Below are 144,179 nucleotides of genomic sequence, written 5' to 3' on the forward strand. Positions count from 1 at the left end.
AAACACCACATTTCCTCACCAAAATTGCATAGCGGAGCATGTGGGGTGCAAAGACACCTATTTTAGACATTCAGCGTCCAGACTTCACTGGGTCTTGTGGAGTGGCAATTATGACATGCCAATTAGACAGAAGAAGGATGGATCTGCAGCTCTTGAGTTTGTAATCCGCTGCCGAATTGGGAAATCTACAGACACACTTCAAGTAGTGCATCAGATACGGTCTGATTCACTGCCCTTCATTTAACATATCTGTCATCACACACACACACACACACACACACACACACACACACACACACACACACACACACACACACTCACACACTCACACACGCACACACGCACATACACACGGACAGACACACACACATAAAGACACTCTGGCAAACCAGGGTTGGGCTCATATCTGAATTGTTGTTAAAAGTCAAAAGTGAATTTTGATAAAATTTCATATCCTAATGAAAGCAAACTGAGAAAAGTAGGTTAACTTTAGTGAAATTGAATGAAAGTTTTGTTTCAATTTGTTGCTTTACCTCCTTAAAATGAATTTCAATTCAGATTCTACCTCTTGTTTGACTGTTTATTCACACTGAACAGATTCTGATAAAATTTAATGAATTTTGAATTTACCCCAACCCTGGTACACATACTAACATACATGCAAAAGCGCGCGCGCGCACACACACACACACACACACACACACACATACACACACACACACACACACCAAAACACAAAACACCCTTGCCTGAATGGCTGCACCTTGTATTTTTTTAAAAGGGATTTGTGCAATCAGACACTGTTTTTCGAATTTACGCCGGCCAAAGCTCATTCCTATGGGATACAACATCATATTTCTGTCTCCCAATTAGCTTCCAAACATTTCTGAGCAAGCTCTCATTTTGAAGTAACCTGATCTCATGTAATTCAATGTAGACAATTACTTTTTATCTTTGCAGTACAATTCCAATACAGTGCAAAGACTTTTATGCCCAACAGCTTGTTGCAAGAGCGGGGGTAAATACTGTATGAGCTTGTTTGAGCGAATGTTGACGGGGAACCATGCGGTTTCATCTATGATTAACATTATTTACGACATTGTTTGGGCTGGGTTTAGAAGTAAGAAATTAATGATGGATTTTAGAAGGCCATAAACACAATCTTTTTTGGTGCCAAGCCAATGGTTAAATATAAATTAAGAAGAAAGCAGAAGATCAATGGGGTTTCTATCACTCTCAAATCCCCATTGCTTTGTGTTCTGTTTGAAGTCTAGAGTGAAGAGCTCATTCAAACCAAAATCAAAGACCTGTCATCTCAGTTGCAGTAAGTGTAGATAATATTATGGTGTGGGACTTTGGGTGAGGGTTAGTTTATAAGCCTTTAGGAAATTGCTGTCTACATTGGAGGTTTATTTGGGTTTGTCTTTGACATTGTTGCTTGGTACCTATTGGCCCACACTGGGACAAACACTGTATCTATGTGCCACTGATTGTCATTAGAGATTAATGAATAATCTCAGGGTAGTTTGACCGTCTCTTGGCACCAAACAGGCCTCGCTGTATGAGGTCTACGTGATTCCACGTGTAACTGGTTTAAGTGACTCCCAAGTAATACAAATGATGCGTAACATCATTTTAAATATCATAAAAAGCAAAAGAGCAAGGATTCTTCATCTCTTCATTCATCCTCTTGACCTTCCTGTTACATTTTTTATCAGTAATTTAAACCTCCAGACAATGATTATAATAAAAAAATTGTTACCCCAGTTTATGTGTTGCCCCACTCACCCCCCTTTATACATCTAAGTTATTGTGGGAATTCAATTTCAATGGTTATGTTTGGTTAAGGCCCTAAAGCAGAGGGAAGTTTATTGATTATTATATATAGCATGTTATCGTTCCTCAGTGTCATCCAAAACAATTTACAAATAAATGTATGTAAAATGTTGATATTTCTTATATGTTTCATACAGCTAAAACAGCCTGGGGTCAAAGTAACCCCAAAGATACACCTGTGGGTACCAAATGTGTACAGGACATTGAAAACATATCATCATAATTTTATGTTTACCTACTTGTCCTCATTAAATTGGGAATTTAAATATGAAGCAATTAAATATGAAGCAAAATAATAATCATCATTATCAATATCATCATAATCATCATCATATATTTAGAGATGTTAAACACTGAATGAGGTCAAACTGGCCCCAGAGATAGTAGGAGGGTTAATTCTGACTGACTGGGTGGCACATACAGTAGAAAACATCATTGTTGCTCGATTATGAATTTGATGCTGCATTTTCAGGAGTCTGACTGAGGCGACAGATTTTGAAATCACCGTACCAACGCACAGCGGTGTACCAAGGGAACAAGTTTGTCACAGAAGAACTTATTTTATTGAAACTTGTAAATTCAGGACCACACATTAGATACTTCCAAGCCTTACAATATTAGAAATTGCATTTTGAAGAAGACAGTGCAACACAAAATCTTGCTCATTCCAACATTCATCATCTGTTTTTTCTGGTTATACAAGCCGGGCCCCGCTTGTCAAACCCTCACCAGCACATGGCACAACAAAGTCATAACAAAGTACACTGTACACAGTAAATTGTTCCACTTGGTTACAAGGTTTTTTGCAAATTCCTATTCCATAAAATGTTTCTTTCTATATATTAGCTGCTGCAAACAGAAGATTATGACGGCTTGTAGGGGACATGGCTGCAAAAGCAAAAAATGATGCCGGTTTTAGGGGAAATTAGAGACATACTTACTTACCTCTGTTAAAGAGAATTTTTAAAGCATTTAGATATTTAAAAAAAAAAAAAAAAACACAAATTCTCTTTGATTAAAAAATGCGAATAGCTATTAGGCGCTGAACTGAATGATTCAAGCATTTATAATGAATTATTTAAAACATTCAATCTAAAACAAGCCACAGTTCACAAATTGATGGCACGCAATGAAAGTGGCACAAGCTTTTATTTCACCTGTTCCCAATCTCTGCAACACCTTCCTCCCTAAATCTTCCATGTTACAATAGCCTAGTTCAGTAAACTCCTAGTTTGTCCACTTGCACTGGGACCAGACACAACAATAATACTTGGGAGGTAATGTCACAAGACTGGAATGTTGTTTAGGAAAACTGAACATGGAGCATTGTTTCACAATATACTTTGTAATAACGTTCATGGAGAAAGCCAGGACAAAGCACCATTACACCAGTGCCCAGTTATAGCACAATGAAACATTATTCCATTCAAGTAAAAGGCCTTTTGGATTTGCAGCGATTGAAAACAATAACTGGTTGTATTTCATTAGTGAATGTGTGAATATATCAGACCACAGATTTTAAGGAGTTGGTTGAACTAAACACTGAAAAAAAAAAAAAAAAAAAAAAAAAAAATCAGCTCAAGAATTCAATAATGGTTGTATAGTGGTCCTTATTGGCACAGATTATCATACTGTGACAATAAGGAAACACATTTCCTTGAGACATTTACGAACTTAAAATAAGAAGTTCAGCACTGCAGTTTTACAAGGGAAAGTTAACTGCATACTGTTTAAATTAATTATTGGACACTTTAAACAGACTTAAGTATATTGTATTTCAGTGGTGGAAAGAGTAGTTCAAATTGCTACTCAAGTAGAAGTACTGTTACCTTGCTGATATTTTTCTTAAGTAGAAGTAGTGCTGTAAAAGTCTACTTAAGTAAAATTAAAAAGCAACTCATTTAAAATGTACTCATTTTTTCAGAATAGTAGCGGTGTGATCTTTTCCATATAGTTAGAAAAGGTGGAGAAGACACCTCAAACTAGACTCTTTTAAAGGTGCATTCTGCAAAATTGCTGAGGGTTGATTGAAGTGAGGACCCTGCAGACTCAACTGACAAGTGTGGAATAAGCATGTAATGTGAGAGTTGAGTCTACATGGTTCTCATCATCAGGCCAGCTCACAGATATTTTATCCTTTTTTTTATTTTTATCCTCATATTCCACATTTTTGCCTGTTGAGTCCAAATGGTCCTCGCTTCCATTGACCATCTGCAGCTTTTTTTTTTTTTTTTTTTTTTTTGTGCACTTTTTACTGGAAGCTGGAAACAACAAAAAGCAGAACATACAAAGTAGAGGCAGATTCCTCTTCTCATCTTTGTTGACTGAGTGTTTTATTGTGACAGGTTCCACAGTCTGTCATTGATCATTTGTTCTCTGTAATACATCTGAATTAAAATGTTGTTTAGTACAATACTCATGTAAAAATGTTTTTAAGTAAAAGTAAAATTACTGACTTTAAAAAAAAAAATACAAGTACACAGAAAAACTACTCAGTTACAGTAACACGAGTATATACTGCTACCAAAACAGTGCCACATTTTCCTCGGGGACACCCCCAAGAAAACCACCACCCCACTAAACTTCAGTAAAAATACTCTGAAGCCCTTGGTCCCCTGTGATGCTGTACAGCAGGATGTGGCCATGGCAAACGTGAAGACTGCTACAGGAGCCTTTTGAGCGAGCCTTCACTTAGATTACGCATGTAAAGCCATAGAGGAAACCCACATGCCGCATCACCAAGAGTAATGAGATGAGACAAACACAAACCACAAGCAACAGAAAAACTCCTAGTGCTGTCAGACGTCACGACAAGGCCACTAAACGTAAATAAATACTGTGTTTGTGTGCGACAGAAGAGAGAGAGAGAGAGAGACAGCGAGAGCGAGAGAGAGAGAAGGAGAGAGAGGGGGAGATTATGTATATGGCTGTCATCGTGTGCGACCACATTTTTTAAATTATGCTTTGCCCAAAATGCCTCCACCAATCAGATGGCTTCCTGAGGCACGCTTCAGGGTGACCGCAAAGGAACAAAAAACAAATGCTGGGCAAACAAACCCGGCCTGAGCCAAAGCCACCAAGCCCATCCCGTCTTAGCAGCAACAGAGCTGTCACGAGGCTTTCATGTACAAATGGGCCCTCATTCCCTCATGGCATCTCCTTTAGATTTTCTTCCCACATTTTTTTACTCCGCCGTTTTGATCCCTGTCCCCGCTCTGAGTTCCACCCTTTTACTTCCCTCTCCTCTTTTCTACTTTCTTATTCCCTTTAACCCTCTCATTTTCTGTGCCTCTCCATCCTGATGCTTTCTATCTCTCCCTCCCTCCCTCCTTCTCTTCCTCTGTGTCTCTCGGCCCATCTGGGCCGTCTGGTGTGGTTGGGAACATCGGTCCCTGTCAGGGGAGCTCAGTGGGGCCCTGTTGAGGACACAAAGGGCGGATTACTGCAGCTGCCAGTCACACTAAGACCCACAGCAGCTCGTCGGAGTCTATACCAGTGTCCTCAAGCCTCACACCCAGCCCTATCACAAAGGGACATCATTAGCTCCAGCACAAAGGAGCCCCCTGCTCAACCATCTTAAGCAACACTGCAATCAGGCACACAAATAGCATGATTAGTGAAGATAATATGCATGTGTAAATGTATGCTAAGGCAATGTCATCTGCTCATAATAGGAAGAGTGTGCAGACATGGTTTGTCTTCCAGAAGCATCTTTCACTCACTTTTTGCATCATGACCACTCATGTGAGGGATGGCTTGCTTTTGGCTAAATGTTCAAACGCTACTGTGCCCTTGTCTGTGTTTTCACATCATAGCACCCATATAATTTTGAATATTGGATCATTCTAATTCCCACAAGTTGTAAGTCAGTTGTACATGATGAGCATACACTGTGGGAGCTTATTAAAACTATATAGATATGAAAGTCCAGTATCAAAGAATAACAAAAAGGTTTCATGTTTACCCTTTTAAGTTTCTCTGGTGAAAAATCATATGAAATAATTTTAAGCCATTTTGAAATGTCAGAATACTGAGCTTACATCTCATGAAATTATAATACCCAACTTAAAGGTTGTATTATATATTAACCATTTTTAATAATACATTAAAAGATTAGTTTTAATTGAACTTTCCAAAAGAATTTCTCTCATTATCTTGATGATGGCACTGGATGAAAAATACTTCTTTGTCTCTGAAATCATTGCATTTGATCCTACACTAATTGCAAGACTTTCAAAACATCGAATTCCCCACCCTTCACTCTCACATCATCAAATAGCTGGTGTCCTTTGTTTGTTCTTCTCATTGAATATTTTCTCACATCATGGAGAAGAAACAGTTCTGTGACGCAGTGTTGGACTGAAATTCACTCAATCTTCACCCCGTGCGCTACTGTCTTGTTTGTTGTGACGGATCACACTGAGCACGTGGCCTAATCTGCTAATGCACCAAAACCAAAGAGCAATACAAACACACTCAGGATGCCTAAAACACACAATCGGCACTCCAGCACGAACGCTGGGTTGCTGCTGAGACTTGTCCAGCACAGCTATGGCTATGTTCATGCTTTGTAACTGTGAACATAGCAGATCTGCGTCACTGGTTACTAATGTCTCCATTCAGTCAGTCTGGCAAGTCATAATCTGGCAGCATGGAGGAGCACTTTCACTTTCAGAGGAGCTTTAAAATGTTTAACTCGTCTTTGGTCATGTTATTCCACTGACACTCTACATCCAGACCGCATGATGGGGATCAAAGGGTCAACAAGACTGGTGTTCATGTCAATAATCTCCAGATAGCCCTAAAATCTCAGCACAGTTTCTCCCCAAGTGGCTGCACCAGCTCCTCTTGATGTCTACTGGCAGTTAATTCCCAGGATGACTAAACCGGGTATTCTCCAAGTAGAACAGTTGCTTATGAGTGAAGCGAGGTTGTGACATTCTCTTTTCTCCTCAAACACCTTTGATTTCACACAGAAATTGCTGGAGAGCGTGTCTGAAATGGTTTTCATTATCTGCAACTCATGAAATTGTAACATCTCTTGAACCCAGAATTATTTCTTGATGTCAGCTGCTAAAACTGCACTGCACGTCTTTCCCCTTCCTCAATATAGGTTTATTGAGGCACTGGACTTTTCCATATCAATTGTTTTATCATTGACCAGGGGAATTCTCATAACCTGAGAACAGTCTTTGAATGTGCCGGATTAAAGCGGGGAACGATATAAAAAATGAGGCTCAAAGGCTCGATAAAAAGGTTGGGAATGCCTTTTAAGTCTGAACCTGAACCAGTGGCAGTCTACAAAGAGAGGAAACATCCCCATGTTTTATGTGCGGTGGGAGGGATTTTTGTCTAAGGAAACTCGTGAACATTTTGAATGTCATCTCTGGGGGACTGGCTTCTGCTAAATGATTATCTGCACTATTTTTCTCACCTCTGTCTATCTCTTTGTCTTTGCATTTGTAAATTTTAGGCTTGTAAAGGGTGGCCTAAACAGCAATGGTGTTCTCAGACAAAAGTCTAGGCAGTGACTGTGGTGGACAGAAGTGAGAACAGAAAAATCCAGCAGGGAGACTTTTTATGACCATGCAAAGTCAAAGTCAGAAGAAAGGGTGACGATGATGACATTAACAGAGCAGAGAATCAACAGTGTAAGTGGACTTGAATCACACACTGAGTCAGACAAACGCCTCTTTCACACTGTTTAATTACCCATGTAAGTTGCCATTAATGGTGGAAGTTATGAGGGAAAATAAGGCAAGGTGAATGTTTACAGAAAGCGGCCCTATGGTGAGATTGTACTTGGTTGAAATTCCGTATGAATGTGGTGGCAATGGTCCTAAATATCACAGGCCTTTCATGACTAGACTTTATGAAGCAGATGGCAGGGCGAGGCAGGGAGACGCCGGTTTTGGCACAACTACTTTACTGTACATCCCTTTGGGATTTTACCGACTTTCAAATGTGGCTCAAATTAGGTTGTGACTTGGGTACGATTGAGGGCAAGGGTTCAAATCCTCTCCTGGCCACGCATTTTATACGATACTGGGTTTAGGAGAAAGACAAAGCAGGCTGTATAGCACCAGAGCCCCTTGCTGTGCATCACACTTCAGAAAAATTACCTATAACTGCATACTGGAGCTCAAAAAAGAACTGGGAAGGGAAAACATGACATTCCCAGTTTAGAGTCAGCCCAAAAATGAAGTCCAGTTACAGAGTGACAGGGTCTGCCTTTGATCCCCCCTCCCCCCCTGACACGACATGCACAAAAGCATACTCATTTACCAGCACATGAAGTCATGTGCCATATCTACACACACGCACACACACACACACACACACAGACACACACACACGCGAACGTACACATTCACACTTTCATCAAAACAGAAAGTCCTCAAATCTGGATGTTACTTTTTGCCATGATAGGAAGAATAACATTTTTATAGGAAAGAGTTTTAATATTATTAATCATCACTTTTATCGGAGGCAATTAAAAACAATGACAGGATCAGTAAATCACTTGCGTCTATATGGCTATTCTTTCTTCTCCTTCGCCCGGAGCCTGCCAAGAAAAAATGACTCACATGCAACAATTTCTTCATGTTGGGAGACGTGGGGGGAAAACCCTTAGACAAAGAAACAAAATGTGTTGTTTCCCCCCTTCTGAAACAGTGCGAAACGGAGCTTCCCCCCAAAAAAGCTCATCTGATGCTTTTTAAATACAACAAAGGAGCAGAGCCAGGGTGCCTAACTAAACCTGTCAAATTGGCAGCGTGTGCCTGTGTCTGGAAATGCTTTCCTCTCTAGTAACAACTCCGGGGATTTGAGGACTCTCCTTGTGAGGAAAGAAGAAATCAGTCAGCAGGAGTGAGTATCACACTCGAGTGGCTAAGAGTTAATATCCTGATGGTTTAGGCCAGCGCACATAAGACACCGGCTACCACCCTGGTTAATATAAATTGTTTTTAAAGTGATGTGCATTAAAAGAAACCCAAAAGGAAATTGCTCTAAACATAGACTCTTCCCATACAACCAGATGCAGTCACGCACAGGCATGCTTAAATATATGCACACATATGCATGCATGTACACACACACAAACACTCGCAGGGAAGCTGTGTTTACTGTTTAGCCCTGCCTGTTGATGGGATGAGACACCCAGGCTGATAGTGCAGGGCCAGAGGTAGCGCCGCTCTCTGTTTGATCTCCAGCAGCCGAGGCGGGCTGAGCCGAGGTGACAGGCGCAGATAGAGGAGCAGGGTCAGCGAGGAGGCGGCCGTGTGCTGTGTGCTTGATTACAGACTGGATGGGGGCCTCCCGACCTCTTAGCAGGTCAGCTCTGACCCCTGACCCCGGCACAGCGGGCCCTGACGCAATGCTCAATGCTTTCTCCAATAACACAGTGGGATGAAAGGAGTAGCTGTGTGGACTGTGAAGACTGGACCACTTCCCCTTTGGACCCGAAGAATGTAGCACAACACAGCAGCGCACAGAGGAGGAAGGCTGGTGGAGCTGCTTGCCCAGCCTCTGGACATATGTAGGCCCTGTGGAACACAGAGGGAGCCTTGTCATGCCTCTCTAACCTGATCAATTACACTAGTCAAGACCTTGCCCTTTCCCACAGAGTAACTGAAGGAAGCACCTCTATTATCACATTCAAGAGAACTGTACGAGCAGCAATTTTTTACAGACATTTTTCAGACCCTGTGCAGACATAGAGCTTTAAATATTTCAGCACAGTCTTAGAGTTGCATCATAGAGTTTACACTGCACTTTTCTTCCCAGGTAGCAAACTTTGGTTCCCATAATGTTGTGGGGATGTTTGCTTTATAAGCCCAGGGAATGTCAGTTGAATGTTCCTCCTCAATATTTCTTAGATGTCTAACATAAAACCAATATTATGGTTCCTAGATCTGGGAAGGTGAGTTGGACATTTTGGGACGGTTTGTTAAATATTCTACCTTAACCTTCCTCAGATATTAAAATGGTGAGTTCCTCTGGAGACTAATTTTCCATGTTCTCTGAATGTTTTAGGAGAGTTACGTTCCACAAAAACATTGGTGCAACACTCTTTGAAGGGATGGGAAAGCTACACAAAATCTTACCAAAGGGGAACTTGGTACCATTATTTAAAATAAACATAATTTTATGTGGTTTACGTTGCATAAAAACCTTTGTGCAATGATTTTTAGAACACTTTGGGAAGGATACTAGATTAAAAACCTAGGATGAACATTGTTCAAATTTTTGGGAATGTTATGTGTTAGCTGGGTTTTGATTCAGCTAATTCATACAGAGTGAGCCCAAGAGTTGAATGACAACCCCTATCAACAACACAAGCTCATGATGCCAATAGGCAAACTAAGCAGATTTGCATAAATTCCTGCTAACTGACAGTGCACTGCTGAGAAGGTGGCCGTCCCAGCTGGGTGAAGTTTGTAGGTAAACACCCTCACCATCAATTTCCCTCAAGGCACCTGGGTCAGCCAAGAGTTAATCTGCCCATTAGTCTTCACAAGTGACAGCAAGATGGTGCTGTGTGTACGCACACAGAAAAGAAAGACTGTGTCATGATATTATACGCCCCAGAGGACTTTTTTTTTTTGGCTGCAGTGAGGCAGCACCTACAAGTATTGGTGCATGTCGACATGCTGTGTGTGTTGTGTGTGAGTGAGAGAGCGAGTGAGAGAGGTCAGAGCAGAGAGAGAAGGAGAGAGAGAGCGAGAAAGAATGTGTCTGTGCATGTGCGTGTTTGTCCGATGTCGTCCAGTGATGATGGCGGCACGCAGGCACTCTTTTATGAAGCTTGGAGAATGTAAGTTAATACCGTCTTGCCTGTGAGAGAGAGCCAAGTCTCAGGGGAAAAGTGATCCCTAACTCTCTCTCTCTCTCTCTCTCTCTCTTTCTCTCTCTCTCTCTTTCTGAGAAGCTTAGTCAGTGCTTCTCCCTTTTCTGTCAGCATCACTGACTGGTGAGGATAGAAGGGTGGAGTCAGGTGCCATTTGGTGTGAATCATCCCTTATCTCTGTGAGTAAGACAATGGGAGTCTGCCGGTTGGATTTAGAAATGTTTTTCATGTGAATCATGTTAAAAAAAAAAAAAAAAAAAAAAAAAAAAGTAGGCTATATCAGTTGTAATTTGTTTCATGGGAATCCTGTGCATATTTGTAACCAGTGTTACCTTGTCTATAATTTTGATTTGATTAAATATGTTTTGCAGTTCTACCCAGAAACGCTCTCTCAGGCAACCTCCCCTTCTCAGGTTGAACACATCCAAAATGTATACATTGCATGACAACCCCCCCCACCCCTCTCTCCCTCTCTTTCTCCCCCTGCTTCCCTTTTCCATCAAGGAGATAATTTTATTTTAATAACAGTATGTCTGAGACAGCCTCCTGACAGAGTTGCCATAAATCAACAGATCACAGGTTGGCCCCTCTCTTCCTCTCTCCTCCTAACTTTGTCTTACCCCCAAGACACTTTCCTCTCCAGAAGGTGACTCATCCTCTACCAATCAAAGAGCAGCACAAATAATCACTCACCTTAGACCTCCCCTGTTTTGATTTGCGCTTTTGATAAACGGTGTCTTTTTTTTTCAGCTTTAATTGCAAGCTCTTTTCATCTTAATTTGATGTTTGTTTCCTGTCGTTTATTTGGTGGTATGGCTGCAAGCGCAGGAGTATAATTTCTTCACCTGAGAGGCTGACTAGCAGGTGGAATATCTATAACAGGAACTGCACCAATATATTCTCCTGGTGAGAGAATTTAGGAATTGACAAATAATCAAACTCATTTGAACAGCTTGGCACACATATGCATGCACACATGCGCCCACACACACACACATACACATTAAGCACAAAGAGCGAAAGAGAGATAATTAGGGTAATTTCTGTTTGAAGTATTATGCATTGCAATGAAAATAGCACAGATAAAAGATGAGACAATAATAGATCTAAGGAGGACCTTGACTGATAAACTAAAAACGAGTGTTGTTCCAACAAACAGAATTTTGTTTGACACAATTCACATTATGTTCCAAACCCATATACTCTCAAAACCTACACTTTTCCCACAATATAAGGGGGGAAAATGTTGCATAAAATCCAAATAGGCAAAATGCAATTTTTGTTCATCAAAAATTTCCCCATGTATCTTGTCTTATGTGTAGCTCATTAATATATTTACTGTCTCCTTCACATTGAACACCAAGCCCTCTGAGAAGATAAGAAATTGAAATCTGGTGATGATAAATTATGCTGTGTGTATAGAGATACTCCTTCCTTATATAACATGCAAAATGTAGTAGCTAAAGTGAGAGACAACTGAATTCAGGTCACAACACAGCAGGAAAGCTTTCTTTTCATGTGAGATCCAGAGAGGTCACTCTTATGAACTCATTAGGAGAGAAATGCTAATATAGCTCTGTTTTTTTCTTCCATCTCTTCTCTCCACTTTAAATTCCCTGGTTATTTTAACACTGCAACAGAGCTTCATTTGAGAATATAATGTATGTCGATGTCAAGGGAAAGCGTGACGTGTGATTATGACACTGACATGCCATTAGAGAAGCTGTCAATTGCTGCTTTGTCATCAAATGGTGGCATTGCACTACACTGATGTCAGCACACATCAAACAAAACCTTCCCTTATCTTATCTTTTTTTCTTTTCTTTTTTTTTTTACTGGGCAGCTATTTTACTGGCACAAATAATTCATGCAATATAATGCTGACAGGTAAAAAGAAACTACACTATTGATATAAACAGTAAAACATGGACATCAAAGTGGTAGCACAGTGAACTTCTGACCCCTCCTCTCAGGCCTTCTAATCAGGAAGATGGACTTCTCTGCAGTGGTCTCTCATCATGCAGCAGAGGGCATCAAATAATGAATATCTCGCTCAGCAAAGCCTGCACTTCGACAAAATGTAGATCCTCTTGCAGCAGAAGGCCTGAATGTAATTTTTTGCTGAAAAAAATGTACAGTTTATTTTGGCACAAAGCCTGGTAGGACAATAACTGAATGAATTATTGTCCATTATTTAAGTTTTCAGTGTCTTTATTTAATGTTGTCAAAAATATATATATATATTTTGTCTCGGCAGCATATTAATCTTTTGTTGTTGTGCCTGCTGTGCCTGTGCATGCATATGAACATAATGCAATTTTGGAGGATGCATTCTCTAACAGTGCCATCCTGCTGCAAACACACTTAGTCTATGTGAAGGAACTCATTTAAACATGCAAATTTGATTAAGGGCTGCATCATATTTTAAACGCCGTTTGGATCAGACCCAGGTCAGAAAGTGATACTGATTTTATTGCTTCCTTTCATTTTAGTAACACCGAGCTTGTGTGCCAAAACACTCTGGATTATTTTATTTTTTCTGAATTTCCATTTTTAGAATTTTTTTTTTTTTTTTTTTTTTTTAACCAGTTTCAGGTAAATGGTGGCAACGACGGGTTTTGAATAAATTTTCACGACATGTTCCATTATGGTTGAGATAGGTAAGGACGCATTACAAATTGTGCCAGAAAAAGTGGCGGAAAAAATAGAAAAATGTAAGGCTAATTAAATTAAAGAACGACTGTAATGAAGTATAACCGACAGTTTCAATGGAGTCGCTACTGGGAAGGGAAACAGCCAGAGTTGATACCTTGTATCACATAGAATTTTTTTTACTAGGCTTAAAACAAGAAATAAAATGTTAAAGGATTTCTAATGAAAGGTTCGGTTGTTCAGGTCTATGTGTGAAATCTTTCTAATTAACTCTCTCTCTCTCTCTCTCTCTCTCTGCTGTGTGTGTGTGTGTGAGTGTGAGTGTGAGTGTGTGTGTGTGTGTGTGTGTGCGTGAGTGTGAGGGTGTGTGTGTGTGTGTGTGTGTGTGTGTTATATACACGGGTATGTGTATGTGCGCGTGTATCCCGTGTGTGTTTGTGTGTATGGGCGCGTGCGTGCGCGCGCGCTTTCCGCTATACTCTGGAATGCAGCCAGTCTCGGCTCTTTTGAATCCACACTCGGCTTCCAAAACCCAAAAGCCTTTGATCTTTTTTTTCCGCTGTCTCCTTACCCGGAAGAGAACCCCTTGCCTTCTCTCTCTCTCAGCTGGGATGAACGCACACGTGGAAATGTTGGCCCGGCTCCACACTCGGACCAAATTTAGTCATACAAAGGCGAGGGAGAGCGAGGGAGGAGGGGAGGGGGGTGCGCTGGGTGGGGGGAGCCGGGGATGAAAGAGCCAGCCGCCGCAAGATCAAAGGCAGCCGCGGCTCCGCCCCGCTAACCCCACCTCCGCGCTTTATAAAGATCTGCCTCCCCGTCCAAACTTCTATTCTCACGCAATCTCTCGCTGCACACAGCCAGCCACAGAAACACTCCACTTCCATGTTGTTTAATGCTGTTTTGTTTTCCTTTTCCTTTCTTTTTATTTTCTACATGAAACGTTTCTAACTCAGGGAACGTTTCTTCTTGTTCTTTATTCTGTTTGTCATTGTATTTTCGCACTCTTAAGTCGTTTTTTAAAAATCTTTTAATTACATTCTGTAATTTTACATTTTTTAGATGGAGCACCTGAAATGTCACACAATGGCCTGACACTGTCAGTGTGGTCAGCTGTGGTTCCTAACTAAGTTTCGGGGACCCCCCGGGGGTCCTTAAAGGGAGTGGGCGGGGGAGGGGGCTTCCTTAGCAGAAGGAAGACTGCTTTTTTTTTTGAGTCTCCGTGTTATTTCGTTCGTCAAATAAAATATTGCGAAAAGGAAATGAGTGGTTGGAGTCTTACTGTTGTGATCCGAGGTGTCCCTCCTCACCTACAGGCATGCAGCGGTAAATCCTCCTACATGAGGGTCCATAGGATGGAGTCAGATGAGGGATGTGGTTTAAGGCATAACGTGTCTGGGCGTCTTTGACAGGAAAAAGTTTGGGAATCCTTGTATTCAGTTATTTCGTTAAACCGTATAGTATCAAATTTCGTTATTATCGCCATCTTAATTTGCAGAAATATTACATCACCAGTGTTTTGGTGAAAATTCAAAGCAAAGAAAGAGGCAAAAAATAATTACCTTTAAATTCAATTTGGTAGCCTTGATTATTAGAAATCACAGAATACAACGGCAAGACAAAAGCTTTTGCTACACCGGCTGATGTAATAAAGTAGTCTAATAAGAGAAATATTAGATAACAACTCCCCCCATCCCACCGCCACCCAATTTCCCCAAATTAGCAGTTTTTATTTCTAAAAAATTAGGTACAAACATTTCCTGCTAAGTACGAGCCCAAATATCGTCAAAAAATATTTACAACCCTTAAAAAATGTGTGACTAAACCGCATCACAGTTCGGTTGAAGTATATCGAGATCAATTGCGTTTTTTCTTAATATTATGTTCTCGTTTTTTGAGAAATACGAATGGGGAAATGACCTCAAGTGTTTGGTTTTCTTTTTATGTGGCCTCGGCTTTTGGGTGTTTCCAATGCAGATAAGACTGAAGCAAATTCTTGCGTTTTAGATTAAATTCCACTTTTTGGAATCAGCCAAGCTTAAAGTGTGACTAGGCCTACTTCTGCTGCTACCTTCTTCTCGGTATTATTATCGTCATTATTACGGAGCCTGTGATTATTATTATTATTATTTTTAATTATTATTATCAGTGTTATTGTTTTAACACATCGCAGCGAGCGTGTCAGCTCCATCACGTCTCCCTCCCCATGTCTGCCCATTTGTTGTGAGCTGTGTATAAATCTCTCTCAGGAGTGTCAATCGGTGTGGTGTCAATCAGAGCCTCGGCTTCCCTTTCATCTCTCCTTCCTCCCAGTGACTGAGAGAGAAGGAGAGGGAAGGAGGAGGAGGAGGAGGAGGAGGAGGAGGAGGGGAAGAAGAGAGGAGTAGAGCTACATTACCAACACACACACTCGTTACATTATAGTGGGGAAGCAGTGTGGGAGCAGTGGGAAGTCGCTCCACGGCGTTTTTTCCTCTATCTTTTTTGAATGTTTTATGACTTTTTCCATTCCGACCACCTTCCAATCTTGCGGCCCAGGGATGTATTTTTGTGGCGGCGATTTACTCAGCAGCATGTTTTTTGTCTGAGTGTTAACTGTGCTCCTACTTCTGACTTGCACATCCTACCTTTTTACCCCAACACGTTTTTGTTTTTTTGTTTTTTTGTTTTTTTTTTACTTGTACTCTTTTATTTTATTTTTTAAAATTTCAGTCTTCACTTCCACGGACACCCAAACTCTTATCAGGACCGCCGGAAACGAGGAGATATTTTTCCCCGACACTTTCATAAATGTATTGTCTTGTTTTTCACTGACTGGACCATATCCGTCGTCGGCGCATGTTGGACTGAAAAGCAGTGATGAGATTTTAACTTGTACTTTGTGTGTGTTTTCCCTCCACCGTGCCGCTGTTCCGGCGTGCACCAGGCGTTCATTCTGACCCAGAACATCTCCAAATTTTCGGGTCTGAATTAGAGTCGCTAACACTCGGGGAAAACGACGCCGAAACCAGCCACTTCTCCTGTTGCTTTAGTGAAAACACACCGGCAGTGTGTGTGTGTGCACGCCGCTTCCTCACTCCAAGTGAAACACTGACGCCGCTTCAAAGGGGGACGCTTTCCCGTCTGATTTGGGGGATTTTGCTGGGAGTTTTCTCGCTAGTTTCGGACTGCGCCGGTGTGTGTTTTTTGGTGAAACAAAAAAAGATAGCGACATGCCACAGTTATCAGGCGGCGGCGGCGGCGGAGGGGACCCGGAGCTCTGCGCTACGGACGAAATGATCCCGTTCAAAGACGAGGGAGACCCGCAGAAAGAGCAAATCTTCGCCGAACTCAGTCACTCAGAGGAAGAGGGAGACCTGGCGGACATCAAGTCATCGCTGGTCAACGAGTCGGAGACCAGCCCCAACAGCAACAGCCACGATGTGAGTATATGTTGACTGATGTGCTGGGGAAATGGAAGAGAAGGTGGGTATCAACTCTGATCTCCATCACAGGACACACAGCTGCCAGGGTAAAACAAACAAAAAAAAAGTTATTCATTTGTCCCTTAAAAGACATGCTTTTCATTTAATTTGCAACTGTCTGATACCAATTAATGTTCATGAACAGACTTTTAGCCAAAAAGGTGGGCAAATTGATGTGACCTCCTGTTTAAGGCAAACAACCATCAGCATGGGCACAACATGTTTTGTTTTTTTATTTGCTCCTCTTTTAAAATAGCTACTATTCCCTCATGTAAAATTTTCACTCAGTTTGACAACATTTACTGTAGTGTAGGCTATGTTAAGAATTTCTATCATAAAGATGTATTACGTGTGGTGTGAAAGCTGAATTCAAGTGGGTGCACGCTCCACTACATCACAGAGGATGTTTGATTTATTATGAATCTTCCCAGTAGCCCACAGTGATGGTTTCACTGATACCACTGAAACTTTTACAGTTCCAGTCTGCCAAGTTCTGCACACCTCCAGCAATGACAGTGTGCCACTGGCTAAATGTATTTTATAGGCCCCCAGTCTATTCCCTCATAGAAGACCATTAATTTAGGCTTAACTGTCTCTGGCACTTATTGATAATGCAATTGTCAGTGAAATTTGGATTAAGTCGGGCCCATGAGATGCAGTGTATTAGAAGACTCAAGAATAAGGCCCTGCGAGCATCCTGTGATGAGCAGTCTAATAGCCATGTTTACTTTGGTATAGCCTAGTCCTAATCAGCTGTAAACGCAAGCTGATGAATAAATACAGTACACGTGGCTTAAAAAACATTTTCAAAAATAAGAAGATAAATTTAGCGGAAAGGCCATAGCCCATAGAGGTACCTGCTGAAACAGAAAGACAATATTAAATTGTTTTGTTTTTAGGATACAATATAGTGACAGCATCAAATTGTTTTGTTATTAAGATGTGATGGTTCTCCGTTTCCATGTTATTATATTTGGAATAAAAAAAAAATGTTACAGTAGAGTCCATTTAATGATGTTAATAAATTATATTTACATGTTTTGGGACTGAAAAAATATACTCATTACGTTTAAAAGACCACCTTTTTTCTCCTTCCTGTCTTGATGAATTTAAAGATATTAAAAGGCAAGCTGGAGAGGGAGTGGTCTTTCCAGAGAAATTGTAGAAATATGTTGAATCAATTGTCTATGTCCACTGGATAGAAGAGCCTTAATAGAACAATTATTAGTGATGCATTTTTAATGTTTTCTAAATTATTACTAAGTGACTAACACTCGTGCTGACTGCTAAACAGCCCATGCTCACAGAGATGACATTCGATTGAAAAAACACACATGCACACGACACACACATAACATCACTGGTAAAAATTTCTATTTCATTTTCCCTGCCTCGATGAAGTCCATCCACTCCTACGTCGAGCTCAGGATGCAGGTTCCAGCTCCCACATCCCAAAGTTAGTTGGCTGTTTTGTCATTAACCGCAGTGTTAATGGAATTTTGCTACTTCCTGACTGGGGCTGTACACACTCGCTTACAAATGTCACCCAGATTCACGAGACAGAGGCTGAATGTTAATTAGGAATCCAGTGAAGTTCCCAGACTCAGCTTGAAGCCATCCTGAGGGGTCTGAACTCCAAAAAGCAGGTTTTCTTACCAATTCTGATTCAAGAGGAGAAAGGAAATGGATGTGTGAAGTCTAGGGGATTTTTATTTTTTTTTTGTCGGGGGTATATGGGGGGACTGGTCTTCACCATTTCCTTCTTTTACAGGATGATTTTATTCCACTTTCCACCGAGCCTTTTAATTTATAGCACAAATACTGTTGATTTGTTTGAATTTAGAAGGAGGCTTAAACTGAGTGATGAAAATGAGAGTGGACCTATGGTATTGAAAACAAGTTAATTTGTAAGCTCCTTAAGGACATGAAGCTTAATTAAGTGGTTCTTTTGAAGCTTTGATGCAGGCAGCTCCATCACCCCTCTATAGACATTGTTGTGTGTGTGTGTGTGTGTGTATGTATGTGTGTGTGTATGCCTCTGCTGGTGCTGGTGCTTGTGCCTGTGCCTGCTTTGGTGACAGGCAAAGTGACGGCATTGGCCCCAGCAGTGCTGGTGAGTGTCTGACCATATTAGCCCGTCTGTGTGTGTGTGTAACTGTGTTTGAAGGCCTTCATAATCAATTCACCATAATTTTTTTTCCCCCACAGGCAGCTAGACAGTCCCAAATACCGCAAGACTCATATCACGAAAAACACAGAGACCATCCGGAAGATGGTGAGTGACACAGCCTCTTTCAATCAGCAAGCATACCAGTTTTGCTACAAACCAGCCTTTTTGGATTTTGAGATTTATTCCTTATTGCTTGAGAACAGAGGTGAAAAGATGGTGCAAAAGTAATAAAAAAAAACACCACCCTTTTTCTCCTCATACAGAAGTGATCAGTCACACTGTTAGTCTCATTCTTATCAGACGCTCTATTTCTGCTGCTCAGAGACAGATCATCTGTGAACCAAATCTAGTCACAACACGCCATACCCCCATGGCCACAGCTACCTGTTACCTACCTCATAGATGGTGGCGCCTGCAGAGGATGAAAAACAAATTACTTCAGACAGTGTAGAATAGAGGATGACTGCATACTTTTTTTATTTGTTAAATTTGGGAATGATTATAGTACATGGGCTATGGCTTGATTTTAAAAAATGTGCTTTTGAAATAGCTTTAGAAGCAAAGAAAATAATTCTAAACCACTTTGGTTTATGACTTTGATATTGTCATTATGGAGTTCACCTAATAAACTATTTCTCCTAATGCATCAGCTCTTTGGTTGTGTTGTCACAAGCAACATGTTGCTGCTCCCTGGCTCTTGTTCTCTGACCTCGCTGCTGCAGGCCATGATTAGAGCCTTGAGGAGGAGCGTGTCACTTCTTTGTTCCCCCTTTTACTCAGGATCCCCTCAAACCAAACAGTGGCTTTCTCCAAAAAAAAAAAAAAAAAAAAAAAGATCCACATTGCCATTAGGCTATATCACAAACGCACCCAACCCCCCCTCCTCTCTCTGCCTTACTACCCAGTACGCAGTTGAGTGGTGAGTGGCGTTGTATTGGGGCCTCTTGTATAAAGGCCCCCTCTTAGGTCAAAGGCATAGAGGAACAGTTGGGGCGTCTCCTGTTTTGACACAGCCTGTATGTTCTTCTAATTGGTGCTAATTGGCACAGAGGGGCTCCATTGTTCCTCTGTATAATACAACCCTCCACTCAAAGACGGGAAGAAAGGGCACAAACAAAAGACTCAGGCAAAACAGGGCATGGGTTAAAGCGAACGACAGCGATATCATTACTGCAGCAAAAAAGGCAAGCAAACTTTGTGTTGTGGGATCTGCTGTGTTAGTATTACTCGCCTAATTCATGTAGGAAAACACATTGGAAATGTGTCGCATTATTTTAAAAAATATGTTATTTAGTTTAAAGCCCCAACATAGGTAGACATTTAACGAATTTGGATGTTTGTGAATTTAAAAAAATGCTATATGAGTGTATGTTTTGCTGAGCCAAATTTAGACAGCACAATGAAGTTCCACTTTTTTCCACTTTTTGTCAGGAAAACACCAAGACATGTACAGTAAAGGCCATCCGTATCCGGGATACCCGGGCTACATCATGATGACCAACATGAACAACGACTCCTACATGAACAATGGCTCTCTCTCGCCGCCCATGCCCAGAACGGTCAGTATCAGCTCTTTATTTTTTATACAAATAAAATCATTAATTTCACTCAGAAATATTTAATTTTCCAATAACAAATCTCAAGGGAATGAAACTGCTGTTAGTAAACTAAAATAATAAGCTTAAACTTAATAATAAACGCGTTGTTGCAAACAATACCCACAACGTATCTATCTCTCAGTTAGACTCACTGATGACCCTCTGACATAATCAGAGAGCCTGAGGTAAAAGTGGTTTCATAAAGTGGCCATTATGTGTCTGTATTTAAAGCATTTTTAAAGAAGTTAACATGGATTTCTTGTAGTGACAGACCCATAAAGACATAAACGTTGTGTTTGTTTTGCATGCTAAACAAAGGCGTTTAAAATTTTAGTAATAAATGCCTTTGATTGTAATTAGCAAGCCGTCACATTTGGTGTGGAGAGTTGAGGTTGTATTGTGGAAATTGTTTCTGTACATCACTGAAAATCTTGATGCAGTAACAGCTTATACATAAACCCAAGAATCAGACAGAACAACACATTAAAGACAATATTTTAGTTAAGCTGACACTTCTTTAATATGGGGTTTGTGGTGAAGAAGTTTTGGTGAAAAATTATATCGTCATAGGGCTTCAAATTGCTCTATGATATAATTAATGTATGTATTTAAATATATGTTCACTTTAAATAATCTCACCCCTCGTGTGTGTTGGTCATTGTTGTGTTCCATTTCTGTGCATTAGCCTCATGCACCAGTACTGTTGTGACCCGTCCCCTTGACAACCATATGTGATTCTTGGAAACCAAATGCCTGCCATACTTTCCAGCAGATTAACATGAGATATTTTGTGTTTCTCATCTTGTTAAAATCTTAAGTGATGCATGTCTACATGGCCCGAGTAAGCCTCTCAATTAGCCCAGCATGGCTGAGGAGGCCCTAAAAAGCAGCATCTCTTTTCTGAGGCTGCTTTGCAGTGGGGTTTACAGAACTATCCAGGGGTGCCGTGTGTTGTTGAAAATATTGTCCCTGTAACGGTATTAATTTCAGGCCAGCTGCAGGTTCCTCTCTGGCGGCTTCCTGTGTCTGTCCCGTTTGCAAATTTCCCCTAGCGAGACAGACACAAAACGCAGGGCACACTAGCAGCTGTCCACTCTAATCCTGTTTTGTGTATGCGCGTGTGTCTGTGTTGCACTTGGGAAGACATCAGCCTCAGTCTGGCTATGGTTCGGTGCCTCCCAAAGCCTGTCCGAATATCCTGCTAGCCTTAGAGACTGTGGAGAAACGCTCCCACATACTGTTGAAGAACCAAAGACTCCGGCTTATTTATGCCTATGTGTCTTAGTTGGTTTCATCAGGGTAAACTTGTGAAACGCAAGTTCCTGTGTAATTATTATGAGAATCTGCTTTCAGAAACAGATGTGATCGTTGGGGGCAGATGCCACATGCTGTGTGTAAAGGATCTTCATTCACATGCAACTCTTATCATGGGATGATGTTAAAATTGCATTCCCTCCCCTTTGCCAAAGTTGCAGCACATTGTGGTGAAAACTTGAGGCTGGTTACCTTGTGATTTACTCCATGATTACAGATATAATGGCTAGGATGCTTTGCAAATGATTTTTTTATGGAGTATTGTTCATTTCACCATATATTCCGCCATACGCAGTGACAAATTTGTTGAGATCAGTATGGAGACCAGCTGACTGTACCGGAGGAAATTGCCCTTCAGTGCAGATGAATTAGGCCAGGCAGTTAGGCAGCTTACTTGCTGCCAAAACTTTTAAAGACTCGCTTTCATTTCATTTACCATGGTTGCTTTTCTTTCACCCAATTTTCTCCGTCACCCTGTCTTCAATAAAACGGTAGTCACTTTATATACGTTTCTTTCGTTTATCCAATAAAAAGAGCCAGGGCTTGGTGGAGGGATCACGGAACATGAGTCCTCTAGCTTTCTCACTGGATGTCAGCTTGCTGCCTCTGCTGCTGGCCACCGCAGCCACAGTATCTGCAGGCCTGGGATCGGTTTTCACCGAGATCAAAGGCACATTCTCTCTTTCATTCTCTTCCATCCCCACTCCCACCACCACCCCCAATCCCAGCAGTTTAGATTGATTTCCATTGACCATGACATTCCTGCACATGCCGCCCAGCCATGATGGAGCTGTTGGGAGTTGCTGATTGTCAGCAGATTTTAAGGGTTCTAGCTTGATAGCTAGTTTCTTTGACAAGAGCCAAGAAACCTCATTGTGTATGATAGCACAAAAGTTAATTTCTGTTTAAATGTGTTATGTTTGCATTAAAATGTAGGTACTTCCATAAACGTTTTGCTGTTTTGAAGTGTATCTCAACAAAATTTTCTGAGCAAGTTGTTCATTAGACACAAAAAGTTGCGTAAGTTGGGCACTGACAGCAAACATTATTCAATCTTTGGTTGGTGTGGTTTCATTTCTTGAAGGAAATGCGTACAAGCAGTTGTTTGCTGGACATCTGTGATTGATCCCTTATTTAGCAAAATGAAATTTGAAGAGATTATGATCCACGATTCAGTTAGGACAAATCTTTTTCATCTTACTGTCTTTGTCACCTGCTGGTTCAAGGTGAGTGTTAGTGTTTTGTAAAGATTTGCAGATGCAGATTAGATTTTGTGAAGGGACCTGTCCATGTGTGATGTTTCATATTTCCTGCAGTTGTAGCCTCAGACCTCAGACGTATAAAACGCCTCAAAAGAGGACTGTGTTCACTTTAGCCTCTTTGTCTTTGTGATTGTTTGGATTGATGACGGAGTGCATTTACAATGCTGATCAGAATCCTCAAAAAACACGTCCTATAGTGTCAGTGATGTTTGATCTTCAAAGCATTCAGCTTGTAGATACCCCTGGCTTGATGCGTGGAAGAAGAGAGGATTACTGCCTTCAGGGGTTTGGCCTTTACTTTGAATATGTGGTCCATTAGGTTCCCAAATCAACTTAGAATTTGAAAATGGTAGCTAACTAAATAAAGATGATTGGCATGTGATAGGCAGTGCATATTTTTACATGACATGAAACTGAAATATATTCTTGGAGCATGTTGCTGTTGTCACATAAAAACCTCCTGAGTCCAATTCAGGTGATATTTATGTTTTAACACCACTTGAGGGATTACATGGTCCTGTATCGGTTGAAAAAATTCTATAACCCCTGCGGTGATGAAACCGTTTCAAAGCCTATTGGATAAATGCAAAAAAATGCATGTAAAAAAAAAAAAAAAAACAGGCTGTGATGCTTATGTTCCTGAAAAGTTGTAATTTCTGGAGATACAAGGTTTCCCTTCCCTTCGCTCAGATGTGTTGCTGATCTCCAACTGTGTTAGAACTGTCTCACGGTCTCCGGCGGCAGCCTGAACAGAGAGGATGGATAGAATCACTGATTTTTAAACTGAGTTTTGCTGCTGTGGTGGGGGTAGTTTATACAGCGCTCTATCCTTTGCCATGCACTCCTTTTCCCTTTGGACCTTCAATTGCAGATCCTCATGGCAAGAGAGAGAGAGAGAGGCAGAAAGTGAGAGAGAGAGAGAGAAGGGGAGGGTGTTGAGGGGGGGATGCTGCACTGCACTTTCCTTTGATGTAGTGGGAACGTGACGGATCTGCTAGCCAGCGTCTCGCAGCGTGGAATCACTAACCCAGGCTTACCTAACGGGATTTGCTAGGACCGCTCTCGTGTCCCCCAGTGCCATGTGTGTCCTGAGCCCGTGCCCCTAGCCCTACCGTGGAAGATCCTTGTTAAAGAGAACACTACATTTCCCAGCAGCCTTCCATGTCCACACACAATGTTCTAGATGGCGGTATATGCCACCTTGTGTATTTTTTTTCCCCTGTCTTCCTACAAGGTGGACATGCTGTGTGACGTACAGGATTGAACGTAGTGTTTTACTTCTAAACACCTGGACTCCACAAGGTCTTTGGGGCTTAAAATAACAATTATTATCATTGTTGATTAACCTTTTGATTATTTTTTTTCAATCGGTCAGTTAATCATATAGTTTATAAAGTGCCACAAATAATGGCGAAGGCTGATGGGAAGTTAGCAGAGCCAAAACTGACGTCCTAAAATTGCTCGCTTAGTCTGACCACCCAAAACAATAACAAAAACAAACAAACAAAAAAAAACAGAAGTATTAATTTTATGATGATTCGGACAGAGAAAACTAAACAAATATCTTCCTGATGATATAAGTGAAGCTGTAATCAGCAAATGTTGGGGATTTTTACCTGATAAATAGATAATAATTTTATCAGTTATAAATGAATAATTTCCTCTCAATCGACTAATCTATTAATTGATTAATTGTTTCATTACTGTCCTCCCACTGCTTATTTCATTGTTTTAAGTAGTCTGTAGTAAGTACAGTACAGTACAGCTCATGATATTATGGTCTCAAACATTTAATGCTCTATCTGTCAAGGGACATTGATGTAAATACCCTATTTTATCTGTGAATTCTTCCAAATCCACTCTATTTTGAATTTTATTTCCCTGCAGTCAAACAGCATACTTTGCACAGTCACACTGGCACTGATGTCATCTGCTATGCAGGTCTAGCAAGGCCTGTGTGTGTGTGTGTGTGTGTGTGTGTGTGTGTGTGTGTGTGTGTGTGTGTGTGTGTGAGATACAGTGCAGCACAAGGGACCCCACACAGGAGGAACACTTGCGTCCTAGGCCCTTTGTAGTGCTGCCGGGGCTTGATGCTTTATAAACAGCACTGTTAACGCCGAGCTTTCTTCTTGTCCTCCACTGTACGGTGATGCTGGTTGACACATTTATTCCATACGCACAACGCTGACGACTCCATGTGGTCGCAATCACCTTATCAATGTTTCATCTTATTAAATGGAGCTTAACAGAGGGAAGCGCTCCCTCAAACTGAAAAGACAAATGCTCTTGTGTAAAAGGAATCAAGGGTGCTGTCTTTGGCTGATATGGTATAGATTTGTTTCTCTTAGTGCTGGAAGTGTTTGCTGATTGGCTTGAGCCGAGTGTGATAAGCCATTGATTCTTATCTCAAGAAGTTTAAACTTCCCTTAATGTGAATTTTTTTTGTTTTTCTGTATCTTGTGTCAATGTTACTCACATTCTTTAACTGCTAATTACAAATGTTAGTTTTGTTTTTATCATTATTATTATTATTATTATTTATTAGTCTGATATATACAAAACTGAGATTCCATTTCATTAAGGCAGTGTCATTACCTTAAAATTAAAAATTGGGCACCTAGAGAGAATCTGTGCCCGTAGTTTGTTACTAGGGCTTTTTTGCTTTTTTTGTTGTCAAGATTTTGCATATTGTAATATTGAGGTATGATGTAAGTGCTGTCTTTTCTTGTTTTTAAAGTCTGCATTACAGTAAAAAAGGATGCAACTTTCAGAACTTATTACACTGTTGTAGCTGTTCGTTTTTTTTTTCTCTATCTTTTTGGTCATCACATTCACATTACTGATGGTTGTTTAACAAAATATATTGTGTGTAAATACCATATGCAAGCATCGGTAGTCATCTTTACGCTAATACTGGTTGTGGTATTTGGTCAAAGATATTGTGATGTTTGATTTTGTGGTTATCGCCATGCCTTATTTGTTACATTTTTTAAAAATGAACTGCATAGGTAGAAGATGAAATTAAGTGTTTAAAACGCTGGAAGTGCACGTGTATGAGAAAAGCAATAATGTGTGTTGTGAGCACGACGGCATGTATGCACACACTTATGCCTGTTGATGTTTGTTTTGGGGTGCTGTTCAAAGCAAAACATTCATTGCTGATGACACTTTCTCAGCTCCCCCTCCTCTCCTGACTTGGATAAAGCTTAGCCAGGCAAGCTGTGCTGCTTGGAGCCAGTCAGGCTTTCATGGACAGACCTCTAGTCAAGCCACAGCACCTGCTGAGAGGGCTTCACTCTGCACCAGCAGCCTGCCGCTGATCTCCAGGGGTCAGCGGAGGGCTGTGCCAAGGTTGTCCCTTATGCCCACTTTTGTTTGAATGGGCTGGGTGTGGGCTTCCTGTCAGGGTGGGTTCACACTGGAGGCTAGAGGGCAGTGCATGCATGTGTGGGTTGTTTTGTCTCTTCTTTGCATAGTTGTCGTCACTGTGGCTTGTTGTTGTGACTGTGTGTCCTTAGATGGGACCATGGGTGAAAGTCCCTGACTCTTCCTCAGCATGGCTTCTATTGAAGCCGCTCTGTTGGAGATCAGAGAGCTGCGGCCCAGCTCTGCACCACAAAACACTGATAAGACTTCATGTGAGCCGCAGTGCCAAGGACTGTCCTGTACTGTGTACTCTCCTCGATTATATTCGAAAGATTAATGGACTTTTAATCAGGCTTCAAAAGTAGTTTTGAAGCGTTACATGGATACAATCAGTTATCGGCAAATATGATCAATATGCTACAGTTAGGCCTCTACAGCGCCACAGAGAACATGCTTTCCTTAATTGATCTGGTTAAGTCTGTAAGCTATAATTGAAGCTTGACTGTAGTCCTTAAAAGCTGATCACAGTACCCCACTGTTCCCTGATATAGTTATAAAATGAGTAAAAAAAAGAATAGCTTTATTGACTTCATTCTGACAGCTTGCAGGTCTGTATTAGAGGCGAGCAGTGTTCCAGCTAGTAAACTGCAGTAAGGGGAACAATAGGACCACAGGGGTGAAACATGGGTGCAAATCCTGCTGGCTGTGTCCAGACTTCAGAGGGGCTGAAACAGCCCTCACTTTGTCCAACTGAGGAATAGAACTATGATCAATAGCTGCTCTGTTGTATGAAGTTGGTCAGTCTCTCTGCCGCTCTCTCTCCCTCCCTCCCTCTCTTTGCTTTTTCATATTTTTCAGAAGCTCATTATTTCTTTCTGCTGTGGGTGTGAGTGCTAAAGAGGCTCACATGCTATGTGTATCTGACAGCGCTGAAATATTAATGGTCCCCAGTGTAGGAGGCTGGTATAGGGCCTGCATAGTTACAGTACAAAGGGTGCCTTCTCGCCACCAGGCTTTATTAGCCAAGCTGTTAAATGAATAGATGGATATAGCTTGCACTCTTTCCTCATGCCTTCTTTTGTGTTTTTGCAGTGAACATCAAACCACTTTCTTTTTCTTCTAACCATTTTCAACACGTACACTAAACTGGTATTAGACACTCTCATACACAGACACATGCATGTGCATGCACGCAAAAGCACACGACAACTGTTAAGCTTTCAGTGGGAGGACAAGGAGGAGGGCTTTGCTATCAGTTCATTTTGTGTGGTCTTGGCCATAAAAAACACCCTGTTCTTTGACTGTGAAAAAAGCCTGTCTTTAATTTTTGGGAAACCCATAAAAGTTTGTCGCTCCTTTCATATCGGCCGCAGAATTGAAAACAAATGCTGCATTCTCCCTCCTCTCCTTTGAACTGCCCAATTATGGAGTTGTGAAAATAAAAATCAGCCTGTAGATCTCTTTTTCCCCTCTCCTTCTCTCCTTCCTTCTCTTTTCCCCCCTTCTCTCTTTCCTTCTTCCTCCTTTACTTTCTTTTTTCTTCTCCCCCTTGTTTTTGAAGAAACCGAGGGGGATCACTGATGTCAAAGTCAAAACCAAGAGCATTAAGAAAACTGGCGAAATGCAATACAGCTGCAATCCGACATGACGCTGGAAAATAGGGCTGAGGAGCAGAAAGCCTCTCTCCCGTATTCCCAGGGCGCGCAACTGCTCCCGGCCTTGGCTTTGATCTCTTCAAAGCCTCCTGCCTCCTACTAGATGGAGAGTCTTGGCTGCCGCTCGTGAGCGCTGGAGAGAGGCAGGGATGGGGGGTGGGGGGGTGGGGGTGCTGGGGTGGGGGAGTCATCGTCTTTTCCTTTCCAGGGCTGAAATCAATCACGGTGCCGAGGCAATTATGTGTAATTCAACCCCAGCCAGATTAGTGACTCTTGTTACCTGAGCGACCGGAGCTCTGTAATCTATGAGACACACCGGCCTCACCAGCCGAGGAGTAGCCAGGAACAGGAACAGGCGAAGGCACTGGAGGGAAGGGAGGGGATAAGAGGGAGGGAGATGCTGAAAAGCAAGCTGCCATGCTGTTGTCCAGCAGAGCAGAAAATCAGAGTACAATGGAGTGATTACACTTGCAGATGTAGCCATATTTATGACGAGGAGGATAGAGAGAACAGAAGGAATGAAGAGCGCTGATTGCCATGGAGCTTGCTAGTGCGCTAACGAGCCAGGTCCCCTTTGTGTTAAAACATGTGCGTAATGTCACCTCCACTGTGCTCCCATTCCTCCCCCCGCCACCCGCCACCCTGTCCCCCTCCAGTGCCATATCTCTATCCCTCACGCCCTCCACAGTCGGCTCCGAAATGCAAGCTTGGCCAAGGCTCCTGCCCCAGGCGCCCAATTTACCATGGCTGGAGAAAAACTCAGTGGCCCCAAGTCACAGAGGAAAACAGCAGAGCTGAATGCCACTCTTTCCCTGCTGTTGCAGTGGGTCTGATCTACGCAACTGTTTCAGTGTCTTAACGTAGCACGCTGTAACAATTAGCACCCTTCTGCTTTTGTCTGTGGTTTACTGAGGAGATTTATCCCAATTATGTTTGCTCTTACTTAAGCCAAATCTAGAAAGTGGCAAGTTTGATTCGAGCAAGCCTCTCATAACAAATACCACATAGCCAACATTATATCAAATTTTCTTATTTCCTTTTGTTGTTATTAGTTTCATATTATTTAAATCCTGTGATGTTTTGGATAGGATTTAAGGAACGATTAATTGGGGGTGGGGGCAACATTGCAGACTTATATTAATGGAAAAGATGACCGCGTTTAATTGGAAAGATATGCTTGCTCTTGCTTTGATTCTTCCTCTGCGCTCTGTCTGTAGCGCTGATGTCACAGGCAAGAGAACAGGGCTTTGTTTATCCTCAGCAGTCACTTGATGCAGGATGATGAAACCCATAAAGATATCTAGCAAGAATGTGTTTGTTCATCTGATGAGCTTGCCTTGTGCTCCACACTCCCTTTGATCATCGGGCATCTCCGATGGTGATGGAAGGCACTTATTCTCCTCAAGGGATGTGCGCATTAAGTAAATTAAATATATCGTCCTGTTGGATGGGCTGAAGTTGTGTAACCCCGATGTTTGCAATAGTTTTAACAAGTCAGGCTGACACGAGGGAAATGGAGCCGACTCTAACAATATAAAGGTCACGCTGAATGGGTTATGTGGCATAGTGGAGCCACCGTCCAGCTCAGCGGGAGCTCTCAAATCCAATAGGGGCCGTAACCCTCGGCTTGGGGGCCAGGTGAGGCTTTTCATGTCCTCCAATGGGAAGACATCACAAAGGCATCCTCCACTTTGAGCTAGCCGTCATCAAACAATGCATCAAAATATCAAATCAATCCACCCCCTCTGTACACCTTTTTGAGATGAAAGATAGTGAAATGTAAGAGTCCACCCTGCCCCCACACCTCAATTTCACAATCTCTGCTCTCCCATCATGAATACTGACAGAAGTGAAGAATAGTGACGAGAGGATGGAGGATGTGAGAACCCATTCACACCCTCATGTTCACACTAGACCGCGATGTTAGGCTGTGTCCACGTTAAGTCAGGGAAATTTTGGAAATACCTATTTGTCGTTCCATCCACACTGCACCACACTCGCATTTTCAGATCCTTTTTCAAAAACCCCACAGCACGTATAGTTGTTGATCGAAACTAGGAAGTTACATTTCAATCCTACATCAGCGTTTTCAAAAAGCTGCACTTTTAACGCCAGGCAGGCGTTTTCATATTTACACACACTGGAGAGCATTTTCAAAAAACTGCTTTTTCATGGGTGGAAAATGCCGGCTTAGTGTGGACAGAACACCAAAACAAAGGGAAAAAAATAGATGTGTTTTCAAATTTACCAAAACTTATTGTGGACAAAGCTTTAGTTCTAACTGTGGACGCCTCTGACCATGATCTGAAAGGCTCAGGACTTTGGTTTTCATCATTAAAAATAAAAAAAAAAAAAACATAAAATTTGTGGGATGACACGGAAGTGTTATGAATGTGAGCCTTAAGAATACCATGTCAAGCACGCACAGTCTTGTGAGGAAACACGTGTGTGTATCCATGAGAACCAATCACAGCAAACTAAGTTAACATGCAATCAAATAATGACTTGAAGGTGGCCTGCTTAATTTGGCATTACATGTTCTTTTGATGTGTGCAGCGTGGCATTCAGAATTAAATGGACGCCAAAAAAAGAGCACTTTACTGACACTTTTTTTTTTTTTCTTTTGCACAATAACGCCTTGCACCACATTCTTTTCATGTTTTCTCTGCATGTGTCTTTTCTGACCCTCATTACTTTGCATTTTTATGCCATGTATGAAAGCACACATATGGAAATGCTCCTAGATTTCATTGTGTGTGTGAACAGCGAGAATTTCTGAAATGTTGATCTGGTAATGTGCCGTAATCTCTCTGTGTGAACAGGGCTTATGATTGGTTTCAGCGAATAGAATATTTTGTTCATAATGAGTTATTACGTTGAAGCTATGTGGTTGAATAGCTTGTGTTATTGTGATACAATGCAATCTATATTCAGTAAAGCTGATTGTGATTATCTTTCTATTTGGCGTTAAATGTTATTTTGATGTTTGTTAATGTTTGCAACTCTTGAAATGCTGAATTGACACCCAAAAGAAGAAACTTTTGTTCACATGTTCACCAAAGATGCAGTGCGTTGTATTGATGTTGGTGAATGAGTTTTGTCTTGCTTTTTTTTCTTCTGTCTATTGAAGGGGAAATCTCCTCTTGCCTAAAGAATGAGATTGCATTCAAAGGTGTGGGCAGTCCACCAAGAAGAACCCCTGCTAATGGAACTGAATTATTGCCATGGTGTGTTCATTGTATGGCCTTTTATCATTTCAGGTTTAGCTTTCTCAAGTGTGGCATCAGGTGCATCAGTGCGCCCTGTGATGCTGCTGCAGCCATATGCCCTGGGCTTGAGGAGTTCCTTTTGTGGTGTAGAATCTTACTATTACCATTTCTTAAGAGGTATCAGGGGATAAGCAGACGCTGTCTGTCACCATGTTTTACATGGTCATTGTTTTGTTTATGTTAAAGCTCACAAAACCCTGCCACAAAAGTAATTGATGGGGGCGGAGCTTTCTTGTGACCGTTCAGGTCCTTGGAGAGGTGCTTGAAGTGTTGCCTACTTCTGTGGGGGTGGAGAAAAGCCATTTGTTCAGAGGGGATCAGATTTGAATAGCTTTGTGCTTTCATTCAGATCCTAGGGGCCATGTGTGTGTATGTGTGTTTAGCTGAAAACAACAAAACGCAACCTAAAATGTGTGGTTTTACTAATGACTAATTCCAGGCTGAAAGGCAGTTGTTGGGTGTCTTTACCAGTTAATCCCTTAAAACGTGGAATCACACCCAAAGAGTGGGCCGCTGGTATTGTTGTTTGGTCTGCGATGTGAATGAGCCGAAAGGTTTGTAATGAGATCCACAGTCATGAATGCTTCTTAGCGCCATGCTGTGAACTCTTTTTTATACATAATTAATCAGTTGCAACACAAAAAGTCACATCTTGCTCTGCTATTTTACTACTCAATAGTATTTTATTATAAAATAATATTAACCTCTGCCTGTGTGCTTGTCAAGATGTGTAGCGAGGTCATTTGACTCGTGCGGTTGTGTGATATCACACACTACACTAGAAGTGATGCACAAGGAGAGTGAGGCAGTGTTTACCTTTACAACCAAAGGTGCGCTGAGGTGAAAGGGGCTCAGATCATGTGACTGCGGGGTCAGAAGTTCAGACCAAGGCCAGGACACAGGTGCCGTGACACCTGGGGCAGAATGGCTCCTTTGTGACCTGCTGTGGTCAAAACATGACATATCCTAGAGACCTTTCACAAGAAACACAAGCTGGTAAAGATATTGAGACATTTTCAGTGCCATTGTCAAGACCGCTATGGAATATATTAGCGGATGCGGGGTTATTAATGTAACAAGCTCGCCAAATTGCCAGAATTTCTGTCCCTTCTATGTATGTATGTGGGTGGGTGTGCATGTGTCTGTGTGAAATACAGGAGGAAAACTAGGTCAATACTCTCTACAGCTCAGGCAGAGGCAGCTCTCATTCAAATCACCTCCCCATCCACATTTTCCCAGCGTGTGCCATCAAAAACCTTCCCCATAAATACAGGAGTGCCGCTTCAGCTCGCTGCCGTCTGTCCTCGTCCAGATCTCGCCACGTACAAACAGCCTCGCCGGCTAGCTCGCCGTGCTAATATTTACCCCCTCCCTTCAATCGATGTAGTTTGTAATGTTAGCATTGGAGCTAGCTAGGGCTTAGTGAGAAGAGCACTGTCTCTAGCTCTCATCTCCACAGGTAGAGAGACACAAAGACCCCCACCAGACTCTATTTTCCCCCCTCAACGCTGAGCTCCCAAATCCAAACTGACAGCCATTCATGCCCAGAATACCTGGGCGAAAGCTGAGGGGGGGAAACACTATCTAGGTGTAGCAGGCAAATCCGCTCTTGTTTGACGGGTCTATGAAGATTCTGCATAAAGCGACTCCTCAGCACTTTTCCTCCATTTCTGCGCTACATTTCCTCTCCATTTTTCCTCTCCATTCCTGGTATTGTGCGAAGGCTAAGGTTTTAGCACACTAGCCACACAAAGTTAGCTTGTGCTGCGATTTTATTTGTGTACATCTCTCAGGGCCTTCCAGTGTTGTTTTTGAATGTGGTTGCTGGCATGAATGTGGTGCCTGGCATGAATGTAGCTACTCAGCAGACCAAAGCTGGGTTCTAATGATAAATCATGCAGTGTGTTAATGCAGCAGCGGGGTAGCTATAAATAGCACTGGAGAGGGATGCCGTTTGATTCAGGAAGAAAAATAAAGTGTGCTCCAAAATTTTCTGCTTGTGGTCAGCTTTAAAGGCTAAGTTCAAACTTGGGGCCCCAAGATTAACATTTCTCTTTTACGTCTTGTTTGAAACCGGCATTTCACTGCTGTCAGGTAAATAAGCTAACGTGCCTAAAGGCCGTAGCCTATTACAAGTAAACACACTTACAGTGGCCAGATATTTCGCAGCCATTTTGAAGTATTTAATGAAACTGATCAACGCTGATATAGCATAATTGGGTACGGCTGCTGTTGTCCGAGGCAATATAGTGATTTTTCTTTGGCATGTCTCAGTACAGCACAGGCGAGTGATAAAGCTGCAGAGAGCAGCCATATTCTTTGTGGGGGTCTGGATGCCTAGTGGGTGCTCAAGTGTGTGTGCGGTCTGCCTTTGTGTATGTGTTTGTGTGTGCGCTTGCAGGCCTGCTGACAGTGGCACTTCAGCAGAATGTTTGCCCTTTCCTCAGTCCTTTTGATGTGACCAGGTCCTGCTGTGATAATGAGCCATGTGCCCCGCCACAAGGTGAACATCCTGCAGTTTGCCCAGGGCTCTGCCAGAGCAACAACCCAACCCCCCACTCCTCCGCCATGCACCGTGCCATACGACTGCCACAAAGACCCAACCAGAAACATTTCAAGACCAGCATCCACACTAATATTCATATGCCACATCCAGACCAGCAGTGCAGACCAGCTACCCTGAATCCTCTCCAATACAATATCTTCCAGTTTGTGCTTATATAATTTATACCACTCCAGTTCAATATTGTCTTGCAAAAAAAAAAAAACCCTCACAGACCCAACCTTAAAAAGACAAGCAGCCAGAATCAGTAGTGCTGTCACACTGTTACACTCCTTCATCCTCACTAGCTGTGGCTTAACAGGGAAGGGAAAATAGCAACTGGATCATTTGTATGTAATGTTGACTTGCTCTCTTCCCTCTCAGTTGTTTTTTTTAATAGCTCCCTGACATATAGAAATTAAGAGTTGAACACTTTAAAAAGCGGATAAAGTCTTTTCATCTAGGCCAGGCATATTTCACACAAATTATCTCCTTTGCAAGTTGAAAATGCCAGCACGAGAGCTAGCATGATTGGTTTGCTTGGAGCACACACTCTTCATGCCAACTGAAGGATGCTGGGTAATCCAACTCCTTCTATGCTGCACTGCTGTTGGTGGTAGGATAGAAGACACTTGGCTGTTATTAGCTCCTTTGTATTCATATGTGGCATGTATGTGTTAAATGCATTTGTGTGCGCGTGCATATTGCACTCTCTGATCCCTTCGCTATGCACCATGACCATATTTCACAGTATGTATGTCTGTGTGTGTTTGAGTTACAGTGTTTATTGTGTGGGATGCTTGTTTATACAGAGCCATGTGTGGGTCATGTGTTGTCTCTCTGCGCATTAATGTGAAGTGTTTGATGATGTTGTGTGGGAGCCTTATGGTGACAGTGTGACGGTCTAACACGTCATATTTGTACAGTAACTTAACCACTACCATCATAACATTGACTATACTGTGCATGCCTATTTCTACCATGTAAATTGATAAAACACAGTGTGGCTCCAAGCTGATTATATCCCTTATCGTTTTCTCTTTTTTTTCACCCCCCATTTTTACTGACTGGCCTTGGTCTTCAATGTCATTGCTTTCCTTCAAGTGTTGGACTCTGACCAGCATGTAGGATTTATGATTGAAATGAAAAGAAGGAGAGAGAGGGAGAGGGAGGGATCGGGGGCTTCATAGATGTAAATTTTTCTTCAGGCCAGGCTTTTCCTGTTATTCGTAGCCTCCTCCACTCCTGTCCCTGTGGCTGGCTTTGCTTGTTCGTCTCATTACCCTGGGCGCGTGGCGCTCCTTTGCTTGCTGGCGGCCTGGCTTTCTTCTCCATTAATTGGGTTTCGTTACATTAAGCCCCCTGGCCAAAGGGCCATCCTGCCAATAAAACATTCCATTTTTAGCACTCCACTCAAAGCTGGTGGGGTTCAACCCACTCTGCGAATGGTAATTGGTTATTTATTTAAGCTTCCCCAGGTTGGTCTCCGCTGGTTTTGGTGGATCGGGGGAGGCTGGGAGAGAGGCGTGCTTGTCTTTTCAATGCTATAAAGCCATTTTGCTCAGTGTTGTTGGGAAAAGGTCACATACATGCATGCTTACACGCAAAACACACACCTGAGAGTGAACACCTGGTCTGCGGGTGGGTCTGTGGAATCTCAGAACAGGGCACACCCTTGCCTCTCTCTCTCTCTCTGAGTTCCAGCATTTACAGAGGCTTTTCATCTGTGATATTGTCCTGTTAATGGACATATCGTCACTGGAAATTGTTGCCAAAAACTCTGTCTAAACAACCGCAGATGGGTGTATGCTCTCTCCCTGTGAGTCACAGTGATTTCACAATTTGTTCAATTTCTCAGGTGGGAAAGATGGCATTTTGCTGGTGACTTACACAGCATGCTTTGATGGTATGGTGCGCAGTCATAGAACAATTTCTTGCTTCATCCTTTTTGCTATGCTTGTCTCTTTTGTTCCTCTGTTAATATCACAATCCCTTTTTTTATCTTTACATCTCTCTTGTGAATCCACCAGTGATCAAATGAAGTTGCGTTTTTGAGGAGAAAGGGTGAAGAGGGCTTCTTAGTGAAAAGATTTAGCAGCATGGGAATCCATAGCTGCCACTTGAGCTGCCATCTCCCTGACTGTTTGTGAAACACCTCACATGGTTTCTACACACTTGATTGTAGCTGCAGGCGCGAAGAGTCCTCATTGCATATAAATTACAGAAGTGGGAAGTGATTATTATAAAATTCCCGCTTTCCCTTTTTTCCACTCCACTCTGCAGAAGTGGGATAATTGAGTGGAGTACAAAAGCCATGCTGTGAGGGGAGAGAGGGAGAGATGCTAAAAAGGCAATATTGAGCGAAAGGCATTCCATATGTCACACACACACAGACACACACGCAACACACATGCATGCCAAGCAACCAGGGCACAATCTTGGTGAAATCTGAGAGAGCACAAGCTCACAGATACCCCGATGCTGTCAGAAAATGTAGCCCCCCTCATACAAAACGTCCTGTTTCCCTTCCCCACCCCCAATTTTAGACAGTACGCCAAGTCATTGGCTCCCCGTGCTGAAATGCACTGGAGTGTCTCTTCCATGGAAGGCTTCCTGCCAGCTCCAGTTCCGCACAATGAATTTCTCTTAAAACCACATCTGAGGGGTTCTTTAAAAGGGCTGGCCAAGCCTGGTTATGAAATTCCAAATGGAACGTTTTCTTTTCAATCCGCGCCGCCTCTCTTCATTCGCTCTCTCTGAAAAATATGAATAGAAAGATCCTAAGCCTATTATTTCTCCTCGACAATAAAAGGGACCTCCAATATGGCTGCCCTCCATCGTGACACTGCTGCTGCTGACGGCTATTTGAATCGGGATGGGGATGAGAGGTGATCAAATTGCTGTGACATGGCGTGACCCTCACGGCTGTGACCAGCTGAGACTCTCCAGCTACTTCCTCCAGGAGTTTGGTAAAAGAGTGAGGAGCTTTTTTCTGTGTATGCTTGGCAAGAACTGGGAAGTGGGAAGAAAGGCGTGGCAAGCCAAGAAGACTCCACCTGGATGAATTACAATGACGGCTCCACGGTGTCTGATCATGCATAATAACTGGAATTTTAAGAAGAAACAGTCAAAACATGTTATGTGGATTTTACTTCCTGAGCAGTTATCCTAATGCAAGAATATACTGACAAGTATTATTAAGATTAGCAAATTACATAAAAGTAGGTTTTAGTTTTGCAGACCTAATTGACAATTTAGTGATGACCATGAGTTCAGTTTGATGTCAGTGGTTGATGGTAAGGGAAAGCATGCTGTTTCTCTTCCCAAATGTCCATAAATGCTGGGTTGGTCACAGAGGCCTGCAGGTTTTCCCTGGTGGATTTAGCCACAATGCAGGCAGTTTATTAAGAAGTTGAGAAAAATGGGATTTGACAGCTGCAACTGGGAAAGCACAGAAGAGTGCTTCTCCAGTATGGCAAATCAACGTGTTTGGGGAAAAAACCCTCTGTTTTCACAGATGAGTTGATCACTTAGATACTGTTTTTTTTTTTTTTTTTTTTTTTTTTTACAGACTATCAACATGTTTTTATGTATGTGAGACAATCCTTTGTCAACACCCCCTTCATCTTTCTATCTTCACTGCTACGAGTTAGAAGAAGAAGTCTTGCAACTAAAATGATAATCCTCCAGGTTCTTATCTCATTCCCACAGGGTAACAAATGGGAGTGGAGAGGCGTAAAATAATAGGGGCGGGAACACTATCATTTAGCCTCTGGTAGAGGCATGTTGTGGCTGCAACAGCTCTGAGCCGGCCTTCTTTTAGGGTTAGCAGCCCTGCCATTAGCCCTCCTTTGGTAGGATAAGGCCAGCTCCCACACACAGATTATCCCATCACCTTTGACTGTGGCTGACCGAGGTCAAACGACCTGCCTCACCTGGGCTAGCGTCAAAAGCCTGCATCATGTGTGTAATTAGCTTTCAGAGAGGATTTGTCTAGTTTTTGGTGGAACAATTAGGCTACTCAGAATTTGCCTGCAGTTCATTTGTAGTTTAGTTAGACCTTGCAAATGTCGATACCGTGCAGAGCAAAAAATCCCCATTGCTGTATATGCATGTAAGACCTGCGTTCATTGAAAGGAAACGGGAGACAAATTGGATGTAGGGAATAAGATTCTCCATCCAGTCTGGAGTCTGATGTAAATGGAGCTCCATTTGGTTGCAAACAGTGAGAACCTTGGCAAGGGTACATCTGCACACATGTATGCATACACACACACACACAAACACTCACGCACACACACACACACACACACACACACACACACACACACACACACACACACACACACACACACACATATACATCAAACATACTGCCCTTTGTGTTCCTGGTTAGGACATTCCCAGAAGGCGGAGGGGAAAAGGGGGGTCATAAGTTGAGGGTGGTGCCAGTCTGCGAGAGGGTTGGGAAACACAGACATTCCAGTCACCCTTGTCTCCGGGGGGTTTGTGGGTGGGATGTGAGGTCCTGACTTTGGTCCCGCAACCTCCAATGACCAATTAGCACTGCAGGAATGTCACCCTGGCACACACCTCACCGGGACTCCCAAGAAGTGAGAGCTAATAAAGAGCAGTCACTTCACTGTAGTGTGATTCTCACACTACAGTGAAGTGACTGCAAACGGGCATCATTTAGAGGAATATTGATTGATTTTTTTTTTTTTGGTCTTTGATTCATTACTTGTGAGAATCCTTGTATTGTGAAGCTGCTATTGATGTGGGTCAAGCCAACGGTAAATTGATGTCTCCCAGATTAGCTATATATCCTGTGGAGGTGATATTTTGACTCCAGCTCAGTTCTGGGCTCAGATTGTGAATAGTAGATTTAGCATGGCTAAGCATTACCATGTGTTCAGTGCTGCTGAAGCGTGTAAGCACTAGTGGCTGGGGGTTGGGGGAAAGGGGTTTGGGCCTGGCCGGGTCTATTTTGGTTGTTAGGAGGCAGGTCTGTGTGAGTCAGCCCAGGAGTGGGGGGCCTGTGCCCAGGCCACTGTTGACGTGATTACCCCTGCATTAAGTGCCACTGCAGACATCTGTCTCGCTCGCTCGCTCTCTCCGTAGCCACCCCTCCCTCTACTCCTCCTCCATCCCTCATCCCTCCTTCCCCCGGCTCTTGCTCTGTAATGAACTCCCCTTATTCACCAGCTAATGACTGCCTTTGATCTCCCGCCTAAGACCTCTGCTCTAACTCTACCCTGTGGGTCTCTCTCGCTCTCTTTCTCTCGCTCTATCTCTCTCTCTCGCTCTCATTCACCGCTGCTCCTGTTTGTATCTCTCTTTCTTATGCTGTCTTAAACATGCTCATGCACTTCTTTGACTTGTTTACCCCTCTTCCTTCAGGGGATGGGGTTCGATCTTGCTGACCTAGACTAAACAAAGTTTGGAGGTGTCGGGCAAGCGCTGAGAGAGGACGTTTATAAATGGTGGGAATGCTTTTTTCCCTTGACCGTACCATTAGGCTTCACCCACATCTGTAAAGAGGCTCTGTAATGCACATAAGACCACCCGCACAGCATGTGCCACTCCGATCCCCTTATCATGTGACTGGGAAGGCGGCTATATTTACATATTTACACCTCAGCATGCCAGCTACGAAGGGAATGACACAGCAGTAGTGTTATGCATTATGTCATCACTGTCTCATATTGTTTTTAATCCCCTCTCCCCTCAGTCCAACAAGGTTCCTGTGGTGCAGCCGTCCCATGCAGTCCACCCGCTCACCCCGCTGATCACGTACAGTGATGAACACTTTGCTCCAGGACCACACTCTGGACATCACCCCCAGGATGCCAACAACAAACAAGGTAAGGACGAAGAAAGTGAAGGAAGCAGTTCATGTCACATTATTAACAACGTGTTGGGCAGCAGGCTGGCACAGTGAACAGGACAAATATATCACTCAGTACTGTTTTCAATAGTATTATTTTATTTTATTGCTCTCAGGGAGTTTTAAGTAATTTGTTATACCACTTGCTCTATTACTTGTTTGTCACAACAAAATGGCGTTTCCCGTGCATTTCTGTGTGAATGATCGCCGTAGCCAAATAGTGTTGATGTCCTTGTCACTCTCCTGCTCAATAAATAAAAGTCATGGAAAATGAAAAACTCCAAAGCTGATGAAAGTAAACTTCTGCTTCACATCTGAGCTAGTTTAGTAAGTGAGAGGATGATTACTAATGCTGACAAAAACAAGTCAGGGGTTGGAGCTGGGATAGTTTTTGTTCTTGAGCAAAATCAACTTCCATCTGATATTGAGGTAGATGGATGAAATTGGTTTTAAGTTTTATACCCATTGCCATCTTTTAAAAGGTTTTAAAAAATTTGATTTAAATTACAGAAAAATATAGTCACCAAGTTTATGGCTTGTCCTTCTGCTTTTGTGTTTCCCTTTGCAAATAAAACAAGTTTTTCAGTCATAATTATTTTCCTTTAGATCATACTCAAAAAACATTAATAATATTGAACCATTATTGGTCCGAGCTGTTAACTGAATATATTGCGACATGTCTTCGAACATCAACGAAGTGTCCCAAAAGCTAACCAAAATCTGGCATAGCAGTGTTCTCCTTCCTGTGTTCTCTTAACATGAACTGAATTGAAGCAGCCGTTGGGACAGCTCAGTGAGCTCTGCCGCCCCTCTCCCTCTGCACACTTTGTCTCTCAGTAGCAACATCAAGCTTGAACTCCGCCAGCTCCAGAGGAGCACTTGAGCAGGTTGGACGAGCTTCTCGGCCCAGCGCAGCTGGAGATTTTGGCAGTTTCTCACGAATATGAAAAGACACGGGCCCTCCGTAGTGCTGTCCCGCACCTCTCCTCTTCTCTTCTCTTGCCTTTCTTCTCCTCCGGCTGCCAGTTGAAAAGGAGGAGAGGGAGCAGACGGGATGTAGGCAATGATGTTGATGAGGCAGAGAGGTTCTGAGGGACAAGCTATAAATAACAATGTAGAGCTGAACACCAGAGTACACAGCAGAAAGAGATGAGGCGAATGAGACATATAAAGAATCTGTGCTCCACATATGTCAGAAGAATGGGCCATCAGACACATTTCGTTGAAGACTTTGTTAATAGAAGCAGGAAAGAATTATGTTGACACTGAACTTAGTAATAAAAATGCTGTACACCTTCTCACACACACACACACACACACACACACAAACATGATCAGCAAAGTTTCATCGACATTTCGTACAATGTGGTAATGCTCTCTGGTTTTATTTAAGTCTTTGTGTTGACCTTGCCAGTCCTCATGCAGCACGGGAGTTAGTGACAAACACTGGAGATATTCTATATTTGATCCTCACATTTGCAGCCTGTAGAACAGTAAATCCATGCCTGAGAGATCTAGTTGAAGAATTAGCTGCAAATGAACTCCCTAGGCATATTCACACCTATATAGTAGAAAGCTAAGCTTAAGATGCTTATGAACACAAAATCTCTCTCTCTCTCTCTCTCTCTCTCTCTCTCTCTCTCTCTCTTCCTCTCTCTCTCTCTTTTGCATATCGACCAATTGCTGCTCTTCCTTCCTTAGTGGGCTCAAGACTTTGATCTGCTCGTTAATTATGAAAACAATAATGGATTTTCTCATTATGAGCTTTAATATGCACAGGGCTGCAGTGCGGGATCGAAGGTCGAGAAGAGGCCTTTGAACATTTTACATTTCAACCTCGCATTGTAATTTCTTAAAGAAAAAAGAAAGAGAGTTGAAAATAGAATAGCAATCTGAATTTTGGCTATTTCCAGGTTTTACAGTGTGAATTGTGAGGTTAGTGTTGCCTTTTTTTTTTTTCTTAAGAGGAAACAGTGCCGGGTGTCGACGGGAACGTGTGAAAGGGGAGTGAGTAATTAAGCACCTTCGGGGTGTGAGTGACAAGGTTAACACGCCTGAGCTCCCTCCGCCTCCCTCCCTGCCCTGCTCCTTGCCTCCTTCCCTTCTGCCCTCAGGAGGGCCCGAAGGACTGCGAGGTGGTGGATTAGTGGGCAGGGGGTAGTGCTGTGTGCGCCATGAATCCAGCGTTGCAACACTGGCTTTGGAGATATAAGCCCCCTGCTCGCCCTGCCTCTCTGAGGAGGGAGGCCCCTTTAGACCACAGCCTGGAGAGAGAAAGAGGACGAGAAAAGATAGAGGCAGGGAGAAGAGGAGAAAAGCCTGGCTCCAGCAGGGATTAGAAGATGGTGCTAATCTGGAGGCATTTGCCCTCTTTGCTTTTTGTGTGTGTGTGTGCATGCACATGTGTAGGCACAATCCATGCGAGTGTGTGTGCAGAATAGTCTAACAGTCATTTTTGTAGACTCTTAGTCTTCTGTACTCATGCTTTTAAGGGTGAAAACAGCTTGACATTAGTCAAGAAGACAGTTGTCACAGACATTGTTAAATTTGATTCATCCCACTGCCCCGTTCGAGCTAAGTCTCCTTACAAACAGGGAGCCCTCGACCTTGAAGCCCAGCAGGAGCAGTGTAGATAGAGATGGAAGAGCTTAGTCCTGAAGATTCACTGACAGTCCCAGTCAATCCCATTTCTACAGGGACAGCTTCAGCCTTTACCACAAAGAAACAGCCTCAATTAACCAGCGATCAGCTTAACAACTATGAAACACATTGGAGTTGTAGTTAAAGTTGAAATGAAACAGCATTTTGAGAGCCTCTTGCCTCCTTAGTTTTATGTATTACCTGTTGAAACAGGTTGTTGGTGCAGGACATAATGCATAGACACATCTTTCCGAAGTGTAAACCAATTGGTGATCAGTTAGGAAGACAAACTACTTTTATTTGATGGGCTGAGCGTGTTTATTCTTCATTGAGATGTGATCTTTTTAATTTTTGCTCATGCCTACTGGTTCAGCATGACGTCACCATGATGTCTGCTTTCCAGAATGTGGAAGTAATGGCATTTTGCTGTAGAGAAAATGTAAAACTAATCAAAATTTAGTAAATTGTTGTAAATTTTTTGGTATTTATTGTTTAAATAGGTCTAGGTGAATATTCTGGCATTTGTTAATGAGGTGTAAAAAAAAAAAAAATCATTTTGCTGTGACTTAAAGTATGATAGGTGAATCCGTTATTGGGGTGCTTTACCATTGCTCACTTTACTAACAGGAGTCTTGCATTGTTGTTTGTAGGAATGCCAAGGCATCACCCTGGGCCAGACATGCCCAACTTCTACTCCCTGTCTCCTGGAGGAGTGGGGCAGATCACGCCACCGCTGGGATGGTGAGTCACACACAGACAAAGGCATAGCACGCACAGTTGATTCATGTAAACACAGAGCAATTACTATCCTGTCTCTTCTCATCAGATGCTCACTCTCTCACTGACACTATACTAGCCATGTGTACTGAATGGAGGAAGGCAGGCCTGCAGCACCAGCCTACAGAGGGAGGTCTGCCTCTGGCTGTTCCTCCTCCCCACCACTGCTGCTGTGGCTTCAGCCACACTGCTCCTCTGTGTGCTCAGCACATGTCAAACACATCACCACATACGTGCCCCTGCATAACCATATGGCTGCTTACCCCCTTCAAAGATTTCTGGAAGTACTTCTCTCTTAGCCTCATTTCATGTTTGTGAAACGCACTTTTTTGTATTTTTTTTCTTTGTCTTTCTTCCCTTTTTTATTCCACCCTTGTTTCCTCAATTCTTTGGCCTTTTTTCCCTAAATGTCTCTCTCTCTCAGACTCTACCCCCCTATCTCTCTCTCTGTCAGCGTGATGCTGGTATTAGACAGTGCTTCAGGCACACTGTGAGTGAAGCCAGATGTGAGGTGCAGGATCAGGCGACGAGTCAAGCCCAGATGCTGTCTTCCTGTGCTTCCTCAATCCACCTCCCGCCCTCTCCAAAACACTCTCTCGAAACTGAACAAATGCAAATCCCCACATAACCGTACTTATCAGTCATCATTTGGAATTCTTAGGGAGTTTTTAGGATGTTTGTGATGACGTGCACATGGTCTTGTTTACTGTTTTGGGATAGTGGTTCATTAAATCAGAGCTCCATTAGCTCGTCACCAGTCAGCCCTAATGGAGCTCCAAAGAGACACATTCACCCCGAAGGCTCACACAAGAAACCACAGTCGATGACGCCATCCCCAGCGTCGTCTTTATCTTGTGCGCTGCGGCTGAAATGTCATCTAAACATTACTCACGCAAATATGTGTCTGTGTACAAGGATTTATTTCCTTATGTGTCCTGTCAACGTAAGTGCAATCATTAGCTCTGCTGTCTTTTCCTTACTTGGCATAACATGCATTATATGAAAAGTGCTTCCTCTTGCACTGCTCCTCAAACGACACATTGTGTGCTGCTCTTATTGCAGGTTTTCACACCACATGGTGCCAGGCCCCCCAGGTCCCCATGCTACAGGGATCCCCCACCCGGCCATTGTCAACCCACAGGTCAAACACGAGCCGCAGCATGATACAGACCTCATGCACATGTGAGTCCCGCAAACACAATGCCAAAATTGCACACACACATTTTCCTCTAAAGATGAAGCCTTTGCTCCTCCTCCACTCCCTATCAGCAGCATTCTGAGACCACATACTTCCAGGTATTTGTACACTCAGCTACTACAGTAGGCCATTGCTGAACAAACCCTCTGTCAGAGCCTTGTTCCCATTCCCTTGATGTGAGCAGATAAGCAGCAAGGGCCCGTGCTCCACTGATAACAGGCCCATGCTTCATTTGGCCTCAGGGATCACAACACACTTAGCCAGCAACAGATACAGGTCTGAGATTAGTGCTTGGATGAACTGATCTCCCATTTACTGGGAAGTGCTTTGAGCGCCCTGAAGTGGTTATCACTGATATTTCCATTATTCATGGCCATCTTCATACTAAGACTGTATTAGTATCAAAATGGTTATTAGAAAGTGAGTCAAGAGTGGGAGCCGAGTGTGTGTATATGAGTGTGTGAGCTTGAGCATTTGGTTCTAAGCGATTGCCAATGTGCTGTGGACAAGAAGGTTTGGTTGCCATTACTGGTGAAGTAATCTCTCCGCTTGAAAGGCTGCGAATGTACAACTGCACATGATTAAAGGCTGGGGCAGGGGCCCATGGCGTGGCAACCTCTCACGCAGCCTCACCATTGGCTGAGAGCAACCAGACCCTCACTGCTTCTGTCGCCATTGCGCCACCACAATTTCCCTCCTCTGTTGTCCTGCTCTTTTATTTTTTCCTCTCATTTTATTACTATTATTTTCAACCCTTTCTTTACCTCCATGCCTGTTGTTTTTTTTTCTACTATTGTTTTGACAGGAAACCCCAACACGAACAGAGAAAGGAGCAGGAGCCCAAAAGACCGCATATCAAGAAGCCGCTAAACGCCTTCATGCTCTACATGAAAGAGATGCGTGCCAATGTGGTTGCCGAGTGCACGCTGAAGGAGAGCGCCGCCATCAATCAGATCCTGGGACGGAGGGTAGGTCACACTACAGCGGGGTATGCCCCGGTCTCATTGGCATATCTGTGGTATATCTTTGTTAGTTGAGGTCGCAATCCCAACCCAAACTCCCAAAAGGCTGCATGAACTGTCTTTCAAGGCGCAATTAGTTTAAAAAAGTATAAAATCCTCCCTCTATTAACATAGAGGCTCTTTGATGGACGAGTCGTGATTATTGGCATAATGATTGCCCCAGTCCATTATGTCCCTCTCACCAGCACAGATACAGACTGCCCATCTAACTGACATTTAATCAAATTGGCTTTAATAAAATATGCCTGGATAATGGCACGATTGGAAATGACAAAATTTGTTCCTTTTGAGGATTGGGAAAAGAGTGGAACCACAGAGCCATGTTAAAAGCCTTAACGAATAGGCCCAGTGGTTGAGGCAGCCAGCCACAGCAAAGCCTAGTTTGTGGCCTGCATAGGGTAATTGCTCGCTGACATAGTTTGAATAAAAAGTGCTGCTAAATTGGAACCAGTGTTTTGATATGAAATCAAAGTTTTTTTTCCCCTTCGCTTCTCCCTCTCGCTGACTCTCGTGCATGTTAATCTCTTCATCATGTTTCCCCCTTATTCTTTGTCTCTCTCTTGCCCCCTTTTTTCTCCACCAAACGTTTGGAAGTTGAAAAGTTTTTTTTTTTCTCCAACAAAACACTAGCACAGGTCTCTTTGGAGAGAACGTGCAAGTGCATGCCAGTAATTGACTGTGTGCTATTTTTTTTTTTCTTTTTCTTCCTAATCTCCTTTGTACTGAAACAGTGGCATGCTTTATCTCGGGAAGAGCAAGCTAAGTATTATGAGTTAGCCCGCAAGGAACGGCAGCTCCACATGCAGCTCTACCCAGGCTGGTCTGCTCGAGACAATTATGTAAGTATCAACAGAACAGATTGGCAGAGGTGTGTGTGTGTGTGTATGTGCGTGCGTATGTGTGTGCGTGCGTGTATGTTGATTTATCTTGTCTGTTTTTGTCAGCGTAGCATGCCTTGTTCTTAAAATGGGACACAATAACAACACGCTAATTCACACCAGTCTGCTCCATGCTAATGGTGTCCATTTATAGCCCCTTTGTTTCAGCCTTATGTGTAATTCATAGCACTCTCATTCACTGCTATATTACCATCCACACTGAAATGGATTGTGGTGTCATGGACGTTATTATTGCGACAATGAGTGAAAAGTGCCTGGTAATGGTTATGCTAGTCTTTGATGTTCCATATCAGCATGGAGCTTTGTATGTAAAATGCAACTGTTTTGGGGTTTGAGGTGGTTGGATTACACATAAAACGACATCTGCACCTTTGCTGTTGTAGGTGTCCATTTTGTTTATGAATTTGTGACTTTTTTTTTTTTTTTTTTGGTTTGAGTTAAGATGCTTGTCTATTTTCCATGCATATCACACAGTGCATGCTTGAAAATAGACAAATCTGTTTGTGAGTATGTGGTGTGTATGAAATTGTGAGAGAGCGCCTGCCTTTATTAAAAGTGTGGCTCCAGCACTCACATTCACTCCACCACCAAAGTGCTTTGTGGTGTTTATCTGCCTCCCCTCGGACACCAGCGGCATCCCTCTCCTTCTGCCTCCACCGCTCTGTGCCAAGACGCCTCGCCGAGGGGGAGACGGCTCCGCGGTGCTGCTCCCACTGAAGCACAGCACACTGAAATACTACACAACATCAGCTTGTGACAGTTAGCCCAGTTCCAATTTAATTCCTAGCTTTGTTTACTACAACCCTGTTTGACAGGTAGAAAAAAAATATCTTCTACTTAGCATACTTAAAAAAAAAAAAAAAAAAATTAAAGGGAAACAATATGTTTAAAGCGAAAGAGTTCCTACAAGTCGATGCTGTATCCATGGAGTAAGCACTATTTTGTGTCCCCTCCCACAAACAAAATCTTTCGCTGAATACAGGCAACATATCATGCTTGGAAGCACTCAAAATAGGTACACACTGGCATAGAGAGCATGTAACATTCATAGTTTTTACTCCGTATCCCCCCTCTCATCCATTCCCTCACCCACTCTCACTTGGTCTCTCTTCTCCCTCTTCTCCCTGTCTGCCGCAGCAGTAGAAGGCAGATTAGCTCATGAATAAGTGGATTAGCAGACTTTGCAGCAGGAAACCAAAGTGCTGCTCATATTTGACTAGAGCGACTCTATGCTGCTATCTATACCTATAGTCTCCCCCCTGGGGATTTAGCATAAGCTATAAATCCTTACACACTCCCACTACCTCACTAGAAAAAGTGATGCTCTTCACAGTCATCGAGACTACCCTTAATTACAGTGAGCGTTTTAATTGCACTTCATGTTAATGTTTATCATGAGAAGGACTTCAGAGCTCTCCGTAGCAGTGATGAGGTGTATTCATCCAGAATGGTCATAACAGCATAGTTTTAGCACACACAATACAGATAACTTCATTTAAACTTATCCGTTCAGCTGAAAAAGACCTAAAAAATATACCAACACTGAGAGGTTAAGGTGAGGAAAGGTAGAGCAGACCGTTGGTTGGTGCGTCCCCCTCAGCGTGGTGACTTGCCGTGGGCCGGAGTCCAGGAGATGCTGGTTGGATGCCCAGCAGGGGATGAGTGAACATGGCAATCAGCAGCAGGACATAAGAGTGGTCTAGTGAGAGTGAGTGCTGGAGCCACACTTTATGCGTTCATCTGGATATTTTATAGGGAAAGAAGAAGAAGCGGAAGAGGGAGAAGATCCAGGAACCGGCTGCAGGTAACCAACCACTCATTTCAGTTCCCTCTGTTGCTTTATTTTTTATTTATTTATTTATTTATTTTTTACTATCTGATGCATTTTGAGGTTGTGAACAGCACTGTCCTCGTGTGGAATATGTTCTTTTGTATGTCACTGCATTTTTGCTAACGCACTGGCCACAAAGCTGTTAAAAAAAAAAATTCTCTTTAGATAGCCACAAACTCCTGGTGATAGGAACCCGCACAATCTCACAAGCCACTTCCACACCATTGTGACCTTTTATCCTCATTAAACCCTCAGTAGACCGGGTTGCTTTGCTGGTTCTGTGCAGGCAGCGTTGTCATTTCACTTTTTCTAGGGCTTCTTCTTTGTACACATCTCTCCATCCATTTGTACCCTTCCTCTCTCATCCCCTCTTCACACATACATACACCTACTTTGGGATTAGTCTGTCCATTTCTATTTGACTACTTGCTGGGTCTGGGCTTTGCACTATTTGTCTGCCTGCTGCACTACAGTATGTCTTTCTGCTGACCTTGTTTAGCTGTGCTTTTAGGCCCCCCTCCCAACACTGCAACTGTAATCCACTGAGAATTATAACTTGAGTAAAAATGTCTATCTACACTGTATGGGCCACACGGACGGTGAAGGGCTGTGCCGTCCAAATACGTCAAATTTTAAAAAACAATGCAATTTTCTGCAGGTACAGGCCAGAGAATGAAAACGGCGTACATCTGAGAAAATGGTAAGACAACCCTCTATCCCTCCCTGTCTGGTCCTGTTCAATATATGTCAAGTCTTTTTAAACTGCTAAACACTGACTTGAGAGTGTGTACTCACAGACTAATCCTAAAAAGGTCCACCCTAACCTCACCATAGTCATTGTGCCAGTGATGTTAAGGCCTGAAGAGGGATTGTGCTTTGTGTGTCTAGTTTGCTCAATGGGCTCAGCACAATGGGCATTGGATTTTCTGTGCATGCGTATGCACACGTGCATGTGTGTGTGTGTGTGTGTGTGTGTGTGTGTGTGTGTGTATGTTGAGCTGGTCAGTCCAATGTTGGATCTTTTGTGTGAGCGCTGGTGGATGAAAGGTCATATGCTCTGTCAGCAGTGTATGGTTTGTTTTTCCTGTGTGATGTGTTACAAAAATGTCCAAACCAAAGGAAAAAGGAGTTTTCAGAAATGGCTCCTTAATAACTCATACTGCTCATTCACGGAGTGCTTTCTAAACATGGGACGAAATGATACATTTGAAATCCATTTCACTCAACCAGAACATTTTTTCAGTATTGGTGTAGGCCGTGATATCAGATCCCTCTCAGTCTAGCCCCATATGGACTACATGTGTTTTCCTCTGTGTGGAGAGAGCAGAGTGCAGCAGCTTGTTCAGCTCAGTGACTTAATGAGAAAACTCAGTCAGGTTGCATGATATCAGAATGAGTGTATCTAAAATACCTTCATAGCAAAGACACTTTGTAGTCTTGCTGAGAGATATATTGTATCAGATGATGTGTCAAGTCTTCACTGAATTGTCACCCATCCTCTTCAAATCATACGTCTGAAGAAAGAAAGATTAAGGACAGCATCTTTATTTTTCTTTCTCTCAGTCTTCCTCACTCCTCTCTCTCTCTCTCTCTCTCTCGCTCTCTCTCTCTCACCCTCCCTGTGAGTCTGGCAGCATCCTGTTATTCCGCTCTCTTTCGGCAGCAGAAAAAGCCAGGCAGATGTGACAAATCTGGTCTTATGACGAAATCACCCCAACCAGACAAAGGTTTTCCACTTGATCGATTCCTGACCCAGTGGCTCTCTCTGAACCCAAAATTGGACTGCTTTTCTTTTTTTTTTTTTCCTCCTTTTTTTTTCTTTGTCACAGCCAGTTTTCAAAGCTGGAGAGTGAGCGCTAAAAAGCACTTTATCTCTGATCCAATAATTAGCAGTGCCTAGCCGCAGCGGGATGGACACCCTTGCTGATTCTCAGTGACAGCCTTAAACTAATATGCATAATACCAAGGATACTGCCACTACTCCCCAGGCCCTCAATTTATGCAGATCCCAAAGAGCTGGATTGAGGTTAGCTTGGTGTAGACGCCAAAAACATCTTTAAATGAACTTGTTTGTCTATTTCTTTTCATCTGCCCTAGACGCTATTCCATCCATCTCTCCCCCGCATGATAAATCTGACAGGACATTTGTTGTATTATGTGCTAATTAGTTAATTTCAACACACAATTTGAGCTTCGTTTTTCTGGGTTGTGTACTATGGTTTGTCCAGTTTGAGAATCTAGTTTTTTTTTTTTCTTGTTTGTTTTTGATAGTGCATGTATATTCATGATGAAGAAACTAAAGCAGAAGAAGCAAAGTCCCGCAACATTCATGAAGGGACAACTCTAATAATACGTCTACATAAAACATATTTTATGGCTTGTGCTGAGTTTTTCTGCTTGTGAGGCAAACCAGGAGTTGAGTCGTTGAGCAGTGTTTTATGGCTTGAAGTTGGTTCTCTTTGTTATCTTTAGCATGTCAAACACTGGGCCCGCCACACAGCTGCCTCTCACCACAATCTAACAGCGCTCTGAGAAGCCATTACTTTGACATTGTGAAATTAGGGTTTCCAGCTCTTCCTCCGCTCTCTCCGCTCCCCTCGCTCTTCATTACACTGACACTGCGCGTGCATTTCGCCCCTCCACTCTTCCTTGCCTCGCTCCAGTTCTGAATCCCTGCTCTTCCTCATTTTGTTCCTCTCTTTCTCCTTTCCTCCCTTGCTGTTAGCCTTTTGTCTGACTAAGCCCACTGATTCACAGCCTTTGAGATAGTTATCTGGCCGAGACACACACATGCCCTCTAGGCTTTCTCCTTTTTCAGCCGCTGCGCATTTCTCTCACAGGGGGGAGACACTCTAACAAAGGTGGCTTTTTAATCTGGCTGGCGAGGGCCACGGGAGTTGCAAACACTTGCAAACCGTCATGAAAATTTGACTTGTGCGTGAGTCATCACGCTACAGCTCTCATGAGCGTGCCCTTTTGCTGGCATGCAAAATTGATAGCTCAGGAAGGGTAATGTGAATTTCCCCATATTCTTGTGCAAGAGCTCCCACTTCTCACCATACGACTGGATTTATTTTCAAGAGTGCGATCCAATATTAATGCATATCCAGACATCAAGATTTTTGAAAAAGATATTATTTTACTTCTATTGCAGTGCAGCCAGCGTGTTGAGGTACAGTGGGGTCATTTCTAACCACATGTTCTGGTCCCACATCATGAAAGAGAGTGCTGGCTACTCTCTCCCCTTCTCCTTCTCTCTCTGTCTGTGCCGTGCCCCAGCCCTGCTCCCTCTGATGTGTGCAGGCAGAAGTCAGCTGTCAAGGCTTTGATGAGCGAGGAGGGAAGAAGGGCGAGGAGGGAGAGGGAGGGTAGGGGCCAAAAGAAAATCCCTCTTATTCTAGAGAGTTCTGAGTTTACCTAATCTCACTCCACTGCCGCTCATCCCTCACAGTCTCTGTCCCTCATTTATTTCTCTCTTTTTGTAGGTTTGCCTCTCATCTTCTTGCTCTCTCTCAGTCAGACCCTCATCACTCTCTGTACCTCTCTCTCTCTCTCTTTTTCTCTTTCTCAAGCAGCCAGGCACACTCTCCAGCTGCAATTAGGCAAGGTTCTGCGTCTGCCTCCATTTCCCGAGCCGTTTCAATTTGGCACCGTGCCTCTAGGCCACAGCGGCACAGCCCAGTGCCTCCACACCCCGCCTTATTAGTGACCTGAGATAATTGGGGATGGAGTCCGGATCGCATGCTACTCTGGGTCTCGCTCTGAGCGGCTCACAGGAGATGAGAGGATGTTTTTAAAACTGTACTTCACAAAAAGAAATACTTTGGGTGGGGGGGGCAGGGACGGGGGACTTCAGCATAAATCAGAGCGACGCCCCAGCTAATGTTACTGTGGGTAGGAAATAGAAGCGGAAATGTTCTCCCCCACAGTCTTCTCAGTCTCCCACTCCCCTTGCCCCCACAAAGCCGGCTCTGTGAAGAAAAACGGCCCTCTCAGCACTTAGTATATGGACTTTCAGAGGGTGGCAGAATGTCAAACACTAAAGTATGCAGGTGTGGTATGAGCTCAGAAGTAGCCATCTTTAACAGTGAAAATATTGTCTGATCCTGAACTTCAACTTTTGACTTGCTGCTCTATTTGAAACTTTTGAAGAAATCCTATAAGGGGGAATGTCTTACAGTCTCATGTTGAGGAAATGCACCTATGGCGCTTCCATTGTTTAGACTGGGCGCTTGAAATTTGTTTTGATTGAGTCACGGGCCTATTGTGTTGTGGTTTGGCCAGCTGCAGTAACAGTATGAGGGTCCAGTCTCTCGGCTTTTTGTGATGTCTTCTCCACTTCCTCTTTCTCTTTCTCTCCCCCCCACAACACACACACACACACACACACACACACACGTCTTCACCCCTGTGGCTCCTTGAGGCGCTGCAGTCTTTTGGAGGAGGCGGAGATGTGTGACCTTATAAAACGCTCCCCTCGAGAGATGCTTATCTGTGAATGAAAGGCCCCCAGGTAACACAACGCACAGACAGGAAGAGGAGAGAGGGAGCGAAAGGAAGCTATGTTTATTTTTATTTTACCCCAAATCCTGCACTGTGATGTGTAGATGGAGTTTTTTTGTGCGAGTGAATCTGGCCATTATCAGAGAGGGCAAAAACCTCAACCCGTCTCAGCCCTCCCATATCTCTTCTTCTACGTCCTCCTCCTCTTTCTTCATTCTCTTCTGCTGCCTTTCTCTCTCTTCCCTTTTCCTCTCCTTTTCACTTCTTTGCCCATTTCCTCTCCTTTCCTGATCCGCTCCTCTGTCCTGATGTTGAATGTGAGTGGCGGTGGAGGCCTTTGAAGCAAGACCACAGCGGAGGGAGCAGTCATTGTGCAGGCTCTTTGAATGTGCCGCAACCCCTTCGCCCCCCCCAAAGCCGCCCCACCCCCTGGCCTGCAGCGGCTCAGACTGTGCTGTGCGGGGGCAACACAGGACTTGGCCAGACTTCAGCTGCCCGGGCCCCCAGCGATGCTGCCTCAGATGTGGGCAACCCCACCTCCCCTCCCACCCCCCCCCTCACTCTTTCCCCCCTGCTCCTAGACCCTCCTGTACTCCCCAAGTCTCACCCACACATGCCTGAGGTTTGTGGTTTTGGTGGCTCCCCCTCCCCTTTCCCCTTTCGACCACAGCCAAGCCCCACCCTTCCCTGCTCTTCAATATTGCGCACACAGACACCATCTTACAGTCTCCTCTTTTGGTTCCTTTGAGTCCCTTGTACTGTGAGTTGTCAGTTTTTTTTTGTTTTTTTTTTTGATGGCTCCTGTGCAAAAAGATACAAATCCTCCAGCCTGCCTTTTGGTTCCAGGTTGGAGGTTAAAAATTTCAAAGCCTTCTCCCTTTTTTATGTTGAACGTCTCAAAGCCAAAGAAAGTGCTGACAGAACAAAGCAGTTTGTTTAAAACATGGCTTTCTCTTCCAGGTGTTTTTTTTTTATTACCCTTTTCATTTTATTATTTTCTTTTCCCCCTCGCGTCCTTCAGATCAGCACCGGTACGGTTTTATGGAGGCTTTGGAAGGTGTCGCCAAAGCCAGCTGTACTACCCAAGGCTAAGGTCACTTGCCAAGACATGCCGCCACACCGGCCTCTAATCTAAATGTCCGGACTTTTCCTTACTAGACCTTCCAGCTGTAATCCGAGCCAAATTGAAATGAGCTGAATGAGGCGGAAAAGGCATCTAATTTATAATTGGATCTCAGGTTGAAATGAAATAAATGCGACAATGTCAGCATTCATCCATGCTATACTCAATTAATTCTGACTATTAGATTTGAAATACACTGTAAGGAAAAGAAATCTCAGTCCAGCCTCTGTCAGCCACAGATATTTGTCAGTGACGGACTGAACGCCAACTTCCCGACGAGACTTAATGTTCCTTTAAAGTCTGAACCCCACCCCCCATTTTTTTTTTTTTTTTTTTTAAATCAAAGTAGGACCATTTTTCCCCCCTGCACTTTGACTTAGTGGTTAAGACAAGGTAACCACCAGCCAACTGATCTGACATATCCCTTTTTCTCTTATACAACTATTGGTTTTGATTCCTCAACCCTTCTCTTCTCAAAATCTTTCCTTCTCGCTCTTTTCCAAATTCCCGCCTCTCTTCTCTCTGCCATGGTAAAGTCTACACCTCAGCCTGTGCTGGAGACACCTCTCTCCACTTGGCTTATTTTTAGAGTAATTTGTCGGCGGTGTTTTCCTTTTTAATGGCACCAAAAGAAACCCCAGAGCTCTGTGTAGGGAGGGAGTTGAGAGGGTGGGTGGATGGGGATGGGGGGGGCACGAGGAGGGGTTAGGGGGCTCTAAGGCAGGCGGGGCCCCAGCTGCGGGTGCTTTGATTTGGCCTGGGAGGTGAAAGCAGCGATTGAGACGCGAGGCCGTGCCAGTTATCTTAACCTCCCACACTTCAAAAGCTGGGTGAGAGCTTGTCGGACTCTCTCTCCCTCCAACTCCCTCCCTCCATCGAGGAGAGGGAAAGGAATCGGAGAGAAAGAGAGAAGAGGGGGAACTCGACCTTCTCTAGCCCTCTGAACAGAGGAGCGTTTCATTTCCTGCAAAAAAGTCCAGCCGGCATTCCTGAGCACTAATGTGGAGGGAGAGGAGGGGTCAATTTGCTTCTGAATCCCTATGTTTGTGTGTCGGGTGGACCTTGTGAAGCGCTGGCCTGGTGCCCCCCACAGCCAACCACCACACAGTACACACCCCTGCCGTTACCACTAACTCTCCCTGAAACTTGCTCACACACACACACATACACACACACATTGCTCACCCACAGCCCCCTCAGGCCTCTTCCCTAGGCAGGAAGGCCAGTGCTTTTCATGTCTGTGGCGGGGGAAGGAAAAATGCTCCCCAGGAAACGGGGTGCAGTGCCGGGCGTGCGGGCCCGCTTTGAGATCCTGGGATGAAAAGAGGGGAGGGCGGTGGAGGTAAATAAAAGCGACAGGGGCTCCTTCTCGCTCTCCCTCTCTTCTGTCTCTCTCAGAGTGCTGTGCTCCTTTGAGCTCCTAGTCTGCGCGGCTCGGGGTCAGCTCTCCTTGGGAAAGGTGGCCTCTATCCTGTTCCCTTTTATCCACATGTGGTAAAGCAGTCTGGAGGGTGGTGTGTATGAGCGTGAGCGTGCAGCGGGGCTCAGCTGACTTGTCTCCTACAAAAACACACTCTGGGCTTCGCAAGTGAGAAGACAACTAATACCTTTTCTCCCCCCCTCCATGCATACCCCAATCTTTTTTTTTTTTTGCTCTTCACAAAACATCCATCTTTTAGTCACAGGAGGCATCCATCCACCTCTGTCTCTGCCTCTCCACTTTGATCACAGATTCTATTTGATGCTCGGTCTAAAATAACTCCTTGGCTCGTCAATAACTGAGGCTAACTCTGTTATGTTAGCTCAAGACCAGATCACGAGGGGGGGGAGACGAAAAAAATAACACTTTTGTGGTTTGACAAACATTTTCCCCTCGTAGTGAAAGGGGCCAATTTCATGAGAGGTCCCGTGAAGTGGATTGAGCAGTCAGATAACCTCTGCACACTGCAGCGCCGCTTGTGCCTGAACTGTCTCGGTTCAGGAAAAATTCAGTATACCTCCATGAGCTGTGGTAGCATAACCAACCAGGTTAATCTGGGGATCCTCCTATGCAAAAAAAAAACAAGTGGCAGCAGATTATTTTCTCCTTAGTTTCCCATCGCCCACCCGTGGCGGCAGCTTAAATGTCAACCTGAAGCTGCACAATCGAGTGCTTGCCTTGAGAGAGTGAGAGGAGGTATGAGTCAGATGAGGGCAGAGGGGAGTGCAGCACTGCCAGCTGGGTCACAGCAACCCCCATGTTTAAGTAGATCAAAGCCAGCCAGCCCACATCCTGTCACTGACCTATAACCCTCCTGTACTTCAGCACACTGTTCAACTCGCTCTGAAGGCTCTGCGGGCTTCCATCCAATCAGCTCAAACACTGAATTTTTATTTTATTTTTATTGACAATACAGACAGTGATCGCATTTAATATAACCTCCTTCTGACTGGAAAGCCAGACTTGCATCGTGATATATCTCCAAGTCACACTGAGTCATGTTGGACGAGTCTGTCTGGTTTTGGTTAATGTGACCAGTGTTTTGGTGTGGGTTGTTGATGTGTGTGTGTGTGTGTGTGTGTGTGTGTGTGTCTAATTTGACCTCTTTTTTTTTCTCCCTGCTGATGAGGGACTTTCAACAGAACAGCCTTTTTTTTTTTTTTCTCCCTCCAAGCCGATGCACGTATTTCACTCTAGTTGTGCTGTGGACTGACCCGTATTTCTCTGATTTTGTTTTGTAGGAGGAAAACGGAATAATTTCTCCACATGCAAAGCAAAGGCAGCAGCTACTGGCCCTCTGCTAGAGATGGAGGCCTGTTAGATTCCATGAAGACCCTTAAAAATCTCCAAACCCAAGCCTCCAGTTCTCAGAGGAACCCCCCCCCACACACACACACCCCGCACACACACACGCACACACACACACACACGCACACACTCCCCACCCCACCTTCCCCGCCCTCCTCCTCCAGACACATTCACGCCGCCATCACCACCACCACCAAGAACACCTCACTGTGTTTGACTCTACTCCCTTCCTGAAGGCACTTGCTGTAGAGACACTGAACTGAACAAGACAATCATTAAAAGTACGAGCACCCTCACGACGACCAACCCCCCCCCCCCACGCCAACAGAAAACATGAATTTGACGTCTGTGTTTTTGTCAGTTTCCTTACAATCAGCTTTATTGCAATCCAAGGCACTGCACTGAAAAAACTGCAGCAATTTTGACAAGCGCACAAGTAAAACCTCTACCCTGAACCACCCAAACACTCAAAACACCCGCTCCTAAGTTATTCTAAGTTATTTGTCACCTCAGTTCCTTTGTATAGTTTACTAGGCCTAAGTTCACCCCCCCCACCCTCCCCAACACCTTCCCCCTTCTCTCTATCTCTCTCTCTCTCACTGGATTTGAGACCGTTTGGGGTTTCGCCTGACCAAACACCTCTTTTAGACTGCACTAAGGAAGATGGAGGGATCTCATCTTGTCTAAGAAACGTCCTCAAGACGCCATTTAGTTCTTTGATGACCAGTTGGTGCAAAAAAGGATCAACATTTTTGATTTGCTTTTCATTTTAGACTGAATTTAATTTTGAATGCTTTTTTGTATCTTGAACTCTTGTTTCAATTTCTCTGTGTATATTTTAGTGATTGTTTGTTTTTGTTTTTTTTTATTTTTATTTTTTTTTTATATAGTGGTATATATGAAAATAAGCTTTGGACACAGGAAAGCCATTTTTCTTGTTGAAGCGTCTTGCAGAAAATTGAAAATTAAGGCTTCTTTTGATAACTATTTGTAACAAATAGTGACCTCGAGTCTTGCTCAGATGTAAAATAATGCTCAGTATGTGTACTTTTTAAAACTGTCAGGATATGTCAATTTTCTTGGTATTTTTGCAGGCAACATTAGGACAAAGGCGAGAGTGATAGCTCAGAGGCCTATATTTTATTGTTCTAAATCATGACAAATGAAGCAGATATATATATTTACCCCAGCACTTGGCAGTCTTTCTTTTATTGCAATGGACCTTTGTCTTTTCTCTCTGGTAGCTAATAGTGTGGTCTTTAGCCATGTTGTTTATTCCATGCAAGCATCTCTGTAACATTTTATTGATTTTAATGCTCTATTTTAGTATTACTGGATGAATTCTTTTTTTATTCTTTATTATATTTTGGGTCACTGTCATCTTGGTATAGCACTTTGCTTCCCAAGTGGTCATATTTGAACTGTTTCAACATGTTTTTTGTTTTTTAAAGAAAAATAAAAAGGCATCATCGGCTCATTTGATTACGTGTTTTGTGGTGGAAAGATGAGAAACACGAGTGCCAGACGTACCCGTTTGTGTGTCATCCTTGTAGGCATCCATAGGCAGCTCTAGATAGTGCTGGTACTCATCGCTGGTCTAAGGAACTACTACACAAGTAAAAGACATTGAATGCAACATGCTTTAATCTTTAGGGAAACTAAAGGGAAAAAAAGCAATTAAAACTCAAGAAGCATGCGATGCCTGCGGCTACATTCTTACAGCATTATTGCATTGATAATGAAAAGAGAAACCTAAATCGAGTATATAAACCCTTCAAATGGAAATGATTGTATTTCAAGCAGACATGCCCCCCCCCACCAAGTCTCTCAATAAAAAGAAAAAGTCAGGTAACCAGAAACTTAACATTTTTCAACTTGGTCCTTTCAAGGTTAAAATTATATTTTCAAAGTAAATATAACATTCCTAATGAAAGGGCCGACATCAAAGGGAAATGCTATTTATAGACGACTGAACAGCCTCTCACTGCTTATTTCAAGGAAACCAGCACCACCTTGTGTTCCTTTGTGGGAAGCATGCAGGGACTGGGTTGACAGGAAGGTGATAAGTGGGTGAAAGGGTAAAAATCCACTTGCATGTTGTTTTAAGAGAATTACAATTTGCACCACTGACTAGTGTGGCATAATTATTAAAAACTGGGGGTAATGCCTCAGGATTTGTTCATTAAAAAAGCTACTATGTAACTTTTCTTCTTACATCTCAACATTTAATAAGATCTTTACACAACATCACAGTCCAGTTTCTACTAGATAGCTTAATTTTTTAATGGTCTACAACATTTAAGAGTGAACCAATGCCTCTAGATTAATAGTATTTATTGATACACATTTTTTAATTCTTAAAATAAAAGTCAAGGACAGATTTAATAAATAACCTTGGCTTTTACTTGTGTATCGATGTGCAGCTCACACCATGAACTTGAAACACTTATGAGATCAGACAGAGCGTTTGCAGAAATGCGTTTAATGAGAATCTCTTGATTCATGTAAAGATGACATTCAGACAGACAAATCAACCTTTTTTTCCCTAAAAGGCACACAAACAGTAGTGGTGTCATAATGATCTAGCACTTTTCCATTATCATTTTCGTATCAGTTCCTGGTTTGTTTTCCTGAGATCCCTCAAGTTTCTCGCTGTCTCTTGTGATCATTTACTCGGGGGGGAAGCACCTAACCGCACATCAGCTTGAGATGTTGCAAAACCTTTTTACTTGTACTTGTAGAATCCCTCTCCTGTCTTTTTCCCATATTTACCCTCTGCAACCAACTTGTTTAGCATTTCACTCTGGCCAAAGAGCGGGTTGCCAGGATCCATTGCACTCCAGCCTAAAGATATGAAAATACAGAAAGGAGTTAACTCAACACCATTTTTTTAAAAACATCAATCATCAAAAATCAACAGTCACTCAAATAAGATTTGTCGGAGATTGAAGTGGTTAAGTGGTTTTCTTGCTACTATGTTTAAACTTAATTAGAGGCTATCACACTTTAACTCAAAGTATATTTTTACAACAAACTCCTACTCACCATCCATAATGAACTTTGCTGTGTCCAGTCCTACGTAGTCCAGAAGCTCGAAGGGTCCCATGGGATACCCAGCACCAAGTTTCATGGCAATATCTATGTCCTCTTTGGATCCATGACCTGAAGGAGAACAGCACAACGATGGGGTGATGCGGAAATATATCAAACTTTTGAAAATGTTGGAAAGGGATAGGGGATTGGGGCTCTAATTCCAGATGTGGACCATTTTAATATAAATGTGACACAAAAAAGGGCCAAGAGCAACCCGTCCCGTGCGCAAACTCTACTACTGTCAAATAAAAGGTAGAGATTCATGAGAGACTGTAATTTTTCAGAATCATAACGCCAACATACACATTGCGGTAATTTGACCACTGACATTTATATTGGTCACATGCATACCTCTCTCGTGCAACCGGATGGCCTCCATCATGTAAGGAACAAGTAAGCGATTTACAATGAATCCAGGAGTATCCTGAAAAAAAGGGTGTGGCAGTTTATTGTGAAAACAACAACAACAACAACAACTGTAAGTGTTACTGAATGAAAGCTTCTAAAAAAACATGGCATCACAGAGCAGCGTTTCCCACACACAAGCTATACTTGGGCCGACTGCCCATTTCAACCCATTTTAACAATTGGTTGCATTTAATTTATCCTTCCAAGAAAACACAATTTATTTATCCATTCCAAGAAAAAAAAGAAAGAAAGAAAAAACACGACACGCCTTGTTTCCAAATTTGGCGGTGACATGTCGGCATTTTTAAACTATTCCACTTTCAAGCCAAATCCCTTTGCCACTAATTTTGAGTAAAGAAAAAAGACAATAAGTGGAAGTAAGTGGTTAGTCACCCAAATACAGTATTTCAACACTGCAGGACTACCTCCTAACATAACTATGAAAACCGGGTTGCAAACATGGAATTAGTTATACGTTGGGATAAACAGCACTTGGATGAATAACTGAAAATTTCCACAATATAACTTTGTAAGTGCAGTCTGACTCTGTTCTAGCTCTTTATGGTAATACGTTACATGCGTTACACACACTGCCAAGTATATTTCAGCCATGTGGGAAATCCTGGAGAGCAAACCTTACTTTGCAGGACACAGGTGTTTTTCCCAGGGCCTTGCTGAAGCTCATGAGGGAATCAAAGGTCTCCTGGCTTGTTGATGAGGTTCCAATCACCTGTGGAACACGCACACTTCAATAACTTTCCAACGGTTATTGGCATCACTTCTTCAGTACACCAGGGGGAAAACTAACGCTGCATACTGAGGTCTGCTGCCTCTCGCTTCATGCCATCTTGTTAAATGGAAAGAGTCTGACTTGAACTGCACTGAGGTGATGTAAGCCCGGCTAACCCGGTGCTCCTTTAAGGGCAAACCTCACATCAACCTCTGAAATACAACCGGCTGTAATTTTACTCTCCAGTTTGTGATTTTAGGACGCTTTCACACAAAATAATCTGCTTCCTTGGTCAGACTCAGGCATGAGGTTGTTGGATGGATCAACTACACACTGCTATGACTATCCTGGTTTTTATTACAATACTTTGGTGTTCTTGCTTAATACGAACAAATGTTCAATATGAGGGATGGGAGCTCCTGCCGAGACAGCATTTGAGCGATGCAGGATTACTTCATGTTAACTCAGAGACGTGCTGCAAAGAGATGGTACCGAAGGAGAAGGCTGACCTCAATGAGTCTACAATATGTACATATCTTACTACACAGTGGACGTGTTAGGTATAAATTTGGTGGTTTTAGGCTTTATGCCTTTATATTTAACTGTAGACATGCAAGGTTATAGTTCACTTCTTGCATTTTAGGTCTGGTTGTGTTCTCATTTCAAGCACACCGCTCTGTGGCTCACGTAGAACCGGACTGAATCCTAACTTTTAAGGTGGACCAGGGTTTGCTTGATTGGTGCAAGTTTGAATGGGCACTCTAACCTCTCTGAACAACCCAAACTATCCGAGTGACCGCACCACAGTCCGATAGAAACTGACCAAACAGGATAGGTGTGAAAGCCTCCCTTAGTTTTCACATTTGTCCTTTTGGTCAGAACAACTGGTATGTGTCTCTTTTGGAAGTGCTTTTGTTGTGTTGGTTATTGCAAAGGCTGTTTCGAAGGCACTTATTGGTTTTTAGGGACTACAATAAAAGCTTGACAGTTACAGCATCTGAGGTGACCTTATAATACAGCAGCACAAGCTTTGATGTATAGACAGTCGCAGTCAAAATCAGCTGTTTTGTTTGCTCTGGAGCAGTGTTACCTCTACAAGCTTCATCATTGGGACTGGGTTGAAGAAGTGAAGGCCACCAAATCTATCCAATCTCTTGGTGGAGCTGGCTATGTCGGAGATGGGCAGGGACGATGTGTTGCTGGCAAAGATAGTGTGTCTAAAAAAAACCAAACAAACAAACAAAAAAAAAACAACAACAAACAAACAAAAAAAATCAACCAAACAGTGAGCAACACACAAAGAAAAAAGACACCACCTAATTAACATCAAAAAAAGTGATGTGCCCGTCTATGTTTTCAATTTCAGTGTGGGACACTAAAGCTGAAATCTATAACTTTTCACATGTAGCTGCTTCAGGATGGTGGACTGCAGCAAAATGGGTAACATGTCATATCTAGCAGTGTGGAGATGTCCAAAGACTATTTTCCATATAGCGCCAGCTAACTATTTGTACCTGTATATATCTGAGACTGCAACTGATGCATCTGTGATTAATTAATGTAGTTTATAGCATAACAAGTCAAGTTTATTTATATAGCACATTTGATGATAGACTCAAGATAAAATGAAAAAAATTCAAGGATCATGCATTACAAAAATATAAGAAAAGAACATGGTGTTACAAAACACATAAGATAAGATATAAAATAATAAGGTATAAGATAAGATAAAAACATAAAACAAGGTATTACAATCCAAATGGGATAAGATAAGAATTTTTTTTTAGAATAGAATGACAATAATGCTAACTCTAAAATAACCGTTTTACCAGTTTTCCCCAGCAGATCGTACTTCATGTGGTACAGATTTCCAGAGAGCAGGACTGTAATGACTGAAGGCACCATAAACTGATTTACAGTTTACTCTAGGTGCTGCAGGTCGACGTGTGTGTGATGATGTGCGGGATCTGTTCAGAGTGTACTCAGTGAGCATGTCAGCAGCATAGGAACGAGCTGCTTTGAGAGGACTTTATTGGCACTGTAAACCAGGACAGGTGCGACACAAGAAGCTCTTTGATACTAAAATTTCTTCATGGCAGAGTATGGACAGGAACATCCTCCGCAAATTTGCCTGTTTTAGATTTTTCATTGTACTTTACTGTTTCATTGTACTTAATAACCACAGATATCATAATGATATATTAATATTAAAAAACATCATATATTTCAACTTTAAAAGGTGAAAAACCCAAACCCTAATATTTCAGCTTTTACAGCTGAAAAGTGAATTTTTTTTTTTTTTTTTTTTTTAATCTACTTACAACTTGAAGTAATGACATATGTGCCAGGCTGGGGCATTTTTGTCTGTTTAAACTCAAAACACTTATAACCATCAAAATTCTGGTGATAAAACTCTGGTTTTGGGTATATTGTAAAATATGTTTTATAAAATATTTAGCAATACAGAAAATGCTGTGTTTATATTACAAGTTACGGTGAGATGGCCTCACCATTTGACATTCCTGAACCATATTTGAAACAAGTGATATCCAGCATCTGAGGAGTGTGTTACATTTGGTGGCGTTTGAATGAAGATTTTAGGAGACTGATGTTAACTGATTTTGCATACTGAAAAGTAAAGAGTGTTGGAATTCTGAACTGACCACAGGCTGTAGCAACCTTTTATCACACATCAGTGGATATGTTGAAAAAGTTTCAGCTCTCTAGGACCTATGGTGTCATTTTAACTTTTTTTTTTTTTTTTTTTTTTTTGAAGTTTGGACTGCAGTTTCAATGAAAATGCGTGTCTGTGCTTATAAACCACACCACTGGTTGCTAATCGTGTACATTTAATACACATAACAACATATAGGAAAAGTTTCATTCAAATCCACACAGCGGTTTCTGAGATATAAACTTTTTACAATTATAGTGCCACCTGTGGTTGGACTGTGAAGTGCTTTGGCACAGGACACACCTGAGAACATGTGGTTTGAGTTTTGTATTGATTTGACAAAAGTTAAAGAGTTAGGGTGTTTTTCTGAGAGTTAGCATTTTGCATAAACCTCAAACATGTATCGCAGTATGATGGTTACAAATATCAAAAATCCGTTGACAACTTTTTGTTATGAGACGCCAAATTTTATGCACAGCAAATTTGGCGATAATTGGACTTTCAAGACGAATTCATTGTAGCACAATGACGAATACACAGCAGAAAAAACTATAAAACTGCACAAAAATAGTTTTACGTTTGTGATCAAGGCCTATACCATCAGATCCAGCCCAAAGTGCTGAATGTGCTGATGACAGATTTTCAATGTGCATTGCACGGTTAACAACATTTCTGGCCAAAACGTGAGACACAGCACAACTGTCTGGCCAACTGAAGTAATTTTAGTTGCCAGACTAGTGGGAGAGATCTGGGACCTCTGCTGTGAATTTGGTGACTGTGGCTGTTACAGTTTTGGAGATCCAGATTAGTTTTAGAGAAGTAAGAAAAAAAGAAGAAAAAAAAACCCAAGCAATCATAAATGGTCCCAACACCAGCTTGGTGTTTGGACGCCTAATACCAAAAACAAGACAATACTTACGCTGGTGCCAGTTTGTCAAGGCCACCAAACAGATCCTGTTTGATTTTGATATTTTCCACAATGGCTTCCAGCACAAGATCTGTGGTTTGAACTGCAGATGATGCATCGGTTGTGAATGACACATTCTTCATGACTTTCTGGATAAACGCAGCACCTTCCTGGAAATAAAACACACACATTAACACATTAATGCCATATACATTTCACTCTCATATACAATCTTATTTGTTACTTTCCCTTCCATACATGGTAATCTATGTGTTTTAATGCATGTCCTACCTCAGGCTTATCGGCAAACTTCTTTTTGACAACTCTTTTCAAGCTCCCTTCAATTCCTTTGACAGATTTTTTCAGGATGTCCTCAGACGTGTCCACCAGCATCACCGTGTGGCCAGTTGATGCAGCAACCTTGCAAAAAGAAACGGTCCAACATCATTATGAACACAGCAGTAAAAGGTGTTGCACTGGGGCCAAACAATTCAACAGTGATTCACTTACACCTGTATATAATTAACCACAATTACGGTCCAGGCATTTCTTTTCTCCTCAAAAGCTCTTTCTCATGCGTGGGCTACGCACCAAACGATAACGGCCGCCAGTGACACCTGCGTTCATTGTCCCAAATGACTATAGAGAATGCACCCAAAGTAAGCACTAAATTACTGGATGTCATCTGCAAACCAAATCCTCCATTAAGCGTATATGGGAGAACAAACAGGCAGAGTGGGTGCACCTGCTGTGCCAAAATATGTGTCCCCAAATATTTGTTTTCCTGGTGGTGTCCTCATGTTGTCCTGTGTCTTTGTTTGCCACTACACATGGAAATTATTGTATAACTCCTATCTGTATTCAAAGATAAGTAAATAAATAAATACAATGAACTAAAAATAAACCACTACCTCATAGCCTATCTTGCTTGTAGAATCAATGGACAATTTCAATTTGAGATCATAAAATAAGATTACAGTTAACTGTATGGTAATTAGGTCTATATGATCCTGTCAAATATGTCCAAAGAGCTATCTGCAGGTATCAGAGAGTTACACTGAATGCTTTTTAAAGACCTTTTCCAGATACATTTTTTTTCTTTGAAAAATCATCTTTATCTTATTCAAATGATAATTGCAGTAAGTGTCAAGATAACTACAATATATCTGTGCCAAGGTCAGTTTCAGATAGGAATATGTTTGGTTACTGACTACATTTTTTTTTTTTTTTAAATTAGAGCTGGGAACAGGTAAGCCCGAGGATATTTGTGAATCTCTCTCTACAGAGGCTAAAGTGATCTGGTTTCTTATGCACATGCAAATGCAGTACATGACAGTAAGAATAAAGTAAGTAATCTGTTACACGCATTTTTCCAGCAGGTTAGGTGTAGCATGTCAATATAAAGACAGTGTTAGGTTCAGTGGCAAGTTTGGAGTTTTCTGTAAAGAAAAAAAATATAATATATACAAAAGAAATTCAAATATATATAACTTCAATTAGGGGGCGTGTTTATGTGTAAAAAGAAAACCTCAAATTCAAACTCTATAATGACTTTTAATTTGTAAGACTGTTTTTTTTTTTTTTTTTTTTTTTTAAGTATCTGCAGACACCCTGGTGCATAAGTTACAGAAACACCCTGACTAGTTAAATGAAAACATCAGATTTTTTGGTGAAGGACACCAGTATTGATGTTGTCTTCAAAATTTTGACAGTGACTTGGTGCTTAAGTGTCGATTCTTGGAAAAACTAAGATATCAAGAAACCAAAACAGCTTTCTGAGTCCACAAAGCCACAGCGTCCAGCCCACTGTCAATGGATCAGTTCCAAGTAACTCAAGTGTCATTTGTTACCATAGCTTTGTTAAAGAGCCCAAATACTGACTTGAACCGTCGCGACATGCTACAACATTGCACGACACTTGTTTTTAAAGGTGAAATAAAGACATTTAGATATCTGAGGCAGTATGGCAGCACCTCTCCAGCTCTGAAAGTGTGAAGTTACAGCATGCAGTTAGCACGGCTGCGAGCCACCAAGCTAGGTTAGCTAACCACAGTCCTGCAGCAAACATGGACAAATGCGTAGACGCGTTCAAGTACGAACTAGTTTCCTCAGTTCGTGTGTAGGGTTGACAACCTCTCCGTTAGCAGAGGTTCATGTGTTTCCAGTGCTAATGTGCGGCGTTAACGAGGTAACTCTTAGCTACACGACGTTAGCCGCCGCGCACGGACGAATTACCTGTGCGATACCTGCGCCCATCTGTCCGCCTCCGATAATGGTGACATGCTTAATAACAGTATTCCTGACGGCCGTGGACGAGAGAGCCCGGCTGATATTGTGCGTGAAGAAAGCCATGGTTTGTTAGCTGCTGTCCTGTACCGCCGCTGCAACACACTCACACACACACACTGACGGGACGAAAAGGAGGAGTAGGAGGGAGGTCAGCGGTCACGTGGTACTACACCCTCTTCTGCGACCTTTCACACACTTTGACACATTTCACATTTTGGAGGAGGACGCCTCTGAAATAATTAACTCGTGTAAAACATGACTCCACTCTCTCATCTATAAACACTTCACGATAACCGGATATGAGACCTATCGTTTTGATGGGGCTTTTATTTTGAAGTAATGTTATAGCATTAGTTTTGGAGATTAATCATTAGTTTTAATATTAATTCATCCGTGTGTTTATTTTATGTTATTTGAGACGGCTTTTATTTATTTATTTGTTCAACACTGTATAGTTTTTAGTATAGCCTAGTGTAATTTAATTGATTTTTTTTTTTTTTATCTTGCAATGTGAAGCACGTTGAGCTGCATGTTTGTATGAAAGGTACTCTATAAATAACATTGAGTTGAATTACACAGTAAGTTTACATGCTTAGGGAATTACCTGTTTCAGAGTAGCTGCACACTGCCATTAGTTGGATTATTTGCACAGCAGGGCATGAAACCCCAGTGCTGCTGGGTTGAGGTCTTGTGAGCAATACGGAGATATGCTTATGCTTATGACTATCTGAAGCAGAATGTGTTTCAGTCATGTAAAATCATTCAGAATATATTTCAGTAATCATGAAATGCAAATGATCATCTGAGACTGAGTTTACTTTGGGTACAGAAATCTCAAGTTCAATTTCAGTGATTACTGTGCTGGTTCAGAGGAACATCAGCTCCTTGTCTGGCACTGAGGTGGGTGTGATTCACAGTGTTCCTCTTCACCTAGTCGGAAATGCCCGAGATTATAGGCATAACATTGTAATACATAAATTTATTTTAAACTAAATATTTAGCTTTCGTTATTTCTCACGATACACCTCATTTTTAATACAGCTCTGTTGCAAAACCCACTCTAAATATCTCAAAATACTCTTTAAATCATTAAGAAAATCTGTTTATTGACAGTTTGCCATAAATCCATACATCGAGTATGTAAGTAAAGATACTTAAATATTATTGAGTGGAAAACTCAATCTGGCCTTCGAGGGTAGAGATTCAATCTAAAATCACTGCTGACCTAATGCCTTAAGAGAAATGTGTTATAAAATAGAAAATTCCATTATTTATACAGCTTTTTTTCACATAATACACATACATTCTCCATTTAACACTTACTGCAGACTGTGTAACTTTATCTTGCACACGATACACACACCTCATTAATCCACTCTGTGGTAAACCCCACTCTAAATACAACAAGATCAAATGATTTACATCATTAAGAAAATCTGTTTAATGACAGGTTGTTCCCCTAGCCTTGGAGAGGTGAGACTCAGTCTCTAGGTCACTGGCTTAATGAAATGCATTATAAAATATAAAATGCCAAAACAGATACTCAGCTGTTTTCTTTCTATGTACGAGGCATGTGCAAAAGAGCCACACTGAACTTCAGTCAAAAAATATTCATAGAATTCGACAATTAACACTTTTTCACTTTTTTAGCCTTTTGAGGTTGAAATAGGGGAATAAAGCAGCTTGTTTATTGAGACCCTTTCTGATATTAACCAGGCCACCTGGACCAGTCACTGGCAGCCTCAGCTACGGGGGCTCACACACACAGTGTATGGGCAGGGTGCCAACGTCAGGCCGAAGCGTCCATGCATGGGGGGAGGAGGCCGTCCCTCTGGTAGCCTGAATGTGAAGGCCTGCATTAAGCTGGTAAACATCAGGAACAGCTCCATCTTAGCTAGCTGCTCACCCATGCAAACCCGGCGACCTAAGGCATGTAAGGATGAAATCATTAGGAACCGATGCACTAATTTCTGAAATGTATTCATAGATGCATGTTTCATATCAGTGCCTTTGGATAAGCCTTAACTGGCTAAAGTATGACATACCAATCCCAAATGGAATGAAGCACTCTTTCCTCAACAGATTTCCTTCGTCATCCAAAAAGCGAGCTGGGTTGAAACTGTCTGGTTTGTCCCACACAGTAGGATCTCTATGGACAGACCACAAGTTGGGAATAATGACTGTCCCCTTGGGAATGGTATAGCCTCTGAACTCTGCCAGAAAAAAAAGACAAAAAAGGCATCACCTCAACGAATCAGATGATAGTGAAATAAGGGGAAAACAGCCACAATGAGGGATTTGATGACAAAGTTCAGCTCCACATATCGTTATTGCCTCTCTGATACTGTCTCTAATACAGTTTAAGTTCACCTGTTTTCTCTGAGGTCATGTGAGGAATAGCCAGAGGAACCACTGAAGTCATTCTCTGCACCTCCATGATGGTGGCCTCTGTAAACGGCAACCTTCCCTTATCAGTCAGCGACGGGACGCGATCTCGGCCCACCACCTCATCAATCTCAGCCTGGACCTTCTCTGGAATCAACACAGTAGAGGCAAAGCAACATTAAAGAAATATGCCATCATCATCTCAGGCAAATCAGTAAGAATGTGCATGTCAGCTGTTTTGACCTGTAATTGCAGCACCCCTCTTGGGCTAAACAATATAATTTTGGAAATCCTGCATAGTGGCAGTAAGATGCATCATTTCCCCAAGTTGCATCAGAATTGGGTCAGTGAGTGTCTGAGGTGTGTGGGTGACACATGGATGACTGAACAAATGATGTAGTGTCACCCTTGGACATAAGAGTAGCTTTCAGTTCGATGCATAATACTCCCAAGTTTCACCACCATCTTGTAGTGGCTGGGCGATATGGCAAAAAATGTTACCAGGACGAAATGCATTATTTCAGTCAATATCAATAATTATTTCAACTTCATCAAATGATTATCATGCTTCTGTGTGTTCCTGTGTGCAATGTGTGTCTCCTCACTCATAGCCAGACATGCAATCAGACCTTCCTCTATTCTTGCTGGATGATCCATGTTTTAAATTGGTTGCTATTTTATTGAACATTTTCAACATCTATATTGAGGGAAAACATATTGTGGTAATTATTTTTTTATTGCCCAGCCCTAGTTTTCATCATGTTGTCTGTTAGTGCTTTGTGAAAGAATTGAGTGTATTACCTTGGACATCAGTGTATACGACCATGAAAAGCAGAATCCACAGCACTGAGTTAGTGGTGGTATCAGTGCCAGCAATGAATAGATCCCCTATAATATAGAAGAGATAATCCTCTGTGAAGCTGCTGTCAGTCTCTCCAGCAGCTTGTTGCGCCAACATCTCTGCCAGGTACATGTCTATCAGATCCCTTGGGTTATCAGGATCTAATGTTGACCTGTGCCTCGCAATAATCCTCTTCAGAAACACTGTTATGTCCCTTTCCACCTGCCGTAGCTCCTTGAAGACCCCACATGGCAGGTAGTACAGCGGTGGAAATATGTTGATGAGGACTGCAGGACTGTTAACACTAATCTCCAGGCCGCGTGCCATCAGGTCGAGCAAGGTGCCGAACTCACGGTCCTGGTGATGGAAACGCTGACCCAGGCTCATGGAGCAGATGACGTTGGACACTGCATTGGTGATCAGAGGACTCAAATCCACACCAGAGCCACCAGACTCCTCGCTGAACCGCAACAGCTCCGCTTTGACAATAGCCAGGCCTTCCAGGATGCACGGCTCCAAGCTCAACTTTCCCAGGCCAAAGGTTCGGAGAGTGGTGTGGCAGAACTTGCGCTGCTTTCTCCACACTGGACCATAAGGTGCAAAGACTATCCCTGTGGTTCAATCAAAGCAGAAGAGCGATTTTATATCTTGTTCTTGTTATGTTAGCCTATAGGCAGAAAAAGCCCAGCCAAGGCCAATGACTGCTGTGAGACAGAAAAAAAAAGAAAGAATCTTTCTTTTGGCCATCAGGGGCAGTGCTGCGCTGAACAGCATTTACCAGTAACTGGACTATTTGTTATTGTTACATGGCCCAATATTTATAATGAAGACATAATTATAAGCTGACATGAAACTGATGGTTGTAAAATTATGGCAATTTCAGAAGATTTCCACTACCTTGATGCTATGCGATGCTGAGTGGTTACATAACCAAAGGAAAAAGTTTTGTTTTGCCTAAATGGGTCCATATTCCAGGATCAAGATTCATATCTGTATGGTGATGAACTGACACATTACTGATACATTAGGCTACCAATCAGATTATCATGACAGCTGTCACACTTGTGTGCCCTTTATTGGCAAGGCAGAATATCATAATTATGCACAGTGTTGTCTAATCTGATTGATATGTGAGAGATGTGATGTTAAGAAGAGGTAGCTTCGCCATGCATGTAGCAGGTATTGCAGGCTTAGATCAGAGTGTGACATAAATCATATAAGTTAACAGCATTCTTTAAAAAACCATTAGCGGGGCACCCCGGTAGCTCACCATAAGAGTATGTACCACAGGTTAAGGCTGAGTCCTGATCGCAGCATCCTGGGTTCGAATCCGACCTCAGGCCATTTGCTGCATGTCATCCCCTTTCTCTCTCCACAGCCTTTCCTGTCCCTCTCTCTCTCTACTGTGACTGTTACATAAAACAGCAAAAAATATTATTAAAAAACCCTTAGTGATTATATTACTAACTGTGACCTGGTATAGCAGCAGCTCTCACTCCCAGTTTGGACTCAATATGCTTTGAGCTTTGAGTAGAGAGCTTCTCTGAGGGGTTTATCTGTTTCATTGAGGGGGTTAGGGTTAGGGTTTTTTCTTCTTATTGCACCTCCAATCTAGGTAAATTAAACTAATGTACATTATGGCTGTCTGATCTAAAACCCCTCCCACCCTAAGCCACCCGGCCAAAACTCAATGCCACCCCATATAAACATTTCTACATCCGCCACTGCACTGATCTAAACAACTTCAACTGCATACTGAGGCCAGAGTCCAGCGGTAGCACCCAGATATTATCTGTAATCAGGGACAGGAAAACATTAAGACAGCATTTCAGGAACATATTACAGTTGCTCACCTTTGCGTTTGGTCATGATGGTGATAGCAGGGATGTCTGGTCTGTCAGAAAACACGTCAGCACGGCTGGACAGCGCATCCCTCACCACCTCGTAGCCATTGAGCACAACGACCAGCTGACTCCCTACAAAAATGCTGTACACGTTGCCGTAAAGTTTGGCTTGCTCCATCAGAAACACTTGAGGGGACATGACAGTTGATTTTTCGGGTCCATCTGATTCCTGCAGCTTTCCGAGCCTCCGCCACACAAAAGAAGGGATGAGAAATCCGCCAAAGTTGCCCACTACTGGCCATGGTTTTGGACCGGGAGGAATATTTGATAGATCCTGTCGTTTCTTGTAGGTGCAAACGGAATAATAGACCGTGAGGAATATTACACAAGCTATAATGCCTATGTGCGACAGCAGAGAGGTGTGCAGTTGCTCTAACCACAGCAGACCCATACTGTCATTGAGGTGCAGAGTCAATATACAGTGAACCCTGTACACCACACATCATCCCTATTTTCACCATCATTACATAAAGCCTCACTATCCCATGGCTGCTATGACCCTATAGCGACATGTCTGTCTGTTTAGACGACTAATGCACTGCCTGTCCAGAACGAGACTATTACTTTCCCCGCCTCCGGCATTGCTTCCTGCAGCTGCCCATTTCAAAGCGGAACGGACCGACTGCTTGGCTTCCGGTATCGCTGCCTGCAGCTTTGTGGAGAACCATCCATCCAAAAAAGTTCACACTCCACACTGCGCCGCGTTTGGATCCCCAGCCGCCAAGTGTGAAGTCGATCGTGATTATTATTTTCCCCACCCGTATTCAGTGAAGACCCGCCCTACTCTGCCTCTGATTGGCTAGTGCTCGTTGCCAATCGCTGCATCCGTTGGTTAAAGTTGAGGATAGGCTGGGGTTAGGATTATGATTAGCCAATCAGAGGCAGAGTAGGGGTGGGTGAGCGGAATGCGGGTGGGACAAACTAACGCGTCAGCTGCGCGGTTGTCAAGATAATCGAGGGACAGGCATGCATACAGACAGACAGAGATTATTTCTATCATTAGTTTGATTTAGTTGGATAGTTAGACGGCTTTGGGCCACCTTGTGTTGCAGTGTGTTGTTGTGAAACTGATGATGTAGTCAGAGACCCTCCCTCTGACGTAGCACTTTTACCTGCGTCCTATTGGCGGATAGATCAGACGCTTTCTTTATTGGCCCGTTTTACTCCAGGCCGCTTAAATCTCGAGAAACTTGAACATTATACAGTAGCCTACATAGACAATGTTCTGAGATAATAATAAGAGAATGAAATTGATAAGTGAAAAATCATGACAGGAATAAAACCTATGCTTTTCATCGCATATACTATTGTGGATAGTTTATCATCACACATGCGCATTATCACGGTCCTTGATGTAGGCACTCAATAGCAACTTTATTTAGTCCCATGAACCACAGGAACTACTTTAAAAATGTTCTTAGGTCTAATGTGAAAAATACATAATTCTGCACATACACGAAAATGGCATAATGTTGTAATGAAGATGAGTGCATGGTGTATCTACAGTTGTAACATGATTATGTGTACATAATGACTAAAAGCAAGCAAAAAGCACGCCAAAAACTAAATGTGGTTACATTTTAATATAACCATATAATGTTCAAACTACTGCTATATGCACACTCAAGGCTTTCAAAATGAATACAAAATCGATAAAAACTTATTTAAAAAAAAAAAAAATCACATCAAGATAATAACATGGCAGTTTTTCTACTAACATTTAACACACTATTTCTAAGGCACCTTGTGACTTGAGAACACTGACATCATATTGAGGTAAAGCCCCTCAACATATACTGAGAGGGAAAACACATCAAAATCAAATCTTGCAAACACTGTAGCAAACCTGCAAGTCAGTGATTATGAACTATTTGAAATTCAGTTTTGATATGATACAAGCATCGTTTACGACAAAAAAAGTAACAACTTCGAAGGACCTCTAAACCTCATAAATAAATTATAGTGGTGAAGAACACAGACAGTTACTGCTTACTCGCAAACATATTCCCTCTGAAACTGTTCCTTCATAAATTAGATTTTGTCATGAAGAGTCATTGATGGGGCCTACACATTTGGTACGGTATGTTCCTGTCCAGCAGACCATGAATACTGTGCGAATATGGTCAAGCAACACTGGTGGCGGTTGCGGGGTTGCGGGATGGTGGGCGTCACTCCTCTCGTGTGCTCTGTACCATGGAGTACTTCTTACAGGGGTTCTTAAGGCAGGCGGGGGGGCCAGGTGATGGGCCAGCTGTACGAACACGGCACTGAAGTTTGCACGTTCCTCTCCAGGAAATTGAACACGGGGTTCCACCAGGTGTTGGTGAGGTAGTTGTTGGGCGAGCATTTCAGAGTCTGTCGACATAAAGCACAGTTAGCCTCAAGATCAGCAAGATGAACTAGGAAGTGATATATGTTCTAATCATGTGATTTTTGGTTTGGTATGAGTGCATTTTCAACTGAAGATTTGAATTTGAGGAGTACAGGATCATTGATGAGGTGTTTGTTTGTGTTAGAACATAAAATTGACCCGTGGCTCTGAGAAGCAAGATTTCAACCCCTCAGCTCAACCTTTTTTGTCCTGTGTAGACAACAAGAATATATTTTGTCTGTAAAATTTAAGGCAGTTTTAATGCATTTGGATGCATGTTGGCCAGTTTCCTATTAGAGGTTTAGCTGTCTGATGGTCGGGTGGCTGATAACTAATCTGTGTGGTGATGCGATCAGTTAAAACTGTGCACTCCAGCTGCCAAAATCAGCTTTGATAACTCTGGAGTCTGGTCGGGGAAAATTGCCTCAAGATTTATTGATGCTGTTTATTATTATTAAAATCAATAGTTTTCATTGGGCATCCTGTGTAGCAGTATAATTGGATAGGTCAGAGCATCTAATTAGTTTTCTGAAATCAATACAGAACGTCTCTACAATCTCTACATAATACCTGTCAATCCCCGCCTCAAATGGTTGTGATGATGCAGTTAAATCAAAACAAATGTATAACCATTTGGAAAATGAGCTAGGGGACTATTTAATGGTAGGGAGAGTATACAAACCCTGGAGACTGTATTCATATATTTAACAACAAAGATACACTATATTACCAAAAGTATTCGCTCACCCATTCAAATGATCAGAATCAGGTGTCCTAATCACTTGGCCTGGCCACAGGTGTATAAAATCAAGCACTCAGGCATGCAGACTGTGAAACAAGACATTTGTGAAAGAATGGGCCGCTCTCAGGAGCTCAGTGAATTCCAGCGTGGAACTGTCATAGGATGCCACCTGTGCAACAAATCCAGTCGTGAAATTTCCTCGCTCCTAAATATTCCACAGTCAACTGTCAGCTCTATTATAACAAAAATGGAAGCGTTTGGGAACAACAGCAACTCAGCCACGAAGTGGTAGGCCACGTAAAGTGACGGAGAGGGGTCAGCGGATGCTGAAGCGCATAGTGCAAAGAGGTCGCCGACTTTCTGCACAGTCAATTGCTACAGAGCTACAAACTTCATGTGACCTTCAGATTAGCCCAAGTACAGTACGCAGAGAGCTTCATGGAATGGGTTTCCATGGCCGAGCAGCTGCAGCCAAGCCACACATCACCAAGTGCAATGCAAAGCGTCGGATGCAATGGTGTAAAGCACGCCGCCACTGGCCTCTAGAGCAGTGGAGACGCGTTCTCTGGAGTGATGAATCACGCTTTTCCATCTGGCAATCTGATGGACGAGTCTGGGTTTGGAGGTTGCCAGGAGAACGGTACATTTCAGACTGCATTGTGCCGACTGTGAAATTTGGTGGAGGAGGAATTATGGTGTGGGGTTGTTTTTCAGGAGCTGGGCTTGGCCCCTTAGTTCCAGTGAAAGGAACTTTGAATGCTTCAGGATACCAAAACATTTTGGACAATTCCATGCTCCCAACCTTGTGGGAACAGTTTGGAGCGGGCCCCTTCCTCTTCCAACATGACTGTGCACCAGTGCACAAAGCAAGGTCCATAAAGACATGGATGACAGAGTCTGGTGTGGATGAACTTGACTGGCCTGCACAGAGTCCTGACCTGAACCCGATAGAACACCTTTGGGATGAATTAGAGCGGAGACTGAGAGCCAGGCCTTCTCGACCAACATCAGTGTGTGACCTCACCAATGCGCTTTTGGAAGAATGGTCAAAAATTCCTATAAACACTCTCCTCAACCTTGTGGACAGTCTTCCCAGAAGAGTTGAAGCTGTAATAGCTGCAAAAGGTGGACCGACATCATATTGAACTCTATGGGTTAGGAATGGGATGGCACTTCAGTTCATAGTATGAGTAAAGGCAGGTGAGCGAATACTTTTGGTAATATAGTGTATGACAAGAACTGAAAAAAATATTTCATATTCGTATTGAAATCAGTGGCCATCATGTAAAACTTTTTTTTTTTTTTTTTTTTGTATTTGCACATCACTAATGCAAAAGTACATCCAGTATAACATGAATAATAATTCCAGCCCCAGACACAGAACAGCCAGTGGCAGTTGGGTGTCCTTTGACAGTTTGGCCAATAGAGGGGGTGAATGGCCATTCTGAACAGTCAAGCTGACTTTTCTTGGGATAAAAAAAGAAGGGAATTTTTAAACACAGTCTATATATGTACTTAGTGTAAAAATATATGGGCAAACCATGTACTTTTAAACATACAATGTAATGAATTCCTGTGTTGACTTTTGGCTGCAGGACTTGAGGCCAGTTCCCTGAGCTAAATCCTGAGTGTACTGTGATAACCTCTAATGTCAACACTGTGTTACACGACAACTCTGAAACTGCACTCTTACACACACAGTCACACAACACTCCTACTCCACACACACACGCACGCACGCACGCACGCACGCACGCACACACACGTCTTCAGCTCTGTGTTCAGACCTGTAGGTTTGCCATGGTGTGGTACCACCAGAAGAGGCGAGAGGTGATGAAATAGGCCACCACCACATCCACACTGTAGTGCTCATGAGCCACCAGGATGCACACCACACCCACAGCGCTCAGCAGCCAGCACATCAGGTGGTACCACCAGAACGACCGAGGAGAGTCTTCAGAGAGGGGAGAGAGGACAGGATTGATATTCGATATTTGTGACATTACTCATGACAACATCAGGGATCATACACATTTTTGGCAGTAACTTTATTATGGCTACTGCATTAATTTTAGCTTAAAGGATGTGTATTTCAAATATTCATGATACATTATGTACATAAAACAGCTTCAGAGTTGCTGTAAGGTCTATTTTTTCACTCTGATGGAAAAAGCTAATGAGTCCCAAATGAACCCATACAGTAGGTACTGAACATCTTGTTTCAGTCTGCTAAGTCAATAAAAGGGCATTTAGAGTATTCCTTTCATTTCCATGCAAAAAATATATTTTTTTTTAGATTTGCCACTACACTGGTGTCTTTTAATATTTTATATGTTGTGAAAGTTGTTCTATATTTCAAATTCTATTCTAGATGAACAAATGAGTAACAGGCATACACTTTACTTCACTTTTACTTACAATAAATAAGCTATATTCAGCTTTCTTTACCACACTGAGACAAACAGATGCATGGACACACTCAAAAGAAATCCTAACATACCACCACAATGGCTCCAGCCTTTTATTTGGTTATTTAGTTGATTCTGCTTTAGTCAGATTTCAATTACTTTTCCAAAACTTTTATAACAATACAGGTTTTTCAGACCTTCTCTAGGGCAATTGTTTTTTGAAACTTACAAGCTTTAGGAGTTTTTTTGCAACATCCATTCATGGTTTGTTTTTCCACATTATTTCTGTGAATAAAATGGTAGGCCTAATCTATCAACAGCCTATGACAAACACATGGGGCTTCCCTGTAAGTCACAGGCAGTGCTACGCAGAAAAACACACTAGTGGGAAAAATCTCATCTAAATCACTTATATTTACATTTTCAGAGGGCAAAAACTCCTTAACATCTGTTTTATACTTTTTTTCTAGCCAGCCATGATAAAGCAGTAATTAAACAACATTTTTTAGTAAGTACTGCTGTCAAAATGTCATTACTGTAATTAGGTGTATCCTGCAAGTAGTGGTCCATGTGTGTCTTTATAATATGGTAATGTGGGCCATGTGGGATGAGGGAATAAATGACACACAGGAGGGGGATGAGCTTGAGGATCACAGTGCACCTTGAATGTCAATGCATCACTTCGTCTTTGCAACCCAATAGACATCTATCCCCAGAAAAAACAGATACATTTTCACAGTGCACTGATGTGAGGTATGTACACCTAAATACTAAATGGACATGCACTGGGTTTAATTGCATTACCAAGATCCTACATCAAGATATAATATAATTCTAAATGGAAATTTCTCATTACTGCATTGAATCATAAAAACATTGCTTTTGACACTCACACTCCTTGATGAATAAGTAGGTGAGGGTGAGCATGACAGTGTGTCCACTGTAGAGAAAGTCTCCACACATGAGATGGGAGCCTGTTATGGACAGACCTCCACCTGAGATCAGCTGCAGGACACGTTGTATCTTTGCCTGTGAGTTTCCATGCAGCTGAAAGAGACAGGGGCAGTGGAAGGGGAGAGGGACACATGATCACAGATTGGATCAGAGCTAGCATAATACGAACTGATGAGATAGTGACAGGAAGCATGAAAAGACGTGCTTGCAAAGATGGAAGGCGGCTGATGATGAAGTAAGACTATCGGGCATTGTCAACTAGTCACAACCAAATCCTTTCCTGTTGCACCTGGTGTTTAAATAACTAAAGATAATTTGTTCTCTCCAGCTGGATAAAATGTTTCATACACTTTCTGAGACATTGCAAATTTTGGGGAATAAAACAACCATTAAAGCATCCAGCCTCTGATCTTTCTGCACTGTGCAGCCCAGCAAACCTGCCAGGAGCACATATTTCTGATCAAACTGCTGATGCACCTCAATATTGTTGGTGTCCTGAGGCAGTAAAAGTCAAAATGGCTTTTTTATAGCTGCCTCTCTTGCGTTGCTGTGCAAAATGAGTCCCAGAGGGTGAACAGGAGGACACGGTTGAGCAACCCCAGCTGATGCCCACTCTGATGCTTGCATGCTACTCACCTTAGGAGCACAAGTCATATGCATGCCAGGTACAGGCAGGGTGGTGATGTACATGGTAACACAGCGGTACAAGTACAGGGTGCCAATCAGGAAGAAGAACCGCCTGCTTACAATTGACCTGAAAAGGGACAAGGTGAGAGGCCCAGTGCAGTAAGATTTTGTTCTTCCTATGGAAGGATCAAAATCTACTCAAATCTTAGAAGGATCCAAAGTACTAGACATGAATTGCATTGTGTGATGGGTCAAAGTGCTCTCAGAAAGTGCTGGGGCCTATACACAGCCGGGCCTTTACACAGCTGGGGTTTTGTTACAGTATAGCATTGTTAGACAGACTACATAACTGTATCTTAAAGGAAAAACCCAGCCTAAAACACCAAAACTAAATAGCACATCCTGTTAAGACCCATATGCTCACGTTTGGTTAAAAGTAGGAAGGGCACATCTGCTCACTTGGGGTTGCCAGAACTATTTTTGTGAAACCAGGCAAAAGTTGGCGAAAGTAGTGTACCAAAAGAGTCAATTACAAGACTTCTGCATAATATATCTCCTGGAATGTGCTGGACATCACAAAGTGATTATATCTGCAGTCTAAGTATAATCTAGGGTGGATTTTTTTTTCTTTTAAAACAACTCACTATTTCATTGCGCCTGGAATTAAGTTTTTGTCTTTGAATTTTTAATTTTTTTGTGAATACGTCTTAAGGAAATACATTGAAAATTTTGTTACTTTGACATCTCATTAAGATAAAGCAAAACTATGTTCCCAACATGTAGTACAAAAGACTCTTACTTATATCTGAAGAAGAATAGCTGGACAATCCAGATGGTCACCAGGACCATGCCGTTGATCTCCGTCACAGTAAATGCCCACTTTACCCTATCAATATAGTCGAAAAACTTATCAGGAAGAGGGGGGCTGTCTTCTTTGGGTGGGACCCTCTCGTGGACCACTGTGATGACAACTGTTGTCAGGACCAAGTTGAAAGCAGCGTAAAAGAATGCAATGAATGTCTTCCACCACTCCATGGGCAGACGGTTGACCTTGGACTCGGGCACGGAGATCTTGACATAGTCATTGTGTCTCCCTATGCCTTTCCGAAATCCCCGTTTGGCATCCTCTGTGCCAGGGGTGTGGACAGGACAGCTTTTGCCGCTGCTGGGCACAGCGCCACCCTCCATTCCTGGATTCAGATTATCAGCGGTGGAGGCTCGCCCGTCCATAAGTTCCTGTGATGCCATGGGTGCCTGCACTGTACACCCAGAAGTCTGCTCCTCTGGGTCTAGTCTGCCTCCTCAGCTGTCACAAAAGAAAACAGGTTGAAGTAAGGGAAGTTAAGGAACTTTGAAGAAAGGAAATTATCTCCTAGATGTTGCGTGTAAAATGAAATACAAAAGCACATAAGAAAACAGGCACTGTATTGAAGTGGCTGTATTAAGGAGGTTGAACCACAACCATGAGAATTGGGGAGGACATGAATGTCTCTAGTTTACTTTTTTATACACTCCTCCTTTGCCAGGGGGTTAGAAAAGCAAGATATGGGGCTTTTATCAATGCTAAGTTCTTGATTCTATTGGTTGAATTGCTCTTTCCAGGTTTATAAGAGCAAGCCATTCTACATGAGGTTGCATGAGCTGAAGCCTTGTGTGTTTACATTTCCTCTCTCTGGACATTTACCAGAATCACTGAGACAATTTGCTGTTGCTGCTGAAAGTTCAATCAGTCTCTTACACTTGGCCATGCAAAGTCTGTGTCTTGCAGTCGGGTGGTTTTCTGACTCTGTCCTCAACTGTTATTGTCTTTTTACAGACCACTGGAGATCTCTGCACGTTCTTCATCACTGTTTCAAGTTGTCAAAGTGGGAAAAAGAAAACACTACAGCACTCACAGGTGCAGTCTCCACACAGGGCTGGACAACATTTCAATATTTAATTTAGAGGAAAAATCAAGTACTTGTCATTACTTCTGTAATAACCAGTACTTATTACTACTCTGATTGAAATGCTATTGTACTCTGTAAAGTTTTGAGAAAAACATCAACCAATATGAATACAATCATCATATGCAAGTCTCCTGTCTCTTTGTTGCTTGTTAGAGTGTAAAACATGGTCTTTGTGAACAAATCGTAACAAATAGTAAGATCAACAGTATGATACACACACACACACATACACACACACTGATAAACATTACTGATAACTTAGGCAATGAAAATGCCATTATGCAGATTGCATTTCCTTTGCTAACATGTTTTGAAAGATCATTTCCAAGACAACGATTACTAATGAACTGACCCCCAGAACATGAGCAAAGTTGGATGTGAAGTGTAATGTAGTTTGAATACTCGGCTGTCTCACTGAGCCGTTCTCAGTAAATGATGGCTACAGGAATGATCATTTCCATTCTTTCATGTCTGAAAGGCTTCTAGCACCTATAACCGCTCCATTAATGGATTTGAGGGTATCTCATCAGCCCCACAATGCATTTCAATAAATGTCATCTGGGATAAGCACAGAATGGCATGTTTACGTAGAGACAAACTCCGCATGAGAGAAAAGGACGGACAGAAATAGAGAGTATATTTGTATACAAGACAGATGCTGAAAGTATCAATTTCCTCTGAATCAATTTTTGGGAAAAAACAAAACATTATTGCATTGCAGAGAGGCTTATGGCAGAATGCCTTCCACCCAACTCATAGCAGATTCACATGTTGTTACGTAACTGATGGATGGCTACAGACCACAAAGTCTGACAGCCTTCAGGGGGTCAAAGCTCTATTAGGTATATTAATACTAACCAAGACGGCAAACAAGATCTGAGAGAGCAGACAAATGATATTAGCCTATTACAATATTATGTCTCTTACGCTGTTAGTGAGATTATGTTACTTCTCCCTCTTGAGCTCTATGGTCAGTCATCCTCCATGTTATGATACTTCTCATTTCATAAACAACTATAGAGCAATTGCATTATTACATTACTAGTTTGAGAAACTGTGAACATAACATCCAATCAGTAGTTGGGTTTTGGAATCATGTCCATCAAATTTCAGCAACAGTCTAATAACTTACAGTTAGACTTCTTATATTCTGTTTTCCATATTTTCAGCGTTCTCTTGATTATATTAGTGGATACTGAGTGATACATTAATGCGCCATTAGTCTACAGTACAAAGAAATAGAAGTCTTTTTTTCCCCAGTGTTCAGTGTGAGACTGCACTGAGTGTGTTGTGTACGGGAGGTATCTCCATTAGGCCTGTTTTCCACTGGTCGCCTCCTGTACAGTTCACTCTATTTTCCCACCAGCCAGTGCAACCAGTACTCTACAGGGATGGGTGGTGATGGAAAACTGGCAGAAAAACCTATTCCACATGGTCACAGACAGTAATGGATGGCTTGGCCTTCTCCACTTGCCCAAAGCTATTTCTAGAGAAGCCACCCAGTTGCCATGAAGGCTGTATTTTACTCTAGGGGAACCAGGACACTGACACCATTTTGGGGCCTTCGTAATAACATGGTACCATTGCTGTCCACTCATTTTCTCCTTTGCACAGAGTGAACCGTTGTCATCAAAGGGATGGTTAAAAATAAGTCATACCAGAAGTGGCCCAGCCCTGTAGGAACAGGGGACATCACAGAGACACATGCTCTGCTATGTACTTGCTGTAAAACAAGCAGCAGTGTATAGTCGCCATTGGCTGGGAGTGACAGAATTAAAGTCATAGCAATAAAAAAAGTCAAAGGCTAAAACAAGGGAAACACTAATCCTTGATGTTTGCATTTATTTTGGATTAAAATGGACTTGTACATTTAGCATGGAGGGAAAAAAAACATATAATTTGGTTAATTCCTGCTTTTGACTGCCTGTGTGCTCATCCACAATGAGCATCTCTGATGACATCTTGGCTATCCTACCTCCTTCCTTGGTCTTCCTCAGATCCCAGTGTAAAAAAAAAAAAAAAAAAAAATCCTGGATTGAGACCAAGGTTATTTTAGTTTCAAGTTTTTAGTTTAGTTTGCATTTCCAATTTAGGATCTACTGCACTTTCATTATATACTTACACATCTGGAAAGTCGTTTAGTGTACGTTTTGTGGATAGTTTTATTTTTTTCCCCAAATACATAGTTTACTTCTTTTTGTTACTTTTTTCTTTCATTTAGTGCCAGTCATGGGACATTGGCACTTCCTTTTTTTTTTTTTTTTTTTTTTTTTTACATCTATAAAACTTTCAGGTGTTCAAAATTCAAAATACAGAGTGCAAAAATGTCAGTGAAGGAGATATGGTTGAAACAAGTTTGTTTTACTTCTCAAACCTATTTTGACAGATGTCAGCACGAGGATGTATTTATTATTATTACTGTTACTGTTGCTATATTATTAGGTTGCAGTAGTAGAGGCAGTAACAGTAGTAAGAGTTACAGTTGAAGTGGTGGTACTAACAGCAGTAACATTAATGCAGCATTAAACATCATGATCATTATCCTTCAGTATTCCCTGACCACCTACAGAAACCATCTAATGATGACAGTGTCAGTGAAGAAGAGCAGATTTCCAACACATTAGTGCATCCTCTTGTGTAAGAGCCCATGTCTCTGTAATCAGTATGATGCTCAATTTCCCTGTTGGATTCCATGCTGACTGTACACTGCTGGCTTCCTGTTCAAATATGTTCATCTACATTCCCAAAGACTGAACATCAAAATGTTGTTGCATTGCTGAAACAACAGCATGTTACAGTTTGTAGTCCAGCAGGCCAAGATGATCGGGCTAAGCATAGACCAAACCTGCTATACTCCTCTGGGTGCCTAAACCACATGTGGGGTGGATACTGGCAGTAATGTCAGCCTCGGGACTGGAAGACTCCCATGTGCCCAATATTACAGGGCGGCAGCCTTGCCACATATGATGTGTGTGGTGTGGCAGGTTTCCACGTTTACTTTTGGGGAGCAGCAGAGTAGCCCCACGCTCACTGTTAAACACCATGTTCCATATGTGGCTTCTGGGTGGGGCAACAGGTTAATGGGTGGCCTGTAATTACAGCACCTTCCACATGCAGTCAAAGCTGTTGTACATTAATAGGAATTAATAGGCAAGGACCATCAGCATCGCAAGCCTGTACAATCTGTATACTTTACAGTCTATGTATGGCATAAAAAAATAGTTTCCATTTTTATCTAAAGTTTTTGCAGGAGGCTACATGCACCACCTGTGCCATGTCAAGATACCTCTTCATCTCTCTGCCACCAGAATGATGGAAAGGATGAAGAACCTATTCTATTGGCAATGCTATCTTGAAATGAGACACCACAAACACATTTGTCCTCATTAGAAATTGCATTAATTCCACCAAGCCCATTTCAAAATCAACTTTCTGTATGAATTCTGAGGAAGAAAAAACATATTACTCCATAGAAGACAACACAGTCTGTCCCAAGACTGATGCATGTCATCTAGAAATTTCCAGAGTAGTCTTCTCAGTCACTGTAAGCAACAGACTGATGCAAAACTTGAATGTGACCAGGGTGATCAAAATCGTACAGCTACAGGCCTATTACACTTCTCATAAGCCAACCATTATTCCACACATAGAGCACATAACAGCGTGAAGATGGCCTCTCTGTATTTTGATCCATATGCTGCACAATTCATAGCATCCTACCTCCCTCCCCGGGCTTCCTAGTACGCTTGCAGTTGCTTGAATCCCTGCTGTTGCTTCTTGTTTGATCCGTGTTCAGGCTCTACTGCCGCACATTACACGACTGTAGCGCTCGTCTTTTAGGGAGCGCTCCTCCCAGCAGCCCAGATGCTCACTTCCATCCAGCCGCTATATCCACTCCGTCTGCCATCCAAATAACCCCCCTGTAATTCTAATATAACCACCCTGTAATAAACACAAGTATGGCCCTTATATTCATTTCAACTAGGTGTTCCACTTCACTGTCGCGTCTTTGCTGTAATTAAGCTTATTACTGGGCGGCAATAACACAGCAGTTCACTGATGCCCTATAGCTTTGTTGATGAGTTTTATTTTGGATTTTCATAAACTGCAATATATTATCACCACTATTAAAGAAAATGTAACCATAATGTTGCTACAAGTGTATCATTACTATGTTCGCCATGAGTTATTCACATCAATGAGTTGTTACGTAATTCATGACTGAACCATAAAAAAATCATAATAACAACGTAAACATAATAAATAATTAAATGTCATTAAATCATAATGACATTACATGTTGTGCTGCGGCTAAGAATACAGCCTGTTACTTTACATAAGCTAGTTGGAGAACAAGGCTGTACTTAGGAGGGGGGGAAAAAAAATCCGATTTTTTTTTTTTTTTTTTTTTTTTTTTTTATCTTTGTTAGAAAACTTTTAAATAGACAAAAATGCATGTGCTCGACATAAAATATTTAACATAGACACGTGAATATTAAAAAACAACAACAACAACAAAATTGGGATAAAGACGTAAATTGACACGGAGAGTGCGTCATTTCCGCTCCCATTTACGCAATTACCTCTGAAACCTCTTCCCGGTTCCTGTGCCAGATTCCTCCATTCACCGGGGATATCTGTACAACGGAGCAGGCAGACAAAAAGTTTTTTAATTTTCTGTCGCTAAACAGGTAGCTAGCTGGTTGAACGAGCAGCTGACGTCGGCGAGCCATGGAAACTTCTGGCAACTCGCACAAGAAACAGAAGCTGAGCAACGCGCCGGAGAACTGGGTGAGTTTGTCAGTGGCAAGTTGCAGTGACCACATCGCCACGTCCACCAACCTCTCTGGCGACTAGCCGGCTAGCCACCAAGCTAACTCGGCTTTACCATTGGAGTTAAAGATGCCTCTTGTTAAATATGTGTCTGCTTTTGGCTTAGTTCCTGCTAGATGATGCCTGTATTTGGTAGCTGCTGCCATGCTAAGTCCAGCCTGTAGCAGCCCTAGTAAACCTCATAGAAATGGTGCATTAAGCTAATGTCTTTGTAGCTATGGTAACATCGCTCCTGCATCTGTGTCAGTGAAATATGAGTGAAATTTAATCAGTTTATCAGCTATTACGCCTTGGACAAATAACTTGGTGAGCAGATAAAACTTCCCCTACAAGCATATCTACCAATCTGTATTTGTGTTACTGTCCAAGCAAATGTTATACATCATATGACCTGCATGTAAGATGACCTGACAGAAGGTATTTCTCATTTCAGGGAATGCAAAGAGCAACTAATGTTACCTATCAAGCCCACCATGTAAGCCGAAACAAGCGTGGCCAGGTTGTGGGCACACGAGGAGGGTTCAGAGGATGCACTGTCTGGCTGACTGGTACGCTGTGGTGTAAAGAAACATATTTCAAGGTGTCCTGATTGCACCTTTTGTCTTTTCATGCCTGTTTCATTCTCCGGTTTCTCTCCTGCTCTGGTATCTAGGTTTGTCGGGGGCAGGGAAGACCACGGTGAGCATGGCTCTAGAGGAGTACCTGGTGTGTCATGGGATCCCCTGCTACACGCTGGATGGGGACAACATTCGTCAGGGGCTGAACAAGAACCTGGGTTTCAGCCCGGAGGACCGAGAGGAGAACATCAGGCGTATTGCTGAGGTTGCCCGGCTCTTTGCTGATGCTGGGCTTGTCTGCATAGCGAGCTTCATCTCTCCCTACAGCAAGGTATGTGGCTCTGTGACAGAAAACCTCAGTGGCTGAAAGAAATGAGGAATGAGAGATAAAGACAAAAATACATTTGAATAGATTAACTGGTTTCACTACTGTTACATCAGATAGACAGCACAGGTTAGGACTTGTTTGTCCTGGTTGGAAAGAAAGTAAACAAGCTAATGCTCAGTGGGCTAATAAGATTCGCAATTTGAAATTCTTTAGCGATTTTGGATTGTTGATCATGATTTTAATGATCATGGCACTGTCCATCAACATCCTGAAAATGATGATATCAGTGGAAGTACTGCATTTATGAAACAGCACATTTTGGCACCTCCTCTCAGGCTAAAATCACGTGTGTAACTCTAACAAGACGTTTTTTGTTTCTTTTAGTCAGACATAAGTTAAGGGATGTTATTTACCTTGGCAGTTTCAGAGGTAACTTCCTCGTTCCTCAGAAAGTGTCCAACTGACAGCCAGAGCGGCATGTCAGCTGGATGCTAGGAAGGAATGAGGAAGTTACCTCTGAAACTGTCAAGGTAAATAACATCCCTTAACTTATGTCTGACTAAAAGAAACAAAAAACGTTTTTTTTAGTGTAAAGGAAGACATGATGAATGTGTTTGAACTATGTGGGTGTAACTCACAGAGTATTATTTTCTGTTAGGATCGCCTCAACGCCTTGAAGATCCATGACGCTGCAGGGCTGCCTTTCTTTGAGGTGTTTGTGGATGCACCGCTGGATGTGTGTGAGCAGAGGGACGTAAAGGGACTGTACAAGAGAGCCAGAGCAGGAGAAATAAGAGGTGGAGTATTCTGCTGTGATACGATAAGAATATGATACAATATCATGCATTTCACACAATCAGTAACATTCCTGTTAACTCACAAAAGCAACTAAAATACAATTTTAAAAAAAAAATGTTGAGCAGACATTTTAAATGAAAAACAATCAGTTCACAATAATAAAATAGATCTTTTAAAAAATAAATGATTCTTTTTATGAGAAAGAATAAAATTAGACCCTCTGTTGTTCACTATAAAGCACCACATTTCTTATGCTTAAGTGCAAATGTTCAGTTCACTTAAAGAAACCTTGATGACATTTCAATTATGAACATAAACAGTGCACATCTACACTTCATCACCTTAGATTTACAATACAACAAAACAGGAGTATTTTATCTTGGAATGGTGTGGATGGCATATGTTTTGTTGGTTGATCTGTATTTTTTCTGAAATCTGAAATATTTCCAAATAGCTGATTTATTCCTGAGATAGGTGGGCCAAAGCCCAAAATTTAACATTTAGGTACTACTTAAGGTGGAAAAGTCTAGTTCAAATTTTTTGAGATTTTTTTTGGTATGATAACCATTGTCAAGTTGTCGCCTCGTGGACTTTTTCTTACTGCTGTGTGTTCCTCTCACCGTCCTGTTCGAGAGACATTTTGTAACAACCTCTTTAGTAATCGGCAACAGTGTAGTGTGTCTTTGCTGTAGTCGTGCATAGTTGTGCATAGTTTTGCGTCATTCACCGATAGCACTAATGTTATCATATTGTGTTGATATTTTGTTGTTGACGCTCCTGTTTCCCTCTGACCCACACTGCTCCATTATATAGTTTGTTACTTTTCATCTTGGTCTCACTGCGGTGAGCTGGTTCTCACCAACGCCACTTAGGCCATTATGGATGTTGGTATTATGATCTCATAATAGTTTTGTTTCATCCAGTTTTTTCACCAAGTTTGGTCAAGGTCTTACTGCCATTGGCATCACTATAAATAGCAGTTGTTGGCTGTCCTATTTAGGGGTGGGTGATATAGACTTCAAATAATGCCACAGTATTTCATGGTTATTTTCAGTAATGATATTCAAGACGATATGGGAAAAGGTGTCACTCTGTTTCCCACAGAATGACACTGTACTGTAATGTAATTAAAGTAATTAAAGCCTGAATTGGTTTAATTATGTTTTGCCGTTTGTTAATATACCGGGAAAACACCAAACTAAATTTGTCAGAGGAATGCTGCTCTGTTGTTTGCTGTTATGGTGAGAGAATGCTGTAGGCTGTGTGGTAGGGTATGTAAAAGCGCTAACATGCAACCATGCTGCTCTATTACTGATATCATGATATGATGCTTTTTTGTGTGTGCAAATTTACACCAGTATTAATCCCATTTGTCTCAGCCTTGTCTGTTTAATGTTGTGTGGGATAGCTCATTGACAGAAAGCACACTTGTTTGATGTGTGCCTCCCGCTATTCCATCGTTTTTGGCAGCCAGGTGTGTGTTAACACTTGGTGGTTCCTGTGAACCTGTCGGGGCACTGACTACACTCAGTGTAGTTTAGCCTAAAAGCCACAACTCTTAAAGGCTGAGGCTGAAATACAACAAAAGAAATGTATTATATTTCTAGATTCTTTGAATATAGGCGTAGCCGTCTAGGATGAGGGCTCCTCCAGCTCCCTGGAGCACTGACTGAAGAAAGAAGTTTAGCTTCAGGGATCAGACCTACAATCACACAGCGCTTACATGTGCATTGTGTGGACATAGGTGGGACTCTCCTGTCAGAGGGTGGGAAAGAAAGTCTTCAGTACTTGCACATATGTGTGGGGGTAAACCCAGTTTTTTAAAGGTTTGCATCTGTACTTAAAGAATATAAAGATACAACTTACCTTTCAATTTAGAGCAAGTTAAAACTAGAACATAATGACTTTTTTATTCGTACTACTGAAGTTTTCCACATCAGGTCCTACCTGATGTGTCTGATTTTCCCAGATGCCACAGTGTTTCAATAAATCATGGAAAAATGTTTGTTGTTGACAGTCTGAGGAGTTCTCATGGCCTCCCTGTTTATTAAACAGAAGAACAATTGGGCATAATTGAAAGCTATGACACTACCAATTGAAATTATACCAAACAGATGATAATAGAATAATAATTACACCCTTGAAATTGCAGCTGAAGTTGGATACGCACCAGTGCCTGAAATCCAATACAGTGTATAAGGTGTTAAACTTCATAAGACTAAAACTGTGAAAAAACTACCACTTATACCCCTAATATGTACACATAGGTGGAATTGGGATGGTATTTAATTACCACAGTAGCTAAGGCCACGTGCTGCTTACTCTGTGTGTAAGAGACTGGCGGATTCGTCACAAAAGGACCAAACAAAATAACCATTCATAGTTTAAATTGTAATTGTGATGGTCAAAAAAAGCAAGATACTATTAGTGTGTTGTGAAAAACATATTGTATAGTTCCATCTCACACTGACCCACACACAAATACCAATGTGATAATCCCAGCCCATAGTTGTGGGGATCATGACACTTAACAATGATTGTTCAAATCTGAATCATTTCTTTGTGCTAAATCATTAACAGTCCCAATGAAATGACTGCATCCTCTTCACTCTGTGCCGTTGTTGCTTTCACATGATGAAACCTGGTATCCTGACATTTCTACACCGGCTGATAATTCTGGTGCTTTACCACTGCCATGCCCACCACCATGCAGACCGGGCACCAGACAGAGTGAATCCAGTGTCTATCACATGATTAGGACATGCAGGGTTGATACTTGAACCGAGGTACACACTATCTCTTGTGCAGTTCTTGGTGCCTCTCAGTTTGGCTGCGAAGAGATAGGGTCAAAATATACCTATGTGAAATTCTGTTGTGTTAAACAAACAATAATGGCTTAAGGAGAAGATGTTACAAGACACTGAGCATGATTTCTTTTCAGTTCAAAGCCATTGTTGTGGCGCACTCTGTCACTCAGCTGACTAAAACTAGGCTATAGCATGCATTCACAGTTTCAGGAGTCTGTCTGACGTCTGCATAATGCGATGTGTCAAAGTCAAAACTGTCACACTTTGTTTCTACCATAGCTTAGCTTGTCCAATAAAGCAGAAAGGGCACTGACAAGAAAACTGACTCATCGCTCGAATGGAGGAAGAGTTTCTTCTGTGTCTTATCACATTGCGGTGTAAGGGTTTATTTTGCATCAGAGTGAGATCTGGGCCCAGCTTCCTGAGTTTTGCCTGTTTGCTGTAAAACAGGCTAACGTTTCAAAGCTTCCTGCATGTCTGTTTCTGAATTGGCCAACATATTAAAGCTTCTAAATGAGATGGTTTCAGTCTTCTAAGCAAACATTAATCCCACTAAAAACCTTGTCTTTAAGACTTGAATTGTCTTAACTTCAATGACTGAGTTCTCTGATTAATGGCTATTTCCTGCAGTAGTGCTGAACCCATTTATGTGTTGATTAATTTGTGGATAACAGTCATTAGTCATGCCTTGGTGTATTTATTAGTTAAAGTGGAGCTCAAGGACAAAACAAAGCTGATTTATTTTGTATTATACATAACCACCAACATGTTTCAAAACAGAGTCGTTTGGTTTAAAGGTATTTAGAATTGTTGATTTTTTAAATTTGTCATCTGACCATTATGATAACATGCCTCTGCTGTAGTATTAAATACCAACCAGTGAAATTAGCAGATTTTTAAAAACAAGACTGTCTGAAAGCCTCATAAACAGACTCTCCAAACCCAACATTTTTATGTTGCTTATTTGCTCTGTGTACTTAGAGTAGTGAATAGGGCTCAGCCTTAATTTATTTCTTGCATTAATTTCTTCTTCTTGTTCTTCCTCTTGTTCTTCTGTATTGATTGATTGATTGATTGATTGATTGATTGATTGACTGATTGATTATCAGGTTTCACTGGCATTGACTCTGAGTATGAGAAGCCGGAAGCTCCAGCGTTGGTGCTGAAGACTGACTCCTGCAGTGTGAATGAGTGCATACAACAACTTGTTGACCTGCTTCAGGAGAGGGTGAGGGGGAAAAATATCCACTTGATTCAAGGACACTTATAATGTGTCTGATTGCCTTGTGTATATTTGATTGCTTTATTGAAGGGAGTTAAGCAAAGATCAGAGACAGCTGAAGGTTTGAAGTTCTGATTTAATATATAAATCTGTGCTGTCATTCTTTTTTCTACCACAAGGGGGAGGTAGAGCCTTATATTTGTGTGAATAGTTACATATCTGTGTCCCCACCATCTCATGTGACTTAATATTTCTTTAGAGGCAGACAAAAACTTTTATCAAAGGTTGTGAGGTTAATATTAGTTTGTTATTTTGTTGTTTCTGCAGGATATAGTTCCTGTGGATGCTTCTTATGAAGTGAAGGAGCTGTACGTTCAGGAGAACAAGCTGGACCTGGCTAAAGCTGATGCTGAGACTCTCCCTGCCGTACAGATTGGGAAGGTAATATTGATCGTTTACTTCTGATTAAAACTATAAATGAGGCTTCAGACAAGGACTGGGCGGTATGGATAAAATCTAATACCACAATATTTTTTACCAAATACCTCTATCGATACCATATGGGTGCTGGAATTCCTTAATCGCTTGAATTTTAACATGATACTTTCAAGGTTTGACAAGTGCTTGGATTTTGAATAAAGTGCTTTAAACTGCTTGAAAATCGCAGAGTCAGTGGCACCTTTTGAAGCTTGAAACTGCGTTATGTTTTCCTTTTAATTTGTCTCACCTCTGTAGAATGCTCTCAATTTTTGGTTGTTTGTAGCACAATAACCTCTGATTTAATGTGATGATGTTTCTCTAAGTTTTCTTAAATCTTAAATTTCTCAGGGTTCCCATACCTTTTATTAAATCCAATTTAAATTTATAAGAAAGCTTGAAAATGCACCTTGAAAATGCTTTAAAAATGTTTGAATTTGATTTAAGAAAAGGTTTAGGATCCCTGGATATTGCAGTGATGATGTTTGATGATGCTTTCACAAATTATTTACACAATTAGTTTGTGATAATCATAAGTAATGTGGATCTGATGACGAAGCAGTAGAGGCAGATAAAGGAACAGCTAGAACAGAGTAGTGAGTTCAGAAAATGCATCCTGTTGCTGTAATGCAGCCTTTAAAGCCATGACACAACACTTATTCCATATCATGATATTATGACATACATCCCCAGACGATATCTACTCCTGTATCACAGTAAGACATATTATTGATCTATTGCACAGTCCTACTTCATACCCACTGATAGGTTGTTCATGTGTAAAGCTTTTTTTTTAGCTTATGTGTTTTAATTCATGGTGAACATGTGACAGACGGCTGGCTAGTGTGCCACCTGTGTGACTGTGTTTATTGTCTACAGGTTGATATGCAGTGGGTGCAGGTGCTGGCAGAGGGCTGGGCCACTCCTCTGAACGGCTTCATGAGAGAGCGAGAGTACTTGCAGTGTCTCCATTTTGACTGTCTACTGGATGGTAAGATGCTGCTGAAACTTGTCATCTGTTAACAAAATAGAACAATACCTGAGAATTTTTTGATTCAGCGTTGCTGTACTTGACAAAAGGCACTAGATGGCGACGAGTGCTCAGTAATGTAGCCCACAGCTCTCTGGTTGGACATCATTTTCTCACACCAGTCCCGTTATAGAAATGTCTTATATCCAGTTATGCAGTGCTCTTCAAATAAAGTGGAAACGGAGAGTTCTGTCCATCCATCTTTTCTTATTTTAACATAATGAACAGTTTGACTGAGGTGTAGCAGAGAGATTAGATGTTTACAGCGTTAGGTCATGTTTTTTAGCATAGGATGCTGGCCAGCCATATGCCTCTCTATAAATACCCTCCTCTGTCCACAATTAATTGCCTTTTAATTTAAATTGTAGCCAAAAATTTAATCTGTTTAACCCGGCTATAATTTCACTCTTTCTCATCTCCAGCAGGTGGATCTCTCTAAACCCCTCTTGATATTTTTCACTTTATCTCAGTGAATTTTAAGTGCTCCCCTTTACATTGAATATCATTTACAAATGCACCCTCCAAGTGTGAATTCTGCATGGTCTGTGTTGCACTTTAAGATGCACTGAGAGTATTGAGTGATGTTTTCCACAGGGCTGACATGCTATATGAAGTGATCCTTTGAATAATATGTGTATTCTATGTATGTATGAATGAATTCTATGTAGGTATAGCATAATTGCATGGATATAATCAGAGGTGATAGTAATAGATTTTCAAGAATAATGCAATGAGACCATTTTCAGTCAAGGCTTAGGGACTACTGGGTTTTTTGGCACTTTTGACAGAAATTAAAATTATTGGGTGTAGAGTGCCTTTGTGTAATTACAGCAATTTCCCTTGTATTGTTTGAAATTCCAAGAAAGAGTCAATTTACTTTTATTGCGTGTTTGACCAGTGACCCCTCAGCTGTGTGTTGTGGTGCCAACACATGCAGTAAAAAGCAGAAGGCATAAAATAATTTTAACTGTAACATAGTCTGCATTTCATTAACAGAATTTGAAAGGTATATATTATAACAACACTTCTCACTAAAGGGTAAAACTATCAAATTCTTACAACTTGGAGACAAGTCTGGCTTCATTTAGTTTTGAACCAGTCTGCTGTGGCCAGAAGACTAGCAAGACAGAGAATTTGGTCTGGGCTGGACAGAAGCAGAAATATGTGTGAAAACTCCTTTCTCCAGTTTCCTGTGTTTGTCCTGTGGGGAGGAACACAAAGGAAGAGGCTTTCATATTGATTGACACCAGAAACCATCGTTTGTCCACTGTCACTTCCTTCTAGGGATTTCACAATGAAATAATGATATCACAGTAAAAGGATTGATCATGCACATTACAAACTGTAGTTGGGAAGCTGAAACTTTGCATGTTTCATTAATCAGTCAGGATACAAAAATAAGCGGCGATTCAAATGCAAGCTTGTGTCTTCTTAGCTCTGTGGACATTAGGCAATATTGTGCATGTGTGTTTTATTGGAACCATCTGTAAGTGCTACTCTGTGACAGAGAGGGACCAGAGAGGCTCGGGGGAATTGGGGCGGGGGTGCAGGCAATGTCCCGTTCTACCTCCTCGGCATTTGATGTGATGTGTTGTGAAGAGCGTGCCAGTCACCACGTTTTAATCAAATTGGATGGCAAAAGGAATCTGCCCGCAGAATGCAAACACTACATAACTCGAGTCATAAACCAAGGCTGCTTCAGTAAGGTTCAGGATCCAGCTGAGCGTGGGAAGTCATTTCTCTCCTCATATATCTTCAGCTGCAGCCTCCAAGACTCACTGTACCCTGTGGCGTAGCTATATATTCTACATTTAGGCAAAAGGGTTATGGAATGGCAAAGTTGCCAGGTTGGGTGAACCGTTTTATTGGCTATATGTGACTTATTTTACATCCCATATTGTAGGGTGCGTTATATGGACATGGCCTCAATGTGCTGCAGCAATGCCCTTTCCATTGCTTGTGTTGGATCTTCATTTCCTCTTTACAATGATTGATTGAAGTGATAGATTTTAATCTTCAGGATGAGGTTAATTCACTCGGTGCATTTAAGACGGCTTGCTGAAATGGGTGTAATAAGCACCCTCGGACTCTTCATATGTGTGACCTTTCACTTTATGTAAAAAAAGTAATCGATTGCTATCATACCTGGCCATGAGTATTTGACCTTTGCACCACCCCCTTCATCCTAGGTGGTGTCATCAACATGTCTGTGCCCGTGGTGCTGCCAGTGTCCAGCAGTGATAAAGAACGTCTGGATGGTGTTACGGCCATCGCCCTGGTCTATGAGGGCAGGCGAGTGGCCATCCTCCGCAACCCTGAGTTCTATGAACACCGCAAAGAGGAGCGCTGTGCTCGCCAATGGGGCACCACCTGCAAAGACCACCCCTACATCAAGGTCAGTTACTGAGACGATCAGGCTCATTTTGAGGGTTGGCAAGCTTGCTGTTCTCTGACAACTCAATTTACAAGGTGGACTAATGTTTTGGAAATGCTATAAAGCATTTGGGTCTTAAAAAATGACACGGATGTGTATTTTGAAACTCAACTCTCTAGAAAATATTTAACAGCATTTGCAGAGATCTTACGTCTGCACCAGTGTGCTGGTTGATAAACACTCCCCATGTCAAAACAAACTGCCTCCCTGCATTTTGCACAGATACAAGACAGATCCTAGGCGGATTTTTCACAGTGCTTACGGAAAGACTGAGCAGATGAAGGGAGTACAGCTTTTCCCTGTGTCTGTCAGGACGCCCAGTGTAATCAGTTGATCTTTTTGGCCCTTCCCTAATTTTGCAGGTGTTATATTTGGATGCTGAGCCTCTCGCTTGGCCTCCACCTAATGCATTTGAGATTGTACTGGGGATGCACTGCAGAACTCAACAGGCTGTGAAATTCTTGCCAACTTCCACTTTTTCCTCCACCCAGCCCCTCTCCAAATATACCCAGGAATTGTTTCCATCCAGCTCATATCAACTGCAGTGGGGCTCAGGTAGACTCGATGGCGAGATAATGTCCTGAAATGATCCTGCCCACCCTGCTGACAAGGTGCCAGCAGCGGGAAGGGCTCATACCTGGAGAAGCAATATCTCTTCCTTACACCGCAACGGAAATGTCTAGGGATGCAGACTCGGGGAGGACAGTTGTCAAATTGCCTTTTGAAATCCCATCTGCATTGACTGACAGTGTAGGGTTACTGTTAAAAGTTGCCTGTCTGGCTAATTTTAAATCCCATTGTTTTTCAGGATTAGAGCAGTTGGCCGCCCACTCACATACTGTCAAAGCTAGCATGAGAAAAGTGATAGTAACCTTCATGGTATTTAGTGATTTAACACCCTGGGCTCAGACTTGAAACCCCCGTGGCTCATTTTAAAGCCCTTTGCTGCTAAAAATGTGTTGGCTGAACAAGAGATAAATTTGAACACTACATATGTGCCAGCTGTCTCAATGTCTCACAGCAATTGGCATTCATCTATAATTTTAGTAGAGCTCTGACGTGTGTCATCTTCTTTAATCAAATCTGGCCTGGTGTCAACTTTTAGGATGCTGTAGATGCTGTCAGTTTCATGAACTGGTACCATGACTGCCCAGCAGGGATGTGATGATTAGTTCTTACCAGGTCTAGTGAAACCTTGATAAAATATCCAACAGTTAGTGACACCATTTCAAATTTAAAATTTAATTCAAGCATCAACCAGCCAGTTCTCATTGCCCTTTGCCCTGTTTAACTTGGTAACAGCTTAATGTAACAAGAAGTGCTGAGTTCACTCTGTCTGCTCCTGTGAACACACTTCCTGTGTGTCCTTGTTTCAAGTGTCTGCAGGCTCCGCTCACCCATTACATGGTGACATGTTAGCATTTTAGCTATGGGTTGGACAAACAGTAGTGGTTGGGTAATGTAGTCTTATAATGGCTCGGAAAACACTCATCATTTAAAATGTGATTTTCAATGCAAACAAGGTGAAATGATCAGCACATTCAAACAATACCATCTCTGAAAACCTATCATTTTGGGCATGATAATTGTAGTTTTGAATCTTTGTATTATCCCATCTCTACACCTGGTGCACCAGTGTGAACTTTAAATGTATACTGAGCAGTCTGTATTTCCAAAACTGTCATTCTTACTTTATCCCCTCTTCCTTGTCACTGCTAGGCATGTGTGTACAGCTTGCTGTGATTAAGGTGTCACTCATTAAAGAGTGTATGTATGTATATGTTAGTGTGTGTGCTTAACTCCCCGTGCTGGAGCCAATCTGTCAACACACCCCTGTGCTGGTTGCTAAAGCTTTTTAATCCTGTCGCTTTGTAACCAGAAGTGAACTGCTCCACATAACCTGTGGTTAATCCACTTTTTCCTGTTTACCTGTCTGTCAGGCAGACAGTGGCCCCCTTCATCGGAAACTATGGTGAGGTGGCTGTTTATTTAGCCAGGACCTTCTCGTATGTAAAGTCATGTAATGGTTAAATGCAGCACATGTGTATGTGGAGGCCTATTCCTTTTTGGCTCAGCTATGCAGACATTATATTTTCCATTGACTTATTTTAGGGAAACAACTCATTTGTCTATGCAGCTGATCTCTCAGGCCTTTTTCATGACTGATCTCAGGCCAGAAGTAGACAAGTTGAATTAATTGGTACGCGGAAAATGATTCACACCATAGTACTGAAGATGCCAAGAAGCTTTTAAGCACATCAAGTGGTCAGAATCTTTATCTCTATCATTGACAAAATTTTGATTCTTAAAGATAGTTTAGAGTCAAAGAATCAGATGACACTCAAATCAGTCTGCTTGTAATGTACAGACATCCAAGGAGTTGGATTATTAGCTCTCAAATCCAAAACAAGCTACACACACAATAAATTACTAGTCAATGAAATAAGAAACACAAGCAGATGTTTCTTTTTTCTCAACTTTCAAATCAGCTTTTCATAATGCCCACACTCTTCAGGTTTCATTTGTGGCTTTTCTTTTGGGTTCTCTCCATGTCAGTACTGGTGTTGTGCTTCCTTCACTGCCTGCCCTGTAGAGAATTGTCATTCTGTATCACATTAACATTGCACAGGCAAATGTTTTCAGTAACTCTAGCTAAGGTCTTATAAATGCCACAAGAGGCAGGCAAAAGTTATAGCCTGAAACAATAGCAGCCTTTGCCTGGATCCTGAGCACTTTGGGGACAATAGAATAATCTTGTAAGGGAAAAATTCTCTCCAGTGTGGTCATGAGCTCATCACTGGATTTTATTGTGGAATACAATCATATTTTGTGCTCTGTCCTCTGTTGTTGAAAGAAAGGAAGTAGATGTGGTCAAATGCAAAAGAGGGATTCTCACTGGCTTTCAGCTGGAAGGCGTGCCAGCATTTCGTTGACTGTTTAAAGTCATTTAGTGACTTTGATTTATGCTGGTTGCTACAACTGTAATAACTGGGGCGTTTAATATGAATTTGTCAGTCAAGTTCAACTATAACACTCACAGTGAAGTTTTATGCACCATTAAATTTCTTAAGTGTAAATTATGTTGGTGTTGTGCTCACTGCCAGATTGCTGTGACTCCTGTTTCAGATGGTGATGGAGAGTGGAGACTGGCTGGTTGGTGGAGACCTGCAGGTTCTGGACAGGATCTATTGGAATGATGGACTCGACCAGTACCGACTAACGCCCACTGAGCTGAAACAGAAGTTCAAAGAAATGAATGCAGGTATGGTGCCAAATCCTGTAAGACTTTATTTATCAGAATGTGTTTTTTTGTCCCCATCAGAAGAAATGTTAAAGAATGATGAGATCTTGAACTCTGGAATTTCACAGAGATAAATATGTCACTATATTTATTACTACCTTTATTTCTGTTTTTGAGGACACGGTCCATTCCACTCAGCTTCATAGTTTTATTCTTTGTTTAGATTTTGGAAAAGAAGCGAGTGAGGCAGAGTAGGGAAGGAAGAGAACATTCTGGTGGGGTTCAGTCCCGTGCCAGTGAGGGCAAATGTGGTTCCATAGGCAGGATAGCTCGCTACTAAACTTTTCTGGGCAAGATTTGGAAGATTGGGTGACCATATTTGGTCTCAGCATAACAACCCCCTCCCCTCCTCTGTCCAGATGCTGTGTTTGCCTTCCAGCTCCGTAACCCAGTTCACAACGGCCACGCTCTCCTGATGCAGGACACCCACAGGCGTCTTATTGAGCGAGGCTACCGTCGTCCCGTGCTGCTGCTCCACCCACTCGGAGGGTGGACCAAGGATGATGATGTGCCACTGAGCTGGCGAATGAGACAGCACGCTGCTGTACTTGAGGAGGGCGTCCTCAATCCAGAGTCCACCATTGTGGCTATCTTTCCTTCACCCATGATGTATGCTGGACCAACTGAGGTACTGGCTCACAGTAGTGTTGTACATGCAGTTACATGCAGTTATGACCTTTGTTTAATGTCTAAGGGAACTTGTGGAGTAACAAACAAATTTACCCAAAACCTTTGCAAAAATGTAACCAACTTTAAGTGTAATAATGAATAACATTTACAGAAAATAATAAACCAACCAAAACTCCCTAAGCTCCCTAACTAACAGCAAAACAGGAGAGAGAAAAATGGGGAGCAAGATAAATGACAGAAAACCCCTACAGGGTTTTCTTACAGTTCAACAAGACACTTTTACCAGCCGGTCAGCAAAGACAAAGGATAAGCTAAACAGATCTGTGTCAAAGTGATGTCAAAAACACAGAGCTTCAACAATAGCAACCAGCCCAACAAATAGCTGAGTGGCCAAATGGCAAGGAGCAGTGTTTCTGGGTGGTTGACGTACAGCTCCACTTATGATCAAATGAAGTTCAGGTGAGGGTGATCCAAGCACTCAGAGAGAGGCGTGGCAGACCTGAAACACAGGGAGAGAGATGGCTCTCTTCCAAAAAAAGGCCAGAGGCAAGTCAGTGGACATAACACATAGCCCTGTGTTCCTTTTTACTAAATGCAGTCATCATATTTCCCTCAAAACCAAAAGGAAACAAACAAATCTTCACTCCAGCAATAACAATAACAACCTCATAAAAGGTGTTCAAAAGGATTTCTCGCAGGCAAAACCCATGGTGGCAGAAAACTGACCCTTTATATGTGTCACATACTCTGTCACTGATGATTTGGCATATTATGTAAGTGAAAAGATGGTCATCTGTTTAGTGTTTCCACACTGTACAACAGCCTGTCTTGTAGACTGAGCATAGCTGTGTAGCTGGAAAACTCTGTCTTTTAATCATTTGTTTATGACTATGGGAAAGTTACGGTGAGAATTATTGAGAGCAGATTTGAAAGCTGGTAGATATTGTGGAGGGAACTCCTGTCAGTCTGTAATTCTGAACAGGAGCTTTTGACAGCCTGACTCATCTGCAGCCTTGACTTCATAGCCTTGACCTTGGGTAACCATTAAAAAACAGCCCAACCACCTGGCACCCAAATACTAAAACAACCATTCCGCTCGGGGCAGCCAGTGTTCATCCCTGCTGAAGTGTCTTTGAGCAGGCTCCAGAGGTGCTGCAAATGGATGACCCCGCGCTCTAACCCCAGTGCTGTAAATCTGGTCTCAGAATCCTCGAACTAATATATACAAACTACAGCAATGAGAGCCTCTACTCTAATAGCAATAGTATTGTAATTTTCAAGAAGTAATGTGGAGTGTTAGCAATTATTGATAATGAGAAACAGAAAAAGAGCCTGAATGCTGGTGGTGAATGCAGATTCCTGAGGGCAGCAGCTGAAGTTCGGCTGTTTGTTAACTCATACAGAGGTAGCCTGGGCGTGCTAAAAAAGTGAAAATGTTAAAGTTGCTTTAAGGGCTTTTTGCATTGGCCTTAAGTTTGAAGACCTCAGCCTATCTTTACACAAAAAAAACTGGTCTACATGTTCAGAGTGGCAATGAGACAGATTTCAGTCAGTAACAGCTGTTAAAGAAACGTGTAGGTGTTACACACACAGTCAGAGTTCCATACCAGTGAAATTATTCATGTGATTTTTTTTGTTTGTTTGTTTCTTTACAGTCTGTCAGTTGTGGTTAAATAATTTAATTTACACAGGACAGTGAGTAAATGGTATTTCTTGTTAGTTTTACTCATCTGAAAAATACATTCAGAACAAGGATTGAGGTTTTGTCCATGTGTCACTTCACCAGTGCCCTTCTCTTTTAGAAGGAGAATGTAATGTTACATGTAAACTATAGTGTGTGAAATGTAGTTTTAGGAATTTGATATCAGCCAACAGCCACTACAGCCTTTTGTGGTATTATTGAACCAAATTGCACATACAAATTACAAGCGATTATTTTCCCTTTTTCTGACTGCAATATAACTCATGCCAAAGTTTTTTTTTCTTGAATACATAGGAGCTTCCCAAACAGAAAACACATATGCTGTTATCTTTTTCCTATTCTTTTTCCCCCCATTTTTGTTCATTTTAAGTGAGTTTTTTTCCCCTCATTTTCCACAGGTGCAGTGGCATTGCAGAGCTCGAATGGTGGCTGGTGCCAACTTCTACATTGTGGGCCGTGATCCAGCAGGCATGCCCCACCCTGACACAGGAAAGGACCTGTATGAGCCCACCCACGGGGCCAAGGTGCTCACCATGGCTCCAGGCCTCATCACCCTGGAGATTGTGCCCTTCAAAGTTGCTGCCTACAACAAGGTCAAAAGGGCAATGGACTTCTATGACCCCAAGAAGTAAGTGCTTATCATTTGACCTTTTTTTTGTTTTGTTTGTTTGTTTGTTTCTGTAATATCTGGTCTGCAGTCTCCGATTGACAAGAATTTCTTAAATTTGAGAAATGCCTTGCATCAAGCCGTCTCTCTCATTTTCTGTAGTCTTGAAATTAATCAAGGTTAAGAAATGCAGGATTTTCAGATTTCACTCTACAGTAACAGTCTCATGCTATAATTAATACAATTTACTGCACTGTTTCATATAGATTATTTATACATATAGTGTGCAGTACAGTGATAGAGTACATTAAGTCTAAATGTAAATTATATACTTCAATTCATAAAGTTTCCATTGTAGAAAAAAAAGCTTTAATCTGTTTTTCCTCTTGTATTCTTATCTGCTCTACAGTTCCAAGAATAACAGGAACAGTTTTGTTTTCTTATACTGTTTAAAACTTTTGTGGCTTCCTGTGGGCTTTGAAGTCACTCAGAAATTACGGGGAACTGCCATTAATTAAAGTCTGTGTATGAACCCTGCGCAAGATGACTAACAAATATCATGCAATCTCACTGCCTCCAGATTTGATGCTGCCTCCACCGTCAGGTTATGCAACTGTAGCTGTGTTTGGCTACAAATGTTCTGACTAAATATGGCCAGACTAATCAAAAGATTTGCTTTGTTTTCCATTATGCATTTTTTTTTTATATTGAGTCAAATGCAGTTTGTTGCTCAGGAACTTCTAGTACTTCTGTGAAAAGGAGTACTACTGAAAAAGGTAGTATGTGTTAAAATATTACCAGCGCATAGTTTAGCTTCACCTGGCCATGGAATTATGAAATGGGGCAAAACGCTATTTCCTCCTCTGTGTTTGAAACTCAGTGAGAAATTCCCCCGTTGTTACCATGCTCTTTGCACATCAACTTTGTCCATAGTTGGAATAAACACCATGTTGGTGTTTGTCTTTCGTGTCAAATGAGGGTTAAGAAGGAATTGGTTTTGAGAGATTACATAACTCTGACGGTGTCTGTCAATCTAAATTATCCACTGATGTGTGAGAGAATGACAGCACATGCAAGCCTAAATGGAATAAAGGAACAGTAAAACAAAACAGTCTGTTATCACTAATCTTTAATTCCCTTTGTTGTTATCTCAAAATAAATAAGTTCACTGGCTTGCAAGTAGTGAACTGATTTTAAAAAGAAAGAAAGAAGCATTGACCACATCATGAACACTAATATGTTCTTCTACAAAGGAATTGTCCGTTGTAGGAGAATGAGCTTAAAATGGCATGCAATGTCAAAAAAGGCCCAGTTTTTAATTTCTAATTGACTCTGTGACTTATTTGATATGTTTAGGCTAATGCTATCAAGACAAACTTGAGGGTTAATGCACAATTGAATTTTCAAAGCCCCTGGTTGGCACTTGGTGAGATTTATAGCATTTCATGACTCTGGCCGTCCCTCTTGTGCACACTGACAGACACGGGCTTGCCAGATTTCCACAGGAATATGGATGCTCAGTCTAATCACCAGCGATACCCCTCAGTCTTTTTTCTGGAGTGTAATGGTGCAAATCACAGCAAGCTGTTCCTAGTTTAACATCGTATTAAAATGTAGAGTTTGCACAGCAGTCCTTCACCCCAGATGCTGTTTGAGAAACTGCTAGATCTTCTTCACCCAAGTTCCCTAAAATTTTAGAACCGCAAAAAAGATGTGCTCTACATCTTTTGACAAGGATTCAAAATTTCTTCCCCTAATCAGCATGACTTCAACACACTCTGAGTCAAAGCCCAGTGGAGAATGCAGTGAAGTATAAATCTCCACGAATAAGATGTCAGAACTGTCTGATTATCCAGAAACCCTGACAGTAATTTATGGAAGGGCCTGGTGAAGATGTTAGGAACTTGTGCCAGTACCCTGATCAGTAGAGGTCAGAGATGGAGACGATCCTGTTCCCTCACAAACAGTGGGCGGACAGCTTGTTTAAACAGGAGTCGACCGACTGACACCCTTGGGTGTAGATCTTCTCAAAGTGATTATTTAGGTTTTTAGGCCTGAACCAGGGATCCTCTCATTTCATCTAAAAAGCTGTTGTTGTTAATATGCCGTGTTTATCACTGCTAGGTGGTAGCCTGGAGGGAATCATGCGTTTTGTTGTGTGTTTGGGTGTCTGTCCGCAGCTAATCTCACATAACTGGGTCTGTCCATCTAAACTTTTTTCACCACATTTGTAGTTGTGGTGATTCAAAACCTTTCCAAAACATTTGCTCTCACTACCGCCACTCCCTCTGCTCATTCATTTTCTACCTTGCTCGACCAACCCTGTTCTCTTCCCCTTCCCTCTCTCTCTCTCTTAGCTGAGAGAGAGAGAGAGAGAGAGAGAGAGAGAAAGAGAGAGAGAGAGAGAGAATCCCCTGAAGGTTTTTTTTTTTTTTTTTTTTTTAAAGCCCGGTTGCTATCCCTTTAAAATGTTCTTTACCTCTTCAATATTTCAAAAAACAGAACACTGAACATGAGCAAGTACTTACATAATCCTGTTTAGAGCCGAAACTAATGATTATTTTTATTATTGATAAATCTGTTATTGTTAATGGATTATTTTACCATTAATTAATTAGCTGTTTGGTCCAAAAATATCACAATCATTAGAAATTGTTTATCACAATTTCCTACAGCGCAAGGTGACATCCTTAAATGTTTTGTCCGAACCAACAGTCCACAGTCAAACAATATTTAGTTTGCTGTCATCGAGGACTAAGGAAATCAGAAAATACTCTCATTTGAGAAGCTGAATCAGAGAATTCGGAAAAGGTGATTAATTGGTTATCAAAATAGTTGGTGATTAACTTAATAATTGGCAACTAATCGACTATCCAACTAGTTGTTGCAGCTCCAATCCTGTTAAATACTATGTGTCTTGTATTTTCTAGTATTAATATTGTCACTTGAATGGGATGTGATGGCTCCCTCAGTGCCTTCTGTGTGGAAGGGACCAGCGACGAGCTTTAATTTAGCCCATACAAATCTGCCTAAACCACTCCACTTGTACTGATCACCCACATGATGGCAAACCACAGAAAAATGAAACCACATTTGACGTTTTTGTGGGAAAGTTTTATTGTCATGGCAGCAACCCACCCCCACATCACCCCCCTTCCTATTGCCTCTAAATGAGTGAATGAACTGAATTTCTAAAACATTTCTGTTACTACTTACCTACATATTAGTGTGGAGGAACCATGGGAAATTATATTATCAGAGCAGCCGTTGCCAGATTTTACTTTTTGGTTTGAAACTTTCAATGTTCATTAAACACTGAACAATTGAAAAGGGCCAGCACTCAAAATAGAGTCAAGAATGTGCTTTTACATTCATTTATACTCATGTTCCACTAATGCACACCATACAGTGTGGTGTTCATTAGGTAGAATATTCAAAACTATTGTGTGGTGGCCCTTTTCATTAGCGCTTGGGATCTACTTTTGGATTTGAGCCCCTTTTTTGTCTCTTTATTTTCTTTGACGCCTGCGTTGAGCATATCCCTATTCTTCCTTCATGTAAAACTGAGCCAGATTTTATTTTTAAACCGCCTTTTGGCCAGTGTTTAAAGTGGTAACAAAAATATGATTTTGATGGGAAAGTTCTGAGAGTTTAGAACTGCTAAACTCTGTGTTTGACTGATTTACCATATGTAGGCACTTCTGTGTATAAACTCCTCACATGGAATTGCATGCTGTTAAATTCCTTTACATTTGAATTATACATCGAACACAGCTCACCTAACCTTGAAGAACAGAGATTCCTACATTTTGGCTTTAGTGGTGTCAGTGATGCACAGATGATGAGTGTGAGAGTGCACTGCTGCTGACTGAAAAACCAGTAACCAGTCACAGGAACGCTCCTGTCATCACAGGGTTTATGCTGTCCTTTTCCCAATGCTGACAACTGCTAGTTTTGTAAAACTAAATGATGCTGTGGGAGCAGCTGGGGTTTGTGATGATCCTCTAATAAACGACTGAACTACTAATAAAGCAATGGCAAGAAACGGTCAGCATTTGAAATGTAGCATTTGGTAAGAAAAAAAAAAAAAACAAAGCCCTGTTTCCCGACACCTTTCACCGGGTGGGATATGAGAGATCTATGTAATGTTATTAGAGCTTTGTTTTGCTTGCAGACTGTGCAGTCTGCCTGTGGAAATACTGACTGGTCTGCTCGTACTTCTGCATGCAGCAGCCTCTAAAGCACCAGCTGGCTCTTCTGAAGAACTGGCACTCAGCGGCTCTGCTGTCGGAGTGGCTTTTGATTAGGGGTGTGAATCTTTGGCTTCACAGAGATTCAGTTGGAGTCACGATTCACTTGTTAGGAACGTTTTTCATTTTTGAAACGATTCAGTTCAGTGCAGCTTTTTAAACCATGATTCAAGTTAACTATTCAATATTTTCAACCAAAATTGTGTATCCACTATATAAACAACATGCAACAATGTAAGACTATATTTTTTGTTCTGAAATGTGGGGGAAGAATCGGACAACAGAATTAGTTACATACTCAAACATTACTGGAATTACTTTAACGCTGGTAAAAAAAAAAAATGCTCCCCATTGACCAGATCATCATTTTAGTTGAAGTGGCAGATTTTATCACCAATGCAGTCAGTGAACTGTTACACTCCTACTTTAGACTGATATGAAAAAAGTCTGTCATTCAAAACTTATTGTCTCTTTTTCTCTCTCTCTCTCTTTTTATTTTTTATTTATTGTTTTATTTATTTTTTTCATTTTAGCCACCAAGACTATGATTTCATCTCAGGCACACGCATGCGCAAGATGGCTCGTGAGGGAGAGAATCCTCCTGAGGGCTTCATGGCACCCAAGGCCTGGGCTGTGCTCAAAGAGTACTACAAGTCAATGGAGAAGGCCTAAGATTGAGTATTGGGTGAAAAAAATTATAATGACGAAATGGGAACACATTGGCTCCTTCAAATGGTTAAAATGATGAATGTGGGGACCACATTAACTGCAGTCTAAATCATGCTCTGGCTTGTTACTGTAAGTCACTTTTAAATGTACGCTCAGCTTCAGTCAAGATGCCACTGTCAGGTGTTTTTAGTCTTATTACACTCACTGCTGTCTTTTAAGCTTAGGTACTTAACTAATTTTATTTTAGCTGTGAAATTTGGACATGGTTTCGGAGGACAGTATACCAGTGAGGAGTTGGTGTTTTCACAGAACATTTTTTTTTATCCTAAGTGATTGTGTTTGAAATTAAAACAGACTGGATAGCTTGTTTATGTAATTCAGCACAATGTTGGAGTGTAAGAGTTTAAATGATCAAATCTGTAAACCTCAAAGTACTGTTGCCCGGTGCTTAGGAGAGAAGGAATGTTTTTATTCTCTCTGTCCCTGTACTGACAACAGATGATTGAACTTAATACTAAATGACAAAAAGGCAGTGTGTGTGTTTGCAAGAGGCAATGGTAGTTGCCCAGATATTGCACCAGTTTACACCAGTATTTGAAAAGTTGAGTGCCTTGGTCCTTCTCAAATTATTGTCTCCACAAAGTGAGTTCACATGTTTGGATGAGCACATGCACCTGCTTCTTGTCCCGCTTGTCTCTTCACTGAAGCGGCCCAGAATTTCAGGAGATCGTCTGAAAAACCAGATCAGTACTGAAACAGGGCCGATAAGATGTTTTTATTGGGATATGCAACCCTAATCATTTAACAACGTTTTTTCTCAAATGATCTATTTATTCTGTCCTAATATTATAGTGTTTTCTCATTTAACTGTATCTCGCATGTAGTTTTGACACTTTCATGCCTGTTTTCACTGTAAGTTCTTGTCAGTTATTATTTTTTTGTGTTTGTGTCATTTTATTTTTCCTGCAGTGTTATTTTGTATCAGGTGGCTGATATTTTCCATTTGTTATTCCATTTTGTTAAGGGTTTGGTCTGTATAATCAGTTTGGTGGTTACTAGCAAGAGAACTGATTTGTAATCGTCCTTGTCCAATAAACAATTTTTAACAAAAGGAACAAATTGTTTACTTTTCGTTTCTCTAATCTTTGTGTATGGTACTTGCAGCACAGTGTATTTTTTTTCTTTTGCAACACCAAAGGCTTTTAAATTTGTAACACATTTTCAAACAGTTTAACTTAATTTAAAACGACAAAGCACTAAATTTGATGTATTTCACAAACTAAATTTACATTGATGAACTGTCAACAACTTTTAGCTGCCTTTTGATCTCATGGTAATGCAATTTATTTTCTGACATTTCCCAATAGCTCTAAATTCCATGATGTCTCTGTGACAAACCTGTTGTCATCTCCCCGAACATCACATCTCTTTCCAGAGTTTCAACTGGAACTTTTTATGATCTCCCACCATACAGGTCAGCCGGTCAATCAGTTGTATTGAGTGAGACAGACTCTTTACTGACCCCAATCAAATAGGCACACACACACACACACACACACACACACACATACACACATACATATGTACACACATACATATACAGCTGCAGCTGGCTCCCAGATGCAGTGGCGCAGTGAAAGTGGAACATACAGGGTTAATCCCAGCCCTAAAAGAGAGTCTGTTCAAAATACCCTGGATACTTCATCTAATCCAACTCCAAGATGTAATGAAGAGACCTGCCAGCAGCAATTTTTCTACCTTTCGCCAAATCTTGTTCAATCTCAAATGGTAATCAAGCTTGGACCACAATGCGACTTCAAAGGAAAAACTGTTTTTCGCACAGAAAATGATGGAATGATTTTGGAGAGGTTGCATTATATATATATACATATATATATATATATATATATATATATATATATTGTTGCTCTTGTAGCTGTCTTGGGGAGGTCAGCACTCTTGAGGGTAATTCAGGTGTCTAGCTACACTTTTTCTGAAGGCCTTGATGTTATCATAAGTTAAATCATGCACGCTGTATTTCAGTTTTGGGTGCGTTTTCAGATAGCTTGCTGGCTTAATCAGATCTTGCTTTGAATTTTTCATCCCTCTGAGGGTTTTGTTACAGCATGGCACACTGCCAAAAGCAAAAGGTTTGAGGGTGCCAGAAGAATTGTAATGCTCCAACTACTGTTTACATGACTTGTGCCTACACTGCTCACCTGTTCCCCCTCATTTAATTAACTCCAAGTATTGTTTCACACTAAACTGAGAGTCCTAAAATGCAATAGTCACAGACATTTAAACTGAAAAACATTTCTGAAAAAGCACTTTTGAGTGCCCTGCAAAGATAAACCCAACTGGTGCACAGAGTGGCCAGCTGTGCCCACATGAAGGCAGAGTTTACAGTTTATAAGTTCAAAATATCAGAGCAGTGGAATGACATTTATATATGCAGACATTCTGGGTAGAGAAAAAAATGTAATGCATCATTTGTAAATAAGCAGAACAAAAGCAATATGTTGTATCCCCGCTTTGCAAGATGACATGAAAGGTTATGCCACTGTGTTTAAGACTGACCACCACAGGAATTCTCCTTCATGCTTATACACTGTGACCCATAAATGGCACATAGTACATGCAATGACATCATTCCTATATCATCCCATACCACCAAAGATTTTTTGCTCTTACATGCTTTCCAGCTGCATTTATCTCCAATTTCCCTCCATCTGGTTTGAGTTCCATTCAAAGCCAGTCGCGATAAAAACATGCTTTACTATGCAAAATGCAATACAGTGACACAGAGCATGGTCAGATGGAAAGCAAAACGCTGTGATACCGCTCTCCTGGCTCTGATGCATCTGTTGTGGTGCAGCATGCTTTCTGTCGCACCCGTCCCCTGCAGGGCAAAGTCAGTGCTAATCATCAGTAAGAATGATTTTGTGTAATGATCGGGACCTTCATTCTTTATGATGACAGTGGAAAAAGTTGTCTCAGATGGTGTTTCATAAGCTCCAGTGAAGCTCACTTGGGATTTGAGTGAGAAAGTTTTGACATATGGCTAACATCATTGGTGTGCTCTTCATTACGGTAATCACTCTCAATTAGTCAGCAGGGCCATTTTGATCCTGCGCTACATTGCTCCCATAAAACAATGCCTCCTGGCACAACAAATGAAAGGATATCAATGTTGGAGTATAAAACAGGACAAAGTAATTGTGTCATCTTCACTTGCTGTTCCTAACTCAGCTCCATATTGCTGTTGTTGTTTTGGAACATCAAATCCAACCGCTGACTATTAGATTAAATAATTAATGTATGATAATTGTGTAACATACTATGACATGACTGTGTTTTATGGTGCAAAGCTAGCGGCTGGCTGTGAATGTTTGATATGATACTTATACCCCCTTAACAATTTTTGTCATTTTAATGAGCTGATACTGGAATTGGCTGATGATATCATGCTGAGAATCACAGACAAATGAATTATATTGTGTTGCATTGTATAACAGGCCCCATGATGCATATTTGCAGTACATGATGGTGGCCAATGACTTGTCACAAATCATTAGCCGTGCCACCATCATATACGGTATGCGCTACTTCTTCCTCACGCATGCTATTGATATAGGATACAGAAGACACTCATTACTACAAGATTACTATAGCCAGATCTACCCTTGTGCTTTATGATTCCCTTGTCAACGCACCAGACCAGAATGAGGGTAGACAGCCTGGGGAACATTACCTCAGGAGCCAGAGCCTCAATATAAAGAGATCATACAGAGGGAGGGAGATCATACATCAAATGATGATCCCCAGGCACATCAAAGGAAAGCATCTGTTTCACGACAGTGGAGGACTCAGGCAAGGAGGAATTCCAGACCATAATACCACACATAAACTGTCAGGCACAGAAGGTGAGCCGTGAGCCCATCACATCTTCCACGGCTCGACCCTCCTCGGCGAGGGTCCTGACAGAGCGGTGTCAGTCATCCTCTCACCTGCCTGGAGGAAACACAGATATCTACAGTGTCACCTTCCACAGTGGCTGCATTATGATTTTAAAATGTGAAAAAAAGAAAAAGAAAAAAGAACATACCAGAGGTCCCGACAGGTCTGCTATATATGCATTTATTATACCAGACCACATCTGGTGGCTGAGTTGTAGAGGTGCTAATGAAGTGGGATTTTAAATCCGTCATTGAAAACTGATACAGTGTAGTTGTATATTGTTGGAAAGATAAAGTCCTTTATTTCTTATTTGAGCGTATACTGCTTATTAGATACAAGTTGGGAACTGCTGCTTATCAGTTCTCACCTCATCTGCTCTCTGATCTTGTTGTGACATCGATGATTATATTCAACGTTATGTAATGAGGTTAATCTCTGTACTCTAAAACCTGACCAGAGCTGCTTGCAAATATTGTTCTGATTCATAAAAGCTGTTAATTGACGTTTATAGCTTAAAACCTTACATAAAACAGAAACTTGGAGATAAGTCTGTAGTTGCTGGAATTTAAGGGATCCAAGTCTGTTTTTTTAAGAGGGAACTGAACTTCTTTTACAAATTCAAAACAGGCAAAGTCCCAGATGACAGAGAGCTATTGATTATTGATAAAACCCCAGGACTGACTGCACTGAGGACTGTTTTTCAGGAGTTTTGCCAGAAAAAAAATGGGAGGTGACCAGCAGATGTTAAGCTATCGGTCAGGACATAAAGTCAAGTACCACACATCTAGAAAATGTAGATATATCAGATCCAGTCTAAACTGGCTTCAGGTATGTGCAGATCTATCCCTAAAAAAACAGCACTCACACAGTGGAGATTTGCCCTTCACATAGCCCTGACAGAATATATATATATATATATTTTTTTATCTACACTAAGGATCATTGCTGTCGGCTTATGCAGTGGGCAAATCAGATTTTGAAGCCCATACAAAGCAACTACAGAAAATTACAAACAACTTAAGCATTTACCATTGTTCAGACAAATATATTTTAATACAATTTTCGTTTATCTTAATTTTCTTTGTCCAGGTTTCCAGTTACACTGATGGATTGCAAATGCCTGTTGGACCTCTCTCTCAAATAAACACATGGACACACACGCACACGCACGCACACACACACACGCACACGCACACGCACACACACACACACACACACACACACACACACAATGCTTTATGGCCAGTGAATAATAAGTCTATTATGATGACTCTTCGATAATACAGGAATCATGGCTCTTTGTTCCAGGGGAATTTTACAGGAATATGGACATGTTTTCTGTGCTCAGACAGTCCGCTGTGTGTCTCAAATTCATTGTCAGTGGATTAGTTCCAGTTTTTGTCTCTTGATGATATCACAGATTGTCATCTTGGTTAGTCTGGTTTCTGTCTTTGGGACAAAGTGGCCAATAGCAAAAAATATTGGATTAGAATTTGAATTTCAATACTGAAATAACATTTGTGATTGTTGTATTAGGGTGAATTTTCTCTTTACTCACCAGATGTCTTTAGGAGCCCTCTAAATTTTTGTCCTTTTCATTTGATAATCCATGTTGACTTTGAAGCACAGTTCTGGTGCAGTTCAGTGGAAGAGTGACACCGCCACTGGCTTGACCATGCCCGCTCAGCAGTTCAGATCCTGCAGTCCAGGATCGTTTTCCTAAGGATCTAAGCAGCAGAGGATCTTTCAGTTTGAGACTGCAGAGTCCTCACATCTTGCCAGACAGTGTAAGCCTGACCACTGCAAGTGGTTTAAGATAACAGAGCCAAGCCAGAAGTTTAACAGATATCATGCCTTTCCAAAGCCAACTGAGGGAGAGAGATGTTCCTGTTGGATATGACAGATGCTGTAAGTCTGTATTGTCTCAAACTGAAAGACGTTTGGGAAAACACAGTGCAAATGGGTAATATCCATATTCAATATGGCTGGGGGGACATGTGGTATTACATGATAAAAAGTACCTTATTAGTGTTTATGTGGAACAGCTCAAACACATAGTGAGATGTCTAATGCACTATGAGGTTTCAAGTTTTGTCAAAGAAAGTCAGTACATTTTTAGACCATAAAAACAGTTTTGCACATAAAAAAGCAATATGCATTTCCTTCAATATGTTTCATGTAATGTACATTTCATATGAGATGGAGACTCAAAGAGTTTTGTAGGTTTAGAATGAGCCAGACCACAGAAGAAGAGGAGCTTCATATTGGAAATGACAATAGCATCCTTACCGAGCAGCGAAGCAAAAAGTTTCAATTGCTAACTAAATAACTTTCCTCTGATTCTGATGTCCCTTTGGCGTCCAAGATGACGACTGACAGTTTCACCATCAGTTGAGCAGGTTGGCTGTACACAGCTTGTGAAAACACACTGAGACTCAGATGTACACATGATGATACAGGTAGAAGTTAGGACACAAAGAAACTTCATTGGGAATTGCTTTGTGCTCCTTGAACAAATATGATTAAATGAATAATAGTATGAGTGAAAAAACATATATATCATGAAATGTCAAGATGCTTTAATTCAAAAGCTGCAACTTGACATCAAACACTTTGGTTGGTGTGTTATCTGTTTGTTAAAAAAAGGCTCTAATTGGTCTAATGGAGTTACACACGGCTACAAAAAAAAAAAAAAAAAAAAAAAAAAAAAACACATCAGGCATTTATGCATTTATTTGGAAGCTTATAAAGTTAGCACAGAAGAATTTTTTTTTTTGTCCTAGATGATAATAATGTGAGAATTCTGAATTTGGGGAGAACTTTTAGAGTTCATCATCTGCTGTCCCAAACAGTATTTCCACATAGCATATGGGCACAAGCTGCCTGAACCTCTGGTCATGAATGCCAAAGTCACCTGGTGGTGTTAACATGGCTCAGCTGCAAGAGCTTAAACTTGACATCACTGACTACTTTTCTGGGGGAGGACAGGATAAATTTTGGTGTGCAGTTATTTGTCTTTCGGAAGGTGAGTGAGACTAGAGATAAGATAAGCGGAGAGGGTGCCCAGGGCAGTGATCCAAGAGCAACATTTCAAGTCACTCGGTATTCACATGCTATGATCAGAACGCATTTGAAGATATTAAAATGTAATTCAGAGTAGCAAAGTTTGACAGAGCATGAAGGTATCTGCAGATAGGCACCATGGCAAGGTGCACAGTTCCCTCTCTAACTTTCACTGTGGCAACAGAAGTAAGAGACAGAAGTATGAGATGGATACACACTATTAATTTTCATATTGTGTATTTTCATACTATCCCTTTTTTGACTTTTCCAGGATCACAGAGGACAGAGCTGAAGCTTTGGCATTGACCCCATCATGTCATAAACTAGGCCTATATACTTCTGTGTAGTTTATGGATGACAAAACTAAATGTAGGCCTGGTGGCACCCCACTGGTGGTGGACAGCGGTGTGGAGAAGAGGTGTGTAACACATTGACAACAACAAGGAATCATCATAGCAAGTTTAAATAAATCATCATTTGTATATTTTATTCATTTATGGAAATTTCCCCACTTTAAAGCAAAATGGACATTTACTACACATTTGTCTGTATATGATCTTGAGCTCAATATTAGGCTATATTTTGACACCCTGGGAGCTTCACTGTAGAACACAGATCTTCTGTTTCTCACTTTCCCATTACTGTGTATTGTGTTCACAACATGCCTCTCAAAAGAGACTGTCCTCTGGCAAAAAAAAAGACAACCCAATAGGTTGTCTGTGCAGCAGCTTATTACAATCTACTGTTATGTTTTAAAGTTAAGCAACCTCTAGGAGTCCTGCAAATGACAACATTGTGGTATAGTATTAAGTGAGTGGCAAAGCCCATCACATAGCCCATCACATAGCCCTGACACAGCCCTGTCAACAATCAACACGACTTTCACTCAGCTGACATGAATTCAAATCTGAGCCAGAATAGCATTTGTTTTTAGGTGATTCAAACAGAGTTGAATCCAGGTCAGCTGGACTGTTTGCAGATTCTTGAAGACGTTTCACTTCTCATCCAAGAAGCTTCTTCGGTGGGGAGTCCCAGGGGTTTAACCTGTGTGGGGACGTTATCCACGTCTCTGATCTGACTTCTACTACTATTATCAGAGGTTTTATTATTATTGCTATTAGTGTTATTACGATTACTACTGTTGTTACAACACTATTAATACTGTCGTTACTGTTATTTTCACCACTGTGTTACTATACAGCCCTATGTTGAACTTGCATCATTCTATGTCCAGCGATGTGCTCTCCCTCCTCCCTCTTCTCTCTCTCTGTCTCTCCTTGTCCATCTCTCAACCCTTCCGGTCGAGCCAGATGGCCGCCCACCCAAAGCTTGGTCCTGCTCGAGATTTTTGGCCCCGTTAAAAGGGTTTTTTTCTTCGCCACTGTCACCCTGTGCTTGCTCTTTTGGTCCATAGATTTGGCCAATATGGATTGGACTATTACATAAGGAAACAGTGGCCATGATTTTTTTTTTTTTTTTTTTTATGCTGGCTGCTGAATTTTCAAAATAACTGTTTGGATGAGAAAGTGGATCTGCTGATCTAACAAATCTGGAATGTAAATCCATTGATTCATGATCCTGGAGCTCCTGGTGAACCTGAGTGGCAGCATACAGACTTATTTTGAGCTCCAGAAGATATGCAGGCAAACGTGTTACTTAACTTCCAAGTTGCTTTAACATGGTCAAAATAATTTACATTGAAAGTCATAATCCACCGCCTCTAAATAAATATTTGTTTGGCAACCCTGCGTTGATAAAGGATATCTCATAATTGTAATTCAAGCTATATCCTGCTCATGAAAACCTTTATATAAGCTGTTCTAAACACTGGATTTCAGTTTGCTTGGAATAAAAATAAGAGGAACAGAGTAAATATCATGAGTAGTAACAGTGATTATGCCTGAAGAGACAAAAACCCAAATTTCAACAGGAAATCCAAGGAAAAAGACGCCATATTAACACACACACACACTGTTTGACTGGCATATGGCGTCTGGGAAGTGCAGTACAAAAAAACAGCAATTATCTGGGTACAGGTTGATTAACTTGCATCAAAAACACGGATTAAGTAATACATATAGCATCACTTTAACCACTAATGTACTTTCTACTCCCGTATGCTATAGTAAAAACAGTATTTAGTGGGGATTAGGAGTTTTTCTTTTGATGGTGTCAAAAAAAAAAAAAGAAGAAGAAGACTGACCCGCAACCACTCTATACATCTTAACACTTAGGAATTAAATCAATACCACATTTGCTACTCATATTTTGGTACACTTACTGCAGCACCTGGTTTATACAATACAGCATCTGTAGGTTGTTGACCCCTATCATATTCTGTGAATCATAGATCATGTAGCATAGTTCACTTTGAGTTCAGGAGGTAGACTCATAGAAGAAGACATAATGAGTACCTGTGATTGACTTCCAGCCGCTTGTTGCTTGTGAAAAAAAAAAAAAAGTATAGTGATGCGGTTTCAGCCTCTCCTTGGCAGAGAACAGTCGTGCAATCTCAAGTTCCCCCATATCATCAGATGTGCTGCTATCCGATGCCACAATTGTATTTGTCTTGGACATTATTCTAGCTTTGATCATAAATTGCAGTAATTACTCTGGGCCTTATCCTTTCCCTCTGGAAACAATGCATGGAACAGGAGATCCCGTTGCGTACACAAGCACCAACACAGAGGGCAATGTGGGTGCACCGCCGAGAGGATAAATAACCCAATTAAATGCAGCCTTCGTGTTTTCTCCAATACACTTTCGCAGCTCAGCTAGTTGTGTGCAGCGTCTTACCAGCCGAGTCTGGATGTGTTAATGAAAATGTGTTCTGTAATTTGACCGGATCTTATTCGACTTCCTCCTCTGCCTTCCCTCTCCTTTTATCCCCAATGTCTCAAATGAGTAAATGAGCAAAACCTGAGACATGACTACAAGGAATTGTTCATTATGGATTCTGGAAAACAGCAGCAATCAAGACCAACAACAGGCTGTGTTACTCATCCGTTTCCTGAGAAGTACGTGGGCCGCACATTTAACCCTCCAGTTGCCGTTAGCCCTTCATCTACTATATAAAATAAATGATGTCTTTCCTAATTTCCGCGCAACTGAGAACAAACATGTTTGGATTCCAAGCGCTGAATGATGAATGCATACCATGATCAAATTTGGTAATTAGAATTCCTGTCAAACGACACAGCAACTTCCTGGCATATTGCAAACCTCTCTCTAGCTGGTAATTAAGCATTGAGCCTCAGTGGAGCCTCAGTGTGGTTATCCAAAAATATGGTGAGAGAAATTCCAACAATTCTCTATTTTTAACCATAAAAAATGTTATTGCTCTGAGATGTTACCCAGCCAATGGTGTTAAGGCATTGTAAGTCACGGAGATTGCGTGAGATTGACCGAGTTTCCTCTGAGAAACTGGTTTACCGATGATCCTCAGCCCTCCAGCATGTTCCACTTACGATATCACAGAATATGTTGCTGTGACCTTAAAAAAAGATATACAAAATGACTCTGCTTTGACATTCAATCAGCTACGCACATTTTTTTCCCCCTAATGTGCAAAAACGTTATCATTCGCACATCGTATCCTTGTGCTCTGAGGCCCCCGGAGCCAGCAATCTGTGAGCTGAAGTTTGGAATGTAAGCCAAACTCGGAGGTTAAGCGCAAAGCAAATTCAATTTATATCTGCATGTTACAACAAGTGATGGTAATGTGATAAAAGGGAGATGTGCAAGACCCAGAGCATGACAATTACAGTTAAGAATGGGTACGACATGCAGACAACTCAAAATGAATTCCCCACATTTTTCTCATTCAGTCAAAGGCTCTTGCTGCAAAGCCACAAGATGCATTCAAGTTACGAATGGACATCTAAGGAATGACATATTCCTCAGTTACAATTTAAAACCCCACTCAGTTCACTTTTTCCCCTAAATAAAATGTTTCAGCCCTTTGAATGCCAGACCAATTCTTAATAGCTCTCTTAGCATTGCAGGCCTTTGGTGTGTGTATTAAAGATTATGGTGACTCCCAACTATGGCCTGAGGCACTGCTTGAAAACACAATTACTGTTGACAGGGAGAATCTTTGGTAGTTGTTTCTAAAACAGTTCATTTTAATTGAAAGCAAGACTCAGTGTGATTTCAAAATCAACCCCAGCTTACAGCAAATTGCGCAACAGTTGGGTTATGCTGATTTCCACGACATTTCTTATTTGAAAACATCCTCGGTGCACAGTGATGGAAATATCCACCCGCCAACAGTATCAAATGTGTATCCCCAGGGTGGTGATTACTGTATGATGTGGTATGTACACAGATGCCAGCGTAAAATGATTCACCTCAAGATGGTTTATGCCCTGTCTTATTCGAGTGAACCCATCGCTGTTCAAAATAAATATTCTTGACAGTTGCACGGCCAGGATTTGCAATTGTTCGCACAGATCAATGCTGCCCTTGCGTGTTACCAAATGATTTTTAAAGAGAAAAATTGAGGCACATTTCTATTATAGCCTTGGAAGAGGGTCACTTGGAACATTGCGTCTGGTTACCAAGAAAAGCAGTACAACTAAGCTGACAGCAGGTGTTTGCAAAGGGACTGAAGGTACACAGAGGGAAAAATGATATTACAGCTGACTCACAAAATGTGATTTAAACACCATTCCATCCCTCTGAAACACCAAGCAATGTACTGAAATGGATTTTATTTCCATTTCAGCATTGGAAAATTATTTCTGTTCACTGAAGCTAATGTCAGAATACTAAAATATTGTTTGTTCAAGTTAGTTAATTCTCTGTGAAAACCAAGCAAGCTGTTCAGTTCGCTGCAAATCTAAAAAGGCAGTGTCATGCACCCTCTGTCTAAAATTTCTCCCTTGAAGAAATGTAACTTTGTTGACTAATACCTATAAATCTATATTTTAGCAAGTCCAGCAGCCCTGTATTAGAGTATTTTACCTGAGTCTCAGAGTTTACTCATTTAATCCCCACTTGAGTCACACAACATTATGAAATAGACTAGTGACCTGCAATAGTGTAGCAGTCTGTGTAGGGGTCTTCATACACCATTCCAACAAATAAAAAGTAATATCTTAGAAAAAAAAAAAAAACACCATTCCTTATGTTGCTTTGCTGCTACCATGGTCCGGATATCACAATGCTTCATTTTAACAGTGTAAAGACAAATGTCAAAATGAAGGGATCACTGGGTCAGGCTATTTTTTGGGCATGGTTCCATCCCATGTATAGTGTGACTCACCAGATGTAAACTATGGGTATAAGCCTGTCACTGGGCAACTAATATCGCCAGCTCCTTCCCTTCTGCAACCTGCATGTTTCCATTTTCAAAATCCCCCGCTGCTACGTAAGCAACAACAACCTCTGAGTTATGTACAAATGAAACAATCCTCTCCACTTCATATGAGCTTCTGTGATTTTGGTTTAATGATGTTCTGCAAGCTACATACAGCTATTAAATCGTCTGTGGTTTTAACAAGTCCAGTCAGCACCAAAACAGTGTATCTCATGAAGAGCATGATCACTGCCAATCACTACACCAAATCCCATCTGATCAATCACCTGTGCCATCTGTCTTCATGATGGGTATGATAAATCCTATCTCACACTGTTTCAGATGGATACTGGCTTCATTTCTCGTTACTGAGAAGGTTGTAGCACAATAACAAATACAACATTCTCCTCAAAATCACTGGACCATACGTCACTGATAGTAACTCAGTGAACTTTAAATGAAGCATTGCCACACATGGTAATAGTCTTAGTGGTTTGAATATCTCAAGAGAGGCAAAAATGATATAGACAGACATACAGACCGCTATAAACATTCCTACAGAGCACCATTGAGCAACGCCTTGGATGTGTGAGTGTGTTTATCCCAACTCTGACAGATTGCAGTGTTGAGAGCACCACACTAAGAAATCCAAGTGCAAACAGCTTTGCTCTCATTGTTGAAATACAGAGAGCTGCCAAGATGCTGGGCATAATTCAATCTTTGGCTCCCTGCACTAGTAAGCTGTCAAATATAAAGTCCGCTTTAATACAACTACTGTTTTGCAGCTGAGAAGTGAGATTTTAGAGAAACCCATAAAACGAACATGCATACTCATGCATTATTTTGGAACTGCATTTTTTATTTTTTGTTTGTTTGTTTTTTTGTAAACACCTAGATGCTTCAGACACTTGACGCTGTCACCATCAGTGTTTACATGTCACCATGAGGCCCCTCCCCCCACCTCCTCTGGACTGGCCTCCATTGAACTATATGTGTATGTGTTTCCTTTAATTTTCTGGAAAACCATTCATCTGACTGACCTCAGAGTTGACACTGCACTCCCTTGGGTCCTCAGCAATACAACCACCAATTTTGAAGCCAATTGGATGAACGGCTGCGGACAAAATCGAAAGAGAAACAGATATACATGCAGAGATTTATTAGATTAGTTAAATGAATAAATAAACAGAACTTCAATTGATTGGTTGAATTTAATATGTCAAAACTTATCATCTCTTAATCAAATATTGTGATGTAAAACACACTGGACATACTGAACATAGCCTGAAAAATGCCACATTCTTACAGATTTGTGATAAATTGTAACAGCAACTGTAAATTGGGAACACATACATTATTTTGTGTTTGCATTTAAGTAATCTCTACAATTTCAAGGCCCTATCATAACTAAAAATGTGGACTTATTTTGCTCTATTTTTTTTAAATTACTGCAAATCAGCAAAAGCATTTCTAGCTTCAAAAGATTTATTTTTAAATTCTAACAACTATGCCAGTTGAGAGAAAAAATCCTCAGTCTAATTAGTTTAATCTAACATAGTTTAATCTAGCAAGTTTGTGTCAGTTTAACTGTTTATTTACTTGTTTGATGGTGTGATTGCTCTGATTTTTTTTTTTTTTTTCAACTGGAAATTAAAACATGGCGGATTAACTGGCAGCCTGAGTTACTTACAAAAATTAAACTCTTTGTTTTTTCTGGTTTCTGCACACGGAACAAACTCTGTGATAAATCACAGCTGTCTGCTGTCACAAGCTGTATAACTGACCTCCCTGTTACATCACCAGCACAACACTCACATAGTATCATCCCCTGTCTTACACTCATAATTACTGTGTTGGCACCATAAAAGGATGTTTATTATATCACACCTATAATCTGGAAAGGTTGTGGTAGGCTCAGGTAACATGGAGGTCTGTTTTAGCTGCAGACCACACTAGATACACTGAAACAGGACTGGTGTTGCATCTTGCTCACTATATTTACTGTGGGAAACAAGAAGGTGTGGCCAGTTTGAAGTTGTGATTTGTGTTTCCATACAGATTTATACTTGAGGGTGTCATAGGTGTAAATCTTCAGTTTCACATGGCCTGAAACTATTATGTTGTAAAGACTGAAATTTCTGGGAAGTGTTTCTGAGTGTCATATACATGACGCAGAGAAGGGGACATTTTGTTCCTCGCTGTCGCTGAGGGAATGGGTCCTCTCTTTGTGCCGTGGTTTCCCCCACTGACCACAGACACTTTGTTCACTCTCTCAAGGCAGGGATCCAGCCAGCGTCCTCGGCCTCTGCACGGTGAGTTAGGGACAAAATATGCCCAATATGCATCACAACTCACTAGGGAGGTGAAGGGTCAAGATCACACTCTGAAATCCCCAGACTCCTCTCTCTTTACTGTTTGAGAGTAGCCAAAACCACCATGAGACATGTGGCTCTGCACCACAACTGAGATTTTACCAAATATCGCAGAGTGCTAAAGTGCATTCATGGCCCCCTATATTAAATGAGAATTTAAATCTGCTTTTTTTCGTGACTGTGCAGTGTTTCTTTCAGTGCCTGTCCAACCATTGCTATTTTCTTTGGGTTAACCCAATGCTTTTTAAGGCTTCTTTATATATGTTTTTGAAGTAGTCAGTGCAAATTAATGGTCTTTTCAAGCAACAAACCTCCGTGAAGTCTAACATCTGCTATGCAAATAAGCTTGCACCACACAGTTCCACTTTGTCATTCGGCATTTTGCTTTGCCCTGGCTGTCTAATAAAGTCTAAGCTGCTGCGTCACCGTGGATGGCAGCACCCAGTCTGCCACCAGCACATCCTCACATTTGTCTAGATAGTCTTTTACACTTACTCAGTCCTCTGTGTGAGAACTGCTGCCCACCTGGCATCCATTACAGTACATACACTATTCATATAGACGCACACAGAAATACACATAGCACACACACATGGAATTAGAGAGGCATAGAATTTATGTCATTAAACAACAGCTACAGTGGGTTCTCAGCATGCACGTGGATCTTATTTGTTAAAGTGGAGTCAACAAGCCTTTCTGTCTTTTTTCTTGGGTTTAATTTTTCCAGAAGGTCTTTTTGTCCGTGACACAGTGTTTGGGGATCAGCGGGGTTGCTGGGAGCACTGAATGCCCTCAGCTGTGTCTGTGGCAAGTGAAAACAGAGACCTCATTGCGTGCACATGCAGTTTATAATGACCGAAACATTTTAAAGATAGAAAAGGGTGAATGCTAGGTGTCACTTGAGTGTTTCATAGAGAGAGGCAGCTGTTCTTGAGACTGTGACACCCCTCTGGAGACAAGAGAGGAAAACAACATCAAATGAAGTGAGAAGAGTGTGAACCCGCAACAAAACACAAAAATAAGATGTCTGAATCTAATAAATTCTGTCAACATCTGTCATGTGACCCTGTTTTTTTGTTTTTTTCGTATCAAAAGCAGAACACATTTGAAATCAATTTATAGTCAATTAATGACGGTTAATCTGTCACTTGCGGTTGATGCCATTCAATTAGAAAACAAAAATACTCTGCAGTATTCCCACAAAGAAGACAGCTCCTGCTGCTGCACTTGCGGTCGCTCTGTATGTAATAGATGTGAGCTGTTTGGATGGAGAACAAGTGAAGCAGAGCAAAAGGATGCAATATGTTCAACATCTACTGTAAACAGCAGCACTGGTCACTCGGGCACAAAGAAGCCTGTGATTATATATTACAAGTGGAGAGGGTGTACCTCACCACATGGCCATAAAGCTTCAGATTTCTGAGTGATGAGATCATGCTCGGCCAAGATAAGCCCTCAGCTAATTGAATGGATGGCCTAGAAATAAAAGACCGCTGTCTCTTATTTTCTTGTTGTCCCGGAAATGTCTTTGAGTGCTTAGTGTACAGTAATTGACCATGGACACATGAAAGGACGTTTTCCTTGAAAAATGGTCTTTAAAAAGTTACCAGGTTTTACTTATCACCGTTAGTATATACAAATTGCCTTGGTTTTAACTTTGCTGTAGAGAAATTGGAAACATACCACAGCAATGTGCTTCATCTCTGCTGTGCTGTCCTCTTTTTTACTGGGGTTTTTGCGGGACAAACACAAAACAAGCTTCCCAGGTCACCACTAACACCTAGAGACATCTGGATCCATCACATCAAAGCTGTAAAAACACCACGGCCTGGGACGGATGACAGTAATAAAAAGCACCCCAGGCCGTTTCCCCTATATTTTTTGTGATGCATGGCTATTTGATACACTGTTGTGCAGTATAGAAGGTGTCCAGAGAGTGTCGAGTGGTTAAGCTTCCTGACCCTGAAACCACGTGTGCCCCCACTGGCCTGGGACCGAATCCCAGAGATCAGAGATTTCAAACCTGTAGCCCCTCTTCTGTTTTCCCTTGTCTAAACGAACATACAGAGTCAACTCCCCACTTTCTGTTTAGAACAAAAAGACACATCTAAGGAGCACAATATTGGATCAGAATCATTTTCCTGCTCAAAACATTTCATTTTCTTTCTTTTGCAATCTTAACAATATTTAGTCACAAGTGTCATGAATGTTTTAGATCTGTCATCTGTTTGCCCCAAGTTATGGTGACAATGGCATTTTTCTCTCTGAAATTCTTGAGTCTCTGTTTGAAAGTAGCCAAAGCCACCATGACAAATGTGGTTCTGCTCCACAACTAGGTCCAAACAAAATTTTAACAAGAATTTCAAAATATTAGAGAGGATTAAAGAGTATTCATGGCATCCTGTGTTAAATGAGAATATAAATATGCTGTTTGTGACTATAACCATGTTTCTTTCAATGCCTTTCCAACGACTGCCATGTTCTTTGAGTTAACCCAGGCCTCTTTATATGGATTGTTGAAGAAAGTCACTGCAGATTAATGGTCTTTTCAAGGCATAGTCTTCTCTTTCTCACACCATTTCATTTTTCATTCATTTGCAATCTTAGTAACGTTTAGTCACAAGTGTCTGAAATGCCTTCCTGTTATAGATCTGTCATTTGTCTGGCCCAAGTTATAGTGACAATGACATTTTTCCCAGACTCAAGTTTAAAGCATGTGTCGTGACCTCAGTGATTGCTGCTGGCCCAAGGGCACCTTAAAACATGCGACATGTGCGTGTCAGGGAGGAAGCAGAATCCTGTGGCCAGAAACTTGTGTGAAACTGTTTCCTCTGTGGCTAAGTGGTTGTTGGTGTTGACTGAGCACTGGCTCATAGCTTGTCCTGTCTCTGACCAAGAGGCCTGCTTGTCCAGAGATGAGTGATCTCTTCACGAAGGGAAGGTCTGAGTCTCTGGGCCCTGACTTAACAATATCCTTGCACTTGTCCAAACCAGAAATATTCCAACGCTGACCAACATATCTCAGTGACCTATGACTGAACCAGATTGGAATACATTTAAAATTAAAAGGGGTATTCAAAGATGCTTGTGGTAATGTGGTGAATGATGGGATTGGGAATATTGATTTGAAATGTGTCTGCAATTTTTCTCCTGACGTCCTGAGGGCCCTCTGGAATGAATTTGTGCCTCTTTACATTGTCAACACTCTAGAAAAAGACTGCCACACATCCCTTGCGACAGCTCCCTCTTAACATCCCACGCCTCCAACATGTAAAAATGGTTATAGCCTCAAACAGTGAGTCAAGGCAGAGCTAGATTAGACTTGGGAATTTGATATTGTCCTGGCAGTTCAAAGCTACTAAATAATAACTTGTATACTTGTCTTTAAAGTGCACCATTTTTAGAATGGTATGAAATGACTGAACCATTTGGTTTAAAAAACAAATCAGAGACTGCCCTGGATTTCACAGGCATGCAGTGCTCAAGACTGAGTGGTCACAAATGTGTAGGGATAAAAAGATCTGAGGAGGAATTACACTGATAGAAACCGACGTTTGAAATCTGTAAAGAGGTCCAGCTCTATGACTCTCCTGTCTGCCGACATCACAGGTTTGGGGACAATGGTGCATTGTGTGGCAGTCATTCAATCCTGTAGACTGCAGAAACATTGATAGCGAGTGATCACAGAAAAATGATGTCACCACAGCTGCCTTGTAAGAGCAACAAAGAGCTACCTTAGGATGGGCAGATCTGAAGTCAGATTAAAGCCAGGGATAACGAAGAATTTGAGCAGACCCAAATAAAATACATGAACACTTTGATTAGAGAGGACGGGAACTATAAGCTGCTTGTTTTTCTGCTCTTGTTTCTGTGAAAAATTGAATCCCTCATCATTTACTCAGTGAGGATCAGTATTATTGATTATGAGTGCTGTATTATAATTTTCTTTTCCCAATGGTATGATAACAATAGCACTCTGTATTTGAAGAACAGCAAGTAATGTTCTCTACAAATTATTTTACTCCGGTAAAAAATCTGTCTATCTGTGTATCTATGTAGTTACAAATTATTTTTTTTTGCAGTGTTGCGATGAAAGGTAAGATACTGACTGAGTACTGAGAAGCACGTTAAGTAAAATAGAAATATTCATGTGAAGTACAAGTAACTCAAAACTGAACCAGAATACTCAGTTACATTTCAGCCCTGGGTGTATCTCAGTTTTAGTCTGTGCGACACACTGCAGAACTCCTTTCTGTGGAATATATTACAGTGACTTATTGCTGAAGCAGCTATTGGCCACGATACCTGCTGAACTTGAAAATACAGTTTCTGGACATAGACAGCTTTATGCACTAAAAAAAAAATGTATGCTATCATAATTGTTGTAGACGTTTTCAAAAAAGCATTTTGCTGCAAGCTGCTGAGTGCATACGTAAGCCAGGCATGCCATGTATACCGCGAGTCTCATATGCATGTAGCTGGGACCTGGCTTCAATTAAAACACTATTACTGTCAAACCTAATCAACACTCCTCACAGGGATCTCAGCAGCAATAATTAAGCTTACATTTATCTGTGCTGTCATGCACCGCTGAGCTCTAAGTATGCTATTAAAAATCCCACAGATGGCATTATCTAATTTTCTGGTTTACCATATTGATTCAGTGGAATATTTGGAAAATCACAGTTTATCATGAGAACATGGTATTTATATTCTATATTGGTCAGGCACATCATAAATCTAATTTGGAGAGTTGGCCACAAGCTGCCAGACTTAGGCCCTTTTGCCTTCTGCTCTGCTGGAATATGTACCTGTTATTCATGGTTCATGTTCATCAGAACCACAGGCAGAAATTTTCTTTTCAAAAATGTCAACCTCAGCATAGACAACTATATTTAATCTCGCTCCCTCCCATGTAGTATAGTGCTGGCTGTGGCTGCTGAAGAATGAACAAAAGCCTAGTATTTCTCCTGGTAGAAAAGCATGCACGCTATTGTTCTGTGTGATACCTGCGCTGTAATGTCTTTCAGTGTACGTCTTTGTAATTCTTTGCATTTGCCAGTGAGACATGATTATGGAATGTGCTGCTCCCAAAGCCGGCTTTTTCCTCTCATATCAGTTGTCTATAGTGAAACTTCAGGAGGGCAGGCGGCCACATCTTTAAAGAAGACTTCAAATAACACAGGCACCAGTGACAGTGCGTCTCTGTGTGTCCCCACTTCCCACAGCCCAAGGCAAAGAGGGCATCGTTTCATTTAGAGGCAGGGATGGCCTTCTGGGCCCTTGATTACCAGAATGCCGCACACTTTCATGTGGTCAGCATTCTGCCAAAGAAGGGTCACTGTTATCGATTAAATAATCTGAGTCAGTTAAAGGCACTAACAGGGTGCATTCTTGTTCCCAACTGAAGGAACCGACTCTTCGGAAATGGCCTAATCCATCTTCTTGGGAAATGAGGGGATAGGGACAATTATCCGCCGAGCAACATCTCTTCTTTCAACAGAGCTTTCCCCACCACTCGAGCCTCCAGTTCATCTTCCTGGAATGTGCAGCTGAAAGGAGTTGGAAGTTGTGAAAGTAGTGGTGGACTTTTGATTAAAGTGGCGTTACTAACGATCCAGATCAGAGCGGCTGGACATGCATGTAAGCCGGGTATGAACATGCAGGGCAGGAACAATGAATCGTTTGATTTCTCACAAAGTGACTCAATGGCTGTAGCTCCTCTGCGGCAAGGCAACTATAAACATTTGCTCTAATTAGCATCTAGAGTCATCCTAATTTACTGAGCACTGGGGAAAGGCATTTAACATTCATTCACTGACTGATGAACATGCATGCAAAGAATTTTCCAAATGAAATTTTATCATAAATAAAGAGATGACAAAATATGTCTGTGTCTGAGAACTATTTTCAATTTTTTTTTTTTGCCTTTATGACATCACGACTTTAAGGAAATGTATCACATTTAATAAAATGTGTGACGTTTGTCCTAATTATAATTTATTATTACAGCATATAGTTTCACTGTTTCTTATTAATGTCTTAAACTACGCTGTAGAAAACAATCATATGAATTGACTGAATATGGATGGGTCAATAGTTTTAGTACCAAGCTTTTGAGAATGGGTAATGAAACAGAGGTAAGTGTTAGTTCTCGGTCCAAAACTCAAGCAATAATTTGATGCTGGTCAGTGAAGTAAAGTTTGAACAAAAACCTTTTGATCCAGAATTTCTCATTTACTGGCTACTCTTTGTTGGCCAAAAATAATAAAAATAAATAAATAAAAATAAATAAAAAATACATGGTGTATTTGTCTATAGGATATGTAATGCTGATTAAGTTGTGACTTCTTGTTTTTTATTTGGACCCAGCTAAAAGACAAGTGGCCAAATGTTCATCCATCTGTACAAATGTTAGTTCTTATCTAGGATTTTACACAGAGAAGGAAGATTAAATTAACCAAACACAGAAAACCAAAAACCTCTTTCCAACAGCTCTTGATGAAAACAGCTTCCCAGTAAAGCCATCATCAATGGCATCCCAAGAAATTCCAGTAACAGAAATAAAAACAGTGTTCGCATCTGCAATTAAATTCAAAACAACTCTCCAAAATGTGTTTTTGTGGAGATGTCCAAATGCTTCATTTGCTGGAATCGGACCTGTTTCCTCTTGGCCCGTCACACTAATGGTTAGCCACCTGTTGAATGACCCACGCCATCAGACCGCCAGCTCACATCTGCCGGCCACAGAGGTAGTGATCTACTAAAGAAGGGAGAGACAGTCTCTTGGATCATTTGTTTATCGTCTAGTGTGGGTGTAGCCCATATGCATGTTCTGTATGACTCACATCAAAGTCAGCAAGACAGCGTTTCACTGAGCTCGACCACACTAGCGACACATGATTTACAGACGTCTTGCTGGGTTTAAACTGTGGAGAACCCCATATTCTACACAGAACATAAACACCCCCATTTCTGCACTAGCCTGAATCAAAGGCAGAGTCAGGGTGGGCCGACTGATGTGTTGTATTGATGCGTGGCTGCGGGTGGTCAACCAGGAGGGCGAAACCAGTCCTGGACTGTGTGATCCATTAATAAGAACCAGTTTCAAAGTGCCACAGTAAGAAGGTTTGCCCTATCATGAGTTACATCAAAGGATCAAACCGCAATGACTTAACCCCATTCCCAGAATTTTAATCTGACGTTGAGCCTTAGGCTTCACGACAGCATGAAGGATCCTGTGTCACTCACTCCTTGCTCTCCCCATTCATGTAGGTTGTTCAAAACCACAGACTGACACTCTCCTTAATGTCATATGAATGCCGAATGTCACATTATGTGGCTTGTATACACTGCTTGGAACTGTGTTGTAGGCATTTTACAAGTGCTTTATTGTATATTTCAGTAGGTGAACTCAGCAATCAAACATCAGAGGAAAGCAATCCGTGGAATATTATACTGAAAGAAGTTGTATTTGTCAGTTAGTGTGAAACTTTGGCACCCGGCAGATGACCACCTGGGTCATGATTGGCTCTGTCAGCATTTACGTTGCTATAATTCCTCAGGGGTGGACCTTTTCCAGTTATGAGTCACCCTACAAGTGATGCCAGAGTTATCCAGCCTGGCGTCAAGAGTCTACCTGCTATGATATGACTTTAATCTTCCCTCGAAACAGATTGCAAATCAACAATGCTTGCTTTCTCCGTTGTCAGGTGAATTGATATTGATACGTTCTCAGATATTATTTTACAGATGGTTCGAATTTTGAAACATCTGAAACTCTGTAACGTTTGTATTGCCAGTTGACTAAACATGGCAAGATAGCAGTAAAAATCTGATTACCTTATGGAGGCTGGGGTGATGATAGCATATCAGAACACAAGATAATTCCAAGGTAAACTCCTTCCAAGTCAGCAAGCCAAAAAAACAACCACATCACAGACCTTGGCCCGGGTGCTCGTCAGTGTGTTCCTGTCAGGCCACGCTGCGAATGGCACCCAATCCTGTTTCCTCCCATGTTTTATAAATAAGATCACATTTTTGGACACTACCTTTTGACAGGGTCCTGGGTTAGGCCACGGTGCTGAAAACATGTGCCACAGCAGCAGATAGGGCCTTCTCACACTGTAATCTTTGGGGGAAAAAAAATAAATAAAAAGCATTAGATAGCGTAACCACAGGAACCAGAAGTGTTGATGTCCCAAACATTCACATCACCGCCATACCATGAGGATTCCTCTTCATCTGGTATCCTGATCTATCATGTCCGATCTACTGCACTGTGTCTCTCACCAGCAGCAGAGCAACAACATTCTGCTTTTTGTCCTCCACAGATTTAATATTAAGTGTCATTTGAAGTGTCTCTTCTTTTTGCCTGGCATAACAGAATGTATCATCATGATGAATGTGTTTGAAATGCCTTAAACACTCCAGCGCAACCCGATTTCCTTGATCTGGTCTTCTGGTTATTCCGGGCCACTTTCCCCCTCTGCTCGGGGGGCGTTTTCACCCGTTTAATACAGCTACATTGACTTTAACTACAAGCAGACAAACTGACAAGATCCAGCTGGGCAGTGCCCGACATTTATGGAATAAATCATATTCATATTGCAGAGTTTATGCTGTGAACCATTGTTTTTCTTTTTGTTTCACTGAGTTATTTGAACATCTTTCATTTATCCCACAGAACATATTAATAACATATTCACAGAGACACTGTTTCCTCTGCAAAAAACAAACAAAAAAAAATCTGTCTATTTTGCATGAAAGTGGATAGCAATTCATAACTTTTCTATGACCAAAAATCCTTTAGAGGACAGTAAAATGTGAGTGGACAATGACGGCGTTTGAGGGTAAATCACTGTGCACTCAGGTGACAAAGGTGGCTAAAATAGTATCACCTCTGAGCGTCTACAGTTACATCAAACAAGTCCAATACTTCCTCCCACTCCCCAGTTCAGTTGGTTGTCCATTGTCTCCAACAAAAGAACTTGACACTTTGAATTGGAGCCTGTGATGGATAGCTTTTGAGGTCAGAAGCCTTTACCGGTATATTGGTTTCATCCCAGCCCAGCCGAGCTACAAGCTGTGAATACACAGCTCCAACTTGTGTGAAGACTAAAGCATTATTTGAAGCAGAGTCACACAGACACTGTGGGTAATCTGGTTTTGGTGACTGGCTGCTTATTTTATTTATTTATTTATTTATTTTTACATCGATAAGCCTGTGTTTATGCTTGATTTACATGCACTGTGGTTTCTATCAGTGCATCATATTTTCCACCTTAAGTGAGGATAACAGACACTCAACCCAGAAAGTCACTGTCTGGCTGGTGCACAAGCTAGATAATAATGATGGATTGTTTGGGTCAATATAACATGCAACTAAAGCTCACAAATATGATATAATATCCTCTATATATCACTTAAGAAGCTACATACATGGCAGTGACTGACATGTATGGCATACTGTCATATTTGTAATATTTTGCCAGGGTTAAAACTGGTGCATCACCAGAATAAATGACAGGGTTTAAGTGTGTTGCACACCCAGAATCATAGGCTACACCTGCATATGTCTGGCACTGAAAGAGGTCATTGTATTCCTGGAAGTATTATCTAACCAACGTGAATATAACTTATCCTGATGTAGAGAACTCTATGTATCTAACAAAGAAGCCTCTATATTACTCTATATCACTAACTTTATCACCATGGGCATTCGTTCTATTGCGAGGGATGCCATTCCCACAGAGGAAAACAATGGTTATCAGATTGTTTTTTATTCAAGTTATTCTGGAATGCCGTTTAAATGGAGTCCAACCCGCCTCCTGCCTGTTTACAACATAATTTAAATGGCACAAAAACAAAAAAACATATCCCCCCCAAGCTCAAGCAAGTTAATATAGCTTAGGTATTTTTTGATTTTGAATATTTTTAATTTTGGTCTTACATCCACTGGATTCCAATTTCCTTAAATAACAACAGAAAACATTAATTTATGTGTGGTTGCAGAAAATGTTCCATATTATTGACAAACCCTTTATAGTGGAGCCTACGTCTGATTCCTATCATTTCCTAAGCGCCCGACCGCCTCGCAGTAAAAAGGGTCAAGCGCTCAGTTAAAATACACAGTGTATAATTTTATAGGTTTTTCCCAACGGGGCTCCTGGTGCCGGTGTCGAGACGACAATGCGCAAGCAGCAGTGCCGCACACAGATCGGTTTCATTCTTTGTCAGTTCTGAATGGGGGCGGAGGAAGCAAACCCATTAGAATCCTATAAAAAGAAAGTATCCGAGATCATAAAATACCAGGCTGCAGGACTAAGCACTCACTCACAGCCAGAGACAGAGTGGAAATCTCTTGTCAAGTTTCTCTCTGACCTTGAGAACATCAGCCTTCTCAGAGAATTCAGCTCACCATTTCCCCCCCTAAGACTGAGCTATCGGTATTTTCAGATGAGTGGCATTGTGTTGATGGCAGTCATTCCTCTGAGTATCTAATTCACAGGGAAAAAAAGACTTGGCCCCAGCACTGCTTTCTGCAAAGCGGCCGGGTCACTTTAACGCATGGACACTGCAAGAGCGCACACGGTTCAGTGAGAAACAATTTTTTGCAGCGCGTAAAAGTTCGCGCAAAGTTCAGGCTTTTCTAGTACTGAATTTTTCTTTTTTCCTTTTTGGCATTTCAACACTTTCTTGGGAAGGATGCTTGTCTCTACTTGGAATAGCTGGTGTGTTCTGGTGTTTTTAGTCGCTGCGTTGAGGATGGGGACATCCCAGGCATCAGAAGCGCGGTCAAAGGCGAACTCCATCAAGCCGGGTCTGCTGGAAGAGACGCCAACGCCTGCCACAAACCGCTCCACCACTGCCCATTCCGCAATCACCAAGAAATATAACATCCTCACACAGGTAATTTTACTCATTTAATCGAACCACGAACTATATTTTGATATTCCAATTCTAAATTTACGCACAGTTTCAACGCTTTCCCCTTGATTTTCTACTTGGTTAAGGAAATTTGGATTAATTGAACAATTTAGCAATAAGTTCCCTTTTCCCAGTGGTGGAGACCACTTACTCTGATAGGCAGGGTAAGCAATGAAAGATGATTTGACAGTTTAACCTAGGCTACAGGTGTAAAATGGATATACATAAGAGTGCATATGTGTGGTTATTCAAATATGTTGCCTTATGGAGTGTTTGAGGTGAACGTGTAAAGTAGCCCTGTGCCATAAAAAAAAGCTCTCTCTCTCTCTCTCTCTCACGTGTGAATCGTTATTGGAAATTGCAGGGATTGGACCCCTCATAAACTCTAATTGCCTTTCAGACCTGACGCCACAGTTGGGTGCAGCACACTTCCACAGTAAATCATTAATGCCAGCAGAAATGTGAGAAAAAGTTAACACTTGGGGTAATTTTCTGTCTGGTTCTTAGTGTCATTAAAGTGGTCCAGACGCTTGCTGGGATTATGAGAGTCTTACTGTGGGGCCGCTGAAGGATACTCTTACCAACCACTTAATACCCACTCAAAGAGTTATCAATTCCTGCTGTTTCAACAAAGTGTGGTGTTAGTTTGGCGGCAAAAGTGGGATGAAAAATGTTAAGGAAAGAATTGGCAGTTGGGATTTTGCCAAACAGCAAATGCTGTGAACATTATGAGTGATTGTTATCAAGTGATGAGGAATCAGATCTGCTGTGTATTTATTGTTGGCAAGAGAAGCCAAATTCTTCATACAGTGAATGATTTCTCAGAAGTATGTGTTTTATGGTATTCATTTAGATTATCTTCTGGCAGTTCTGGGCAGATGCTGGAAAGCACAGCATGTGGGAAAGATAAGAGCGAGGGCTTTACAGAGGGCTTTACAGCAACATATCTAACAAGTAAACAAACTGGCTGGAGTGAACACACCTCTATCTGCCTGTGTTGTTGATACAAAAGGCTGATGTTGAATTACAGTTTTAATTACATATTTATGAATGTGACTATGTTTAGCTTTTGTTTTGGGTGGCTCATGGCTTCTTTCTGAGCAGCAGATGGCACTGCCACATCTCCATCAAATGTCTCTGCTTCTGGTCACAGAGACAGCTGATTCGATTTGTGTCTTTTGTTGAGCCCTTTGTCCTTTTTTTATTAATTTAAATGCATTATACTAATGTAGCGTATTGACACGGCTTCTACTTCTTTGATTTCTGCATTTAGCCAGCACAGCCGTCTTTGTCAGAGCACTTGCAGTGACAGTGTAGAGCAGTGCTCTGACATTTTGCTCAGAGGGGAGATTATGGAAAAGCCACCTTTTCTCCTCTGCGGAGTGTGGAGATCCAACCCCAAAGCACCGCTGCCAAACCTCAGTTTAAACGCCTGCTTACATCCTTGCCATTGCAATAATCTGGAGTGGTTTGGAAGACTGGACTAAGGGGATACAGTATGTGTGTGTGCACAGACCACCACATGGTTATATAAGTAAAGTGTCATGGCATATTTAGCAGCATGTCCAAATGAAGATAGCTAATAACTGCTATAGCAGGAGGGTATGTGAGTGTGTGAGTGTGTGTGTGTGTGTCTGTGTTCTGGCTGCCAGAAGGTTTTCCAAAGTTGTAAAGTAACAGCCGCAGCTCAACCTTGGCCAGATATTTGGCTTGAGCCTGGCAAGCAAACTCCACTGACCTTCTGCATCTCATCATACAGTGGTCATTTATGAGCAGAATAAATCAAAGATAACAACTCTGGGCTCTTCATGAGGCTTTAATTGGCAAAGCGTGGCAAAGATTTGTAATGGTTAAGGAGTTATCACAGGGATACAGATTTACCAGTTCTTCAGTCACTATGTATAGAATAGATAGCTCAATTATAAAGGTGGTGTCAAAGCAGTGGCATATAGTATTGTGTAATACAGAGAAAAAATATCTTGAAATATCACTGAATGGGGTTTTCCATATTAGTTCACAGTAGAACCCCAAAGGTCAGTATTTTTTTTAGCTTTATATTCTTGGATTGAGGGGATTAATGCTGATTAGTGTTTGGGTAAAAGGTTGGAAAATTGGCATGCAAAATCTCAAATATCTTAGCTGTGTTAAAGGCTGGTATTTTACAAGTTCATGTAGTCAAGTTGCAGCGATGTTAAGTTTGTTTCAGTGTGTGAGGAACAGTTGGCAGATTATCACATCCCCTGAGTATACTCAGTGTCTCAGAATGTGAGTGATTGCATGCTTACCCTTTTCAGGTTGAATGTGAGCGAGCATCTCCATAACTCACCATTGTAGTTATTCTGTTACTTTTCCTACCCTTTTCACCTCATAACCCCAGCCAAACACAAGAATACGGTAAATTTTTATAAGGCATCGGGCAGCCATTTGGGGGCCTGAAAGTCTCCCAGCATTAAAGGATCTGTGGAAGATTACAAAACAAGCTCCCAATAAATTGCCCCCATTGGCTTGCTTTCAAATATAGCAAATTATCGAGGCAGTGAGTCCAGCCACCCAGTGGAGACGAGCCATTTCAGCAGGAAACAAGGGTGTAATTTGGTGTTTCATCTGTCAGATTAGAAATGTTGGTCAAAGCCCTTGGTATAGGAAGCATGTGACAGCCTAATATGCTTTTATTCCCTAGAGCTGTTGACATGCTTTTCACTCGTGCCGCCCTTGCTGGCGATAAGAGTTACATTAATCACACACAAATCAAGGTCAGGTTTTGGCTATCCCTGGTGCTTCAGTCACCTCAGTTAAGGCAAACTGCTGAGTGTTTTCCCAATCGTCTCACCCTTTCACATCATGCTGACTGGAGTAAAACCGACAAAACCAAACAGGGGGCCTCAAAGACCTTGACAGCCAGTGTTCGTGGGTGGGCGCTGGTTCCTTGGAAGGAAACCAACAGAAATGGGTCGTATGGGCAGGCAGCGCTCACCACTGTAACCTCTGAATCCACAAGGGAAGCGGCAGCGTGGCGGTTTTCATGCAGTACGTGTCTGTTAAACATCAGCAGCCGGTCAGCCGGCATTAACTAGTCGCTTTATTTAATTCAACACAGAGATCACTTTAACAAGCAATCTCTGAAGGCTTTGCCTATAAAAGTGGAGCCACGTCCTCTCACGTCTCAGCCCGGCCTACCTCTTCCTACCCCCCCCCCCACATTAACTCTTTAGTGATCCTAATGAGCTGAGAGGGAGGGAGCAGGTAGGGAGAGGTGTGACTGCTTGTTAGCGCTGAGCTCGATGTGTTTCTGTCTTTAGTCAAAGGTCCTCCTGTCGTGTGGCCCTTCAGTAGTCAGTGTGTCTCTTGGGAGCTATGGGAGCCCCACATAGGAGCCATTAGGGCCCTGGCCTTCTGAGGAGATCCCTGCTCACCTTCTGTATTGTAATGGGACGTGTTAAGGAGAGAGGAAGCCCAGACACCTCCTAGTCCACGTCTTAAACGCCTGTGGAATAAAAGGGGACGGGTGCATAGCAAAAACCTTTTCTCTTTCCTACAGTTGTCTTTTAAGAGAAATGTCACATATAGTGGCTCTTTCCCAAGCCAGGCAAAAGGTTCTTTGTGGCTGATGAATAAGAATAGCTTAGTCTGTATACTTAACTTAACAGAGGCCTAGATTTTGGAGACTTTGCAGAGAGTCTAGCCCTCAAAGGGACGCACACATAAACACATGTGTTTTGAGTGATGAAAGAAGCCAAGTTGTGTTTGCAGAAATGTTTTGTGCGTATGTCTTGTGCGCTGCCATCCTATGTTACCTGATATGGTCTGTCTGTGCTTTCAGGCCATATGAGGTTTGTTTATTCAGTGACATAGTTTATTTGACTCGGTAAGGCCCCTGCCACTCATTAACACCATTCACAGTTTCAGGTTTCCTGCTTGATCTCTGAAGGTCAAGTGCAATCATGACATACACTTGAAAAAGTGTGGATGTTCTGTCTGAGTGTACATACATGAGTGCATCTGTGTGTGCATATATGTGTTTTTGTCAGTTTTTTTGTTTGTTTGTTTGTTTGTTTGTTTGTTTGTTTTTAGAAAGTTCATGAAATTGTATGTTCAGTTGTGTTTCAGCAGTTTAATAAGCAAACTTATAACGAGAGTGACTTTGGAAGCATATCATCATCATTTTATGACCCATGTATAAAATGTATCACTCTTTCATGCACAAACTCTGCACTTTACTGTTTCACATTCTGTTCACATCACCTAAACAGAACCTACATTCCATGTGTTATTTGCATGCATTACAATGCAGTTTTATCATATCAGTGCTTTGGAATCACTCTATAGATGTAAATAAGGGAACTTAAGACTGGGATGAAGGTTCAAAGCCCTGTATATCCTGCAGTAAAGCACTTGTAGATTGTCGCTCCCGCACATTTGAGGTTCCTCTTCAAAGCCACAGAGCGTTACCAGCACGAGAGCAGCACGAGACAGGGCCGGGGGCTTCCCTCATCGCTCTCCCTCTGTCTCAGCCTTTATCGCCTCACCAGCATACCAAGAGAGGCTGCAGGGAGCACAGTTCTCAGCCCACTTCCTCTACAGGATACAAGGCCATGCTTTTATGTGAGAAGACTGTCTAGGGAAAAATAAGGGAGCAGCAGAAAAAAAAGTGGCGACTTAAAGTGGGCTGAAGACTCGAAATGAATGACACGCATCCAAACGAAACCTCATCCCTCAGAAGTTGTGAATGAGGCATTTTAAAACATGGCAAGATAAGGCGAGATTATCAGCCGTGATTTGGGGTCAGCCTTGTATCACTGGGTTTCAAAGGGCTGCCTTGTGGTTTGAGCTGTGATGGAAGAGGTGAGCCCCCTTCCTCTTCTGCCCCCCCTCTCCCACATATGTACCATACACTGTAATCAATCCAAGACTGCTGGCCAGAAACGAAGATAGGAATCAGAGCAGGTAGTATGAAGTACTACTGCACGCAGCCATGCCCATTTGTCTTCATATTTAGATAGCAGCCCATTTTTCACATCAGAGAGAAAGCCTCCTCTGCACTTTCTTGAACTCCTCTTCAGATCAGTGGTGAGCTCAGTTCAGCATATTTTCCTTCCTCAACAGTGGTTAATAGACCATGGCAATGTACAAATCAATCTAAATGGCTAACTGACACAGAAACAGAAAGGCACAGCTTTAAAATAAGGATATAAGAGGAGATGACAGAAAATAGGCACATGTTGCCCTTGCTGTACCATTACAAAGCTAATCGCACTGCCAGAGTTCACTGAGATTGGGAAAGAAGGATTGGGGAAATCCTTTTTAAGACTCAGGGAACATTTCTCAATATAATGGTAATTGAGAAATAATTAGGATCCAACAAGACATTAGTGCGTGATTGCTCTCATCAACAGATTAAGCGCATGATGAGGATTTGCTGCAATAATGGATGAGCTTCCAGTTTAATGTTCCTCCTTGTTTGTCCATGGCTCTATGCTGTATCACTGCCTCCATGTGTTTTCAATGTGATACAGGCAATATGGCATACACTTCATCCAATGTGTCTAATCTTGTTCACTTTCTTAAGCACAAACATATTGAATAACAACTTTAAATGTCCTCGGATAGTAATTTTTTTTTTTTTTTTTTAGAGCTGATTTAAGCATGTGGTGTACATTCATTTTTGGACTGATGCCTCCTCTGAGTATTGCAGCCCCTTCTTGGTTGACCTTACACCCAGAAGAGAGTTTGCTGTTTATTGTGGCTATAACGATTTTACTCTGATTCGAAGTTCTTGCATATTCATTCACATGTTTATTCTTCCATGTTTGTCAGTGGTACGCCACACTAAATCAGATCTGTCAGTGCAGCACCAGCTAAATGTGGTTGTGGTAGTGGTGATGGTGGTGATGTTGCTCTAATGTCTACACTGGACCTAATTTACATATGCAGCCTCCTCGGTTGCTCTGTCATTCCATTAATCTGCTTATTTTGAGTAGGTGCTGTGATATACTTGACCTCTGACAGCTGAGCCTGTCCAATGCAAGTATTTTGACTTAGATGAAGATGTGCAGCCTTTGAAGACAAAGAGTGGCCTGATCCTTTTTTGTGTTTCACCCAGTGGATATGGAAGCCATCCAAAATATTGATGCTTCTTTGCAGCTGTTCAAAGTGTGGCTCTCCCTTCATGAGTTCAGTGCAATTTCATGACATTATTTCATTTGTCTGAGGAGCACATTTGATTTGTGATACAAAATTCAGTCAGACTCCTTTGCTCCCACTCCAAGTCTAACAGCAACAAGACTTCCATGTGTAAGAAATTACATTATGACAGCAGTTCCAGTAATATTTCCCATTGTTGTACACACTTGTTATGGAAAAAGTGAGCTTGGCTTTGAGTATACTCCTAGCCGTTGTGGACAGTGAACACTGTGTTTACAGAAAAATGGGTGTTTTTTCAACCTCGGTCATCTTAGTTCACTTCTTGAATGCATTCAACAGGCTCAGGGGTCACAGTTACATTGTAATCATGCTGCCCTTGCTTTGCTGGACAACACAAAAATGTCCAAATCTGTCAACAGAACAAGAGATAGGGCAAAAATGAACTGAAATACTGAATTGCCAGGTTGAATTTGCTTAAGGAAAACAGGGAGACACCGCTGATTTTACAGTGGTAAGATTAACGAATTACTAATGACTCATGTCTGTGGACTTGTTAGACCTCTGTAAAACTCTCTCAACTGAGAGAACCTGAATTTTGTTTTTCATGGTGGGGAACAGCTAATTGCCTCATTTTTTTGGGACCTGAAAAATTTTCCCATACCAGTCAGAGACATGTTTGTCCCTCCCGTCCACGGCATGTTTTCCCCTGCTGGAAACACTCATCCTTCTTCAGAGAGAGCACAGCCCATGTTGTTAATCTGGTTACTGTTTTATGTAATTTCAGTGTGAACATATTGCCATGCCATAAAAGTCTTTCAGAAAGAAGGAGACAGTGATGGTTTGAGGATTGTTGAAAAAAAAAAAAAGCTTTATTTGACCAAGTGGAACAAAGGTGTTTTCTGCAAGTCTTGTAACCATTAGACTTGAGTTTTAAAACAAATGAAACTGAGTTAGTTTTGATAGTTTGATAGTTATATTGGGTTTGCTCAGTTGCTAAGCTTAGCTAACCTGGAATGAACCACATTGTCACATTCACCAATAAAGTACTTAAAGCAAAGGTAAAATAACACCTGAATTTAACATAGTGTACCTCTGATGTCATGTTTACAGTATAATTTAGTCATAATTCACAAACCCTTTTTCATATGGTGTGCACTTATGAATGCAAAAAAAAAAAAAAAGGCCGAAACAGAGAAGACAGCAAATAATTTTTGATAATTACGATAATCAAATTCTGAGTGTTTTACAGACTGAATGGACACCAGTAACTCTGCAGTGATAAAGCTCATGTTGATGTAAATTGTCAATAAACAACAGGGGTGCAGAGCTGCTTGTGCTATTGATTTAGAAGTCATTTGCAGTTAAAATGATTTATTGAAATACATGCGTGCATATTACCTAATTTCCCAAGGGATCAATACAGTATTTCTGATTCTGATATGCAGTGTAGAATTTTTGCAGCATAATAAAGTGAATAAATGCATGTTGTTTTCCTTCACAGGTGTATCCATGTAGCAGTGACAAGGAGTGCGGTGAGGGCAGCTACTGCAGCAGCCCACAGCAGGGCCCCTCTCGCTGCCTAGCCTGCCGGAGGAGGAAGAAGCGCTGCCACAGAGATGCCATGTGCTGTCCCGGGAACCGCTGCAGTAACTGTACGTAGCTGAGGAGCACACCCCATTTGAATGCATGTCAGATACAGTCCGTTGTGACCACAGTTTTGGATTCAGCACTTTCATTTCCTGTCATACGGAAGTAGTCAAAATTTTTTTTAGGCATGCTGAACACATAGTACCATAGTATCTACCCCAGGGCAAGAGCAATGCATTTAAATAATGTCGAACACATGCTTTCAGACAGACCTTATAATCCAGAGCTCTATTTGGATGGTATTAAGTTGACGCCTAGAGGTCAGGAATCAGTGGTCCCGTTTTAGCTTGTCGTTTGAACAATGAACTGTGTGAAGGGTGTGAATGTGTGTAGAGTCTCAGCTGTGCAGCAACTTAAGTCCTTCCAGTTTTATTGCTTAATCATCTTTCTCATCTAATTATTTAATAATCTCTTTTAAAAATCTTTTTATCATAATGAATTTAAGGGGCTGTGTATAAATTGCAGAGAAAAGCAGTTTTTCTCAATTAACTGGACCCAGCTTACAAGAACCTACAACCAAAATCTTGAACACCAGTGAATTCATACAACTAGTGATGACGAAAATGCATGATTTAAAATCTTGAACTCGTTCTTCAACTTGTCATTAGGTTGAACCGAGGTTGTGATGTTGTCTGACAAGATAGCCAAGAAGGATATCCGACGTATAACTCATGAGACATTGATTTCTTTTCCCTCTTTTCCATCTTTCTTCAGATATTTGCGTACCTATCTCTGAGAGTGTGCTCTCACCTCACATCTCAGCTTTAGATGAACATAATAAACTCTCCAACAAGGACCACAGCTGGAGGAAGAGTGGGAAAGCACACGCTAAGCATTCTCTAAAAGGTAAGATTTGATTGCACATCTGTACTTTGTCATGTTATCTGTAATCCATGTTCACTTGAGACCCAGATATCTCTTTAGGACCCATAAATACCAGCTGTGTTGTCTTTTCTCGTTTTCTCTTTGCTATATCACTCACTGAACCTGGTCTGGATGGCTGAATCCCTGCATTCTGTTCTTAACTGTCTGCATGTCCTGCAGAGTTACTGGGCGACGCCAGTCCACAAACTATGTCGATAATTACCCTTCTGCTCATATATCAGTGTCTCTAAACTCAAGGCACTGCACGGGGACTCGTGAAGAAACCACAATGCTCCTGCTGTTTCTGCACCTACATAAAACAGCCGTACAAACACTTTTATTGACAGCACAGGTTGTGCGATACACAAGTGAAAACCACAGAATGTGGGTTTGGCCCGATACATGCTAATAACTCCCAGAGCCCCCTGCTTGGCACTCATTTTACCTGATTCAAATGAATGTAATGGCCAATCCATAAAGCAATACATTTAATGAGACACTTAAATGACTAACCTATAAATGCACTCTCAAGACAACATGGGCTGCAGTGCTGAAATCAGTATGAAAATGGCAGCGTTACCATATATTGCAATAAATAAAGTCATTTTAAGTAAAGGCCATTTACTTTTATTTGTGCTCGACTCCCTCCCTCCCTCTCCTCAAAAACGTTATTACGTTATAATGGCCTTATGCAAGTTGCTCCTGGAGGAAAACTCATCTAAGACAATTTGGTGGTGTTAAGGTACTGTGAATGCAGCAAGGCTTAGTAGTCTATAATGCCCATGGTTGGAACTTTATACTTAAATGGATAATTGAGAAATCGTGGTTTCATGAGGGATACGGGATGATTTTTTTGCACAACAAAGCAACCGCTGGCAAGAGGTAACACACACGGAAAAATGTTTCACAGAAAACCTGCATGACTAACTAACAATTCTAATAAATATTTGTTGGACTAATTGTACATTTGAAAGCATAATAGAAACCTCCTGCCAAGACTATCAGGTTCCAAGCAAATGGGATAATTTGGTTAATAAATCAGGAAATCGTTTGCTTGAATTTTATAGAGAGCTTAATGCATTTCTAGGTCAGTAACATGGCCGCATAATGCAATTTGAATTGAAACAAGAACAAAGGATTGCATGAACTTGTTCATGTGGAAGGCATAACAGCATAATGAACAATGATTGTACATTTCCTTTGCTTTAGTTCACTAAAGCACTATACACTCAGATGCAAGATGCTGGGTGATTTATAGTTTCATGTGGGCCTTTTATCTTCCTCTGGATTCATTTCTGTTCCTCCAAGTCTTGTGTACAGATACAACTTACAGACTTGGGATATTTTATTGTGTTTTGGGAATGAGTTCACCATTGAACACGCCTGTTCCTCTGTTTCTTGGCCAGGTCATGAGGGTGACCCCTGCCTGCGCTCATCGGACTGCTCTGAGGGCTACTGCTGCGCTCGCCACTTCTGGACCAAGATCTGCAAGCCGGTGCTGAGGCAGGGAGAGGTGTGCACCAAGCAGAGGAAGAAGGGCTCTCACGGCCTGGAGATCTTCCAGCGCTGCGACTGCGCCAAAGGCCTCTCCTGCAAGGTGTGGAAAGACGCCACCTCCTCCTCCAAGTCCAGGCTCCACATGTGCCAGAAGATCTGAAGGGGGGAAGGCAGCTGCTGTCGGCATACAGGCCTCTGTCTCCATCTGCCAGGGAAAGGCTTTTAAAGGATGGCTTGTGGCTGCATTGAAAACTAAAAGACAGAGACTAACAAGAGACAGAATGGACTATGCTGGTTCAAGCTTGCAATTCAAGAAGCGAAGAGGGATTGGGAATGCTTTAATGTGTTTGCTGTGAGCGGTCCACCCCCTCATCCACCTACACACACACACACACACACACACACACACACACAAGCACACACACACGCACATACCTCTCAGCTTTCCCATATCACTGAGTCCATATTCTGTTCGTTCACAGATATCACTCTCTCAATGTTCTCAGAGTATTCAAAGAGCTACAGAGGTAGTAAGCCGACCCTGCGCTAGGTGTGGAACTTTTCCAGATCAATGTCGCCAATTAAGTGTGATCAATAAGACAAGATAGATGTATCTATCTAAAGAGAAGCCATACTATTCCTTTACATTCTTCACTAAACAGCAAATAAAAACTCTTGTCCATTAGTTGCTCAAGAAGATGAGAAAACCACAGTCAGAGTAAAGACGATTAACCTTCGTTTTGTATTTGGTTCAGATTCTTTGTCTGTGTTGTCTGTTTTGTCAAATTTTAATTTCTCGTTCTTTGTCGCTCTGGACTTTCTCACAAGCACAGGAGATGCTGTCAATATTTTACTGGTGTATAACTGGTGTTTAACCTTTAAACATTAATGCATTTATAATACCACACCTACTGTGTATTGGCCATATGAGACAAGAAAGTAAATGCATAGTTTGTGCGTACAGTAGTTGTACACTCTAGAGCCCTTGACTTTTGTGTTGGCATCCTGTGACTTTAAACCAAAGACTGGGACGTTAGCTCCTCATCCGATCTTAGCCATCGCAGGAGAAGTGTTGTGTCCTTGGTGGACATCTCATTGGATCTTTTAGCTGCAGCTGTGGTCTTTTGTGGCACAGTTATTAGGATTAAACTGATCACACTTAGTTAGAGTTGAAGTCAGTGGTTATGAAACAAGGCTGATTACAGGCTGAGGTTGCGGTTCTGCCTCTGAAGTCTCGTCCATGCATACGGCAATGGGAGTGTACAAATGCAGCCATTACAAATACAGTCTGGACAATATTAATTAGAATTGCAAAAAGCTCAATGTAACCCACGTTGTCGATGACCTTTGCAATTTCAATATGTGTTTTGTTCATGTTTTGTTAAAGCCCTGTTCTTTGTTTGTTCGTTTGTGTGTTGTTTTATGTTTTTCAAATATGACTGCATATTTTTGTCTCATGAAATACTGTGTTGTACTGGATGTGAAGCAATACGTGTTCATTTTCTCAATAGCACTCTTCTTTTTTTTTTTTAAACGATCAGTTGTTCACTACATAGCCAATACAATATTACATTTGTCCTCTGTAGCTTTATTTTGTTTTTAGAGCACCAAGTACACCTGTTTTATAATCACTCAAAAAAAAATTATCAATAAGCTCTTATATTGTAAATAGTTTGGAAACAGTTAAAAATGTATTTAAGATGCAATGTATATCATGTACATATTATAAAAAAATATGAATCTTTTAAATGTTACAGCGAAATGATCTAGGTGAGAAGAGTTAAAGGATGAGGTAGGATGAGCAGAGCTGGATAGATTCACAATTAATGTAGTTAC

The 144,179-nt window shown here is 41.6% G+C and overlaps 6 protein-coding genes across 9 annotated transcripts in view; 3 read left to right on the forward strand and 3 right to left on the reverse strand.

The window, feature by feature from the left end:
• The first annotated feature begins 15,771 nt into the window (after nucleotides 1-15,771).
• Nucleotides 15,772-58,129, forward strand: lef1 (lymphoid enhancer-binding factor 1). Of its 4 annotated transcripts, none has more exons than XM_030057330.1 (11): nucleotides 15,772-16,761; nucleotides 19,012-19,078; nucleotides 20,405-20,532; nucleotides 39,711-39,843; nucleotides 43,157-43,247; nucleotides 44,346-44,465; nucleotides 45,278-45,449; nucleotides 46,235-46,342; nucleotides 48,158-48,206; nucleotides 48,892-48,933; nucleotides 56,581-58,129. In XM_030057330.1, the coding sequence occupies exons 1-10, from the start codon at nucleotides 16,552-16,554 to the stop codon at nucleotides 48,924-48,926; spliced, it is 1,113 nt and encodes a 370-aa protein (XP_029913190.1). In that variant the 5' UTR covers nucleotides 15,772-16,551; the 3' UTR covers nucleotides 48,927-48,933; nucleotides 56,581-58,129. The 4 variants fall into 4 exon arrangements, with proteins under 4 accessions (XP_029913190.1, XP_029913199.1, XP_029913213.1 ...); XM_030057339.1 differs by having other exon boundaries at nucleotides 48,164-48,206; XM_030057353.1 differs by having other exon boundaries at nucleotides 48,167-48,206.
• A 979-nt stretch (nucleotides 58,130-59,108) lies between these two features.
• hadh (hydroxyacyl-CoA dehydrogenase) lies at nucleotides 59,109-66,925 on the reverse strand. The gene is made up of 8 exons (XM_030057364.1): nucleotides 66,695-66,925; nucleotides 64,751-64,879; nucleotides 64,472-64,629; nucleotides 61,969-62,095; nucleotides 60,789-60,878; nucleotides 60,092-60,164; nucleotides 59,693-59,809; nucleotides 59,109-59,491 (listed from the first exon to the last, which is right to left on the reverse strand). Exons 1-8 carry the CDS (start codon nucleotides 66,809-66,811, stop codon nucleotides 59,373-59,375), a joined length of 930 nt encoding a protein of 309 aa, XP_029913224.1. The 5' UTR covers nucleotides 66,812-66,925; the 3' UTR covers nucleotides 59,109-59,372.
• A 912-nt stretch (nucleotides 66,926-67,837) lies between these two features.
• On the reverse strand, nucleotides 67,838-72,599 carry cyp2u1 (cytochrome P450, family 2, subfamily U, polypeptide 1). Its single transcript, XM_030063055.1, has 5 exons — nucleotides 71,828-72,599; nucleotides 69,935-70,585; nucleotides 69,119-69,280; nucleotides 68,794-68,961; nucleotides 67,838-68,672 (listed from the first exon to the last, which is right to left on the reverse strand). Exons 1-5 carry the CDS (start codon nucleotides 72,267-72,269, stop codon nucleotides 68,491-68,493), a joined length of 1,605 nt encoding a protein of 534 aa, XP_029918915.1. The 5' UTR covers nucleotides 72,270-72,599; the 3' UTR covers nucleotides 67,838-68,490.
• A 958-nt stretch (nucleotides 72,600-73,557) lies between these two features.
• sgms2a (sphingomyelin synthase 2a) lies at nucleotides 73,558-84,753 on the reverse strand. The gene is given in 7 exon segments (XM_030058765.1): nucleotides 73,558-74,112; nucleotides 74,114-74,233; nucleotides 76,779-76,945; nucleotides 78,293-78,446; nucleotides 78,990-79,107; nucleotides 79,780-80,286; nucleotides 84,650-84,753. Coding segments are annotated over 6 exon segments (1,074 nt in total). The 5' UTR covers nucleotides 80,229-80,286; nucleotides 84,650-84,753; the 3' UTR covers nucleotides 73,558-74,046.
• A 756-nt stretch (nucleotides 84,754-85,509) lies between these two features.
• On the forward strand, nucleotides 85,510-107,689 carry papss1 (3'-phosphoadenosine 5'-phosphosulfate synthase 1). Its single transcript, XM_030059341.1, has 12 exons — nucleotides 85,510-85,720; nucleotides 86,196-86,310; nucleotides 86,415-86,650; nucleotides 87,306-87,444; nucleotides 91,362-91,480; nucleotides 91,802-91,915; nucleotides 92,831-92,942; nucleotides 95,171-95,376; nucleotides 98,542-98,677; nucleotides 99,076-99,344; nucleotides 101,447-101,676; nucleotides 106,439-107,689. The coding sequence occupies exons 1-12, from the start codon at nucleotides 85,661-85,663 to the stop codon at nucleotides 106,575-106,577; spliced, it is 1,875 nt and encodes a 624-aa protein (XP_029915201.1). The 5' UTR covers nucleotides 85,510-85,660; the 3' UTR covers nucleotides 106,578-107,689.
• A 23,905-nt stretch (nucleotides 107,690-131,594) lies between these two features.
• Nucleotides 131,595-144,179, forward strand: part of dkk2 (dickkopf WNT signaling pathway inhibitor 2) — a 12,748-nt gene continuing 163 nt past the window's right edge. Inside the window, exons 1-4 of the mRNA XM_030057840.1 lie at nucleotides 131,595-132,176; nucleotides 139,837-139,987; nucleotides 140,697-140,828; nucleotides 142,253-144,179. The exon at nucleotides 142,253-144,179 is cut by the window's right edge and continues 163 nt beyond it. Coding sequence (XP_029913700.1) covers nucleotides 131,973-132,176; nucleotides 139,837-139,987; nucleotides 140,697-140,828; nucleotides 142,253-142,503 — 738 coding nt within the window. The 5' untranslated portion in view covers nucleotides 131,595-131,972 and the 3' untranslated portion in view covers nucleotides 142,504-144,179. The remainder of the gene's footprint in view (nucleotides 132,177-139,836; nucleotides 139,988-140,696; nucleotides 140,829-142,252) is intronic.

This window comes from Myripristis murdjan, chromosome 1, assembly GCF_902150065.1.
Source record: "Myripristis murdjan chromosome 1, fMyrMur1.1, whole genome shotgun sequence".
Taxonomy (NCBI): domain Eukaryota; kingdom Metazoa; phylum Chordata; class Actinopteri; order Holocentriformes; family Holocentridae; genus Myripristis; species Myripristis murdjan.

Bases quoted from the DNA above. Each gene is read 5' to 3' on its own strand.
- lef1 (XM_030057330.1), top strand. From the start codon at position 16,552: ATGCCACAGTTATCAGGCGGCGGCGGCGGCGGAGGGGACCCGGAGCTC. The intron at 20,533-39,710 runs GTCAGTATCAGC...CTCTCCCCTCAG, and splicing joins CGCCGCCCATGCCCAGAACG to TCCAACAAGGTTCCTGTGGT. The intron at 48,207-48,891 runs GTAACCAACCAC...AATTTTCTGCAG, and splicing joins GATCCAGGAACCGGCTGCAG to GTACAGGCCAGAGAATGAAA.
- hadh (XM_030057364.1), bottom strand. From the start codon at position 66,811: ATGGCTTTCTTCACGCACAATATCAGCCGGGCTCTCTCGTCCACGGCC. The intron at 64,630-64,750 runs GTAGGACATGCA...TTTTATTTCCAG, and splicing joins AGTTTGCCGATAAGCCTGAG to GAAGGTGCTGCGTTTATCCA. The intron at 59,810-60,091 runs GTATGCATGTGA...GTTCTCCTTCAG, and splicing joins CATCCGGTTGCACGAGAGAG to GTCATGGATCCAAAGAGGAC.
- cyp2u1 (XM_030063055.1), bottom strand. From the start codon at position 72,269: ATGGGTCTGCTGTGGTTAGAGCAACTGCACACCTCTCTGCTGTCGCAC. The intron at 70,586-71,827 runs GTGAGCAACTGT...ATTGAACCACAG, and splicing joins CATCATGACCAAACGCAAAG to GGATAGTCTTTGCACCTTAT. The intron at 69,281-69,934 runs GTAATACACTCA...TGTTGATTCCAG, and splicing joins CGTATACACTGATGTCCAAG to AGAAGGTCCAGGCTGAGATT.
- papss1 (XM_030059341.1), top strand. From the start codon at position 85,661: ATGGAAACTTCTGGCAACTCGCACAAGAAACAGAAGCTGAGCAACGCG. The intron at 92,943-95,170 runs GTAAGATGCTGC...CCTTCATCCTAG, and splicing joins TTTTGACTGTCTACTGGATG to GTGGTGTCATCAACATGTCT. The intron at 98,678-99,075 runs GTATGGTGCCAA...TCCTCTGTCCAG, and splicing joins GTTCAAAGAAATGAATGCAG to ATGCTGTGTTTGCCTTCCAG.